A 121,896-nucleotide genomic window follows, 5' to 3' on the forward strand; every position below is an offset into this window, starting at 1 on the left:
CCTAGTACCATTAATGCATGGCAATGTTTTTCTTCCAAAATATTGGATTATATAAAGGAATGACTATATACGTAAAGATTTTTTGTAAACATTTTTTTTATTGTTATTATTTTTTATTTTCTCTGTCATATTGTTAATTTTTTGATAATATGTCTGTTGCTCCCCCTTCCCTGTCTTTTTGTTTGAGTGGATGTTTGTTTTATCTTTATTTCTAAAGACAAAAAAAAGAGTTGATAACAAAAAAAAGCAGATTATTTGGTAACACTTTACAATACGGGTGCACTAATATGCATTAATTCATGTTTAACTAATGCACATTAATTCATGTTTAACTAATGCACAGATAGTCATGAGTTAATGTATGACTCATGAAGAACTGAACCATTAATTAATTATTACTGCATCAGCAACTAATAAAGAGTCTATATGATTAATAGATTAAGTAATACATGAATTGCTATAAATTCAATGTGTCATTGTGTATTAATTACTTAATAACATATTTTATTATCTAATAGTGTAAATTAATGTGTTAATTGAATCAAAATCAAAATTTTGAATCTTCAACTTCCAGTTGAATGAATGTTGTTTGCTGGGTTTACAGCTGCGAAGTGTAAACCAACTTCCACTTCAACTTCCAGTTGTCTGCTTTAATTAATCATTAGCTAATGATTTGCAAAGGTGTAATTATGTTATGACTTTACTTGTTGAGGCACATGACTATGAACTAATTGTTAAGTAATATGTAATTTTGGTTTTGACATCCACACTATGGATTTCAATTTCCCGCCTTCTACAACCGGGATTCCACTGTGCCAGATGAACCGCCGCATCCAACAGTTCATGGCACAGGAGTGTGTCAGGTTAAGCTTGAGCTCTAGGATTTAAAGGAAGAACACTGAGAATATTCGGCCGGGCTCTGCTATTTCATAACACTGTGTCTAGACTGGACAAAGAAACTAGAACCCATTATAATCAGTGATACAACACTGGATGTGACACAATGCTACACGACACAAAAAAACCCAGGCAGTAAACTGTTGCCTCACTTCATTTCTGACGTACTCCGAGCTCTTGCGCTACTTCTGTTATGAAGGACAAATGGACTTGCAATGGTCTGTCATGTCCAGTGTAGACAGCTGTAATGGTCTCGTCCAGTTTAAACACGGTGTAACAGCGTCAGTATTTCAGATTCTGGTGTGCTGATATTTGTGTACGACCCAACTTACCCATCCTTCAAACACTCTCTGACATTACACTCACTGCATGTGCAACTGCCCCACAGACCTTTAGTGGGGATGACAAAACCCATAACCATAATGACATATTCCTTAACAATTAGTTAATAGTCATGTGCCTCAACAAGTAAAGTCATAACATAATGATACCTTTGTGTATATTATGCTCTCCAGGGGAGCCCTTCCCTCAGGCTCAACTGTCTTGCTGACGATGCACCGCTGACAATGACGAACATAGTCCCTCACATCTCTGTCAAGGTTTAGCCTGAAAAATCTCTGTCTCGCCAAGCTGAGGCTCCGAGACTGAGCTTGATGTCCAGCTTTGTTGTGAATTCCCTGTAGAACCTCAGTTTTGAGTGAGTCAGGGACAATGTACTGGAAGCGCTTTGCCTTGGTCTTCTGGTACCTTGAAATCCTGTACAGCACACCATTACTCCCAGTGAGCCTATCCCAGTGCTTCAAATACCTTGTCACAGAGACAAGCTCCTTAAATCTTTCTCTCCTAGAGGGTTTCCGGTGTCTTTCAACATGGGACAGAACACGAGAGAGAGTCTTATCCTCTAACTGCTTATCGCGGAGGTCTTTTTCAGAGTAGGCAGGTAAGGCGTCCTGTCCCGGTGGAACCAACTGAGGTAGGTACTGCAAAACTTCAACAGCACGGAGTCTGGGGCCAGCATCCCACTCAATGTGTGATTGTAGCACAGCAGATACATCATCCATTGTGACAGACTGAGTGTGCATGTGAAGTGGACTGCATGTGAACTGGACATTGCTACCCACTGGGGAGGTTGCCTCATGGCCGCTTGCCGACCTGAAAGCATTTTGGACAGAAGTGTTAGACATATCCCTGACTGCACTCAGAAGACCTGCATAGGGTTCGGCGAGCAGTCTGTAACCAACACTCTCCTTGACAAATGGAACACGACTCAGAGCATCAGCTACAACATTCTGCTGTCCTGGGATGTACTTGATATCAAAGTCATAACTGGCCAACTTTGCTACCCAGCGTTGCTCACAACAGTCTAGTTTTGGTTTGTCAGGATGTGAGTCAATGGGTTATTGTCCGTCCAGACTGTGAATCTGTGCCCTTTTAACCAGTGGCTGAACTTGTCACAAATGGACCATTTCAAGGCTAGAAACTCCAACCGATGGGCTGGGTAATTCTTCTGGGAACGCGACAATGACTTGCTGGCGAAAGCAATAGGTCTGGCCCGTACTTCACCCTCCTGAACCTGCGATAGAACAGCACCTAAGCCTTCCAGGGATGCATCGGTTGACAGCATAAAGGGACGGGTAAAGTCAGGATGGGCTAGGACAACACTGTGGACAAGAGAAGCCTTCAGGTCTTCAAAAGCTTGACTGTGCCGCAGCGTCCAGTCAGAGACACATAACTTCCTGTTTGACAGTTTGTTTTTATTTTGTTTGCATTTTCCTTTCACTCCCGTCAGCAGATCAAAGAGCGGCTTGGCGATGGCGGAGTATCCAGGAACAAAGTGCTGATAGTAATTTACCATCCCCAAGAAGTATCTTAACCGCTTCTGGAATGGGGTCACACCATCAGGCTCCATGAGGTCGGCACTTGACATGTTGTTGATGTTCTCAACCTTACTAGGGTCTGTTGAAACACCATTTTCATTAATTATGTGGCCAAGAAACTTCACGGACCTCCTGAGGAAAAAGCACTTTTTAGGGGCCAACTTCAGGTTGTGGCTGCGCAGCCTGTCAAACACCATCCTCAGGCGGACGAGGGCAGTCTCCTCATCAGGCGCAAACACCAACAAGTCATCCAAGTAACATAGCAGGCTTAAATAGTTTTGGTCCCCAAAAATGCTGGTCATCATGCGAATGAAGCTCCCAGGACTGTTACAGAGACCCCGTGGCAAACGATTGTACTCATGCAGGCCCATAGGAGTGGTGAAGGCTGAGAACTTCCTGTCGTCTTCATGGAGTGGCATGTTATAAAACCCGGAGGTTAAATCCATCGTACTGAAGAGGCAATTGCCTCCCAGCGCTGCCAAACAATCGGCCTGATGGGGAAGGGGATGAGCATCCTTCAGGGTCCTCTTATTCAACCAGCGAAAATCTGTACAGACACGGAGAACTCCGTTTTTTTCCACACAAGCACCAATGGTGATGCGTATTCACTTGTTGATTTTCGGATGATTTCCTTCTCCTCCATCTCACTCAGTACTTGTCGCAGCTTTTGGTACTGACCAGGGGGCACTCTCCTGTACGGGAGCCTGAAAGGTCTGCTGTCTGATAAGTGTATGCGGTGTACGAAACCCTTCGCCTCACCACAGTCAAGATGATGGCGCGAAAAGACGTCCTCATATTGCAAAACAAGTTCAGCCACCCGCCTCTTGCAGTCCTCTGACACTTCACATGACTCAATGTCAACATTACAAAGACCAACTGACCTGAGCTGGTCTTCAATAGAAATGGCTTTATCAGTAGGTGGCACAGCTGATTGGCTGCACATGACCAGAGGAACCTCTGAGCGTTCAGTAGCATCCATGTCCTCAAGTGCCACACAGGAATAGACATATGCCAGCTTCGCATTGCGCCTCAATTGCACAGGCCTATTAGATGTATTGATGAGCTTTAGTGGAACCCACTGGTCTCCCCATAGCGGAGTCACAAGCTTTGCGATCAAAACACCTCTGGGAGCTGAGCGGGACGACGTGGGCTCTGTCATGACTGTGCTGCCCGGGGAAACAGCAGTGTGTTTAGGCAGTTTTCCCCAAATGAGATATTCACGACCAGGCTCGAGGTAGGTAGCTGAGTTACACCTGACTGTACCAACCTTATCGGGAACATCTCCACCTTTCCAAGGGCTCAGACCAGAGAGCATAGACATAAAGCGTTCAATTTCTGGGTCTTTGATAGGGCAGGGGCCAGACACTGTCCTCCAATAAGAATCACATAATTTAGACTGATGCAGGATGTGCTTTATAACGTTGGTCCCGATTATTAACTCATCATGCTGTCCCTGAACGACAAGAATGGGAACCAACATCTTACAGCCATACACTTCAATCTCCACTTCGTAAGCACATTTGGGCTTGACACGAAGTCCGCCACAGCCAATGAGAACCACATCAAGATCAATCCGTCTTCGGTCGGTTACCACCCCAGCCTCCCTCAGTTTAATCTCTGCTGTTTCACTGATGCTACATGTCATTGAACCACTGTCCAACATGCCACCAAGTGTCACCCCCCCCACCCATTGCTACAGGAGTGTAGAAAAGACTTTCACTGTTGCCAACTCTGTGGATATTCTGATAGACAACAACCTCAGAGTTGTTACATGAGTCTTTCACAGCCGTGTAAACTGTCTCAGCATCAAACATGTCATCTTTTTGGGAGTCTATGATGCGACCTGTATTGTCTCCCTCCGAATACAGGTTGGCTAGTTTCCCTGTGACTGAGGAGAGACATTGGCAGGGCAATTTAGTCTGGTGTGGCCAGGGGCGAAGCAGACAAAACACAGTCTCTCTGACATGCAGTGTGAAATGGTGGTGTGGCTTGAGTCGTTACAGACTTTACAAACTGTGTCTCTGGGACGTCTGTCACGAGAAGTACGCTGGAACCTCCCACTTCGGCCTGGATGAGGACTACTACGCTGCTGCATTTTCTCCATCATCTCCTGAAACATGTCGACCATGCGAGTGATAAGTCTCTCCTCTGACTGTTGGAGATTTTGTGCCACAGTTGGCACAGAAGCATGACTTGGAGTATGGTGTGATCCGTCTCGCACTGGGACAGGCACTGGAGAATGGTAAGGTGAATAACACATATGTTGCTGGGATTGGAAAGGAGAAGGCGAGGGGCTTGGGCCATGATACTGCTCGGACACTGCCAGGGGTGTTGATGATGGACTGGGCTGCTCAGAGGTAACAGTGGCAATGTGGCTTTTTAGCTGTGCAGCCCCAGTGACTCTGCCACTAGCCCTCAGCTCTCTCTGATACTCATCAATCCTCTGCTGAACATCACGGGAGGTCCACTCATGAATTGGCTTACACTTCAGGGTGTAAGCTAAACCTTGGTCAGGACAGTGTTTGACGAACATGAGAGCCACTTCACCATTCATGTCCTGCGTCTGCTTGCCTTGTCTGTGCAGGCTCCGCTGCTTTGTTCAGCCTTATCCAGTAGTCAACTAGGTTTTCTCTGTGTCTGGGCAGAGTAGCATAAAAGTCAGCGAGAGGTAGGCATGAGGAAGCATCACTGAAATAGTGGAGAATAACATTATATATGAGTTGAGGTTGCTTATTGACGTTAAGTGCAGGATCACTGCGCAGGGCAATCTTCACGACATCTCTGGCCTTGACCATTAGATGGCTCATAATCTCTTCTGCTTGGTCATACACAGAAATCCCCTGTTTTCTGATATGTGCTTTGGTCATGTCAATCCATTCCTGAACTGAGTATTTGTCAGTGCTGTCACCTCTAAACGTCTGGAGACCTTTATCAGACCTAACATGAACTGTCACACGTGGAACGTCATGCCTGTTATGGTCACAGTGAGCGTTCTGAGTATCAATGGGAATATCATGCTTGTTATAGTCACAGTGAGCGTTCTGAGTATCACTGGTAATGTCATGTCTGTTATAGTCACAGTGAGCGTTCTGAGTATAATTGGTAGTTATTTGGTCACTAGTCATGTTTACAACACCAGCTGACATCAACTTTGCTACAATGGATTCACCAATTTGAGCACCTAACTGTCCTACCATGGCTATGAGGTGGTCGATAGCATGGGTATCACTGCCAGGAGTGGAAGTGTTGGGACCCTCCCTCATGAATCCACTAACAGGAGTACAAACTGGGCTCTGACCCAATCCTGTATTTGTATAACCATCATCCATGGACCTGGATTGACCCACATCCCTACGGCTAACAAAATCACTGAACCATGCACCCCTACCTCTAGCCAACTTGGGAGTAGTTGACTCATCCATCTTAAAATTTGTGACCGATCTAAATCCTTTAACAGTACGTGCGTTGTGTATATTTATGTAAAACTCAAGTAGAGCAGATAACAATTCTATGTATTTATGAAAAACAATAAAAAAAAATACATATATAAGCAAATTATCACACTGAAGACAAGCTATTGAAAGAAGTATACCCTAATCCACAGTCTTTTTTTCTTTTTATCTGACCAGATAACTATTCCAAAGGTGCAGATCAGGACGACAGCACAGCATCCCCGGCGATGAACATCAAGCTGATCTGGAGATCCAAAAGGTCACGGCACCAGTGTAACCCCTCCACCCTCCTCCGTTACACTCACCCCCCTAAACCTCACTCCCATCCGGGTCACGGCACCAGTGTAACCGATGTGGACAGGGTATGAACTGAAGACTCCAGCTGATGGGAATTCCAAGATTTATTTCTGCAGAAGACAATGATCACATTAATTGGCTTCTGTTTATCTCTATCTGCACCTCTGCTCCTCAGCAACACAAGACACTGTTGTCAGGAGATGTCATTTTCTACCATAGATACACAGAAATCACATCATAGTATAATATCTCCTTCAACTCTTAATATGCACATTAGTAGCCAAAAGAGCAGTTAGAAGAATAGACTGTGAAAACCCTTCTTGAATTATAACAATATATGTGAAGAACATGAGGAACAATATATATATAATAAATTCTTTAACAGTTTCAGTAAACAAAATTAAACAGTACGTGGCTTGGGTTACTGCAAAGATAACAGGAAAGAATAATGTCTAACAAAGATACGCATACCTGCAGAAGACAATGACCACATTAATTGGCTTCTGTTTATCTCTATCTGCACCTCTGCTCCTAAACATTGAATAACAAAATTTACACACTCAACATCCTCCGTTGTTTACATGGCACAGAAACAGCGCGAAAATGCAGCGAAAAGAAAAAGTTAAAACTTATAGGCTATTTGACTGTAAAGCCTGCACAAAACAGCCAGTTAATATCGTATTAACTTTGAGACAATAGATATTGAAGTATTACAACGCAATTTCCAAAGAAAACAATAAAATAGTGCAGCAGATTTTCATGCAACCTACCTCAGCAACACAAGACACTGTTGTGAGGAGACGGAAACTACGGCAACTTAGGAGGTACAATAGAGGTGAAGTGCAGCAACGACTTCTCCACAAAACAACGATAGCAATATGATAAATGAATTAAACTCAAGATAAAATTCACAAATACCAAATAAATCATTGAATGATAATTAAAATTAAATTAAACAAATTGTAAATTAGAATTTATAAACTGCATTTTTAACTCCGTTACATTTGCAAATCATTAGCTAATGATTAATTAAAGCAGAAAACTGGAAGTTGAAGTGCATAGCGTTGACTAATTGTGGTAATTAACACATTCATTTACACTATTAGTTAATAAAATATCTTATTAAGGAATTAATACATGATGACACGTTTAATTAATAGCAATTCATTTATTACTTAATCTATTAATCATATAGACTCTTTGCTGATGCAGTAATCATCAATTAATGGTTTAGTTCTTCGTGAGTCATACATTAACTCATGATTATCTGTGCATTAGTTAAACATGAATTAATGCATATTAGTGCACCCGTATTGTAAAGTGTTACCGATTTTTTTTTTTAGAAAAGAAGAGTTAAATACAAAGTTCTGTCATGAAACTCTAGATGGTGCTGGCTTCTAGGTTCTTAACTCAATAAGCTTACCAATCACACTATTCTCTATAGGACACAGCTGATTGGTTCCTGCTGTATCAATAACCAATGAGCTCGATGCTCAACTTTCAAATACTTGGTCAGCATTTGCTGTAGCAGTTCCAGTGTGCTTTCATAAATCCTCCACGTTCCCCAGCTCCACCTGTATAGATCTGCTACAGGTAATTCATATACACTATATTGTAAAGCAGCAGCATGTCTTACTTGCTCACAGCAGTGTGTTGTGTATGTATTGGCAGTAGCAAGTCCCGTATTGGCTCTGCTGCAGCAGCAGCAATAAAAGCAGCAGCAGCGTAGCAGATCTATTCCACCAAGACCAAACATATCAACATTGTCATATCTATAATATAAATAATAATTCATTACATTTATATAGCGCTTTTCTAGGCACTCAAAGCGCTTCACATGGATGGGGGATCTCCTCAACCACCACCAATGTGCAGCATCCACTTGGATGATGCGACGGCAGCCATAGTGCGCCAGAACGCCCACCACACACCAGCTTACTGGTGGAGAGGAGACAGAGTGATGAAGCCAATCAGTATGTATATATATATATATATATATATATATATATATATATATATATATATATATATATATTAGAGGTGGGCATAGATAAATTTTTTTAATCTAGATTAATCTAGATTAATATTGAAATTAATCTAGATTAATCTAGATTAAAATGGCTCATTTGAATTCTCCCGAAGGCATTCAGAATATGTGTGTGTCAGGGTTCTGTCACTTCTGTCTAGTCTATCTCTTGGTTTTGTGACAGAGCCCTGACACCTGTTTTATCTTGTCTGTGCCTTGTTTCATGTGCTTTCATGTCTTGTGCTGTGTAGCACACAGCTTGTGTTTTACACTAGCTGTGTGCTTTCATGTTGTCATGTTTTGTGTGAACACGTGGTTTCTGAGTGTTTTCATTAGCTGCGTGTTCATGTCTAGTTTTGTGTGAGCACATGGCTGGTGATTGGTTTTACTGGCCATGTGCTTGTGTTCAGGTCACGTTTGGTGTGAGCACATGGCTTGTCATGCATGTTTCCTTGTGCCATGTGCTCTCTTGTTGATTGTCTAGCCCCTCCCATCTTGTTACCTGATTATTGAATCATCTGCCCCACCTGTCCTCCCTCGTTACCTCCTTTGTTTGGTCTCCCTATTTATTCTCCCTGTGTTTGCAGTCCTGTGCTGTTTCGTTGTCGTATGTACCTGGTGTGTTACCTCTTGTGTCAAGTCAGTCAAGTCAAGCCAAGTCAATTGTTTTCCCCTACGGGGTAGTTTTGTTTGTGTTTTTGTTTTGTTATTATCATTAAAGAACCCATTATCTCTGCACCTGAGTCCTCGCTCCTTTCACCTCCACCACACCTGACAGTGTGCTACCCAAATAATGACTAAAGTAAGTCTTTGAGAATAGTTTGCCTCGCGTAGGGATGTGCATTTCTGCCAAAAATGCCATTCGACAATCGAGGAGCAAAAGTCGAATATCGTAAAAAAAAAAAAAAAAAAAAAAAACGCAATGACAGAAAGGGAGGCCAATTTCATCTTTAGCGATTTGTCATCAAACAAACTGTTTATTTATTGAACAAGTAACATGTTTTCGTCCTTTTTTTTAACATAGTAGGCTAATTGGAAGAAGAAGAAAAACAATACACGACAGTCCGTTTTTGCATCGCCAATGCTCGTTAGATCAAAAAATAATGTCATCATATGTCATAAGAATTTTATGTGAACCTGCCTTGTTACTGCAATAGCCTCATTTTTAAACAAATTAGTTTCAATCAATGTAAACTATTCGTGTGATTATGCCACTGCGCAATACACGCGCAATACACACACAATGTATTACCTTGAATGAAATGAAATCGAATGTATTGTCCTGTGGAATCATTCATTCACAGACAGCTTACGAAGATGTTCAACTAATAAAGATCTTCAATTCTTCATCGCTGGCAAAAATATGATGCATTTGCAGATTTGCATTCACTAGACTAGATCGGCCACTTCATCCAACGCTCTTGATGCTCTTAAATCTTCCTGTTTCGACTCCGAGTGTGAATTGAAAGCGCTTCAGACGATTCAGTGCGCGAGGAACTGAACAGATCAACTGATTCGCGAACCAATTTAGACAGATCATCTGACAACTTGTTTGATGAAGTCTTTGAACAGAATCGACTCAAAAGAGTGATTCATTTGTAAATGAGCATCGCTCATGCCCATACAAAGGACACAGCGCGCTTGGTAAAAACTCATTTAACAACGTATTGCATTCAAATAAAGTAACGAGAGGAACGTCGCCCAACGTAACAAAGTAAAAGTACACCTTGTGTCCCTGACAGGAAAATACCCTACTGCGCGATCTGTGACAGTAGGCGCGGCGTCATACTACACATTAGAATTGCGCGAAAATAACGATATTCGAAAAAGCTATTTATGATCCCAACCCAACTTTGATTAACGGCGATATTTTTTTTATCGCACGATAAGAGTCTCACGTTAACGCCGATAACGGCCCAGCACTAATATATATATATATGGGGATTATTAGGAGGCCATGATGGACAGAGGCCACTGGGCAAATTTGGCCAGGATGCCGGGGTTAAGCACCCCTACTCTTTCGAAAGACATCCTGGGATTTTTAATGACCACAGAGAGTCAGGACCTCAGTTTAACGTCTCATCCGAAGGACGGTGCTCTTTGACAGTATAGTGTCCCCGTCACTATACTGGGGCGTTAGGACCCACACAGACCACAGGGTGAGCGTCCCCTGCTGGCCTCACTAACACCTCTTCCAGCAGCAACCTGGTTTTCTCAGAAGGTCTCCCATCCAGGTACTAACCAGGCTCAACCCTGCTTAGCTTCAGTGGGCAACCAGTCTTGGGCTACAGGGTGATATGGCTGCTGGTAATCAGTGGTAATCTATTACCCAGGGATGTGATTCTTCCGGATTAATCCGGAATTCCGGTTATTTTAGCCTAAAATCATGACCCACGTGAATCATGCAGATCAGTAATAAAAATAAAATCGGGGGTGGTGGGGGGTGTTTGGAAGTTTTGGGAAAGTCATTGTAATTTGTTTCAAAATATGTATATAATAGAATATGTTTAACTGATAATATTAGTTAAACAAACTACAATACTTAACGTTCATTCGATCCATCCCACTATGGCATTTCCATCAGATTTCGTTTTGCAGCGTTGAGCATTTTAACCAATCGCACACGTTTCCGTTGAGTTTATGAGCGTGATGACCAATCAGAGGCGTTCAGATTAGTCATCGCTGAAACGAATAGTTTTGTTCAGTGTGCTGACTGAATTCTTCTGACTTCCATCATAAACAACAAAGTGCAGATTCGATGCAAGAGATTCATGTCGCACGTTTCTGTGATTTTTAACGGAAGTTTTGTGCCTGCTTAAACTCGCGCTAGACCCAAGTTATGGACAGCCTCACGATCATCCCTGGCACTGCGTATCTAGGCCTATAGCACGAGTGCTTTTATTAGGCTTTCTCTTTATATACAAAAGTAATACGTGCATCTGGTAGGCAAAAGAAGTGCGTATCATATGTAGCCTACGGCGCTAAATTGCTTATTGGATGCACGTAAAAGGTCATTTATACGTTAAAGGTCATTTATGCGTGTAAAGAGCACGCAAAGCTCGATCGGTCACATTCTCTGCTCCCTTTCTGTGTACAGTTTATTCCAGATAATATAATTTATTCATCATGCTGATAAGATTGTGTAGTCTTCATTTTCTAATGCGTAAAAAGCATTAATATAATTCATAAATGGTTCTAAGGTTGTTTTATCTGTGTAGCCAGAATATGATGTGCAGTTTACCAAAACACAAAAAACATTTTATGTTGCCTATTCCTATTGTAGAAGTTTGAGTGGAATTTTATTTACTGAATGAGATTGATCGGTAAAGGAAACACAGTTGTTTTCTTTACAGAACTACAGAACAGATATCGGTAACACTTTACAATATGGGTGCACTAATATGCATTAATTCATGTTTAACTAATGCACAGATAATCATGAGTTAATGTATGACTCATGAAGAACTAAACCATTAATTAATTATTACTGCATCAGCAACTAATAAAGAGTCGATATGATTAATAGATTAAGTAATACATGAATTGCTATTAATTCAATGTGTCATTGTGTATTAATTCCTTAATAACATATTTTATTAACTAATAGTGTAAATTAATGTGTTAATTACCACAATTAGTCAAAGCTATGCACTTCAACTTCCAGTTGTCTGCTTTAATTAATCATTAGCTAATGATTTGCAAAGGTATCATTATCGTATGACTTTACTTGTTGAGGCACATCATTATTAACTAGTCATTTAGTAATTGTAGTAATTTAAACATGAATTTGCACTAACAATGAAGTAATTAATCATGTATTAATGCATATTAGTGTACCTGTATTAGCTGGAAGTTGAAATACAAGGCTTTGGCTCATTCTGGTAATTAACATATTAATTAACACTATTAGTTAAAAAAATGAGTAATTAGGGAATTAATTCACAATTAAATATTTAATTAATAACAATTCATGTATGAACTAATACATTAACCATACAGACTCTTAATTAGTTCCTAATGTGGTAATCATTAATGAATAGCTTAGATAATCATTAGTTACACATTAATTCAGTATTATTTGTGCATTAGTTAAGCATGAATTAATGCTTATTAGTGCACCCGTATTGTAAAGTGTTACCCAGATATCACCCTTACATTTTCCCCAAAGATAAGTTAAGACGTCCTGTTTTGTATTAGGCCTACTAGAAATAAATTATAGCTGTTAAATATATTTCCATGTGTATCCCTCATCACAGTTCCTGGTAGTTCATGCAGTAAATGGCTGAATCAGATGTTTAAAAAGTAAAAAGTGCTTTACGCTGGGTCTTAAAAAAATGTCCTGCTTTTTTCACTCGCACAATCACGTCCTTGATTACCATGCAAAACACAGATTTGTCATGACAGAAATATCTTAATTAATTTTCCTTCTGCAAGTAAATGCATGCTGATTTAAGAATTTGTAAATATTCGCAATCGGAAATAGGGCAAAAATACTAAGTAAGAAAATCTTTCCATTTTTTTTAAGCCAAATTAGACTTGTGGATCCATGAGCCGACCTGAAACAAACCGATCTGATTTTGTCACTTGCAAAATGAAAGTGCAGACAGTCAGTTGTAAAGATTTTGTCGAACTAATTTCTGGACACTTTTGTGAGGTGCATGTCATCTTAGTAGGAATGAAAATGATATTGTTCACTGGCTGCTTCAACTAGTTCTTTTGATCTTGCTGTTTCATTAAGTACTTTTGTCACACGCAGCAGCGGTGCGGAATATGTTGCGCTTTGCCTCCTCAGATTAAGGTTGACGCATTAACACTTTTGATTAGCATACTGCAGTGTCCTCTGCTCTCTACACCTGTGTTGCATTCATTCACCTGTTAAACACTGTTCTGCTCAGTGTTGTTTGTGTTAGGATGATGAGTGAGGAGGGTTTTGGCATCTTGTCATGTCTGACTTCACCAGACCTTGTTATGTATACATCAGAAAACATCAGGGGTGCACACTTCTATAAGAGAATCGAGTTCTTTCTGTTTTCAGGGAGAGAAGAGGTGGAATTAACCACTCAAACATAAGCACTTATATCTTTATTAGTGCTTATCTTAAAGGGATGGTTCACCCAAAAATGGAAATTCTGGAATTTCTTACTTCTGCTGAACACAAAAGATATTTTAAATTAAATTGGTAACCAAACTGCTGATGGGCCGCATTGACTTCTATCGTATGGAAAATTACTTTGGAAGTCAATGGGGCACATCAACTGTTCGGTTACCGATATTTGACAAAAAGAAATCCATTGACTGCATAAACCAATGAGTGAAAAGAACCTGCACTCCTCTGAATCACTTCCTTTACACTTTATTTGAAGGTGTCTTTGTTACACTATAATTTTACATTTACATACTGACTAATATCAATTAACAACATGTACTTACTACATGGTTGTTGTGATGTCTGTCTGTGTTCCCCCTGTCTTTGTGCACTTGGTTCAGTCCTGTTCCCTGTTTTCCCGCTCCCTGTTATCTCTATTAGTCTTCCCAGGTGTCCCCGATTAACCACGCCCCCTTGTCATCTTGTTTAGCTTGTTTGCCCTTGTATTTAAGCCCTGTGTTTCAGTCCAGTCCTTGTGAGTTCTTGATGTTGTATTGTTGATGCTGGTTGTTCTGTTCCTGAGTCCTGTTCCTGAGTCCTGAGTCCTGAGTCCTGTTCCCTGTCTGAGTCCTTGTCAAGTTTGGAGTTTGTTTAATAAAGTTTGCTGCAAGTGGATCCTGCTTCTTCCTTGTCTCAACCACATCGTGACACAGGGGCGGACTGGCCATCTGTGTGATCTGGAGAATCACAGAACGGCCGGTACTCCAGGACAGCCGGCGGGCCGGCCCACCACCCGCCACACACGCAGTCACAGAGAGGGAGCGAGCTAGAGACCTTGCGTGTGTGTTAGGGGTGGGAGAAAAAATCGATCCATCGATGCATCGCGATTCTCTCTCCAACGATTCTGGATCGATTCTGAGAATTCCAGAATCGATTCTGAGCTTAGTTTTTAACCAGATGTGCGATGACGTTGAGTTTGCTTTAGAAACACCCGTATTCTGCTTGCTTCCAATTCCTCACACACATACACCACTCGAACCTTCCGTAAAATAATCTTTCATAAAGTTCGGAAAGGTTGAAGCGAATTACAAGGACATTCACAGGCTTCATTGCACAGGATACGCTGTGAGAGACGCGCGCTTTCTTTGATGTTACACTTGAAGTGTGCTGTCTCGCCCGTCGGTATTTTCCTTACAAATGCTCTACGAAGTCATCATTTATGTGGTTTGGAATGCAGTGGACTTATATATTTAAAATATGAACCTCACTAACAGAAGGCTGCTTTCAATTTCAAATGCTGACGCGCGCTTTGTTTGTGAGACTGCTTGCGCATGCGGCTGTGCGACTCCGTGTAGTGGTTTAATGTACTTGTGCAAAATTAACGTAAACACAGCCAGTTATGTCTTAAGGGATTAAACGGACAGGACACACCGCATTACTTCTTTTATTTCAAAAGAGATGCGTGCGTGAATGCAGCTTAATAGATCTTCCGCAGTCTATGATGTCATAGTAAAAAACAACAGTAAAGATTAAGAAAAATCACTCACAGTTCTTGAATGGAAAATGTTCAGATAATCTATAGGCTACTGAAAGCACTTTTTGTTTGTTGTTTGTTATATTTTGCTATGCTCCTCTTTATTATTTGTTATATTAGTTATATTAGTTTAAAATTCTTAACATACAACTGTTTTAATAAAAATAAAAAAATTAGGAATTATTTTTTAAAAAGTACTTAATTACTTATGTAAACTAATGAATTAATAAGGGGGGGGGGGGGTAGATAAAGAATCGTTCTGGAATCGGATCGTGACTCCCAGAATCGGATCGGATCGTGAGGTGACCAAAGATTCCCACCCCTAGTGTGTGTGCTAGTGTGCGCGTGTCTCACGGGATGATGTTAGGAAGTGATATTCAGCTTGCTACATTTTAATGATTACAGTAGTTAAAACAGCTAAACTTCAACATTTTAGCTGTATAATGCCACAGTAGCTAATAGTAAGAAATATGTTGTGCTTTTACTTTTAAAAATGTTGGTAACGTTACAGTTAATGCTTACAAACTTTGAAGATTTTAAATACAGAAGTTACATTTGTAATGGTGTAGCGTATTTTCATTTAGATGTGGTATTATTATTTGTGCAGTAGCTAAGATTAATTACTGCATAAATTAATTAAGATTATTAAGTAATACATTCATTTTAAGACAGCATGGAATAGATTGTATAATGCTGTTAGCTATAATTTGGATGGTATAGTATCAGCCACAATTAAAGTCTTGTGACACATGCCTGGTGGCAGGCGTTATTGTTGTTGTTGTCGAGTTTCCGCGCGCCGATTGCCTTGGGCCGGGCCTAGACAAAGTCCAGGGCCGTTTTTTAGTCCCAGTCCGTCCCTGGCACAGAAGAACTCACCGCAACATGAATCCAGCAGCCATGCCAACCCTGTGCCCAGATGTCCAGATCATGCATCTTCGTCAGGAAGATCGATCCATTGAAGACTATGTCACAGATTTTATTGAGCTGGCTCATCTGTCTGCTATGGACGATCTGTGTTTAAAGATCTTCTTCCGCGGAGGGTTATCTGAACCTCTCCGGTCATTAATGCCCGATCATGACCCTCTCGGGTCATTGGAACAGTATATTGACCAGGCCCTGTGGATGAGCCGATCATCGTTTACTGTGGGCGTGGAGGAGAAGGAGCTCCGTGAGCCCGCAGTATTCCCTCAGCCTGTCCTTCTCGTTACGTCAGCCTTTAAGCTTGCCAACACGTCGGTCTATGGGCGTCCAGGACTGATGTCCACCGTGGCACAGCCACCGCTGATGTCAGTGCGGAGGGCCAAGGAGACCGTCCAGACAGAGACCGTCCAGCCAGAGACCGTCCAGCCAGAGACCGTCCAGCCAGAGCTTCACGTCAGCCACGTCCAGCCAGAGCTTCACGTCAGCCACGTCCAGCCAGAGCTTCACGTCAGCCACGTCCAGCCAGAGCTTCACGTCAGCCACATCCAGTCAGAGCTTCACGTCAGCCACGTCCAGCCAGAGCCCGAGCCCGTCGCCTGTCCGCCAGAGCCTGAGCACACCGCACGTGAGTCCACTCAAGATACAGCGCTGATTGTGATGTCTGCGGCGATTCTGTGTGTGTGGGCTACACACACATCAATGATGGCCCATGAGCCCAATTCCGAGTCCCATGATGTGCTGGTCCCGTCCGATCCTGCGCCAGAGCCCGCGGATCCTGCGCCAGAGCCCGCTGATCCTGTGCCAGAGCCCGCTGATCCTGTGCCAGAGCCCGCTGATCCTGCGCCAGAGCCCGCTGATCCTGCGCCGGTGTCTGCTCCTGCTGATGACCCCATGGCTGCCCCTAAGAAAATTGGGGGGGGGGGGGCAGTAGGACCCTGGATGGGACTATGAAGGCCGCACCGCCATGGCCGCCCGAAAGGTCTTCTCCGCCGTGGCCGCCCGAAGGGTCTTCTCCGCCGTGGCCGCCCGAAGGGTCTTCTCCGCCGTGGCCGCCCGAAGGGTCTTCTCCGCCGTGGCCGCCCGAGGGGTCTTCACCGCCGTGGCCGCCCGAGGGGTCTTCACCGCCGTGGCCGCCCAAAGGGGTCTTCACCGCCGTGGCCGCCCGAGGGGTCTTCACCGCCGTGGCCGCCCGAGGGGTCTTAACCGCCGTGGCCGCCCGAGGGGTCTTCACCGCCGTGGCCGCCCAAGGGGTCCGCTCCGCCCTGGCCACCGGTACTACCAGCTCCGCCCTGGCCACCTGAACGTCCAGCTCCGCCCACGTTCCATGGCCCAGGTCCGCCCACGTTCCATGGCCTATGCCTGCCATTGCAAGGCCCTGGTCCCGTTCCCTGCGCGGACCTGGCCCTCCATCCCTTCCCCGGGACCGCCTCCGCTCCACCACCCTCCCGAACTGTCTTGTTTCCTGTTTTGTTGGGCGTCAGAAGACGCCCATAGAGGGGGGGCTATGTTGTGATGTCTGTCTGTGTTCCCCCGTCTTTGTGCATTTGGTTTAGTCCTGTTCCCTGTTTTCCCGCTCCTCGTTTGTGTTCATGTATACTACGCCCCTGTTATCTCGTTTAGCTCGTTTGTCCCTTGTATTTAAGCCCTGTGTTTCAGCCCTATCTTTGTGAGTTCTTGTTTTGATGTTGTAGTGTCGATCAGTATGCAGTTAGTTTGAGGTTTGTTATTTTGTTCCAGAGTCTTGTTCCTAGCCCGAGTCTTCGCCTAGTTTTGAGTTTATTTAATAAAGAGTGTGTGCTGCATTTGGACCCTGCCTCATCTATGCTTTCAACTGCACTACATAACAATGGTAGGGTTTGGAATAGGGTTTAGTTTAGGGTTGCAATGCATCATTTATTGTTATTACTACAGCAAGGACATGTAACATACTGTATGTAACAAGGACACTGTAAAATAAAGTGTTATCAATATTGCAAATAACACATTGAATGAAACAACATGGAATTTTGAAGTAGTCTGAAATAGTATTATCTAGTATTATCTATTTTATTTGAGACATTCACGCCATGGGCCAGAACAATCTCAAATAATCCTGTTTGGGAACCCCTTTTTCTGAATTAGGATCATATTTAATCAAATTAAAGTTTCATTGACCTCATTAAATGCTCTGTTATGTCACTTGTGGTACATGTAAAAAGTGAGACTTTTGAAATTGTTCCCAAGCTAAGGGCACAGTACTTTGGGTGGAGCCCACCAGATGTTCTAGCCCAGTGGTGATTCAGTGTCATAGCATGGAGTATTTTCTGTCACAGATTGACATTTACAGAAGAGTCAATCATAAAGTTTTTGTAATGATATAAAAAATAAATAATTTAGAGTAACAGGCAGAAAATTAAATAAGCATACAAAAAGTGCCAACAACAGTTAAGAAGCTTTTTAAGAGTTGAGATTATGGGTTCCACTTTGTTACAGTTGGGCATTTAGGCATCCAGGCAAAGGAAACAGGCAGAGAAAAGGATCCACATGCAATCAGGGTTTAATAATCCAAAAGAGAAACTAGGAAACACGGAATGAGAGCATAAACAGTAATCATCTAAATTTAACAACTGACAGAGAACAAGTGAAACATGGGCTACAGAGGGGCAAATAAGCTTAAAAGGATAACAAGTAACAAGACACACCTGGGGAAGACTAATCAACAGGGAAAACTACAAAACTACAAACATGGCCACAGGAACAAGACACAAGAATGAAACAATAGGAACATAAAAAACCATTCAACATAAAAGTCCAAACAAAACAGTCACAACAACGGGATCGTGACAGAGCCGTCCTCAACGAAGCGGCTTCCAGACGCTCCAAAACAGTCCAGGAGGGAGGTGTAGTGGAGGTGGAATAGGTGAAAGGGAAGGAGGGCCACGCCCGTGGCAGAGCCGATGACCACCATGGTGGGGCAGACGGAGCTGAAGACCATTTCAGCGGAGCTGGCGGAACTGGAGACCCCCACACCGGAGCAGACGGGACTGAAGACCACTTCAACTGAGCTGATGAAACTTATGACCTCCATGGTGGAGCAGACGGGGCTGAAGACCACCACGGCGGATCAGATAGAGCTGAAGACAACCAAGGCGTAGCAGCAGACCACCATGGCAGGGCAGGCAGGACTGAAACCCACGTCAAGTCAAGTCATCTTCATTTATATAGCGCTTTTAACAATGTAGATTGTTCCAAAGCGGCTTTACAGTGATAATAATAAATTAAAGTAACAGATTATTTTGGCTTTATGGCAGCTCTTTTTTTCCAGTTAAAGTTATTTTCCAGTTAAAGTCAGTTTTGATTGATTCACTTCCATTGCAAGGATCATTAGTTATTAACTTAGGGGCCGCTAACACTACACTGTTTTAACAGAAAACGTACTCCGTTACTAACGTAACCTCAGTTCTCTCTAGAAGAGGTAACGAGTATTGCGTAATATCTTACACTAGGGGAAAACCTCTTTTCCTCAAGATATTGAAGCCAAAAAATTATCCTTAATTTTGAATTATTGCAAAACGCGTTGCGGCAGCATGCAGACATAGGCAAGGCGGCATACGCATCGAGAGCGGCCCTTTGGTGACGGTCCAATGGGGGCGCTTCGCGCCCATTGCGTCACGCTCCCGCCAAACCGGGCGTGGCCTAGCCCTATAAACATAGCTCGATGGGCTGATATCACTGATTTTTCCTCGCAGAAGCGAACCAGCGTGTAGCAGGCACGGCAAGATACGCAGTACTCGTTCCCTCTTCTAGAGAGAACTGAGGTTACGTTAGTAACCGAGTACGTTCTCTTACGAGAGGTTCTCTCGTACTGCGTAATATCTTACGCTAGGGGAACACTATGCAAAACGCCGTGCATGTAGGGATCCAACACCAAAGTCCCAAGGGGGAAGTGCCCGGGGCGCATATAGTGCATAATCACCATGAACTCACAGAGAGTCCGAGAAGAGAGGCTAGCAGCATCATTCTCAAATAATTTAGCCACAAGAAAGGCTATTCATTATAATAGTGTCACACACAGTCAGGGTGAAGAGAAAAACTTCGGCCTGTACTGATAGTACGGGCATTATTTTCCCTTGGGAAAAAACTCACAGCCCGTTGAGCGGTGCTCAAGCGAGTGCAGTACTCTGCGCCGAAATGGCGGGGCAGTTGGTACTTGACTTTTAAACCGACAGCAATTTGGCTTGTAAGGCGGGAACTTCTAGGTTATAAAACCTTAAAATGTAGACGGGGAGGCCCAGACTGCCGCCATACAGATATCTTGTGAAGAGATCCCACTAGACCACACCCATGATGAGGCCATGCCTCTGGTGGAGTGTGCTCTAACACCTAAAGGGCACTCAAGTCCCTTTGTAGTGTATGCCATTGCTATGGTATCAACTATCCATCTGGATAGGGTCTGTTTCGAAGCGGCTAGGCCCTTAGCGCGAGCGCTGAACGAAACGAAAAGCTGCTCAGTCTGTCTGAAAACAGACGAGCGAGAAACGTAGGCCTTTAATGCCCTTACTGGGCAAAGGAGGCCTGTGCTTTCCTCCTCATTATGAACCGGTAGGGCAGACAGGGAGATAACCTGGGCCCTAAACGGTGTGTTGAGGGATTTAGGCACGTATCCATGTCTTGGTTTGAGTATGACTTTTGAGTCGTCAGGCCCAAATTCCAGACACGTTGCGCTTATTGAGAGCGCTTGCAGATCCCCTATGCGTTTTACTGATGTAAGAGCCATGAGAAACACTGTGGGCATTTTCATATCCGATGTCTGGATTGGCTCGAATGGGGCTCCTTTCAGGGCTTCTAGCACCATGGAAAGGTCCCACATGGGGATAGATGGGGGTCTCGGAGGATTCATCCTCTTAGCTCCTTTTAGGAAACGAATGACCAGATCATTTTTCCACAGTGACGGGCCAGACGCAGGTTTTGTAAACGCTGCTATGGCCGCCACATAGACTTTGAGCGTGGATGGGGACCTGCCCTTATCCAGTAGCTCTTGAAGGAAGGAAAGTACCTCCGTTAACCCGCTGCTTGTGGGTGGAAAACCTCGGGTTTTGCACCAGTTAACAAACACTGACCACTTAGAGGCATAGAGACGTCTGGTAGACGGTGCTCTGGCCTGCGTGATGGTGTTTAGCACTCCCTCGGGGAGGTTTGCGGGTACCGGTTGATGGCCCATGCGTGCAGGGCCCACCTTTCCGGGTGAGGATGCCAAATTGAGCCCATGGCCTGAGAGAGGAGGTCTTTCCTTGTCGGACTTGGCCATGGGGCAGTGCTCATCAGATGCATTAGGACTGGGAACCATTCCTGGTTCGTCCAGAGCGGAGCCACAAGGAGCACAGAGCATCTGGTTTCACTGATTCGTTCCAACACTTGAGGCAGGAGCGAAACTGGGGGAAAAGCATAGAGCGGGCAGCTGGGCCAGACGGCGGGCCAGTGCATCCTTGCTCTTTGAGAAGAATTTTGGGCATTGAGCGTTCTCCTGGGACGCGAATAGGTCTACCTGTGCTCTGTCGAACTTCTCCCACAGCAGGAGGATTGTCTGCGGGTGCAGAGACCATTCCCCAGCTGGTATATTGTTTCTGGACAGTCTGTCTGGCCCCAAATTCAGGAGGCCAGGCACGTGTGCTGCTCTCAGTGAGCGCAGATTGTGCTGAGCCCAGACCAGAATGCGCTCTGTCAGTCTGAAAAGGTTTCGAGACCTGACGCCACCCTGGCGATTTATGTAGGATACCACCGACATGTTGTCCGAGCGGACTAAGATGTGGTAGCCCTTTATTCGGGGTCAGAAGCGCCTCAGCGCGTTGTCGACTGCACACATTTCCAGACAGTTTATGTGAAGGAGCTTTTCTCGTTCTGACCATAGGCCGAAGAACGGTCTGCCCTCGTGCAGCGCTCCCCATCCCGAGGTGGAGGCGTCCGTGGACACCACCTGTACACTCGAGGAAGTCCCCAGGTTTACACCAGACTGATACCAGTCAGTCGCCCTCCAAGGTTTCAGGGCTGTGACACATTCCTGATTGCCCCGAACCAGACCGGAAGCCCAAGCTCGAGGTGGTACTCGTCCTTTGAGCCAAAACTGCAGCGGGCGCATGTGAAGCAGGCCCAGCTGAAGTACTGAAGATGCTGAGGCCATCAAGCCCAGCATTCTCTGAAACCTCCTGAGCGGGACTAAAGCGCCACGGCGGAAGGATTTCGTGGAGCGCTGAATGTCTATTCTGCGCTCTGGAGTTCAGCTCTGTGCCCAGGAAAATTATTTTCTGACTGGGGACCAGCAAGCTTTTCGCCCAATTGACTGTGAGACCCAGTTTCTCGAGGTGTTCGAGTAACACGGTCCTGTGTTCTATGAGCTCTGACTGAGATCGAGCTAGAATCAGCCAATCGTCCAAATAGTTCCAAACTCGCATGCCCTGAAGTTTCAGGGGTGCGAGCGCCGCGTCGTGAATGTATGGGGTGCAAGAGACAGGTCGAACGGTAGGACTGTGTATTGATTTGCCTGGCTCTCGAAGGCGAATCTCAAAAATCGCCTGTGACGTGACGCTATTTGTATCTGGAAATAAGCGTCCTTCAGATTTATCGACATAAACCAGTCCCCTTGGCAAATCTGCGCGAGGATTTTCTTGGTTGTAAGCATTCTGAACTGGCGTTACATAAGCGCTTTGTTCAGTTGTCTTAGATCTAGAATGGGTCTGAGACCCCCGTCTTTTTTCGGTGCCAGAAAATATCTGCTGTACAGGCCCCCTTCGCTCTGAGCTTGAGATAAAGGCTCTATTGCCCCTTTGCTCAATAAGGTCGCTATTTCGGCTCGAAGTAGGTGTGCTACTTCTGTTTTCACCATAGATTCGATGCGCGCCGTGCTGCCGCGAGGGCGTCGAGCGAACTGCAGCGAATAGCCTCTTTTTATAATGTTCAGCACCCAATTCGAAACCCCGGGAGCTGTGCCCACGCGTTTGCGTGAATGACTAGGGGTAGAATGGGTTTTGGGCTCTGATCGTAAAATAGTGACGACACGGGAGCTTTCGTGCGCTGTAACATGGGCACTGTGTTTACAGTAAGTGAGGCGGGGGGCGTGCCTGAAATGGCGGGCAGCCTGACCGCGCTCGCTTTCATTATAGCAGTTTGCTGTGTGAGAGTGAGCGAGGCGAGCCCCGTGGGGCTTAACATGTCTGTGGGTGAATGTGGGTGCGGAGTAGCGGGCCCATTCAAAGCACTGAAAAACACCGTCTGCCTGAACTGACTGTATTTGTGTTGGTTTCGTTTTTAAAGAAACCCTGTGACATGCAGTGTGCAGTGTTAGTGGGCACTGAATCGTGGGCACGTTCACTACATTTAATGCACAATCGACATGAGTCGATTTTACTTCTGCAAGCCCTGTTTTGTGGCGGGCTGTGTTTGCGTGTAGAAATGAGCACTGGTTTGTGGGCATTTTTTATTACACTCATAACACCATCGGCCGAGGCCGGGACACCAGAAAAAAAAACATTTTGTATTTATCTGGGTTGCCGTAAAAACGGCGTTTGTGTGCAGGCAAGTGGGCCGTGATACCGACTTGTTTACTGCAGAATACACCGGAACAGTCACATTTCTTGGGACTGAACGAGCGTGAAGTTTTGGTGAAGATCTGGGCGTGGCGAGACTTGAACACCGTTGTTTTCCTAGAAGGGCTAGGAAGACTTTGCGTGCACATTCACTGCACTGGAAAACACCGTCGTCCTGAGCTGACTGTATGTGTGTTGGTTTCATTTTTCAGAAACCATGGTACATGTAGTGTGTAGTGTTTGTGGGCACTGGGTTGTGGGCACATTCACTACATTTAATGCACAATTGACATGCGTCGATTTCATTTGTGCAAGCCCTGTACCGTGACGGGCTGTGTTTGTGTGTAGAAATGAACACTGGGCTGTGGGCATTTTATTACACTCATAACACCATCGGCTGTGGCCGGAATACCAGAAAATACACTGCTTATGATTTTTCTGGGTCGCCATGGAAACGGCATTTGTGTGCAGGCAAGCGGGCCGTGGTACCAGCTTGTTTACTGCAAATTACACTGGAACAGTCGCATTTTCTTGGAACTGAACAAGCGAAAAGGAAGTCTGGCCAGAGCCAGGATCGAACACGGGTCTCCCACGCGAATAGCTTTGTGTTTCACCACTGAGCCACAGAGGGGAAAACAACTTAAGCTTAAATTAGCTCGAGCAGAAAAGGGAGCGTCACAGTTTAGTGTGTTGGCATATGTTGCAGGTGTGCGTGTTATACAACAGGCTCATTGCTGCAATATTGACATTTTCAGCTGCTCAACTAAGAGGAGCTGGGAAATGTTTGAGAAATGGAGATTGTCCGGCCTCGGCAGGACTAAAACACACTCTTTCCCTATTTCGCCGGTGACGCATGCCCACGGGGGGTGGGAGCGGGGTAGCTTTCTTATAAAGTAAAGAAAGCTAGCCGCTCAGCTGGCCTTCTCAACAGATGCAGCTATCTCTTCGTCACAAATGGCGATTGTCCGTCAGTGAGCGACTCGAGTGAAGCTGGTGAAACTCGCGGGCGAACCGGCGAGCTTTCACGGGCTGGAGAAGGCTCGGGGACCCGCTGAGTACGGCGCTTTATGGCTCAGCACTACAGCGGGCGGGAGTGCAGACTCGGAGAAATATGCCAGGCGAGTCCTCAGAGTCACCATAGGCAATAGCTCGCAGTGAGGGCAGCCGCCGTCAGCGAGCGCGAGTGCTACATGATCCTCTCTCAGGCAGGAAACGCAGATGAGGCGGTTGAAGAGATGAAAAATCAGTGATATCAGCCCCTCGAGCTATGTCTATAGGGCTGGGCCACGCCCGCTTTGGCGGGAGCGTGACGCAATGGGCGCGAAGCACCCCCATTGGACCGTCACCAAAGTGCCGCTCTCGATAGGCTGCTGCAGTTGCCGCAGGACAGCCAATAGGCAAGCTAAGCCGCCTTGCCTATGTCTGCATGCTGCCGCAACGCGTTTTGCAATAATTCAAAATTAAGGATAATTTTTTGGCTTCAATATCTCGAGGAAAAGAGGTTTTCCCCTAGCGTAAGATATTACGCAGTACGAGAGAATCTCTCGTAAGAGAACTCTTAAGTTCTCTCTACGCAAACTTTAAAAACGTGAACCTGTGAGAAAGCTGATAGCGTGCACATGCGTTTTAAGAGTACCCACCAAGGCTTTGCAGATGAAACTGGAACAAAAAGCACAGAGAGGTTAGGGTTGGACTCTGTTGCTGTATCAGATCATGCAGAGAGCCTCTGTAAAGTATGGACTAGTGGTTCTTTTTAGGATGGGAACACTACAGAAAGAATCTGGCCAGATAATCCTTTATCATCTTTATTTCCAAGATCAGGATGCCAATATACAAGTTCGTATAATTGAGTATATGTGGTTTGCTTTTCATAAAACGCACACAAAAGTAAGGAAAGGGGTCTCTGAGTCTCCTCTCATCATCACTGAGCGCGAACAACTGAGCCGCGCGCTGCATTTTCTGTCCAGGCGCAGTTCACGTGATGGAGCGTTCGAACGCACTTAGGAAACCTCAGCGCTGAACAAATAGGCTTTCAGACAGCCTCCATGGCCATAACAGGGCAGGCATGACATCCAGGGGAAATGTTCATGCCAAAGTAGGCAAAGTCTCGGCCAGGCATTCTCGGCCATGACTCGGGAACTTAGAATGGCCTCTCTGGCCAAGACGAGACAGTCAGGAAGTTCAAGGTCAACCTCAGTGGTCGTATCTAGGCAGTTAGGAAACTCAGGGTAGACAGGAGACTCTGGGATGACCTTGAACTTCCTGATTGTCTCGTCTTGGCCAGAGAGGCCATTCTAAGTTCCTGAGTCATGGCCGAGAATGCCTGGCCGAGACTTTGCCTACTTTGGCATGAACATTTCCCCTGGATGTCATGCCTGCCCTGTTATGGCCATGGAGGGTAGGCATGACATCCAGGGGAAATGTTCATGCCAAAGTAGGCAAAGTCTCGGCCAGGCATTCTCGGCCATGACTCGGGAACTTAGAATGGCCTCTCTGGCCAAGACGAGACAGTCAGGAAGTTCAAGGTCAACCTCAGTGGTCGTATCTAGGCAGTTAGGAAACTCAGGGTAGACATGAGACTCTGGGATGACCTCCATGCTCATATCTAGGCAGACAGGAAACTCAGGGATGGACCTCCGTGGTCGTGACAGGACAGACTGAGCGTTCATGGGCGACCTCTGTAGTCATAACAGGGCAAACAGGAAGTTCATGGATGACCTCTGTGGTAGTGTCGAAGCAGACAAGAAGTTAAGGAACAACTTCTATGGTCATGTCGAGACGGACTGAAAACTCAGGGACGACCTCCGTGGTCACATCAGGGCAGACACGAAACTCAGGGACGACCTCCATGGTCGCTTCAGGGTAGACAGGAAACTCAGGGACGACCTCTGTGGTCGCATCAGGGCAGAAAGGTACTCAGGGGCAACCTCCGTGGTAGTGTCAGGACAGACAGGAAGTTCATTGGTCAAAGGACTGGGTTCTGGAGCGGACTCATGGGCTGGAGCGGGTTCTGAAGCAGACTCATGGGCTGGAGCAGGCTCTGGAGTGGACCCAGGGGCTAGTGCAGGTTCTGGAGAGGACTCATGGGTTGGAGCGGTCTCTGGAGTGGACTCGTGGGTTGGAGAGCAGTGTGCAGCCCAAACACACAAAATGGCCATCACCGTAACAGGGATTGCAACTGCTGGTTGGACCACCTCTGAGACCCCAGGCTTGGTACCACCGCAGAGATGCCAGCTGCTTGCACCGATGTAAGCGGTGTGTCCTCCAAACTGGATTCCAGTCTCAAACGCCTAGGAATCTCCTTGAAAGCTTCAGATGCGACGTTCATGACGACCGGAAACACTGATGTGGCGTCCATGACGGCTGACAACTCTAGCGTGGTGTCAATGATGGCTGGAGACTCTGGTGTGGCGGCCATGTTGTGGACAGGCTCTGGTGTGGCGGCCATGTTGTGGGCAGGTTCTGGTGCGGCGGCCATGTTGTGGATAGGCTCTGGTGCGGCAGCCATGTTGTGGAAAGGCTCTAATGCGGTGACAACCGGACAGGAAGGTACGGAAAGCACGGGACAAGTGACCATTATAACTATACATGCTGGTGACCGTGGTGGGCCAAGCTCCGTGGCCACCGGATCTTGGTATGTCCAGCAAATATATATTTCCTTCAGCTATTTTCATGCTTCATTAAGCCTGCTAAAATGTATTGTATGAGTTTGTTACATTCACTGTTCTTTCTGTACATCCACTGCACATTCTATTGCTCTATCATATTTTATCTTTCATTTAATAGCACAGTTCATATTTAGAGCTGCTCCAGCAGGGCTTAGTGCTAAGGATTGTGTCAGTGATTCAAATAGATACCAGTGAAATACCACAATTCTCTATTCCTATTTTGATATTAGAGCAAAAACTACTAGCCTAATTATAGTAAATTTATAAAGCGGCCATACTATCCTCTGCCCACATTAGATGACACGACACCAAATTTGGCAGGAGCCCGTTACTTCAGTGTAATGGATGCTAGATCTGGCTACTGGGCAATCAAGGCTTTCGGTAAAAGCCTCGAAACTGACCACTTTCTATATGATCTTCAAAAGATACAGATTTTGTCACCTACCCTTTGGTATTGTCTCAGTCCGGGACATTTTTCAGCAGAAAATAGATAAGATTAACGAAGGTCTGCCTGGAGTGGTGGCCATTGTGGATGATATCTTGGTCTACGGAAAGACAAAGGAGGAACATGAGCATAATCTCAAAAGGATGCTGTAAAGGTCACGAGAAAAAGGGGTGCGCCTTAATCTAGATAAAAGAACTGTTTGTGTTCCGGAAGTCAGCTATTTCGGCCACCGTCTTTCCAAAGATGGAATCAAACCAGACCCTCACAAGGTGGAGGCCATAAAAGAGATGTCACCACCTAAGAATCATGCTAAACTTGAAACAATTCTTGGCATGGTCAATTATCTTTCAAAGTTTGCACCAAGCCTTTCAGACATAAATGCATCTCTGAGACAGCTACTGCGGCATGACAATGAGTTTGTATGGGACAAACAACATGATGCAGCTTTCCAAAAGATGAAAGGCATCATTACCAGGGAACGAGGACCTGTGTTGTCATTATTAGACACCAGCAAAGACCTCACACTGCAAGTGGATGCCTCCAAATATGGATTAGGTGCAGTGTTTCTGCAGGAAGGTAAACCACTCGCATATGCCTCAAAGTCACTCACGGACTGAGAAATAAGTTACGCTCAGATCGAGAAAGAGCTCCTGGCTATCCTCTGGGCTTGCAAAAGGTTCCATCAATATGTTTATGGATGGTACATAACAGTGGAATCTGGAAACCCCTGGAAGCAATCATCAGAAAGCCACTAGCTGCATCACCACCAAGACTGCAAAGGATGATATGGCAATTGCAAAAGTACAGTTTCACCATCGTACACATCCCTGGGAAAAAATATTCCAGTGGCTGACATGCTGTCAAGAAAATCGCTGCCTTGCACTGATCACAGCCTCAGTGAAGAGATGGATGTGCAAGTACATACCGTACTCTGTGCTCTCTCTGTCAGTGATGCTCAGCAATATCCAAGAAAAAACAGAAAGAGATGCCCAAATGTCCATACTTTGGAGAGTGATCAAAGAAGAATGGCCTGAGGAAAGAAAGAGATGCCCTACAGCCATCCTAGAGTACTGAAATCATAGGGATGAGTTATCGGACATGGGCGGTATGGTCTTCAAAGGAGAAAAGATCGTAATTCCCATCCAACTGAGAAAAGAGATGCTTCAACGCATTCATGCAGGCCACATGGGAATTGAGAAATCCAAACAATGTGCTCGAGACATTCTCTTCTGGCCTGGCATGTCCACACAGATTGCTAGCATGGTTGAACAGTGCTCCATTCGTCTTGTGTGTTGTATGTCCAATGCAAAAGAGCCTCTCATTTCCCATCCTACCAAACCGCCCATGGCAAACTGTCGGTACTGATTTATTCACTTGAAATAGTGATGACTACATAGTGGTCGTAGCTTACTACAGGCGAAACTTTAATTTGGAAAAGCTCAAGAGCACCACAGCTACTGCAGTGATCCTGAAACTGAAAAAAGTATTTGCAGCACATGGGATTCGTGAAAAGGTTATGTCAGACAATGGGCCTCAATACAGCTCAAAAGAGTTTGAAAACTTTGCTCGGACATGAGACGTTGTGCATGTCACGAGCAGCCTGCCAGAGCAATGGGCTCAGTGAGAAGGCAGTGCTGATTGGCAAATCACTAATGGACAAAGCAAAAGCGGACAAGAAAGACCCATTATATCAGTCTGTTGGAGTATAGGAACACCTCAGTGATTGTCTCAGATCACCTGCCCAACTGATGAGCAGAAGTCTATGCTCCATTTTACCAACTACCAGGCAACAGCTACGGCCTGAAACTTTCAGTGGAAATTATGTTCATGCCAGGTGTGAACAAAAGCAACAATATCAAAGAAAGTACTACAACAGGTCAGCTAAACCACTCCCAACACTACGGGCTGGGGACCATGTCCACATTCTGGAGTTGGGTAACTGGAAGCCTGATGTAGTCATTAAACCTGCTGACACCTTCAGGTCTTACCATGTGTGTACTGCAGGGGGCCAATCGTCATCACCTTTTGCAAGATAAAGCACAGCCTATCACTGCCGAGCCTGGGATATCTTTGAGCACTCAACACACAGTGCCCACGGATCAACCTAAGCAGACAGACAGTAATAACACTAATTCTGCTGCTCCACATTGTGTTAACAGATCAGGAGGTGAAGTGAAACCGAGAGTCATCCATGATCTATAATGGTAATGGGTGCAGGCAGATCGCTGCCCTAAAAAGAAAAGGAAAAAAAAGTCTGATTTGTCACTATCCATCGTTGATATAATTATGATTTTTTTTTCTTTTTTTTTCTCTTGTATGCTGGTTGTTGCACTAGTATGCTATATCTTAAGAATTTGCACAGTTGTCAGATTGTGTTCATTGACACAGTATGTCAAGCTTTCAAAGAAAGAGGAGGTAATATTCAAGTTGTTTGAATATAGGTTTGTAGTTCCTTCCTGCATATAGGCTCTAGGGGGCAGTGGGTAAACAAGTGAATGTGAGGCAGTGTATGCCAGAGGATGCAGAAATAAAACGAGCCCCACATGTTAAAGCTGATCGGAGACTCTGGTCATCTTTTTCCAAATAATTCAGTCTGAGACAGCAAACACTGAGACAGCAAACACTGAGACGCGGTTTTCGGGGGGCGCGCATCGGATGTTTGCGTTCATGAAACTTCTTGCCCTGCAAATGTCGTTATACATAAATCACAAAACAGTTCATGTTTTACTTATCCAAATGGCACGTGTTCTGATTGGACGATCAGCAATCAAGAGCAGGCAACCGCATGCATCTCTCTCTCCCATCAGTTAACGTTAGTAATAGCTACATGACTCGTTTACCATTTTTTGCCATTGACATATCCGACCGAACTACAAACTTTCCCCTGATGTCTGTGAAAAAGGGATGCACTCAACAAGCTTGCACGTCTGCCACGGGCTCAATCCACTGCTCATTTTTCGCTTAGCTTGCGCACCTTACTATTTTGTTTAATATTACACAAATTAGATACATTTACTTCATAGACAGGCTTTTTATATCCCCATTATACTCTCTGTTGTCTGTGTTTCTTTGTCTGGACACTAGTGATGTTACATTTACTGAAGCTTCAAAGCGCATATCGAGTTCGCAGTGCAATATTCTCATGAAGCTCCATGCCGCACGTATTGTTTTCAGAGAAATACGTGAATAAATGAAGCCTCACTTTCTTTCCAGTCACGTGAATGCTTTACTTTACGTGTCGGAATGTTTAATCCAAGACCACTACTCTACAGGTTTATGGAAGTTTAAGTCCATATACTAACAATTATATACACTCACCTAAAGGATTATTAGGAACACCATACTAATACTGTGTTTGACCCCCTTTCGCCTTCAGAACTGCCTTAATTCTACGTGGCATTGATTCAACAAGGTGCTGAAAGCATTCTTTAGAAATGTTGGCCCATATTGATAGGATCGCATCTTGCAGTTGATGGAGATTTGTGGGATGCACATCCAGGGCATGAAGCTCCCGTTCCACCACATCCCAAAGATGCTCTATTGGGTTGAGATCTGGTGACTGTGGGGGCCATTTTAGTACAGTGAACTCATTGTCATGTTCAAGAAACCAATTTGAAATGATTCGAGCTTTGTGACATGGTGCATTATCCTGCTGGAAGTAGCTATCAGAGGAATGGTGGCCATAAAGGGATGGACATGGTCAGAAACAATGCTCAGGTAGGCCGTGGCATTTAAACGATGCCCCATTGGCACTAAGGGGCCTAAAGTGTGCCAAGAAAACATCCCCCACACGATTACACCACCACCACCAGCCTGCACAGTGGTAACAAGGCATGATGGATCCATGTTCTCATTCTGTTTACACCAAATTCTGACTCTACCATCTGAATGTCTCAACAGAAATCGAGACTCATCACTTCAACTGTCCAATTTTGGTGAGCTCTTGCAAATTGTAGCCTCTTTTTCCTATTTGTAGTGGAGAATAGTGGTACCCGGTGGGGTCTTCTGCTGTTGTAGCCCATCCGCCTCAAGGTTGTGCGTGTTGTGGCTTAACAAATGCTTTGCTGCATACCTCGGTTGTAATGAGTGGTTATTTCAGTCAAAGTTGCTCTTCTATCAGCTTGAATCAGTCGGCCCATTCTCCTCTGGCCTCTAGCATCAACAAGACATTTTCGCCCACAGGACTGCCGCATACTGGATGTTTTTCCCTTTTCACACCATTCTTTGTAAACCCTAGAAATGGTTGTGCGTGAAAATCCCAGTAACTGAGCAGATTGTGAAATACTCAGACCGGCCCGTCTGGCACCAACAACCATGCCACGCTCAAAATTGCTTAAATCAGGGGTTTTCAAATTGGGTGAATGTGAGCCTCCCCTAACAGTAGGTTAGGACAGCCGAGCCCCCCCTTCCCCAAAATCCCGCCCCCCCTGCCCTAACCCACACACCTCTGCAGTAAATGCCATCTTTTGTGTGTTCCAGGCAACGATGAGTTCCAATAAACACGGATAAAATGTAAATATTTTTTAATATTGTAGCCTATTTGAAGACATTTTATTTCCACAACTTTTTTAAAAGTGCATTCATAAACTATTCTTTGCAACAGCAAATAATTTCCAACTTTATGCAGGCCTAATTGAGGCTACTTTTAAAATCACTGGCCTAACCACAAGTCAACAAAACATGCTTAACATGTGTAATGCAATGAGTAGCAGTGTTTCGCCGATGTTATGGGGTTTGCCTGCCATACGTGACACAATAAGTTGCTTCTGTCGCCTAGGGCTGGGCGATATGGCTGAAAACTGTATCACGATATCAGTGTTTCATATCGGTCGATATCGATAATTATTGATTTTTTTATGACCCATTTAAAATAAGGACCAGGAGAAAAAATATATTACATTTAAACATTTTTATTTTAAACTTAACCTTCCTCTGATTATAATCCCAAGACAGAAATGTCAACACAACCATGGAAAACTCAAATAATTAAAATGTAAACATAAGTCTAAATTCACAATCAGACCTGCAAACTCCTCAGAGTAAAAAAGGTGACAGTGGCGCGGTGCGGCGGGACGGGGGTGGTGGGGGGTTGTGGTCGTACGTGCCCCCTGCTCGATTTTTTGTGATTTTAATATGCAAATGACACATTTCTGAGCGTGACTTAACAAAAATCAGCATACTTATCAAAAATCTTTGTGTTGCAACCCGGAAGTTTGTATCTTACACATGCACTGTATCATAAGAAGTCAGGGCAGAGCACCCGGGTAACGATAAGCCAAGCTAACGTTACAGGGATATTGCACCATTTGGGAAATTAAGCTCATTTTCCACCTCCCCTCGAGTAAAACAATAGTTTTTTTTTACCGTTTATAGGATTCAGCCGATCTCCAGGTCTGGCGGTACCACTTTTACCATAGCTTAACATAATTCATAGTATGAAGACAATACTAGGGGTGGAACGGTACACAGAAGTCACGGTTCGGTTCAGACACCACGGTTCGGTACGATTTCAGTACAATGGAGTGAAAAGCAAAACAGAAATATAGAAGGCATTTTTATAAATGTCTTAAGCCTTGTATTTTTTAAATAAGTTTTATTAATAAAGGCATAGAACCAGTTTATTTATAGTGCACTGATAATAGTTTTATATAATTAGTTTATTAAATTAATAAAAAGATAAAAAGACCTTGAGATATGTTTGGTAATTGTACCTGAATGAATTTAAAATGTGCAATATTTCAGATCAATATATTTGTTTTCCTTCATTTTAATTAACCGTAACTTTATTCTCATCAGAATTATAAATAATGGATTTTTTCTTTTTTAATTAATGTGTAACTTAAAAATAAACAGATTAGTGCTCTGTTTTGAGGACAAGAAATGAAAACCAATGCGATATGATGAATGTCCAAAAGATGGAACACACAGACTGTTTTAAAAAGGGGTTGGATAAATATATTTTGCTTTTAAAACGGTGTGTATGTGTGTGTGACAGTTATAGGTTACAGTTTGACAAGAAATACAGAGTGAAAAAAGCACGATGTTGTGTTTTATTGCGAGTATAGGACTACACAAATATAAGTAAACACTTTGCAGACTGAATTATGTCCTGTATTAACAAAATGACGGAGTATGTTTTTATGTCTCCACTGTTCGATCGCGCCCGCGTGTCTCACTCTCTCGTGCCCGTGCCTACTCTCTCTCTCTCGCGCGCGCGCGCACACACACACACACACACACACACACACTCCAGCATTGGAATCATCTCATTCTCTACTCTTTACTTCTATTTAAGATTTTATTTAACTCATTTAAGACTGTTCTTGTGAGGATACTCGACAAAACTGACATTTTGGCATAAATGTGTGGGTTATTGTTCGTTCAGGCGCGAAAGAGAACTCGATACTGGCGCGCGTCTCTCTGTGCGTTATGCGTGCGTGCGTATGTGTGCGTGTGTCAGGACAGGAGGACATTCACTGACAGCGCGTTCTCTTTTGTCTTGTCGTGAATGAATGGTTTAAAAGCATTTGCGTGAATAAGAGCGTGATCATATACAAAAACTTATCGCATGCGTTGCCGGGATACTTTAAGCCCTGCGACATTAATAGAGCTGCATACAGAGTTATTTTTTCTTCGCGTGTCGCGCCTCCCCTGTGGCTCTTTGGCGCCCCCCAGGGGAGGCGCGCCTCACCTATTGAAAACCGCTGGCTTAAATCACCTTTCTTTCCCATTCTGACATTCAGTTTGGAGTTCAGGAGATTGTCTTGACCAGGACCACACCCCTAAATGCACCCCTGGTGATGCGCACTCGGGTTTAAGGTTGCTATAAATTACCTGCCACAAGATGTTTTCGACACTCTTGATGCTTTGAATCTTTTCCCGGAACAATCAGGGGAAAGCCTCAGTGCTTCATGAGGCTTCATTTGCACATCCCTACTGTTAGTGATGTGACATTTGAACCGAGGCGTCGGAGCTTGTGTCGAGAACAAATGGGCGTGTCCATAGACAGTAAAGGCCGTGCCAGATGAAGCCGTGATTCGAGGCTTGTGTTGTTAACGTGAAAATCACATGACTAATGACAAGCGAGGCCTCGGTTTGTGTGAAAAACGTCATCGGTTCGGTCCCTTTTACTGTCTAAGGTGCGTTCCATTCGACAGGTTCCCTAGTGTTCACTGCTCCCTACTCCCTGAACACGGTACATCAGTTGAAGTGGATTTCGCTGACAATAATCACTCATTTGGAATGCCCTGCAACGTCATCAAAGAAAGGCAACAACAGGGTCGCGCATATTATGATATAACTTAATTAAATTTTGTAATTTACTTTCCTTTCTAATTTAAAATCATATAATAGGCCTATAGATACATCCATCACCCCAACCGTTCATAAATATTCTAGTTTGTATAATAATACCAATATTTATGAATGCATACGTAAACTCAGAGCCATTCGAAATTTAAATTTAAAATCTCTTCCAACGGCTCTGCTCTATGGTTAGTTCAGACCTGTGACCCGGTGCACAACGACAGTTGGTTGATTTTCGCTCTCCACTTCCTGTGAAGTGATGTATCGATGTTCCCTTATTCCCTACGCCGTATGCAGTCCCCTTCGAACTGAACATGTTCGTTCCCTTCGGATTGGAATCTCACTTAAGATGGCGAAATACCCTGTGAAGTCCACTTACGGTCGAATGGAACGCACCTTATGGTTCGGTCTGAGTGTCGCTTCCGGATTTCTTTTACTGTCTATCTGGGATAAAGGGGGTTCGAAACTCGCGCCACCTTCTGGGTGTTGTCAGGAGTAGTAGAGGCAGTTGTAGTAGTGTCAGAGTGTCAGAGAGTTAGAACTCTCATTGGCATTGTCGTTATTGTGTCATATATGTGTTAGGGCTGTATATTATTACATGATATCAGGTTAGAATTCTTATATTAATTATTATATTAACTTATATTGTTATTAATAATTATAGTAGCTATAGTCTTGTTATATTAATTAGATAACATTATTTGGATTGCTTTGGATTTTTGGATCTGGACTGGACTGCTTTTTGTTTTGGATTGCCCTTTTGGATTTGTTTGCTTTTGTTTGCTCTTCCTTTTTCCTGGTAATGGAGCCAGCAAGAAAGAGGAGATCCTCCCCCGTCTGGGCTCAACAGAAGCATCAGTATCCTCATTTATATCAACTGGCACTGACATTTTTATGTTCCCCTGCATCCTCTGTTCCTTGTGAAAGGATCTTTTCCAAGGCTGGAGAGGTTTTGTCCAAAAAGAGGAATCGTCTAAACCCCAACACACTAGAAACATTTTTTTGTTTCTCAATAAAAATCTGTTGTAATCCTTCCGTCACCCACCCCAAACTGCAGTGTTGCCGTTTGCTCCTCTATATCCCCAGTCCCATAAGCACAACACTGCACTAAAACTAGTAACAGTTCACTGCACAAAACCCCCAGAAACAATTCTTAACTTTTCCCACCCCAAGACTATTCTGTGCAGTTTACTTTATTACACTCCCTCCACCATAAGCACTGCACTCAACACAGTGTCATACTGTCACTATCCAAACAATTTATGAATAATTAATTAACTGTGTGTGTGACAGTTGTCTCTGCACAAGTAAATTCAGACAGAGAAAGATGCATATTTTATTTTATACCCAGGCAATGGACAAATGTCTACTTAGGTCTTTTTATTATTGCAAATGAAAGGTTACAGACATTAACAATGAGAAGAAAATAAATAAAACAGAACAGGCAGGTGGGTTTGGTATACGGACATCATAAGTCTGCTCAGGTCATTGGTTCAGAATTAATTCATTTGTCTGCTATTTCTTTGTACAGTAGCTAGGTGTCACTAGTGAGCAATGCTGAATGAAGCTTCGGGTAATGAACCTTTGGGTGAAGCAATGGGCTGCGAGGTCTCAGTGGTTCAGGAAGCCTCATTTTGCCATCACTACCTACTGGACACAAACACTGTGCACACGCTGCATGGTATCGGTAGTTGGTATCAGAGCATTTTAACGAGCACGGTATTATTGACAGAGAACAAGTGAAACACAAGGGCTATTTATACACAGGGGCAAACAAGCTTAACAAGATAACAAGTAACAAGACAAACCTGGGGAAGACTAATCAACATGAAAAACTAGAACAAGACACAGGAATGAACACAGAAACAATAGGAACATAAAAACCATTCAACATTAAAGTCCATACAAAACAGGCACAACACCGGGATTGTGACACACTTAAAGATGATAAATAATGGATGAATTAGGTACATTTAAGAAACAAACCGCTGTCTAAAAGATAAGAGACACTTTGTATAATAGAAAATACTTTTTGTATAATAGAACATACAAATATAATTCTTACTTATATAATGTATTAGTAAGTATCATTTGCTGAATTGCAGTATACCCTTAATTAACCTTAAAAGGTGATACTGTAGTTTGTTTTCTTTAGTTTGAACCTTGCAGGTTTGATAGGCCTACAATGTGTTTAGTTTCCTGGGTAACACTTTACTTGAAGGGGTGGTGCATAAGACTGACATGACACCTTCATAATCATGACATGACACATGTCATGAATATGAAGAAAGGTTTATGCATGTTTATGACAACTGTCATTAAGTGTCATTCGCTCAATTATGACATTTAATGCAAATGTGACATTGTTTGAGATGTCTTTGTTATGACACCTTGATATAAACCAATACATCATAACCTGTCAGTGTCTTGGTAATGACATTACCAAGACAACATAAATTGTCATAAATATGTCATAAACATGACATAGCAGATTAATGATCAAACTTAAGAAACCACTTAGCTTTATGGGTTAACATTACATGAAACTGTCATGTGGTTGGTTTTGACATTGGCTGTCATGAGGCCATTATAACTGTCTCATGAATATTTTTCTTGACCTCAACTACAGTGGTACAAATTGAATTTGTCATTATGACATATTTATGACAGGTTGTGTTGTCTTAGTAATGTCAAGTTGTCATGACAAAGACACTACAGGTTATGATGTATTGGTTTATGTCGAGTTGTCATGACAAAGACACTGACAGGTTATAATGTATTGGTTTATGTCAAGGTGTCATTACCAAGACATCTCAAACAATGTCATATTTGCATTAAAAATGTCATAATTGAGCGAATGACACTTAATGACAGTTGTCATAAACATGCATGAAACCTCCTTCATATTCATGACATGACTGTGTCATGTCATGATTATGAAGGTGTCATGTCAGTCTTATGCACACCCCTTCAAGTAAAGTGTTACCGTTTCCTGTCCTGAGAGCTTTAACTACTTTGCCTAATTATTATGATATTAAATAGTATGGTATTATGGACATGTGCCATAGTAGGCTACCACAGAAATCTTTTTTTAATATATATAGTAGCATGGAAATACCATGATACGGCAAAAATCATTAATGACATTTCAAAGCGTAAATGCCATGGTATTTACACAATGGGGCTCCAAGGTACTTTCAAGAAGCATGGGAACTACCATGATATTTTAGGAAGTGGTGAAACAGTTATTTGTAGCCTCGATCTGCTTTGAAAACATTGTTGTAAGTAAGAGACTCTAATCCAAATGTCCTGTATTTGTAAGATATTCATTCAAGACAGTAAATTCATAAGACTGTCTGTCAGTCTGTTCATTGTCAGAGGAGGGCGCTGTTGAGTTTCTTATCTCATAACTCGAGCTCTTACGTTCGTCTCTATACTACTGTCAAAATAAATGTAGCATTAAATAAAAAATAAAACAAATCATCATGAAATAACATGTATTACGGTATTGTTTTATGTTTAAACTATGATGAAAATAACACTGTGCTCTTTGCAGCAGCCTACTGTGTAATATGGTATGTAGCTCTAGTCTATTTTTGTACGGTAATTTATGTAATATACATTGGATATACGTTTCAAATAATCTCTCAAGAACACAAAAGAAAAAGCGATACAGATGAAACATGATCTTAGCTATATCATGTTCGAAACACAAGGTGGCATTGTTGTTCTTTCCCAGCTAACCGAGCTGAATTCTCTTTATCCTCTTCACTGGGAAATTGGCCATTCAGAATGATCCTAAGATTTATTCATTGCCCCACTTGTAGAATTATGAGACTAGTTTACATATTTCCTTTTTCAATTGCACGAGTAGCCTGTAAAACCACTTTCTTCCCTTTCTCTAGTACCTCATGTAGAGGTTCATTACAGACACTAGAGGGCGCGCGAACAAAAAAAAAATGCCATTATATATTATATTATATTATATTACATTACATTATATTATATATTGTTTGTTGTTTTTATTATTATTATTTTATAATTATCTTTAGGCTATATATAATTTATATTATGCATAATTTAAGGGAAAAAATAACAACTGCAAGATCAATTGTAAAAGTATAGAATTTGTATTTATGCATTATTCGTTTAATAGGCTGCCTGAGAAAAATACATTGCAAATACATTTTCGTCACTATCAACTCGCGTTTGTTTGTTTTTTTGTTTTTTTAGAAAATATATTATATATTTCTATATATGATCAATAAAATATATGGAAATACAGGCAATTCTAAAAATGTTTTTGTTAATGATAATATATATATTTAAATAATATTGATGTTTGTGCAATAAAAGGCCTACATTTCCTGCTTAAAATACACCATAGATATGTACACAAAATACACCAACACTAAACAAAAAAAAGTGCGTACAGGGGGGGGGGGGAGTGCGTACATAAACTGCCGCATTTTTCTGACTTTCGCTTAGGCTGTTTTCACTACACATGCACGAATGTTTATGCATATGGATTGTTAGAGCATAATTTAGTATGGTTTATATCGATGCGCACGCATGCATTCGTATTTGGCCATGTTGGATGATTTTTGCTTGTGCATATGGCGAATGGATGATGGTGCACTGAGTGACTGGTGCGTTCAGTCGTGCGTCAGACACAGAGGTCCTCCCCTTGTGTTTCCATGTAGCTGCCCCCCTCCCTCCCTCCCTCTCTCTCTCGCTCTCTTTCTATCCCCCTCCCTTCCTCTCTTCTCTTCTGGCATCCCCCATCCCCCATCGCTTTATGTGCTTCCATACAGCCTGAAAAATCAACCGGAGGAGGAAACCTTCACACTCGCGGAGAATAGACTGACCCTCAGCAACCCAGAAGATCGCTCTAAACCGGGATCACAGACTGGATCAAGGAGACCTATTTAAACTCTCGCATACCGGTAAGTAACATTTTATGTAGTTTGATTTAGTAGTAAGTAGTAGTGATTTTCAAAGTCCAGAAACACCATCCAACCACCATTAGAGCTTCACCACCATCAAACAGCAGCAATGCTTTTCTCCTGCCAATGTGTGTTAGTGATGGTGAGGCTCTTTCTAATCCTGTCTGATGGCGATTGAAGAGAAAAACAAATGCACTCGTATCACCTATTCGAGTTTAGAATATCGGTTAACGCCGTTTTCCGGACGGATCCATGAATGAGATGGATTTTTTCATGCTGACTTTGTTCATTCCCTTGTCATGCATTTGGACATTCCATAGAGCTGAGACACAGAGACACTCAAAATGGTGTCTGGAGGAGTTTGGGGCCTTTAAACACACAAGAGATCAAATCATAAACGCTGTTATGAGGAAACACGAAGCGCGATAAAAAAATCAGACGCATCCATGTGCAACAATGTAACAGCGATTATGACGCAATAAAGATCTTTTGTTGTTCAGCGTTACATTGTAACGCGCATTCGAGCGCCCGTGCTACTTTCTCTCTTTTTTTGTTGCATTGATTCACGATGCTTTCGGTTTTATGCCATTATAATTTCTTTTAATTTGGCGTATTTTTATCATTGCATTCCTGCTTGATTGATACAAAGGAAAACAGCACATTGGTCCGTATCGAATACAAGTCAGTGTGTTTATGAACATAATTCATGACCATTTGTGTGCATGTTTATGAAATTAACTTCATATTTACAGCCATTCATAGCCAGTATGTGGGTACTTTGTGTTTTAGTAAGGGAATGCAAAACAATATTAACTCCATCAGTTGATATAACAATGGGTGACATTTTACATTGCAGTCCATGTTACATATTGATAATTAATAAACATTCAAATGTTTATTATTGTGCCAAAATCAAGAAATAAACCATAATTGGAGCCTGAAATGTAAAAAATAATCACTATTGGCTGTCATAATAATGTTATTGTTCTAGCTCTAACCAAAATTAACACAGACTGTGTAATGTGAGGTTACCCAACAAAAATGTGAAATGTTCAGAATCCAAAGGCCAGAAAGCTGATGTTTATTAAAATCTGTGACGATGCTCTGAATCGGTGATGCTTGGATCATTGCAGACGGCTTCCTCGTCATGTGCTCTCCAATCCACCATTCCTGCAATAAAAGTGTCAATTGCTTTTCTGATAGATGGTCTTAACGTTACAGTGGCTGAACAGGCACAGAAAACGCTTCATTTGTTTTCATTGATAGTTTTATTATCAGCTCGAAATTCAATTTGTATAGAAAAGCTTGCCATCGACTGAGAGTCATAAAAGGTTTATGTATTGTGCTGCAAGTATGCTGAAGCATGTGGGGTTTGTCATTATTAAAGGATTTCTTGTAGTCGTTTGTAGGAGTGACAGGTGCTGGAATGCACAAATGGGGGTAAACATAGGGAATTTAATAAAAAATTACTTGCATTAATAAGTTTAGTTACTAATATATAATTATATATATATATATATATATATATATATATATATATATATATATATATATATATATATAATTATATATATATATATATATATATATATATATATATAAAATTACATGTTTGTGTCTAGGAAATGCACAGTTGACAAAAAGCACTGAGCTTGAGTTCAGATGCAGATAAAATTAACTTTTATTAACAATAGTAACATGCAAAAACCCAAATTTTTATTCAAAATAAATAAATATTCTACTCTTATTAAATATAGGCTACCATTGTTCTTCTATAGACTCATATTGAACTGACCAACAGTCAATATATAAAAATATATATTTGTATATATATAAATATATGTGCTCCTATGCCGCCATCTACTGGTTATAGTAGTAATTTCATGTCTTTTTTATTTTTAAATAAAAGTGTTTGTTTGCCACCAAGTGTTAGTTTTCCTGCAAATGTTGACAATGTTTGAAGATTGAACAAATCATGTTTTTGGTCATCACATTAGAAAATAGCATTTAAATGGGATAATATATAGAGCTTTTAAGTGCTGGAAAAAGTTAAAAGCACTTGAAAGTCCTTGAAAAGTGCTTGAATTTGACTCTCAAAAGGTTGTACGAACCCTGAAATGAATAATGTAAAAAACATTATTTCTGCCACAATATCATGGTTACAGTAATATCGTCACCACATTAAATCCATGGTAACTGTTGTTGATTTGTGGACTGAAAAGCTTTCTATAACAAGCACAACGCCTCCTGGTTTCCATGTCGCTGTTTGATCTGATATATATGGTTTATAACAGAGAATTTTGCGTTGAATTTGAACACTTCTCACTTGATCTTGCAGTGATGTTATTGGTTCTACTGTGAATTCAAGTGCTTTCTCACTGGATCTCCCGGAGCTGTGTAGTAACACACAGTCGCCTGATCGAGATCGGCCCGCAAGTAAAGCCTGAGCTGTGTTCGAAATGGCCCCCTAACCCTCATTCACTATTCCCTACATTACTCCACTAATAGTCCACTTAAAGAAGTGAGTGAAAACGAGAGAGTGAATTTGGAAACGGAATGTGCCGGAAGGGCTGCCGCTTTTGCGTTGTTTGTGCTTGCTGTTTAATAATAATTTTACACTTAGCAAACTGGCAGTTCCAGTAGTAGGATGAAAAGATTTATGGAAACTAGCATGTATAACCCTAAATTTAACTATTTAATAATCAATTAAAAAGAAATGTTTATGTCGATATTACTCTGTAATCAGATTGGACCAGCGGTTTGGAAAATGAATGAATGGATGATTCAGCTGCAGGCGCCATCTTCTGGCGAGACGCGGGAATTAATTTGTTGTGACCCTCACAGTGCATTATGGGTATTCTTTAGCCGTTGAGTGTGCATTGGTTGCACACTCGTTATTCTGGTGCATTGTGGGATTGAATGAGTATAGTTTCGGAAACAACTACAAATGGCTGACCCCTTAAATGGTGCCCTATTTAAAGGTATAGAGGGTTATTTCAGACGCAGCCCTGGTTTAAACTCACCGCGTCCGCACGAGCGCGAAGGTGTGCATGGCCAAAATGACATCACCGCGGTGTGGGCAGTCGTGTGTGTTGAGTGCGGGAGTTTTTGTAACTTGTCCGCACAGCTCCACTTCTGAAGATGTAAGACTTCAAGGTGATTATTTTGTAATAAAATTTAACAAAAATGTTTATGAAATTAAATGAAAATATTTAAGAGATTGTTGTTTAATTTAGTTGTATACATGTTCTCATATCCTATATTTGGTTCTAATGTCACAACTTCTCACAAGTAATCATCTCAAAGTTTACTGAGTTTTACACGATTCTTTGGTTCTTTTGTAGCATGGGTTTGGTGAAGTGTAATAAAAATAAACATCATCACGTGATGGTTTAAGAGGACATTTACTCTGAGTCGCCCCCTGTTGTTTCCAAGAATAGAGCAACGGTGAGCACGTCAAGTATAAACGCCCCGTCCGTTTGCGGTCCACTTTAGTTTTGTTTGCCGTTTGATGTTTCTCACATGCAACAACAGAAATGGCTGCTCTTATCAGCTCTTACCAGAAGGAAAAAATTTTGCAAAATGTGATCATTAGGTTGCAGTCTGGGGCCCTCTAATTTTGATAGGGATGCACCTATACCAGTATCGGTATATTATTGCCCGATACTGTACTCATGCACTTGTACTCATTAAAATGCTCTGATACCAAAAAAACATTAAATGTTACGTGATTTATGTATAAGAAGTAGTTCCCTAACTTATTATTGCAGGAAACCGTCATGTGATTACTGTGCCGGTGCAGTGAAGCACATTTTGAATATGCGCTTTGCTATTAAATGAAAGATAAATACGATAGCAATAGAATGAACAGTAAAAGTAACAGAAGCGTGTACAATACATTTTAACAGGCATAATTAAGCATGAAAATAACTGAAAGGAAATATATATTTGCTAAGCCAACTAATATGATTCATATTCTTTTGGTTTCTCTACCCAATATTTTTGAAAAATTACAAATGTAATGAAAACACAGGTATCGTATCGGCGAGTATCAAAAATGAAAGTACTGGGCTTGTCCTGAAAAAAAGTGGCATCAGTGGATCCCTACTTTTTAACGTTTTTTACAATTTATTATGAAAAATGGCCACTTAGCAACCCAGCAAGATTATTCACTTTTTTAAAAAAAAAAGGTAAATTTGAACTTTTCAAAAAAGTAAATAACCACAATGTGCTAAAACACACTTAGAACACCTTAGCAACTGGCAACTACCGATAACGCATTGTGCGCTACACATTTTCTTCAGAGTAGTTAACGTAAAATTACCAGTTGAGGTTTAATGGTTTGGATTTAGCAATCCTGATTATTTTATATAAAGAATCATGGCTGTAAAAGCAAAGTATATGCATTTAAGGGTAGAGATGCTTCTGCGTATATAGTGCAGCACATTTTGGTGTTCATTAGTGTCATAGTGTTTGTCTTCTTTAATAATGGCCTGGAGAACTGTAGTGTAGATGGCACTCAAGGTGGATGATTTAGGGCTGCACGATATGTTATTTTTGTATCGAAATTGCAATGTGCACCTCCATGATAGTCACATCGCAGAATGTGCGATGTCAAGTATAGGGATCGGAGTTGATCCGTGATCCGTACAGACCATACCCCACAGTTCGAAACGCACACGGTTCTATGATTAATTGTTTAATAAAGTTTAACCATCATAGAGTGAATGCTTATCATTTGCACAAGTTTTAAGTCTTGTCAATTTAAACATTCAAGCAATTTTAAACCATTCAAGCGCAAGAAGACGCGAAAGAGAAGTCAATTCGGACTGCACGCGCTGTTTACTGTGCTGTTTACAGTTTACTGTTTTAGTTCACCCAAAAATGAAAATTATGTCATTCCAAAACCGTAAGACCTTCATTCACCTTCAGAACTCAATTTAAGATATTTTTGATGAAATCGGACATCTGACCCCTCCGTAGACAGCAATATAATAACCACTTTCAAGGCCCAGAATGGTAGTAAAAACATAGTTAAAATAGTCCATGCGACTAACAGTTCTTCAACCTTAACTTTATGAAGCAATGAGAATATTTTTTGTGTGCAAAAACACAAACAAAAATAACAACTTCAACAATTTCTTCTCGTCTGTGTCAGTCTCCTACACTGTTTACGTTCTACGTCAGAATGCCGGATCACCATTGGCCAGCTCCTGCGTCAGCATCACACGCATCCGTCATGGTTCTCTCGTGAACAGCGTCGGCCAATGGTGAGATTCATAAGGTTGAACCACTGTAGTCACATGGACTATTTTAATGATGTCTTTTTGGGTGAACTGACCCTTTAAAATGCCCATCTCTGCGAGTATCCTCGTAAACACAGTCAGTCGCTTATGGCTTACATGAATATAAACAATTGAGAAAGAAAACAGATGCGTATCATTATATTGGATCTGTGCATGAGGTCTTAAAGTGACAGCAGCCTAAAATATCTGCTGCTGTCTGTGTCATTAATGTTAATCAAACAACAAAATCCAAAGAGAAAATCACTTTTTAAAGCTTTAACAAAGATGAATTAAATTTAATTTATACAGTGAAGACCATGCTTTTTTACATTTGATTATTCAATTTCGGTACCTAAAACTGTTAAGACTTAACTGGAAAGCATAAATCAGTTCATTTCATGTGTATCCTTTTTTCTATTGTATTTATCTATGCTTGTAATTAGTTTATCATTTTCTATGCATATTCACTCCCCTAAAAAAAACACACCAATTATTCTAGAATGATTAATTCTTTCCAAATAGAGCTATTCAAGTTGTTTTCATATCGCAATATTTATTGCAGAAAAACAATATATATCGCAATGTCGATTTTTTTCCAATATCGTGCAGGCCAAGTACGACCTTGACAAAGGTCAGTGCTCAGTAATTGGGCTGCTGATATATCCCACGAGTGTTGAAAAGTCTGCAGTTTGCCACAAACATGTTACAGTGCAAGTCTCTGGCAAAGTGTTAATTGTCACAGTATTGTCCGTGCACTTCTGCATTAATGCGTCTTTTGTGAGATTCCTTTTTCATCAAGAGTTGGTTTTATTTTTGAGTTGGTGTTTTTTGATGAACTGTCTGTGTGTGAGCCAAATCCACAGTGAAATGAGAGGATTATGATCGACGGCACCTCTCAGCTGTGTGTTAGCTTATACATTCACTGCAATAGTGCTTATAGGCCTCAGATTAACCACACACGCGCACACCCTGAGGGGATGTTGGTTTCCCCTGATAAACAAGAGCAGAAAATGTTCAGAGATTCTGCCTTGTGGCTACAGGGAAATCACATTAGATATGCGATTCCGTTTCAAGGTGTCAGTGTCTCCTCGTGAGATCATTTAACAGTAACATGCCAAATATAACATCAAATATAATATTATAATGTGTAATATAATGATGTATAATTGAACATTTGGAAAACAAACCTTCAATGGTCATAATGAAGATTTTTGTGCTGAGTTTGTGAATACGGAATTGCTTGCAAATTACATTGCGGACATTGTAGTTAGTAATGCAACCTATTACATTACACATTTCAGGTAATATAATCGGACTACTTTTAGATTACTTTTTACCTAATTTGTCCTGTAAATTCTTGTACAATATTGAGGTCATTGTACTATAAAACTCAAAACTTCCTCATTAGTCCAAAAACAGCTTTTAACATTAATGTTAACCAAAACATTATTATGAGACCTTATTCTAAAGTGTTTTCGCAAATGCCATCAACCTCAACCTCGTGAACAACCCGACTCAGAGATTAGAATCAGAGCAAAAGGTGTTTAAGAGGATAATAACCAGCTAGTGAAAGCAGGACTTTACTAGAGTTAGTGAGATTATCCTGACAAAGTCCATATAATTCTACTTTCTTTGTTGCTAATTTTCATGCTCTTTGGTTAAAGACTTAGACGAGGTGGCTGAATGTATCTTTGACTTTTAAAGCTTTCAAAGCCTAATTAATGTTCCTTTTTAGGAATTAGTGCGAAATTAGACCAAAATGTGATCACAAAGTGGCATTAACAGGTATTATGTTGATGTTAGTGAGTGTGTGCTTGGCATGATGCTGACGCTAATAGTTAGCATTGTTACACATTCCGTGTGAGAAGTGGTGAACAAACGTCTACTAAACATCATCCGAGTGCCGTGTAGGCTGACGGTTCTGGATGGGCGTATTTTTGGACTTTCTGTGGGCAGACACTGAAATCACTGCCTTGCTGAATTTCTCTGTGGGAAAAATGAAACTCCTACTGGTTTTGTCACACCAAACATATTAAAATGAAAAAAGATTAGTCTCCTTTCGAAGGGAGTAAACAAAGCAGTCTCTCGCTGTGCGAGCGTCTCTGGCTCTTTTGAAAAGCTGTTGTAATTGAGCTACTATAAACGACAGATCATAAACGCATACGTACACATATGCTCACAGCCACCCAAATACTCATTCAAGTCTATTTCAAGATATCTCACAGCTGTGACATGTGTAACACGTGGTTTAGGAGCGTTTAAAGTAAGTATAATGAAGGTTATGTAGTGGTTATTTACAGCACCGCAGGTTGCGTAAGGAACTAGGGATAGTTCGCCCAAAAATGTACATTTTGTCATCTTTTACACACCCTCATGTTCCAAACCTGTATGAGTTTCTCTCTTCTGTTGAACACAAAAGAAGATATTTTAAAGAATGTTGGTAACCGGACAGTTGACGGCACCCATTGATTTCCGTAGTAGGAAAAAAAATACCATGGAAGTCAATGGGTGTCGTCAGCTGTCTGGCCGTGCAGAGAGTTTTTCAAGGGCAGGGGCTCAAATGTAAAAAAAGAGACATCTATCACTAAAGGTGCATCTCAATCAGCTCCCTATTGCTTCCTAGGTCGTGAATCAGTATATTAATTCACTGGGCACTGGTAAGGAAAGTAAGGACCCTGGCTCACTACACATTGGGACACTGATGACTCTATTTCCAGTGACATAACGTCCTCATTGTACATCATCACTAATGGTATTTATGAACAACAGCAGAACTGATATCTTTCTGACATTGTTTTAATGTTATTTAAAGTACATTATAATAACTACTTTGCTTGTTATATATTTGTGCAACATTTTAGTGGTAAATCTAGCGGTAGCTAGATTATGTTCATTGTCTGTCTAGCTATGTATGTTTATGCTGAAATAGAATTAAATAATGGTTTGTATTTTAAAAAACATCTATCGCGTTTTATTATGTGTAGTGATATTATGTTGGCTCACATGATTTCGTGCCTCAGAACTTCCTTTAAAGGAACATAGTGAGCATCAATGCTTCCTGGTTTTCACAATGCATTGTGGGACCTTTTTGGGAGCGAAAGTTTCAGTGTACTGGAAGGATTTTGCGATTGAGACAGCCCTTGAATTGTCCGACTCACTGATCAGTGCCCTGACTACTCAACTAGGAGCTGATTGAGATGCACCCTATATGGAGTATTGTTTTGTTACTACTGTAATTTATATTAATAGGCAAGATTCTCTCTCTCTCCCTCTCTTTGTAAACAGACTGTGTAATCACAATTATGAATATGGGACTACTGATATAAACCGCTTGTATTTTATATGTACAGTAAGCAGAATAATTGCAATTAAAAAAATGGATTTAAGGTCAGAAAACATGAAGCTTGCTGTGTAAGAATGCCAGTCTGTCAGTCAAGTCCGAAACAAGAAGCAACGTGTTATGTCAACGACTTCTAAGATAGTCTGATGGCAGATAAAAACAGTCAAACCAACATGCAGACTGTCGCTGTTTATAGATTAGATTGTATTCAGGGGAGTGATAATATGTCTCCCCTCCCCCCTCCATCACTCATATCTGCTCACTATCGCCCTCTCAGCAGTACTGTAGACCCTCGGGCAGTGCGCGCACATACACACACACAGTCTCGCCTTCAGGTCTGACCAGATGGCAGACAGTTTTCATGTCCAACAGCTGCCCGTCAGATCATCTGAATGTGTGATTGTTTCTGATATCCATTGATAAGATGAAGGAAATTACAGCTGTGTTTATCCTCTGTGTGTGTGTGGTCCTGGTAAACCCTATGTTGTGGGGACCGAATTCTTCCACAAAGATAGCAAGTTTTTGACCTTGTGGGGAAATTTTTTTAGTCCCCATCAGGAAAACCACTTATAAATCATACAGAATAACGTATGACAATTTTTGTAAATGTAAAAATGCAGAAAGTTTTCTGTGATGTGTAGGTTTAGGGGTAGGGGATAGACTATTGGATGTATTTTGAATTTTGTATATTGCCTTGTACGGCTGACACCGCCGTCGGTGTGTGAATGAGTGACTGAATGGGTGAATGTGAGGCAATATGTAAAGCGCTTTGGTGGCCATTGGTCTGACTCTGTTTAAAGCGCTATATAAATGCAGTCCATTTACTATTGTTTGTACAGTATACAAATAATTATGTCTATGGGCAGTCCCTATAAAATATGCGGGGCGGGGGGGGGGGGGGGGGGGGACAGAGAGCGTGAATGTATGCATATATTTGCATTGGAATAATTAGTATATACTGGGTTCTGCTTGCTTTAAAAATTTTGAATTTTAAAATTTTGCATTTTGAGTCCATTATTTTGTGATCTGAACTAATTGCAGTTGTCTGGAATGCAATACTGCTACTAAATTCTGCCTATTATTTTGTTGAACAATAGTATGCAAATCAGTACTTACTATTCAATGATAGTCAACAGTCGTATGTTACTAAATTTACTATTATGTAAAAATGTATTAGCAGTCCAATTTGAATTTGAGAAAATATCTCTATGGTATGAGTAGTTTGGTAAAACTCTATTTCAAAGTCAATGAGTTGATGTTAAAAATCATAGTTGATTTTGCTTCCTGTTTGTGTCACATCGGAAATGTATGGTATGGTGCATTGCATTATGGGATTCAGCAGATGTAGTGGGTCATTTAGGTAAACTGCCATTCAAAAGTCTGGGTTAAGCAAGAAATGAATACTTTTATTTAGCGAGGATCCATTAAGGATGCCCCTGATCAATCCGAACACTCTCAAATATTACTGTTTTATTGTATTTTTGATCTAATAAATGCAACCTTGGTGCGTATAAGAGAATTCTTTCAAAAACATTACAAAAAATCTTACCACCCCCCTCCCCCCCTCCCTTGTACATCTGCATCATTTCCATACATAAAGAAAATTCACATAACGTGTGCAATAGGCACAATGCATACTACAAAAATAGTATGCTGTGAATAGAAGTTCCAGTCAAGCCCTTTGATAAGAAAACCATTCCCTCCTTTTTTTTCCATGGAGGAAGAAAATGTCAAGGTGAAGAAAGGAAAGAGGCTGGAAAATGCACCTCTTGTGGTGCCGTCGTTTGTGGCTCTGTGTGTGTATGTCGGGGGGTAAATGGATGGAGAAAGCGGCAACAGAAGAACCCGGGGTTTGAATACTGACAGGGGCATCTCGGCACACCATGTTGGTTTTGAGGCAATTGTTTGCTGGATAATGTCCTATACAAAATGGAGGTTGTGCCTCGGTGAAAGGCAGGATTTGAGGCAGAATAGACCTTTTAGAATCAGAGAGGACAAGCTCTTGCAGGGCAGTTAAAACAATGGCGTTTTTTTTTTGGGAGAGAGGCACTCCCCTCCATGCCCTGTTCTCATTCAGGTCCCGTTAGGGAGCCGCTGGGAGGGGAAGGGCCTATTGTGTGACTGTTGTTTTTGAATAGCTAATTAAGCTTCCAATAAGTGTTTTTTTTTGTGAAGTCAGTGTGAGATTAAGGCTCGAAGGGCTTCCCTTGGGTTTCCGGATGGCTCAGGTGAAATCTTTTCTCTGCTCCTGCACCTGTACGCCTGTAACAAATTACTGGCATTAACTGCAGCTGTGTCAGAAGTTTTCTCTTGTGCAAATCAAAAGTTAGTGCTTGACCCAGTTAGAGAAACATTCAGTATCACTTAAAGGGATAGTTCACAAAAAGTACTCCAAACTTGTATGGCTTATTTTCTATTGTGGAAAACTAAAGTATACTAAAGTTTGGGGTCAGTTTTTTTCTAGTTTTTTTTTTATAAATGAATACTTTTACTCAGCAAAGATGCATTAAATTGTTCAAGAGTGACAGTAAAGACATTTATGTTACAAAAGATTTCTATTTCGAGAAAAAACAAACAAAAAAAAAACAGTTTTTTCCTGAAGAAAATAATTTATTGGTTTCCACAAACAAAATTAAGCAAAATTAACATTTTCATCATTGATAGTAATTGGAAATGTTTCTTGAGCAGCAAATCAGCATATTAGAAAGATTTCTGAAGGTGACGCTGAAGACTGATAATGATGCTGAAAATTTAGCTTTGCATCACAGGAATAAAATATATTTTAAAATATATTCAAATATAAAACTGATGTAATAATATTTCACAATATTACTGATTTTACTATATTTTTGATCAAATCAAATGCAGCCTTGGTGAGCATAAGAGACTTCTTTCAAAAACATTTGAGGTAGTCTCAATACCAAAATTTCCCCGTTTTCTGTACCAATTTTGGTACCATAGCAAAAACTATAACTATTTATTTAAAAAATTTAATTTAGCTGTTTGAAAATAAATAAATGAAATTATTAGTTCATTACTATGCTATTAATATTTATATGTAAATAATACATTAAAACTTAGTATAGCTTTAACATTTTGTAAACATTACATTAAAATAGATCAACTGAAAAGTTAGTTATAAAATTAACCAGGTAAAATTTGATCCAGTACTCGGTACTACCATTACTGCAGAATGGCTGGTATTTTGACATTTAAAATTTAGGTAGGCCTATCTACTTGGTACCAAAATACCAATAATTTTGATAACACTGTTTAGTGTATTTTTGGGGTAAACTATCCCTTTCTGCATATTTGCATTAATTATTCAGGATAAATTATTTATGTTATCTATTCTAAATAATGCTTTTTGACTATTTTTCTATATTGAACTTCTTGTTATACTTAACTGCCATGTATAGCTTCTGTGGATGTATTGTGTGAAATTTGCCATGCTTTTGCAGGATTTACTTTCTGGTAATCCCCCAAAAAACGTGTATATGGAGCTTAAGTTGTATTTTAAACCTAAATATTCCTTTTAATAGGGATGCACTGAAATTTCTTCTAATGAAAATTAGCGGCCGGAACACTTATTTTTAATATTACATATTCATTTTTGCTTAACCTGTTAGTGATGTCTTTGTTACTTAATGTATGTTTGAATAAATCAGTCATGAAAACAAGTTATTACAGTTTTTTTCCATATAAATGTTCATATTTTCACCAACAAATTAGAGTATAAACAATTCTGTTATTAAAAGGTTGATATAAAAACTGCCTTATGTGCAATTTAAATGTTTGTACAACTCAGTTTTAGCTAATTGGGTGTTTCGGTTTCGGCCCAGAATGTTCATTTCGGTGCATCCCTACCTTTTAATTTTGTGACAAGAAGGTATTTTTGGAATAACAACACCAAAATGATGTGGGTGTAAAATCACTGAAATTGATACTGTTAAGTGATAGACAACATGTTCGTTGCGTTAGTGTAAATATGAGAAACATATATTTAAAAAATCCCACTTATGGTCTGTATTAGAGCTGACATGTAGATGAATGGTAGTAAATCTTCTGAAACCAGAAAGCATGGAATGCAGTATTTATAGACTGTGTGTGTGGATACCATGGATGGAAATTAGCACCCGCCACCAGCCAAATGCGGGTGATTTTGTGTTGTGGCGGGTAAACTCGCTTCACCTACCGGCCACCGTGGCGGGTAAATAAAAATAGCATACTGTTTCACCCGGACGGCGGACACTTTTAGAGGAGGCACACCTTCAAACAAAAATGTGGCGTTACATCGCAGGCGTAGAGGTCTGCAGAGAAAACATCATGGTGCGTTCACACCAGACGAGAATAGAGCGTCTGGCGCGAGTGATTTCATTGTTAAGTCAATGCAAAGACGCGTTACGCGCGTAAAAAATTCCTGCGGCGCGAATGAGGTGTAGAGCGCGCCGTGGTAGATGCGAATACGCCTCATTCGCGCGGCAAGTTCGAGCGTCTGAAGTATGGCAAGCCAAAGTGTTCACAAACGCCTAGTCGGGCGTCTGATTGCACACTGACACGTCAAAAGCGTGCGTTCGACAGCCAAACGCGCGTCAGAAGCGCGCGTTCGACAGCCAAACGCGCGTCAAAAGCGTGCGTTTTTGCCATAAAAAGCGCGCGTTCTTGTGCACACGGAAAACGCGCGTCAGAAACGCGCGGTTTTTGCATCAAAGCGCGCGTCAGGAACGCGCGTTTGTCTGTCAAAACGCACGCTTTTGACGTGCGCTTTGGGGGTCACCGAAAACGCACGCTTTTGACGCGCGTTTATCGTAACAAAAATGGGCGTCGAAAACGTGTGTTTTGACTAGGACAAAACGCACGCTTTTGACGTGTAAACAGTTAAACCAAACAGGCAGTAAAAACGTGTGTGAAGTTTCCAACCAGGCGAAAAGCACGCGTGAAATACGAGTTATAATCAGTTTGAACGGGTCAGTGTCATTGGCTGCTGAAGGCTTGGGTCTAACCATTTCTGTGGGCTTAGGGGGATTTAGCTACTGTTCATAGACTAGGGCTAGGCTACTACCACCATTTAACATGCCATAGATCAGGCTATTCAGCCTATCTATTTTGTCCTTTTTTGTAGAACTTATAGAAATAATATATTTAAATTGCAGTTTTATCAAAATTTAGATACAAATAAAACTCCCTTGTTTTCTTTGCTTATGCCTTTGTCCCTATGTGGTTTAGGTCTCTTGTCTTATCATTAAACCCAAGCAAAACAGCATGGAATTATCGATGGCAAATTTTAAAATTTTTAGTTTCCAATTGTAATTTTGGTAACATTTTACAAAAAGGTTTCATACATTATTTAAGTACATTAGTTCACATGAATTAATAATGAACTGCACTTCTACATGTTAATTTCAACCTCTACTAATATTTATTAAAAATCAAAAGTTGTTGTTAACATTACTTAATGCACTGCGAACTAACAGGGTACTAAAAGGGTACACTTCTCAGATTAGTAAAGTAAAACAAAGTTGTTAAAGTATTTTAAGTTTTTGAACATTTTAAATGTAGCCTATACAATACATAATGTTGTTGATATATATATATATATATATATATATATATATATATTACAAAACATTTTCAACCCTAAAACTTCAAGAAAATCTGTTAAATATCTGGACAAGTTCTGGGCCAGATTTTAGGTTGATGTCTCAATAAATGAGCATTAGGAAAGATTGCATTGTGCGCAGTACCAACATTTTCCACTAGATGACATCCAGACTCCACCGATGAGATCTTCGACTTCCATGGCTTTTATCTAGGGCCTCATTTATAAAACTTTGCGTAGGATTTGCGTCAGAAGTGGCGTACGGATGAAACATAGGACATGCGTACGCACAGAAATATTCGGATTTATAAAACCGTGCGCACGCACATCCTACGCATTTTTCCCTTAATAAATCACAATCAATTCTAAATGTAGCGCACCATAGTTGCCCATAAATAGTCCGTGAAACGCCCATAAGTTAATATTCATCGATTGCGAAATCATGGCAAACATAGAGAGGAAATCAAAGAAACGTAACTTCACTCAATGTGAAGTAGAAGTTATCGTTGGCGAGGTGGAAAAGAGGAGAAAAATGTTGTTTGGAGGGCACAGTGTGGGTATTAGCTACTAATGCCAAAAAGGCACTTGAGTGGCAAAAGGTTGCAGACGCCGTATGCTGCATAGCCTCACAACCTCGGACTGTGGCCGAAATAAAAAAGAAATGACAAGCTACAGATGTCGGTTATAATCTACTTGGAAATGGGAAATAGTTCAGCGCAAATGTAATTTCTTGCAGCTTTCTGAATGATTGAGACATAGGTCTACGTCATACGTTATTTTATCAAAAATAAAACAAACTAAAGGCATATGCATGAATTCCATGATTCCGTAGCTGATGAAGACATTTTACTATGAAAACAACTTCCCCCAGTGGACAAATTATCTATCTATCTATCTATCTATCTATCTATCTATCTATCTATCTATCTATCTATCTATCTATCTATCTCCCTAATTATCTATGTATCTAATTGCATCTATATCTGCTCCGCCTGACGGACACATTGTGGTCCTAATATATCAGTTTTGTACATTATTTCGTTCTGTTTACCATCTTATTTATGAGGATGAATTGTATAACATGCCAATATTATTGCAGAACATATTTCACTTTTCTTTTTGCAAATATGTGTTAATTTGCATTTCTGTTGCAGATCGATCAAGCGTGTTATTTATGAGAGGCAGTATTGCCATTTATTTTACACAACGGTCTACAGTTTCACACACTTTCACGTGTTTCTTCCATCTGCCGACGGTGTCGCCATTTCTCATTTCACCCGTTTTTGTGCGTACGCCTGGGTCAGAGCTTGCGTGAAGGACCGCACATTTTACCGTCAAGTTTGCTTTTTATAAATACCACTTAGGTAACGCTTTAGATTACAGCCCGGAAAGTACTGCGTAATTAAAGCAATTTTACAGCGTAACCTTCGGTAATTATAGTGTACCTATATTGTACTTACAATATAAGTATAAGAGAACAATATTTTAAGTTTGGGGAATAAAGGGGTAACAACCAGGAGAATTAAAAAAATATTTATACTGTAAGTATTAAGGGTAACTTATTCTACTATTATGATATAACAATCTTACATTTGGGATCAATTTAGCAAGAACATATACTGCTTACCTTTTTGAAATAATGGTGAACCATACTGTATAGGCTTTATAAATGCATAGATGTACCCTGTAATTTTTAAAATGTAATCTTTTTAACAAAAGTGCACTGAAAACGAAAACTATTGCAACTTTTGCTTAAATATTGTGGAAAGATACTCTTGTTTCATGTAGCTTGTTACCCTCTTGTTCCATGTAGTCACAGGGTAAGTGTGACATTGCGGGCTGTAAATTAAAGTATTTTCACATGAATTAATATGTATTGTTTTGTTACCCTGTAACCATGTAGTTACAGGGTAACAATACAAATGTATACACACAATCTTATATCACTGACTCGGAAACCTTTATTTATTATAGAAGCACCGCTTACCCTGTAACCACATGAAACAAGATATATTTCCCAGTATTTAAAAAAATTGCAATAGTCTTAGCTTTTCTTGCCTTGAAACATGTTAGCCCAACTTAAACATCTGCACTTTTACTATCATAAAATAAATAAATAAAAGTATAAATGCATAGATATGTACCCTGTAATTTAAAAAAAGCCTATACAGTATGTATTGGTATACAATTATTACAAAAAGGTAAGCAATGTGTATGTTCTCGCTAAATTGCTCCCAAATGTAAGATTGTTGTATCATAATAGTAGAATAAGTTACCCTTAGTTCTATAATACTTACAGTATAAATATTTTTTTAATTCTCCTGGTTGTTACCCCTTTATTCCCCAAACTTTACATATTGTTCCCTTATACTTACATGCAAGTACTTTATAGGTACACTATAATTACCGAAAGTTACACTGTAAATTCCTCTTAAAGGGACATTGTGTAGGAATTACTCCCATCTAGCGGTGAAATTGTATTTTGCATTCAAACGAATTGTGCTCTCCAGCGCCTCGCTTTTTCAAATGTGTATTGCATCTACGGTAGCCGTTATGTACCAAAAAGCTATTGACAGGACGTCTTCTAATAGCACTTCGTCGAGTTTTCCTTTGGGTGAACAGGTTTGTTATTTCAAACAAACTGCAACTTTACAGTATGAATTACTGACTGTGAAAAACATGAACCATTGTAATTAGTATTTATGCTTATTTATTCGTTATATTTTCTTAAGTACGTGCATTGTTAGATTAGATATCATCATCATCATCATCATCATCAGATGATTCAACAGTAGAGGGAGAGGACAGAGAGGCAGTGGATCAGAAGAACGTTTCCACTGTCAGGCCAGAAGCTCCGCGGTGCTTCAATAAAACACGCCCGTGTTATCAGAAAACTAATCAGAAAGAAATGGAAACAGCATTGCAAAACAAATATGATAAAAGCGACCGTTTGCTGGCATTTTTGTTGTTTACTTGACTATTTAAAACCCAAGCATCGATGTTTTACCAGGTCTACAATAAAAGGCGATACATTGATCATGAATTAATGTATGTCAAAATTGCACATTAGTCACACAGAAATAAATTACCGTTAGGTTTCACAAAAGAAATAGGACACACTTACTTCAATCGCGTCTGTTTCTGTTTATTTGGTAGTAACAGGACATATATCACATTTAAAAAGAATGATAATTTCTACAAATATATGCCACCAATAATACGACCTGAGGAGCTTTAGCACTCTCTCGACTCCCAGTAGGCTAACGTTACAGATATTTTCAGTCAGAGAAACAGAGGAAGCTCCCGGGAAAAAAAATGTGCTTTATTTTATGATAGTCCGGTATAAAGAGACGAGACGTAGGCTATCTGACAGATAAAATAAAAACATTATTGTGATAACCTTTATGATTGGTCTGATTTCTTCAAACGTTCACTATGTTTTTTTTACTATGCGTATCTTCAAGCGTTTATTTTGTTTACTATGGTAACGTTAATGGTTAGCGTGCAATATAGTCTTTTACTCGCGTATAAATATTTCTACCTTATATGGTGATCAGAATCCACATCGGATCACAAACAAAAGGCATTCAAACGTGAGTTACATTATTTTAAAAGTAGCCTATTTACTGCTGACAGAATCACCCGGCGCTGTCGTCTAGTAGAGGTGGACGACGAGGAAGAGGAGGAGAGCGAGAGTCAATACCACGACGACAAAGATGCCCGCGGCAGCTACAAGAGACGATCTTGATAGAATTGAAAGTTTCCAAGGCAGAGAAGAGAAGCAATGCAGCCTTTTAAACTTGCCGGGGCAGTGACCAGCGCCTCTCAGCTCTGCTCCTCCGGTTCTGCTGCTTTCAGTTACATGACGCTGGCTCTGAACGAAAACGCGTTGTGGAAACGCGTTTGGTTGGTACTTTTTGACCCTCTCTGCTATTATAGTTTTTCAAGATGGCGGAACGACATGGAAGCCTCCGTGAACCTACCCGTCCCATGTACATAAAGATAATAAATTCTTAATTTACGAGGATAAGTCAGATAATTTGCAGAGGTATTTGTACACCATTGAGGACATATTTAAGAATAAAAATATTGATTTCAGATAATAAAATACCTAAAAACCTACACAGTGTCCCTTTAATTACACAGTACTTTCCGGGCTGTAATCTAAAGCGTTACCACCACTTATTGCGTAGAGAGCGGCGTAGGCCTTCTTTTGTGCGTACGCAACGTTTATAAATGAGGCCCCTGAACCTTATATTTCCATACTATTCCAAATATGTATGAAGTAGACATTCTATTCAGAAATAGTTAGGGCAGTAATGTTAATATTTGATTTGAATTCAATCTCTAAAACACATATAAAAATGTACTGAAAGAATCAAAGCCCGCATCACAGCTTTGATTCTTTCAAAGCTGTAGTTTGCCTCCACATCACAAATGAAGAATCTATTGGTATTTATCTACTGCTGTCATTTCTTTTGATAATTACTCTTCAAATACGAAAATACTACTTTATTTGGGGTGCTTTGTTTGTATTGATTAACCTGCATTGATTGCTTACCTCCATCATAACTGATTTTCCCACACAAATGTTAATGATTTCATGTTAGAGCTAGAATGACTGTGTTTATTTACAAAAAGGCATGAGCGAAGAAAAACAAGGCAATTTTATTTGTATCTAAATTTTGATAAAAACTGCAATTTAAATATATCATTTCTATAAGTTCTACAAAAAAGGACAAAATAGATAGGCTGAATAGCCTGATCTATGGCATGTTAAATGGTGGTAGTAGCCTAGCCCTAGTCTATGAACAGTAGCTAAATCCCCCTAAGCCCACAGAAATGGTTAGACCCAAGCCTTCAGCAGCCAATGACACTGACCCGTTCAAACTGATTATAACTCGTATTTCACGCGTGCTTTTCGCCTGGTTGGAAACTTCACACACGTTTTTACTGCCTGTTTGGTTTAACTGTTTACACGTCAAAAGCGTGCGTTTTGTCCTAGTCAAAACACACGTTTTCGACGCCCATTTTTGTTACGATAAACGCGCGTCAAAAGCGTGCGTTTTCGGTGACCCCCAAAGCGCACGTCAAAAGCGTGCGTTTTGACAGACAAACGCGCGTTCCTGACGCGCGCTTTGATGCAAAAACCGCGCGTTTCTGACGCGCGTTTTCCGTGTGCACAAGAACGCGCGCTTTTTATGGCAAAAACGCACGCTTTTGACGCGCGTTTGGCTGTCGAACGCGCGCTTCTGACGCGCGTTTGGCTGTCGAACGCACGCTTTTGACGTGTCAGTGTGCAATCAGACGCCCGACTAGGCGTATGTGAACACTTTGGCTTGCCATACTGAAGCCTTGTTTATACTCGACGTGTCCGCACGAGCGCGAGTCTCCGCTGACTGCGTGCGGACCTCTCCATATGGACGAGGCGTTTATACTTGACGCGCTCGCCATTGTGCTATTCTGTGAAACGACAGGGGGCGACTCGGAGTAATTCTCCTCTAAACCACCAGGAATCAGCAGTGAAGAAGTAGTTTGCCATTTATTAGTAGTAATTCATGATTCATGATCTGATTCATATAAAAAGAGTAATAAATGATGTAGTTTTATTGCACTTTCACTGCATGTAAACTAGTAAACAACTGAAGCCTTATTGAAGAGTGTTTAAACCTTAATTTCATCAGCAGGGCTTACTTCTGCTATTGTAGGCTTATTTTGTAAATGTAAGCAGTTACTTTATACAAGTGCAAATGGGTGCTTAATGTAAATGTGTTCCTATTCACAAAATGAGAGGCTTTTATGGTCGCCCATCAATGCAAATGTCTCTGTGTATAGAAGGATCATAAACATGGTGGTACAGACATACCAGTTCGGCCAGATTCGGCTCGAAGTCGTTCATCTTCGGATGCGGCGCCGCGCGCGATGTTACAAAAAGTGCCGTGCACACCGCCAGGCGAAATGGGGTCTTGCGCACCCAACGCGCACGACCGCCCACACCGCAATGACGTCATTTTTGCCGCGCGCACTTCGCGCTCTTGCGGACGCGTCGAGTATAAACAAGGCTTGACGCGTTCCGCGCGCATGATTTTATTGAGTGCTTTTGTGCATTCACGCGTTTGACGCGAATTCGCGTCTGCCGCCCGAGTTGAAAAATCTGAACTTTGGCGTCAATTCGCGCCGCGTTAACCAATCAGGAGCCTAGCTGCTGTCACGTGGTGAAGTATCTGGATGCTTCAATAAATTATTTTGTGCTGAATGCCTGATGTGGTTCTAATGCACAACAAAGCAATTATTTTATCACATAAAACTTGATTTCAATATATGAGACATATTCATTTTGTATTGAATGCTATCTATTCCATTTCATATCTAGATTATATTAAATATTATTCTAATGTAAAGGCAACCAACATACTATAGCTCATAAATCCGTGTCTGGAGAGTGTTGTGTGTGAGAGAAAAAAAATCACAGGACAGGTTAATTACTTTTGGAGGCTGACTCAATTTATCATCAAAACAAAAATAAATGACAGATTAGGTGGATGAGGCCGAGGGTGAGAGAAAGAGAAAATGTCAGTATTTCATTGAGACTTGAGATTAAATAAACTGCTTAAGTATTCTTGTAGTATTCATTTTCACATGCAGTTACACATTGTTGGTTAAAAACAAGAAAGTGGCTGGTAAAAACATTGAGTGGCTGGTAGATTTTGAAATCCACCAGCCACAGTGGCCGGTGGACAAAAAAGTTAATTTCCATCCCTGGTGGATACGCATGTGTCCTTTGCTTTGTATGAACGTTTTTATGTGTGTGAAGCCCAATTACGTTCTCAGCTGTTGACGTGCTTCTTCTACCAAATTATATGACAGAAACTCGCATGTGATTGGGCACCGGCGAATGAGTAGCTTTCTCTTTGTCTGTCCTACTGTTTCTCTCATTATTACTCTTGGGAATAGAGAACCTTTTCTTGTTCAAAACTTGGAATTGAAATCAGATTCATGTCCCTCTTTGTCCATCTTTGAATCTGTAATGTTAATGTAAGTCACAGTAATTCCTCTCACATTGATATAGACCTTGGCAAGTGCAAAAAAAAAGGAAGAGAGGGTGACCGAGATGATGTGAGGGGGATGGGAAGGAGAGACGCTCTGGGTTACTGCTATGAATTTACGGTGGTTCAGCAGGCAGCTCGGGAAATGAGATGGGCTTTGTTAAACACAAGACTGTCTGGGAGGATTTTCATTCATTCAGGTCCTGGTTGAATGTCAGGTAGTTCATTCCTTCATTCAATGCTGCAGTCGACGAGATGTACCACAAATGAATGGGTTTCATTGAATAACGTTTAGGTGGTCTGGCTGAAAAATCATTTTAAGTATCTAGAGGGAATTACTTTATGCACTCAAAAGCATTTGAAAACATAGCCTAATTTGTGAGCTCTGTTCTTTGGCCAAGCAGTCAATTAGTGATAGACTAATTTACATTGGCCAGATTAATCGGGGATGTTTTGAGATGATCTGACATACCCTGCTATATTATGTAAGGGATAATGTGCATCCAGCCGGTTGTTATCGCAGAATAAACCCTGACATTCGCGTTGGGGTCTTGCATCACTCTAAAGGGGTTTATTCTGCGATAACAACCGGCTGGATGTGCATTATCCCGCTTATTACACGGCTGTTTGCCCCATACGTAAATAATTAGAAATGAAATATTGATCTGAGTCGAAATATTTTATTAGCTCTTTAAATGCAAAGCTTCCGAGGAGAAAGCAGTTGCCAGTAAGCAGAAAGTTCAAACTAGACTGATATTTAAGGGATACGGTACAGTCATACCACTTATTACACAACATTTCACCACATAAATAATTATATTGGGGATATTGAGATAAATATATTTGAGATGAAACTGTTTTAACATCATACCTGTTTGTTATCTTACTATCCATTACAGTGTACAAAACAATTGTCGCAAAATGGCAGCAGCTGGAAAAACATACCGCTGGATGGCACGATTGACCAATCGGAATCAAGTATTCCACAGAGCAGTATAAAAGGGTTATCGCCAACGATGAATTCAGTACATCATAGAATATAATTGGTTCATTATTCAAACATGAGAAAAGCCCAGTGTGAATGTATTGTTTCAATCTCATAGTATCGGTCTAGTATATACGTTTACAAAGAATATATCAATTAAAAAGCGTATACACACACATAATTAGATTTACATTAAATAATATTTTATATAGCATAATAAATCATTATTAAAGGTGCTCTAAGCGATGTCACGCGTTTTTTAGGGCAAAACATTTTTTGTCACATACAGCAAACATCTCCTCACTAACCGCTGGCTGCCTGTCCCCTGAACACACTGTAAAGAAACGCGATCTCTGTAGACAGCCCAGGCTCCACAAACAGCAACAAAAGCAAACTGCAGCGACCCGCTCCCTGAAACATAATAAACTATTCCAGCCAATGACCGACAAGAAGGGTTTGGGGGTGTGGTTTGGGGGGTTAGTGTGCGGATGAGGAGGAGGGAGGGTCTAGCTAGCCTCCGTTTTGTTTGACAATAGTTCGAACGTCAACAAGAAGTGACGTCACCCAGGATCGCTTAGAGAACCTTTAATTGTAATTCATACAAGAATCTGAAGGACATAACGTATTACAGTATATATAGATAAATGATGGTATTGGCACAGCCCTACTGCATGTCAGTTCCCAAATCTATTGAGTGGATTGTTAGCGGATTTTTTAACTGTTTTGGAACAGATATGAGCAGGCTAAACCGGGCACAGTTATAGACTAATAAAAAAGGTCAAATATATCAGCCGATATCTTCTAAGGTGCATGAGGGTCTTTGTGTTTGTGTGAATGTGTCTGTCTTTGACAGTAGCCCATGACACCAGGGTATGTGTGTGTGTGTGTGTGTGTGTGCACTGCGGTACAGGTTAGCTTGTCTTTCTCCAACTGTTTGCACAGCTCACACAGCTGGACCTCACAGCAGAGACTGTTTTGTCCCCACAGCATGCCCACTGGCATACACACTCACACAGAAACACAGCAGCTCTTTGAGCTCGTATTATCTAAATAATTCAGACGCCCCTGTGCTTTACGGGTTCCTCTCACACCCTGTGTGTGTCTTTGTGCGCAGAAAACCCTCTTTTATGTCACCCTTCTCTCATCCCACGAAAGCGTGTTTCCGCAACAGAATAAAACAATTTAAAAGATAATTGCAACTTTTTATCTCACAATTCTGACTCGCAATTGCAATATCACGCAATTCTGAGAGAAAAAAGTCAGAATTGTGAGATAAATAGTCGCTAGTTTTTTGTGGCGTAAATTGAATGGGAGGAAAGGAAAAGACACTGTGATGTACTCTTTATTTCACTTTGTCTGTGTTTTGTTGGTCTACATGCGCTCATGCCAGCCGTCAGATCATTCACATTATGTCTGAACAAAGAATTATAGGAATCAAATAGATTTTCACATATCATTTTTCTAAAGAAAATCTGAGGGGTGTTTGCACATACATCCTTTGTGTGTGGTTGCTAGAGTGTTGTTAGGTGGTCACTAGGATGTTTTAGGTGGTTGCTAGGGTATTCCTAGGTACTTAAACAGACATTAGATACATTCATTTTGCAGGCTCTTTACTAACATTTGACTGTTTTTCTGAGTATGTGTGGGTCAGTTAGTCCTGTGTGGTGCTCCTCACACACCACACCACTTGATAACAGTAAAACCGGTCAAATCATTGTGTTATGTTCAGGAATCAATCAGGGATATTCCATCCCTCTGGTCTGGCCCTTGGGCTGTTCTGTGCTGCTTGCAGCAGCCATCATTAATTCAGTGTGTTTTTGCTGTTGAGCAGAAGAGAAGAAAGATATGTTCGCCTCAGGGCCAATCCACATAACCTGGAGGAACAGGTTCAGATGCTCGAGTCTGTTAGATTGACTCGTTCTGCATGCAATGATCGGTTCATGTGTGTATGCCGTACGAATGCAGCAATGTTGTCATTTTGGCAAGTGCAGAAAAAAATTGGCTTATGTTTTTGTGATGGGCAGTGTGTTAAATGGTATTTTTGAGGATTTGTCATGGAAATAAGAATACTCACAACAGGTATCGGATGTGTTCTTATGTGGATTGAACGGTTTGTATCACCAAAATACCTGCCAGAGAACCATGTGTTCCTGTAATCCGTCCGCTGACTTATATATGGAATTTAAAATTCATTGATATTATTCATACATGAACTGTAAAAATATGTCCGGTTCTGCTTGTGAGATATGTACACTGTGGTGTAATTGTGAATTATAGTCATGATGGTGTTCAGTATATACAATATTAATCAACCTTCTGCATTTACAGACACTTTGTCAGGGAGTTTGTGTTTAATAATAGAGTTAAAGGGATAGTTCACTTAAAAATTTAAATTCTGTCATCTTTTACTCCCTCTCAAGTTGTTTCAAACCTGTATGAATTTATTTCTTCCCCTGAACACAATAGAAGATATTTTGAAGAATTTCTGTAACCAGACAGTTGATGGACCCCATTGACTATTCCTTTGAGTTCTGCAGAAGAAAGAAATTCATTCAGGTTTGAAACAACTTGAGGGTGAGTAAAAAAATTTAATTTTTAAGTGAACTATTCCCTTAAACTTTAATTAGATTGAATTTGACCTGAATGAAAATTAGCCATTGAGAGGCATACGTTCATTATGTTGTGCCGTCGTGAAAGATATTTTTGAAAAAAAATAATATTTTTATTCAGCATTTAAATTGATCTATTCATCAACGAATACTGAAAAAAGCTGTCTTCAACATTGATAATAATAATAAATGTTTCTTGAGCAGAAAAGATTACTGTTTTTACTTTTACTGTTTTTGATCAAATAAATGCAGCTTTGGTGAACATAAGAATCTTCTTTCAAAAACATTGTAAAAAATCGTACTGAATGCCTACTCCAAACTTAACATTAACTATGTGAATTTTATTTTTAGTATAGAAAAAACTTTGGGTTTTGGAAATTCTGGTAATTAGACATGATGTAGGTAGGACCTTAACATATTACAATCTATAGTCCATAAACTCGGACTGAACATTTTTGAATTAATGAAAGTAATGACTAGGCAACAGAAGACGGTCAAATTGCTTTTGTTTCAGCTTTGATCAGCAAAATCTTTGCTGCTTTGTTGTTGCAGTCGTTCCTTTCAGTACAAAGAATTGCAGTCTGCATTGTGAATGAAGCAGCATTACTGAGACAGTCACAGGAAAACACTTCCTTGCTGGAGGAAGCTGGTTAGTGGTGTGTCCCAATGTCACTATGACATCATCGCCATCGTAGGGTCACTGCGAGGTCAAAGTGCTGAGTGTGTGTAGTATGCGTGTGTCCTTAGATTTACCCTAACTGCCCAGTCAGCAGGGAAAACCTCCACCGGACTGAACTGCTGTCTAATGCGTTTTCAAAGACACAAGCACCAGAGTGAATCTCACAAATGTTCAGGTCACATTTTACCCCCAAATCAAAAGGAAAAATAATAAATGATATTTTGCATTAAGAAAATTAAGCCTATTTTTAAGAGCATTAAGATTTATGAATTGTGGCGTTTTTTTCATGAAAATTAAGCACATTTTCTTCATTACTGTGATGTGCATTGATGCTTTTTTTTTTTTTTTTGTATTTAATTCTTAATAATTTTTCATGGTCCCAATAATTTTGTGATTTTATCGAAAAACATAAATATTTTATTTTATTATTAATTTAATTATTATTCGTTTAAAGAGAATTTGATGATGTTCATGGCCCTAAAAATAGATCTCTTTTAAAAAAATATACCTATCATTATTATTATTATTATTATTATTATTACCACCATTTGTGGTTAAATATGACTTAGGCATTCTTGACAGGATTTGTTACATTTGAAAAAAAAATTAATAAAAAAATGCACCTGCCAATTGGGAAGATTTACCAGCTATAAGTATTTCTTACCGACCATTAAACTGTATTTTACATTATTGTTGTTATTAAAAACTATATTTTTGTCATAATGAAATTATTTCATAATGAATTATTTAGGTAATATTTGGCTCTTTATGGACCCTGCAATATACAGTAGAATGTATTTTTAAGATATGATTTACTCTCTTTCGATTCAGCCTGTGCTCGCACGGTTTGTTAATGGGGAATCATAAAATCAAATCCAGATTCACATCATCCTGAATTTTGTATCAATAGCCAAATGAGGTGAATGTAATGGCGCTCGGCTTAATTTTGCGTCTGGATTTCCCCTCATTTTGTTTCCTGTCTCCTGGTGCTGCAGGGCAAATATAATGAGCACTAAGCAATGTACCTTTCAACAACGTGTTATAAAGAGCAGCGTGTTACATAACTGCAACATAACTGCCAAACTCTGTGTTCTGCATGAGAGAGAAGGAGAGGAGTGAGAGCTCAAGGGCACTGCAGTGTGTTCAGATTCACCCTGATAAAAAAAGGAGGGAGAAAAAAAAGAGAGTTATTCATAGAGATTGAGGAAAAGGGGGGGGGAGGAAAGGAGGAGGAAAGACACTGGAATGGAGGAGGTATTGATTTGGTTAGAGAGAGGATGGGGAAGATTAATGAAAATCAGTCGAAAGGAGAAGGCAAGCGAGGAGAGATGGCAATCATAAGGATTTGGATTTAGAGTCCACGTAACAATTCTGCTTTCTTAAAGCCCCCCTGTTGTCAATAACTGTATCCATTAAAACTCATCTTTGATCACCAAAATTACATATTTAGTTTTTTCTTCATGCCCTAAAATAGATTGAATGTATCTCTACACCCTTGCCTCATTTAGTAAATGCGGTTCTATGAATATGCAAATTAGCCCCGCCTCCACTCACTCACACCAGCTCAGAGATCCACTCGTTGACGATCACACGCCGACATGATCGGTTACAAAGTACTTTGTGACGTCAGAAACACCAGCGATGTCAAACCCCTTTTTTTTTACAGTCTATATGGTCAAACCGCATTTTTGAGACTGTCTTCGGTTCACTGCAGTTTTAAAAAGAAAATACTCAGCAATGGTGTTGATTTATCAATTTGCACATGGTTTGTCTTAAAGCATATTTAAAACACCATAGACATAAACAACATTAAGAGCTTGATTTTCACCACAGGATACTTTAAAGGAACAGTTCACATTAACGTTAAAAAGGTAATTAAGTAATATACAGTGGCATCTCCTACTTTTCTTAGTGATATTTAGTGCCAGTTTATCAGGAAGTGACGATTTTGTTCTCTTTGACTCACTGGATGGAAACGGTGCTTTATTCGCAAATGTTCTATGCAATATTCCAATTTTGTGCGCACGTGAAATTCACAACTTTAGATGGAAACATAGTATGTGTTGTCGCCTTGCATCAGCTGCGTCTGGGCCAAAAAGCTGCACTTGAACACGCAAAGACTACAGCTGACTGCCAACTAGCATGTGTGTTCTGTGCCTGCGTGTAAGGAAATGACTGCATATATCAGCAGGTATCAATAGTCTATTTTTGTCATTCAAAAAAGAAAACCAAATCTAGGACTACATATATACAAGCCGTAAACAAATAAGCGCTTGCTTACCATTTTGAATCATGCTGATCACTTTCTTCATCCCAGCCGGCTTATGAAAATATCGGAATGCTCAGGTAAGATGACGTCAAATTAGAACCAGCCTTCTGACTGCGCCATCATGACTACTTTGCTCGCTTTCATCACTTTCGCTTTTATTCTCATGCACTGGCTGACGCCGATTCAACACGCTGAATCTGGCGAACTCCCGCCGACATGAGGCCGACTAGAGGCAACCAAACCTGTATGAGTTTTTGTGTGTGTGTGTGTGTGTGTGTGTGTGTGTGTGTGGAACATAAAAATAAGATATTTTGAAGAATGTTGGTAACCAAACAGTTTTTGGTCCCCATTGACTTCTTACTATGGAAGTCAATGGGGACCAGCAACTGTTTGGTTACCAACATTCTTCAAATGATCTTCTTTTATGTTCCACACAAGAAACAAACTCATGCAGGTTTGGAACCACATGAAGGTGAGTAAATGATGGCAAAATGTAGATTTTTTGGGTGAACTATGCCTTTAAACCCAGCCCTGTATTTGAAGAAGTCAGCCATTTTCCTGCACATATCTTCCCTCGTGAACGACTCTTCAGGGACGGGCGGTCTGGTGCGTTTAATGCTGGTTAGTTACCCGAGTGTGCACTAAGAACCCCATTCTCCACCCTTGATGAGCCACTGTGCGTGTTTGGCTTGTAGAAGAGCACATAAAGCAGTGAATAATACCTGTTCGGGATAATGACTGCTCTTCAATGTGTTCTGCCTGGTATTTTGCTCTACATTTTGGTCATTGAGATATAAAAAAAGTTATTTTGTGTCTGTGTGTGCGTTCCAGTTAATTATTTCAAAAAGAGTTGCTGCTATTGAGGGTTGTGTGTTGTATTTATTCTGTTTTTTACATTCCAGAAGAGATTCCAGAAAACAACATCCTTGAATATTTATATAATCATTTTTATGTGGTTAAAAGCATTTCTTTGTTATATGATCACATGTAAATGTTTGTCAGCATTACAATCATTGAAGAGCTGTATCAAGGAATCTGAAAGTTTGTGTATTTTAGTATCATAGTATTTATTAATATTTTGAATTGGTTTTTATTTTATATTTTCCATTGGCATTGTGATTTTAGTTTTAGTATTTTTTTATTAGTTTTTATTAGTCTTTGTTTTCTATGTCTATCAGTTTTTGGGGAAAAAATCAGTTTTAGTATATTTTTTATTTATTTCAGGTTTTTTTATTAAAATTGTATTAATGTTATTTTTTCGAGTTTTAGTTAACAATAATATGCATTTTCCTAGGTATGATCTACTATGTTATGAAACTGACTAGATATTATTCTTTATGAGTAAAAATTAGCCAGCTTGATCACAACAACATGCCCATTAAAATACATTTAATAATGTGTGTGTGTGTGTGTATATATATATATATATATATTAGTTTGATTCATACTTTAAATACAATTGGAAGTCTCCATAAAATGATTTGAAAAAATCCTTATAAATGCAAAAAGGTCGTGCAAATTAATTGGTGAAAAATTGTAGCATGCCTGATTCGTGCCTCTATGGCACAAGAATCATAGAAGATGTGTTGTCTAGTCTTTAATTTTCCATTGGTCAGTGTGATGATATTTGATAAGAAAAAGAATCAGTGAATCCAGAGGCAGTCAATTATATCACGTCTGAACATGGTCTACAATTTTACTAGATTTCCCCGTTACATCTGTGTGGCAGTTTGATATCCTTCATTATGCCATCAATCAGACCGTCCTACTGAGGAAGATATTAGTGCAGAGAGAGAGAGAGAGAGAGAGGTGGTTGTGTACTGGTGTGAGGGGCACCTTCATCCACGAACAGCTCAAGGTGATCCTGTCACAGCCTGATTAATGACTCACAGTCTGCAGAACACAAGCATCTCAGAGCCGCCTCTGCACATGTGCATGTTCTTTTTTATGTGCAAAGTACAGCCAAACCTGCTTTACATCACTTTCAATTGTCCATTTAATTAACCTGAGGTGAGGGCAAGCATGGATGCATAATACCTTCACTAGAGGGCACTATTGGATTATTTAATGAAGTCACGTATAGGGTTAAAAAAAACCTGCATGCATGATTGTGACCTGGATGCACTTCGTAATTGCATTACATGTCAATAAAGAAATTACAAGCATCTAAAATCCACCATATGTGAACGTGCAGCAAATTTGCCATTTTAGCTGTTCATTGATATTTTGTCGCTCTTTACACTTTATCTCTTAGCGGTAAACACTCTAGGATATAAATTAGTGAGATATGTTTGCTTGCCAGGAGGATGTTGACTTCATATGTTAAAATTGTCAATATGGCAGTTAATTAGGAAGCAAACAATGCATTTACTATGCATGCATATCACTTTGATTCTGTGTGCTTTCAGGCGCATCCAAGAAAAGTATAGAAGTATTTCGATTCTTTTTGATGTATTTGTTTTTTGTCATCATGCAACTGACTGACCAGATACAATTTTATTTAGGTAAGAAGATGCAAAGTGCTACTACAACATGTGAAATGCTAAAATGTTAGGCATTAATGGCAGTGGTTTTTTATGCATATTTCTTCTTTATTTTTTTCAAAGAGATCTCTACATTGCTCAGTTAACTTTTAGTTCAGTTAAACCATTATTGGTGATGTAGAATTAAAATACTCATTGTTATTAACCTATTTTATCTTTTGGTCTAAATATCACCGGTTTTGTTCTTGTTGGAGTAAAATTATTTGTACAAGATCGTTATACTGTAATCACATGAGAAAAGTAAATGTAATTTCATTGGCGAAAAATTTTAGCATCTTCTGGTCTCCATTGCACATGAATCATGTTTAATATGTTGACATGGTATTCTTTAATTTTCCATAAATGTTAATTTTCCATAAATGTCATCACATATTACTTTTTTTTGGCGATTTTTGCCTTGATAGGATAGTATAGGGTGGACAGGAAGCGAGGTGGGAGAGAGAGGGGGACTGGATCAGAAAAGGTCTGCGAGCAGGGACTCGAACTCAGGTCGTCCGAAGCGCAACGGCGCCGCGCTGCCCACGAGGCTATTGCTGCCGACTTAATTACATTTAAAGGGATAGTGCACCCAAAAATTAAAAAGTGGAACATAAAAGATATTTTGAGCAATTTCATAAAAAAAGTCAATGGACTCAAAATATCTTCTTTCGTTTTCTGCAAAAGAAAAACATCAATACTAGTTTGGAGGGTGAGTAAATTATGGTGAACTATCCCTTTAAGCACATTTATACAAAGCAAACATTTCTACTTAAGTATTGAAAATGACCAATGTGCTTGTCCTTAATATAGAATGTGAAATGGAGATGATATTCCTCGTTTTTTCTGCACACTAACCCTTTTAAAGTGTGTGGGAATGAAAGAAGCATCTAATTAAAGGAAGTGTTAATAAGTGGGCTTGACTGCATTTTAACTCACATCTACATGCACACGAGAACACTGCCGCTCCAAGCCAGCGCTGTTTGTCCCTGACGCACCGTTATTCACCCCCATACTGATCTGTCCATCAGTGTGTGAAGGTGTGTGATTTGATTTCTGCTGCTTGTCAGTGTCTCTCTCTCTCTCTCTCTCTCTCTCCCTCTCTCTCTCTCTCTCTCTCTCTCTCTCTCTCTCTCTCTCTCTCTCTCTCTCTCTCTCTCTCTCTCTCTCTCTCTCTCTCTCTCAGGCCGCTGCTTTGCTTGCTTTGTGTTGCTTTGCTGTGTTTTGCTTTGCTCTGCTGTGCTTGTGCTTGATGGTTTGCCTTTTAATCATATCCTGCTCTCGTTTTTGTTTGTTTCCTTCTTTTTTGTCATTTCCAGATTTGCATATCCATTCTTCCTACCTCCTTCATTTGCCTTTCCTTCACTGAGAATGGCAAGCGGGCATTCCACTGACAAATTCAGTTTTCTGTACCCAACAGACACCAGTCAGAACGTTAAGAGGTCAGTCTAGTGCTCAGCACCTTCCACTGTGTGTGTGTATGTGTGTGTGTTTGGGTCGAAGTTGATGTACTGTTCACCTTAATGTATGTACGTTTCCAGCTGTTCTGACCTACATACTGGCCAGGCTATGTCATGTTTCTCTCCTCTAGGGTTTGTTTGACCTTGATTTGTTTAGTCTCAGAGCAGCACAGGTTTCACCTGCTCATTTCTATTTTTGTACCTCTGATGAAGCTTATTAAAGGGGTCATCGAATGCAAAATTCACTTTTATTTGGTGTTTGCATATAAATGTGTATTTGCAGTGTGTGGACACAACCACCATATAATGAAAAAAATCCATTCACTTCTTTAATTTTTTATCCTCAAAAAGCCTAAACACTCTCAATAATCAAGCCGCTTGGATTTTCTGAGCAATATGACATCATATTGCTCATGCTCCGCCCACGACCACTGATGGACTGTCCCGTATTAACATACACTCACCGGCCACTTTATTAGGTACCCCATGCTAGTAACGGGTTGGACCCCCTTTTGCCTTCAGAACTGCCTCAATTCTTCGTGGCATAGATTCAACAAGGTGCTGGAAGCATTCCTCAGGGAGTTTGGTCCATATTGACATGATGGCATCACACAGTTGCCGCAGATTTGTCGGCTGCACATCCATGATGCGAATCTCCCGTTCCACCACATCCCAAAGATGCTCTATTGGGTTGAGATCTGGTGACTGTGGAGGCCATTTTAGTACAGTGAACTCATTGTCATGTTCAAGAAACCAATTTGAAATGATTAGAGCTTTGTGACATGGTGGAAGTAGCCATCAGAGGATGGGTACATGGTGGCCATAAAGGGATGGACATGGTCAGAAACAATGCTCAGGTAGGCCGTGGAATTTAAACGATGCCCAATTGGCACTAAGGGGCCTAAAGTGTGCCAGGAAAACATCCCCCACACCATTACACCACCACCACCAGCCTGCACAGTGGTAACAAGGCATGATGGTTCCATGTTCTCATTCTGTTTACGCCAAATTCTGACTCTAACATCTGAATGTCTCAACAGAAATCGAGACTCATCAGACCAGGCAACATTTTTCCAGTCTTCAACTGTTCAATTTTGGTGAGCTCTTGCAAATTGTAGCCTCTTTTTCCTATTTGTAGTGGAGATGAGTGGTACCCGGTGGAGTCTTCTGCTGTTGTAGCCCATCCGCCTCAAGGTTGTGCGTGTTGTGGCTTCACAAATGCTTTGCTGCATACCTCGGTTGTAACGAGTGGTTATTTCAGTCACTGTTGCCCTTCTATCAGCTCGAACCAGTCTGGCCATTCTCCTCTGACCTCTGGCATCAACAAGGCATTTCCGCCCACAGAACTGCCGCTCACTGGATGTTTTTTCTTTTTCGGACCATTCTCTGTAAACCCTAGAGATGGTTGTGCGTGAAAATCCCAGTAGATTAGCAGTTTCTGAAATACTCAGACCAGCCCTTCTGGCACCAACAATCATGCCATGTTCAAAGTCACTCAAATCAACTTTCTTCCCCATACTGATGCTCGGTTTGAACTGCAGGAGATTGTCTTGACCATGTCTACATGCCTAAATGCACTGAGTTGCCGCCATGTGATTGGCTGCTTAGAAATTAAGTGTTAACGAGCAGTTGGACAGGTGTACCTAATAAAGTGGCCGGTGAGTGTATTTCTGCCTTCAGCCATTTGTATACTGTCAGCCAAGGCAGCACTTTAAGTGTCTTATGTCAACACGCCCCATGGAAGAGAGGGGTGGGGTGAGCAGTTGCTCATTATCATTTAAAGAGACTTGCACAGAAACGGGTCGCTGTGAACAGAGCTGTTTTTGAGAAGGTAAAAGGGTGTTGTTTTACACAACCATTGAGGGATTTTAACCAAAGTATGTTTCAAACTTTACATGAAGACCCTAAAGAATCATACCAACTTGTGGAAAATGGGCATCCGATGACCCCTTTAAAGACATGAAATTTCATTCACAACCTTTTTTACTTTTATATAGATGATGTGATAGATATTAGGCACATCTTTTTGTTATTTGTTTGATTTAATTGATTGGATTGTGAAAAATGGCCATTCCTTTTTTATATTTATTTTCCAGTGATGCAAATCTGAATTTTCAGCATCATTACTCCAGTATTCAGTGTCACATGATCCTTCAGAAATCATTATAATATGCTGATTTGCTGCTCAAGAAACATTTCTTATTATTATCAATGTTGAAAACGGTTGTGCTGTTTAATATTTCTGTGGAAACCGTGATAAAAATTGTCAGAAATTTTTGATGAATAGAAAATTCAAAAGATTAGCGTTTATTTTTGCATACAAATCTTTTGTAACATTAAAAATGTCTTTACTGTCACTTTTGGTCAACTTAATCCATCTTTGCTGAATAAAAGTATTAATTCTTTGAAAAAAACTAAAAAAAACTCTTACTTCTGAATGTCCCAAAGATATGTTGTCAATTTTCTAAACTTTTGAAAAGCCAGCCAGTATAATCACAATGAAAGAATCCAAACTACAATATTTAACGACTGCACAGCGTCCAATGTGTATACAATATAATTTTCGCACCAAATCCAGCATAAAATCTGGCACAAATTGCATATTATTAAACGCTCTAGACAGACGTCACTAGTACATGAACCTCACAGCGATTTGCTGCCGACCGCATTTTTCGCTTGATATTTGCATACATTTTAGAACTGCCCAACCTTTTGACACTCTCCGGTCCGCTGTCAATCCCACAATGCTCTGTGCAAACGTGAAGCTCAACTTCCATAGGAGTGGATTGAAAATGCTTGCTCTGTGCTAGTGTGCAATCACCTAGTCAAGCAAATTTTAATTATTTATTTAGTTGCAGAAGAATAAAACTTCCTCAGGAAGTGGCGAAGTCACGCAATCTTTAAAGGGTTGGTTTAAAAACACCACACCACGATACATATGAACACCTGCTAACAGCTCCATGCTCACACGGCCTTCTCCCCTTTCCGTCGTGTGTGGCCGATGTGTGAGGGGAAGTTCTGACGCATAATCCTCCCCTATTCATGTCTTTCCCCCCGACTGACTGATAATGGCATTGAGTGTTCATGTGAGATCAAACGCACACACATGCACAATGAGGGAGGGTAACACACTCATACACTCACATACTCGCACCCCGTTTGCCGTAAGGATTAGATTAACCTCAATCTCGTCCCAGGCAATCACTAGTTCAGTTTTAAACATGTTTCTTGTTCTAGTTGAAACCTTGGTGAATGTCCATCACTTTAGACTTTAAGGATGCAACAAAAATTCAGACCCTGCAAGGAACTTGAGCAAAAGGATATGATGTCACAGTCAAGGGCTTCTGTTTTCTTTTCAATCTATAATACATTGCATGATACATAATAAATTATAACAAATGTAAATGTTCTTATTTACCATCTACTGTCCTGCTTCACTTCTTAAAGTTTGTTTTCTTTTAAATGTGTTTTGATGCAAAATGAGGGCATTTTTCTAATTCACTAATGGTTTCACCAAATGTGAACTTTAGTGCACAGTGAAAGACAAAGATTTTCACATATACTTTTGTAAAATACAGTCTGCTGTATCTGGATGGCTACAAGTAAACACAACACAAAGTGCAGTATGACCACCACTTTATCTTTGAATGTTATTAGATATTTAAAGGACGTAGAATATGGAAATAGCTTGAACAAAAAATATTCAGATATAATTATTAGTGCTGTCAAACGATTAAAATATTTAATTGCGATTAATCGCATTAATGACATAGTTAACTCGTGATTAATCGCACATTTTTATCTATTCTAAATGTCTCTTGATTTCTTTTTATCCCATTATTTTTTCTCATTTTAATGCTCTTATCAACATGGAAAAGTGGATCGGGTTGCTTTGTGCAAATGTTTTTTTATGGAAAACAACATTGGCATATACTGTGTTCAATTTCACACTAACATTCTCACTTGGAGCAAATAATCTCTCACACAATGTAACACTGTCCATCGATAAAAGGGTGAAAGAAATACTGACGAGGTCCTGATATTGACGAGGGGGCGGAGAATTCGCATCAGCTGTGTGTGTGCTTGGCCATCATCAAGTGGTATTTCAGACTGGACGTGCTGCGATGATGATAGCTCAGTTCACAACGACAAAACACACAGATCACTTTGGTCTTGTCAATGGAACCATTTGGCAACTTTTTAAAAGTAAACTTTCCATTCAGAATCTTATTGGCATCCATTTCGGCTAGGGATGCACGATGATATCAGGACAACATCGGTATCGGCCGATAAAAGCTTAAAATGACCATTATTGGCATTGGCAGATATGAATATGACTGCCGATGAGCCTTGCCGATAGGGTGGCCTGTTTCCTATGCGCACGTGACGACCGTGAACGAAGCATGAGCGCCAGCAACTTAAACTTCCAACTAGGGGTGTGCGTCTCACGCGGTTTTTGATCGTGGACGATTAAAATGTCTCCACGATCTGCTTTTGAAGAAAAATCATAGTATCATGCATTCTATCAGTTCAATTCTGGCGCCTTCATCTCAACATACTGTACAACGCGACGTACATTCACATCACATGTAAACGCAGAGGTAGAGTTACACTCACGGGACACTGCAATTCACAAAAGTTCATTATTTGCATGAGCGTCAAAGTCTTGCTAGTTAAACATGTCATTCACGTGCTGATGCGCTGTTCTAACATGCGCTTTTCTGAGTGCGTACACCCGGCGCTCACAGGAACTAAAAGCCTGTCACAGCGCCTGCATACTGGACTAATCTTTCGAGTCTTATTGCGCTGATACTGTCAAATAGACACAAGGTTTACATAAACAAAGTTGGTTATGTCTAAAGTGAAAGCAAACAGAGAAAATCTGCTTGTCAAATGCGTGTATATTAGACGCGTCGCGTGCAGTTCTTAAAGAGACAGTAATAATATGCTGCCGCTTGTCCTTAAAGAGATACTGCACCCAGAAATAAAAATTCTGTCATTATTTACTCACTCTCATGTTGTTCCAAACCTGTATTAATTTCTTTCTTGTGCTTAAATATACGTGGAAGTATGCGTCCTTGAGATCTATCTTAACAAACCAGTCCTCGGATCTGATCTGTGGTATGATCTGTCTCAAGGTTAGTATTTTGAATTTGAGCTGCATGACCGACTTATTCAGAAGGCGCAGATCCAAAATGGGACGCAACCCCCCATCCTCCTTTGGAAGGATAAAATATCGGCTGTAGAAACCAGTTTCTCTCTCGGGAAGAGGTACACATTCTATTGCCTCTTTCGTCAACAGAATTTTGACCTCCTGTTCCATAACCAGAGCCTCCACTTGTGGGTAGGACCCCCATAAACCTGGGTGGATGAGACCCGAACTGAATAAGTGTTTCCCTTCTTGATTGTGCGCAGGACCCATTGAGATCTATTTGGCAGTAGCTTCCACGCTGCCAGAAAATCAACTAAGGGAACCAGCCTCAGAGGGGGCAAGCCTCCCAGTACGGCTATGTTTCCAGGCAGATGCTGAGATATGTACTCGCCGGAGACTGCTGCGCCCTGAAGCACACAAGGTGGCAGGGTTGGCAGAACGGCCCCCTGAGGGCACCGTGTACTGCGATAAGTACAATCCTCAGATCTGCCTTACCCCTCGAAGGCTGCAGTTGAGAGTGCCGCCCCTGCCCCCCTTCTTTCTGGGAGGAGGGGAGTACGGGTAGCGACGCTCTGCTTTTGTACCACATGGTACGAGGGACTGGCTTTAGAGGTTTGGGGCTGCTCCCGCTCAGCAGCCTGGAATCCTGTGAGCGATGTGGGAGGAGCTTCTGGGCCGCCGCCGCTTGCTTATTAGCCTCCTGAAACCTCTCGACGACTGTAGTGACAGAGTCCCTGAAGAGGTCAGGGGGCGATAGCGGGGCGTCCATGAGGAAGCTCTTATCTTTCTCCTTTATGGCGCTGAGATTTAACCATAAATGCCTCTCCGTGGCCACCAGGGCTGCCATAGCACGATCAACAGCTCTGGCCGTCTCCTTGGTGGCCCGGAGAGAAAGGTCTGCAGCTCTGCAACTGCCACTCCATCCTCATATGGGTCTCCTAGCATTTCTGCCTGGTAGGCTTGCAGCACGCTCATAGTATGTAGGCATGCTGCAGCCTGACAAGAAGCAGTATAAGCTTTGCCCACCAAAGCCGTAGTTGTTCTGACCGGCTTGATGGGCAGCGTCAAAGACAGACAACACCAAATAAAACACACGATTCACATAGAGCGCTCGCTGAAGACACAGAAGCTAGCATTACACTGTTTGGGCAGGCTTTATTTCCTGGTTGGTGACGTCACCCGCCTCTGATATCTCGTCACACCATTGGACTGTTTTCACATTTTAGGGATGCACGATATGTCTGCCACAATATTGGTATCGGCCGATATATGTTCATTTTTAATGTTATTGTTATCGTCCCGATAAGACATTTTGGCCGATATATTAAAGCAGATGTTCGCCATGATGGTTTTGAATTGCTTGAAATATGATCACTTTGAAATATGATCACTTAGGAATTTTGAAATATGAAATATTTTTGAAATATGATCACTTAGGAATCACTTTGAAAGGGAAAATACAGTACACAAAGTTTAACATGTGCAGCAGAAACAGGAGTTACACATTCTGACCAGTACATGACTTTGTTCAAGTTCACTTGTGCGTAGGGTTGGGTATCGTTTTTTTTTTGTTTTTTTTGATACAGGTGCCAAATCGATACTTTTAAAACTGTACCGGTGCCTGAACGATACTTTTAAATAAAAAAATAGAGCCTCAAAACGTTAGTGAATGACATTAAATAACAGCTTTTTTATTGAATTTTTTTTTTTGTAAATTCTGAAAATTAAATATATTAAAATTGTCGAGTAAATATATAAATATAAGTAGTCTAAATACAAAACACAACAAATGTACACAACAAATTCACAATAAAACCTAAGCCACCTAACCCAAATACAATAATTTAACACTAAATAACACTATAGTACTAATAACAGCAAAGTATTCGGTATGCTACAAACCAGCTTTAAAGTCCCCATGAATTCAAAATTGACCATACTTACTTTGTTTGCCTAAATTGATCGTTTTGTGGTGAACAGTTCATCCATGCAAGTCAATCCACAAAAAGAAAATCAAAATCTGAAATTTCCCCTGCCCTCTGCATTGGAGGACCTTCCCTGATGACGTAGGTTTGACGGTTTGGGTGTCTGCTTAACATCCGTAACCACGCCCCTCCAACTGACAGTAGACAGGCTGAATGACAACACCTACTTTTCTAGATCCAAAGTCGTTTGCAACTTCCGGTTCACGGGGACTTTAAATTTCAGTAATTCTTTTCCCATTTTTTGCCTTCTCTGGCCAAATACGACACCTCTCCTGACTTATTGCATGTCCTGCACAAGGTGAGCGTTATTTTAGAACGCATCACCTTAAATGCCGTGACGCGAAACCCATCGTGGAAGAACGCCGTCATTTACAACTGTGACAATAAGCGCTCATCAGGATCAACTGAAGGCTGGATTTTCAAAAGTATGTGAGGTTCGCGGCTCTATTCTTGCAGTAAACTTACACAACGTTCTTGAATTAATAATTTATTAGATGTACGCCGGTCTGTTATTGTATAGACATCAACTTTACATTTTCACACTAAACATGACGCGGAACAAAACAAACAGTGATTAGTTCCTTTACATGTCAGTCAGTCCTTGGCTGATATTTTTTCATTCTTAAATACATGTAAGTGAATGTGTTTTGTCATATAAGAAACCTTTTTAATGATCATGATTCAAGTTAGTTGATCTACAGTATAACGCATTTTGGGTGCCATGTTAGTACGCACTAGCTTGGATGCCAGCCCGAACCCCGCCCACAACATTTTTTGGTCGGGAAGTTCGGTCTGGTCTCGATCCATTGAGGAGTAATTATGATCGGTTCAGAATTAGTCGGGCCAATCAAATTGCCAGGGCGGGCTTTATACGATGATGGACAGATGATCTGCAGTTACGTAATCATCACGTTATTAAAGAGCGTTTGGGTTGAACTGGTTTTCCTCAAAGTTGACTGCAGCTGGATAATTAAGATGTGTAGATTCCGCTATCTCGTCTGTTGTAAAAGAAATCGACAGCGCATTCATTTTAGAAAAGACGAACAGAGAACTGCAATCAAGGCATTTGTTGATCGGAAAGATGTGTTTGCCGTCCTTCCTACGGGATTCGGCAAAAGTTTATTTTATCAGCTGGCTCCGATGGTCGCTAAGAGGATGGGACGCAATGAAAGCCCTGTGGTCGGTGTGGTTTCTCCTTTGGTCGCACTCATGGAGGACCAAGTAAAAGAAGCAACACTCATTATTTTACTACTTCTTCCAGCATGCGTGTAGTTGAGTTCTGTTAACAATTTGCGTAGCTCATAAAAAAAAACACTTACTTCGTTGCTCTGATTGGTTGTAGGTCTATCCAATTGAGTGCAGAGGTTTTTTTTTCCTGGTTCGGTTAAGAAACGCCTCATAATCAAAGCCGTATGGAGCCGTATCAGACTCACATTCTGACTAGAATATGAGTATGACGAAGTCAGGCTAAGTACGCACTGCAGTTCAGAGAATTGTATCAGTCAGGTTTAGGCCTACAACACGTCAATTCATCCACTTCTCCCGAAATACATTAAAGTAAGTGGCTGGTGAAGTGTGAAAAGAACAGAGTAAATTTTATAGTTACCTACACAATGTGTATCTAAACACGTCATCAATTTATAATTAGCCGCTTTCCGACCGGAGGGACTTTTGCAGTTCCTAGAACCTAACGTTCCTATAACCCTTTTTTTCGCGTGTTCCGACCGGACTAAGTTGGGGATTTTTTATGGCGCTTTTCCATTACCAGTACCAGCTCGACTCGCCTTGGCTCGCCTCGACTCGGCTCGCTTTTCGCTCCGTTTTCCATTGCAGAAAGTACCGCCACAAATAGTACCCGGTCGTCATAGCGACGCATTTCGTTCCTCGTTGCCCCATCAAGCTCTCGCTGGATCCTCTCTTCGGCAACCAAACAAAGGAATGTCTGCACCTCCTCGTTTGACCACGGCGTATTCTTCCGAGTTGCCATAATAATAGTAGTAAGTTTAGTAACTATCTCTGGCCAAACTATTTAAAAATGGCGGGGTTATTCTGTATACTCCATCTGGCGCGTGCAATGATGACGCAGATTCTCTGTGACCAATCAGCAGTCGGCATTGTTGTCACGTCACATTTTAGTATCGGCTTAGCTCGCCTCAGCTCGCTTAGAACCTCGCCGGAGGTGGTACGAAAAAAAGTACCCGAAAGCAGGTACAGGTACAACTTTTACACAGTGGAAAACCAAACAAAGGCGAGTCGAGTCGAGCCGAGCCGAGCCGAGGCGAGCTGGTACTGTGTAGTGGAAAAGCGCCATTAGTTCCTCAGACCGTAGTTCCTATAACTCTTTCAGTACCTAGTCTAGAGCGAGGACTTTTTTAGTTCCCTTTCCCTAGGTCTACGTTGATTGGTTCAACTTATAAGTCACGCCCACTGTCAACACATTTTCTTCACTGTCTGTTGCAATTCGCCTATGTAGGCTATGCTAACTCATAACTTAAGACAAACATAACGCATTCAACCAGCTAATTGCTAATGCTTGCTAAACTTATCCGTCGTTTTGTTTGCCTCCTGCGCTCTGCTCTTCTATCTTCTTCCATCATATTACTTAAGATCATATTACGCCGGAGCCTTCGTCTTCTGTGTTTCTCTGTACAGAACTCAAGATCTTTAAACGCCGCCGTTCGTACTCCGTTATTAAGGTCCCGGCAAGGCAAAACAGGAACATTCCGATAGCCTCCTCCACGCTGGTTTGTTGTTGTTGAATGTGGCGCCGCCGCCGCCGTGCTTGCGTCACTCCCTTACCCCTCCTACCAGTTCCTATGGCCACTTGGCCAGTGCGAACGCAAAAAGCAAAACTGAGTTTGGGGGAGAGTAGTTCTTAGAACTGTTTAGAAGTGGACAGTTCCTATAACTAAGTTCCTGTAACTACTTGGTCGGAAAACGGCTATTGAAAGGATTGTTATTGTTATTTTACAAACTATAAATGTTGTTTTGCTAGTAATGTGTGTTTAAATGTCTGAAACCTAAAATAAACCTTATGTGGTTGAAAACACTGAATAGTTGTGATATAATATGACAGCGCTGAGAGCGTCTGTCTCTGGCTCAGCGCCAACGTGCGAACGCAAATTTGAATTTAGAAGTTGATGATCACGCTATCTGAACGTTCTAATCACACCGGTGTGAACGATCGTACATGTCAAAGGGTTAACTAGCGATCACATGCAGTGATGATGCTTCTTACGTCCGTTTCGGAGAACCAGAGGGAAATATTTCAAAAGACAGCTAAGGCATTTAAGTGGCACCGAAATCTGCGTTTTGATTCAGTCCGGTTACATAGCGGTTACTTAGGTACCGGTTCCATATCGGTGCCCGGTTTCGGTACCCAACCCTACTTGTGCGTTTGCGTCAATCCGTGTAGAAATAAGTTGTAATTAGGGCTGTCAAATGATTAATCGTGATTAATCACATCCAAAATAAAAGTTTTTTTTACATAATATATGTGGGTGCACTGTGTATAATTATTTTATATATATAAATACACACACATGCTTGTATATATTTAAGAAATATTTTCATGTATATACTGTATATAGATTTATATATAATTCATATTATATATAAATATAAATATTTTATATATAAATAATATATTTTTCTTAAATATACATGCATGTGTGTGTATTTATATATATACAAAATAATTATACACAGTGCACCCACATATATTATGTAAAAAAAACTTTTATTTTGGATGTGATTAATCGTGATTAATCATTTGACAGCCCTAGTTGTAATATTATGTTTATTTTGTGTACATTGTGGGAAATAATTATTTGATACCCTGCTGATTTTGTAAGTTCGCCCACTTACAAAGAAATGAAGGGTCTATAATTTTTATGGTAGGTTTATTTTAACGGATAGAGACAGAATATCAACCAAAAAATCCAGAAAAAACACATTATCTATAGGTTATAAATTGATTTGCATTTCAGTGAGTGAAATAAGTATTTGATCCCCAAGCAAAACATAATTTAGTACTTGGTGGAGAAACCCTTGTTGGCAAGACGAGATCTTGCAAGGAGCTCCAGACCCAGGGCGATTGATGGTTATTTTGTATATCTTCCATTTCGGAATAATGGCACCAACAGTTGTCTCCTTCTTACCCAACTTCTTGCTTGGAGACTGGCTAGGCCACTCCAAAACCTTAATGTGCTTCTTCTTGAGCCAATCCTTTGTTGCCTAGGCGGTATGTTTTGGGTCATTGTCATGCTGAAAGGCCCATCCACAAACCATCTTCAGTGTTCTGGCTGAAGGAAGGAGGTTCTCGTCCAAGATTTTACGGTACTTGGCCCGTCCATCAGCCCCTCAATACGGTGAAGTCGTCCTGTACCCTTAGAAGAGTAACAGCCCCAGAGCATAATGTTTCCACCTCCGTGCTTGACTGTAGGGATGGTGTTCTTAGGGTCATAGTCAGCATTTCTCTCCCTCCACACAGCGAGTTGAGTTGATGCCAAAGAGCTCCATTTTAGTCTCATCTGACCACAGCACTTCCTCCCAAGCCTTCTCTGAATCATTAGATGTTCATTGGCAAACTTCAGACGGGCCTGTACATGAGCCTTCTTGAGCAGGGGGACCTTACGGGTGCTGCAGTATTTCAATCCATTGCGGCGTAGTGTGTTACCAATTGTTTGCTTGGTGACTGTAGTCCCAACTGCCTTGAGATCATTAACAAGCTGCTCCCGTGTAGTTCTGGGCTGATCCCTCACCTTTCTCATGATCATCCTTACCCCATGAGACGAGATCTTGCATGGGGCTCCAGACCCAGGGCGATTGATGGTTATTTTGTATATCTTCCATTTCCGAATAATGTTGTCTGACAGTTGTCTCCTTCTTACCAAGCTTCTTGCTGATGGTCTTGTTGCTCATTCCAGCCTTGTGCAGGTCTACAATCTGGTCCCTGACGTTTGACAGCTCTTTGGTCTTGCCCATGGTGGTGGAGAGGATGGAATGGAAGATACAGATTCTGTGGACAGGTGTCTACTGACATTAGGACATTAGGAGTGCTTTCTTAAAGTGACAGGACTAATCTGTGTTCCACATAGGCACATAACCAATCTGTGGGAGCCAGAATTCTTGCTGGTTGGTAGGGGATCAAATACTTATTTCACTCGATCAAATGCTAATCAATTTACAACCTTTGTATAATGTGTTTTTCTGGATTTTTTGGTTGATATTCTACCATAAAAATGATAGACCCTTCATTTCTTTGTCAGTGGGCGAACTTACAAAATCAGCAAGGGATCAAATAATTATTTCCCCCACTGTATGTATGTGTATATATATACAGTATATATATATATATATATATATATATATATTAGTGCTTCAAACGATTAAAATATTTAATCGCGATTAATCACATTAATGTCATAGTTAACTCACGATTAATTGCAATTAATCGCACATTTTTATCTATTCTAAATGTCTCTTGATTTCTTTTTGTCCCATTATTTTTTCTCATTTTAATGCTCTTATCAACATGGAAAAGTGGATCGGCTTGCTTTGTGCAAATGTTTTTTATTGAAAACAACATTGGCATATACTGTGTTCAATTTCACACTAACATTCTCACTTGGAGCAAATAATCTCTCACACAATGTAACACTGTCCATCAATAAAAGGGTGAAAGAAATACTGACGAGGTCCTGATATTGACGAGGGGTCGGAGAATTCGCATCAGCTGTGTGTGTGCTTGGCCATCATCAAGTGGTATTTCAGACTGGACGTGCTGCGATGATGATAGCTCAGTTCACAACGACAAAATACACAGATCGCTTTGGTCTTGTCAATGGAACCATTTGGCAACTTTTTAAAAGTAAACTTTCCATTCAGAATCTTATTGGCATCCATTTCGGCGTCTCGCGCTCGTCATCCACTCAAAACTTAATGTAAACCTACTATTTGGCCGGCTCGCAATCCTAAACAAGTGTGTGCGGCGTGCCTGTTGTTTTGTTTCCGGTCTAGCTAGATTCGCTTGCGCTTTGGTCGATTAAGCAACAAAACGTCCTTGCGCTGCGCAAGCCATTGAAATGAATGGGTTTCATAGCCGCATATGCCGCGTCCTGTTGCAAAAGCATGTGAAAAAAACGACAAAGTTTGCTAGGGCAAAAAGACCGTTAATCATGCGATAAAAAAAATTACGCCGTTAAAATGGGTTTGCGTTAACGCCGTTAATACCGCGTTTAACTGACAGCCCTAATATATATATATATATATATATATATATATATATATATATATACGATTTATCTCATATAGGATGCGTTTGCTTATGTTAACGCGGTAGTAAAGCGATTCAGTTTACCAATGATCATTCAGTGCACGCAGCTCAAACAATAATGCACAACATTAATAACTACAATTGGGACTGTCATAAACATAACATAAAGAGAACACTATTGTAAAAAATAATTGTGAATTATTTGGGTTTAGTTGCCATGTTTCAGCATGTTGTTACGGGAAGAGCGCATGTGCATCCACAACAGGAGTTACACATTCTGACTAGCGTGTAACTTAGTTCAAGTTCACTTGTGCATTTCCATCATTTTATGCAGATACAAGTTGTAATATGATTCTGTTGTATAAATATCTGTTTAATCTCATATAGGATGCGTTTGGTCTTTAAACTGCTAACAAAACGATACATTTTTCCATTGTTCATTCAGCTCTTCATTTTCAGCACACGCAACTCAAAAAGCAATGCTGTTATTTAAAAAAAATGTGATATTAATTTAAGATGTTTCTTTTTTTTTTTTTAAAAAGATGCATTATTAATAATTACTAGCACTTTTTGGTTTAATTAAAATAATTTTATTATTGCAGAGGCTATTTTATATTTTGTTTATCCATGGCCCATGCATTTTGATTCTTTATACGCAAGTAATGTCGTCCAATGACTTGTTTGCATTATTTAGGCATTATTTTATTTATATGTAAGGCAATAAATTAAAAAACTTTAATAAAAAAAGTTGGCCGTGGGAGTGTTTTTAAAATTTATTTAAAAACTTACACTGGTTCAAATTAGACTACTATACTGTATAGTTTTGATTAGTGCTTGGGACATGACATTTAATGGTAAGACTTTTTTTTCAGGCTCTCAAATATTTTAAACAAATTTAGATTTATTGGCCAATATATTGTTTATTGGCATTCAAATATAAAGAATTATCTATTAACTCTAATACCATTACAAAAGTAACCGAAACATGTAAAAAGCCACAGCCAAACATATGTGAAGATTGACTTTACAGCATCTCCTGAAACGTGGTCTTAAAATAACCAAGTCTTTTCACACTGCGGTTACCCCCGGGTTATCGTCATTCTTAACCCCGCTTTTAAAGGAACGTAAAGGAACGTTTCACACTTGTAATTTAGAAGCAGGGTTAGCACCGCTTTTTACCCAGGGTTAAGAAACCCTCCTCCTTATATCCACGTGCTTTGGGGAGTCACGAATACACAGCACGATGTATATAAACAGTCGTTTCAGCGTTTGTTTGAATGAATGAATGAGGCATTTATATAGCGCTTTCATAACTACTGTGCACCCAAAGCACTTTACAATCATGTCGGGGTCTCCTCAACCACCACCTGTGTGCAGCATCCACTTGGATGATGCGACGGCAGCCACAGTACATTGGCGCCAGTGCACTCACAACACACCAGCTATAGGTGGAGAGAGGAGAGAGAGTAATAGAGCCAATTCAATGGATAGGGATTATTAGGAGGCCATGATTGGCAAGGCCCATTGGATGGAATATGGCCTGGACACTGTTTAACATCTCATCCGAAGGATGGTGCTCTTTGACAGTATAGTGTCCCCATCACTTTACTGGGGCATTAGGACCCACACAGACCACAGGGTGAGCACCCCCTTCTGGCCTCACTAACACCTCTTCAAGCAGCAACCTAGTTTTTCCAGGAGTCTCCCATCCAGGTACTAACCAATCTCAACCCTGCTTAGCTTCAGTGGGCAACCAGTCTTGGGCTACAGTGTGATATGGCTGCTGGTTTGATAGGAAAAATGTCAAATGGCAATAGAACACACGACAATTGGTGTGAAGAAGAAACCATTTCATTCTTACAGTCAGCAATGCTAGAGCCTTTATGTGAACAGGTCACATGCTGCATTCATCCAGTCAGTGAGACTGGCAAAGCAAATATGCAAATACGTATGTTAACCCTAGGTTTAGGAATGTAAAGTGTGAAACTTCATCTTATGAATACCCACTATTAATTGTCAACTCCGTGTATATTATTAACAGTGTGAAACGTGAAGCAAGATAACCCAGGATTCCGTTTACCCGGGGTTTAGAATGACCCAGGGTTAACTATTTCAAGTGTGAAAAGCCCTTTTATGTAATTCTTCAAAATAAGATAAAAAAGACCACTGAAAAATTAGGTATTTTATATAAAAATTATATAATTTTTAAAAATTAAAAATTATGAGACTGTAGAGCCTAGAGATTTTGAGACTTGTGTGTGGGTGTGGGTTAGATAAAACGATGTGCGATTTTATCATCGTTTTGGTTTGTTTAGGCAGATAATAGTGTTGCAGAAGTTCATACCCGTCAAAACAACACTGGCGTAACTCATATGATGTCTCTCTGTCTATCTGATTCTTTCAGTAAGAACAGGCTGTCTTCCACCATGAACCCGGTGTACAGCCCAGTGCAACCGGGAACCCCGTACGGAAACCCGAAGAATATGGCATACACAGGTATGTAATTAGACAATCTCACGTATTTAAAAATACAACATGCTTTATTAATAAATGTCTGTGATCTGACTATACAACTCATCAGTGCTTGCTAAGAAAGGATTTTTTACATAATCGTGACTATGAAAATACTTTTCTGCTGATGTAACCCAGACCTTAAATAATAATAATAGCCAATAATATCTACTAATGAGGTTTTCCTGTTTCATTCTGAAATATATCAATAGTTAAAGGTGCAGTAAGTGATTTATGAGAAATGCTGTTGAAAGTGGATCGGACAGAGCACAATGAAACACTTGTGGCGTGTCCACTCATGATGGGGGCGGAGAAAGAGTGAGCAAGAGGGAGATTTGATGAAAGACTGTAGAAAGAGAGGTGGCTGAGAGACATTACAAAAGAGAAGAGGTTAGAAGAATTTCATTGGAAAAAGAAGGGTTATGATCAGCCAAGGGCCTTAGGACCTCTAGCTTTCTAGCGCTGGAGAGGCCTAAGCGGGAAGGTCTGAAAATGAACACCAAGGTTGCGTTGTTTTCTGCTCCATACATTGGCAGTGTTGGGCAAGTTACTTTTAAAAAGTAATTAGTTACAGTTACTAGTTACTTCTGCCAAAAAGTAACTAAATTAGATACTCAGTTACAAATTTTAAAAGTAACTAGTTACTTAAAAAAGTAACTATTGCGTTACTTTCAAGTAAAATGAAATTTTAAATGCTCAAATGTGACCCGACCTCTACCCCTCTTTAACGGAACTTACAATACATGTGCATGTTCAATTATTTATGATAAATCTGAATATTATAATAAAATGGACACTTAATACAATACATTATTAACAGAAACATGAAACATTGTACACACATCAAAAAAAAAAAAATGTTGCTGTGGGACAAAGTGAGACTAGCCTCCAATCAAATGCCATGTATGTAGATATTATGTTTATATAGTGGATCAATGCAAATAACGCAATAGATGTTTTGGAACTTTTGATATTTATTGCCCCTCAACAGGCAAAATTAAATTAAGCTTGTTAAGCTCGTCGCCATACCTGTCTCTCGTTGACTGACTGGCTTGTGTTGTTCCTTGTGTGTCCTGTCCTGTCCGACTATGCGTTATGATGGGTCGTTCGCAATTCATGAGCGTTAGCTGTTAGTGATGATGGGTCGTTCGCGAATGAGCGTTAGTGATGATGGATCGACTCGTTCGCGAATGAGCTTTTGATGGGTCGTTCGCGATTCTAAGAGTTAGTTACTCTAAGAGCCGGCTCTTTTAGGTGAACGTCGGGAGCTGGCTCGCATATCTGAAGAGCCGACTCTATTTTTACAAATTTAGCCTATAGAAATTAAATAATTATGTAATAAAAATTGAAATATTATAGTCAAAGTCATTTAAAGAGCCGTTTGTGAGCCAAAAGAGCCTGCTCCTTTCAGTGAGCTGAGTCAAAAGAGCCGAATGCCCATCACTACTATGCGTGCTTTCGAACACCCGCCCAACTCTACCTCTGATTGGCTTACAATGACATTTTACTCTACCTCAGCCAATCGTCAGCATGCGCTTGTCTCGTGCTCTGCCCACTAACCAAGGAAGAACAGTAAAAAAAAGTATTTGCCTCTCGCTCAGAGATCTAGTTGGTCTGATGAAAAAAACAAAAAACAGCTTCATCAGTTATAGTAACGCGCCGCATTTTTTGGCAGTAACGGTAACGGCGTTATTAAGATGAGAAGAGTAATCAATTAGATTACACGTTACTGGAAAAAGTAATGCCGTTAGTAACGGCGTTATTTATAACGCCGTTATTCCCATCACTGTACATTGGTTTTGCTATGTTTCACAGAACCAAGATATGCTGTTGTTGTAATGTTAGCTGTAGTTACAGGGCAGTTTTGAGTGTCATTGTTTGTCTGGAGCTGGTGTGCTTCGCTTCAGCTATGATAAAGAGATATCCACTCTTTTATTGCATGTTCATGCATTTTGGAGGCGGAGCAATTTCAATTATCAACAGTGTTTCTTCAAAATCACTTACTGCACCTTTAAGGTGCAAATTCTGTTTCTTGTTGTCTGTAAAGGGATTAATCACCCAAAAATGAATTTTTGTCATCGTTTAGCTGTCCACACTACAGCGTCTGTCTGTGATGTGCAGGAATGGGTGTGCATTAATGCATACTTCACCTCTCACTTCTGTTCCGTGTTGGCGTGTGTTTATGCATGTAGAGCAATGAGCGCCGTGTCACTCATGGCAGGTGTTTGTCTGCTGCCATGGCAACCGTAGGCTCATATTTGATGTGCTCTTATTGAAGGGATTCTCTGGGTCAATAGAGACTGTTTACACACCAACATCTACTCCTCCCCTCCCCCCTCGCTTTCAGTCTGTTTCATTATGTCTTTCTCTCTGCAGTTACCCAGAGGAAAATGTTATTGCTCAGAGGTTTTCTCACTTACGATTCAAGTGTCAGTTTTATTTTAGAACATTCCTTAGGAGAAATTAAAAGAGACAGTTGTTTACGGACAGTAAGAGTATTGAGCTGTAATATGAATGTGAAAAGCAACTAATAGCATATAGCATATAATTTGATGAGAAATTAGTTATATTGAGATGTCTGACTTTGGTGTCTAGGCAAATTTGAGAACAGTCTGAGGCATTGTTCAAAAACTCAACAAACAAATATGAGATATAGCATATGAGATTAGCGGGGAGAATTTTCACTGTTGGAAATTCCATCTTAAGCTGGTAGTTTTTACTGCAAAACATGTAATTTCTTACTATATAACTAAACCTGTATTCTCTTAACCCTCTGGGGTCGGCAATCACGCCGGCGTGATCTGCTCGCTTTTTTTCTTATCAGTGCAAAAGAGACTCAAAATACTCGGTTGATTTTGATCTTACATTTAAGTGTTATACATCATTAGATCCTGTTAAGTTTCTATTTTTTTTGTGGATACTCACAATAAAAACAAAGTGTTGTGCTTTTCACCAAATAAAGAAAAACAAACATGATGCGAGTTCTGCGTTCTCTCTGTCAGTGAAGTCCATTCTGAAACGCGTCCTAAGATTAACTGTAACTCCGCGATTACTTGTCACACAGGCACAGAGATTTTTCTTTATGAAGCTTGAATTCTCTTCTTTTAAATGAAGTGATTTATATAAAAAACAAATATTCTCAGTTTATGCAATCTGTATGAAAAGAGAGTGCTGTCAGTATTTTTTTTCCCAGCTCATTACACTTCATTACGCGTTAATCTGACACGCCCACGGAGGACGCACGCTATTCAAAGGCAAATGTCGAGGCAAGCCATGACAATGCCCACATCAGCTGTTCCACCGCGGCGGTAAAATGTGTGGTGTATTTGCTGCTTTTTACCGCTAAGAGGCGCTACAATCATAGACTCTGAAAAGTGTTCGTTTATTCCGGTTTATTCTCTCTAATGCGTAATCTGCTGCCGCAGATCTGCTGGCTGATTCAGAGCAATTGAAAGCTGGTAGCAGATGAATTCAACAAGTGAAACGTAGTTAAAATAATTCATAATCACAATACTGAAATTAGGCTACTGAAATGTAATTGAATAAATAATGAAAACATTTCAACATAAAACATTCCAATAAAAACATTTAGGCTACATCAAAGAGGCTTTACGACTTTAACAGCGTACAGAAGGTAGCTCAGTGATCAACGCAGCAACACGAGCTTCGAGGAGCTTCAAACGACCCGAGATCGAATCTCAATGTAGCATAGGCCTACATGTTGTTAACCGATGTTGTCCTACAGCGTCTATATTTTACCACCTTCATGCTTAAATAGGTAACTGTTTATAACTGTTTACTTATTTAAAGTCAAGAGTTTTGTTTGATTATCATTACAACATAAATTTGCTACATTCCTGTAGAACCGCAGCCGCTGCACAAACGACAAAAACTGATGAAGGAAGATTGTCAGCCGATTGCATCAGAAAATGAAAATGAAGTAGCTCGTTTTTAGTCTGCTAAATTATTGTGTAATGTAAAAGAACACTAAAATTACTTAAGTTTGAAACCAATTTCGGACATTTCAAGGTTTAAATAAAGTGTCGGGACAGTTTTTTTAAATTTAAAACATGGGTTGCATCGTGTTTAGAGTTTATTTCTTTTGCGATGCAAAATAAGAAACACTAGGCTAATCTTATTCTTGCGACATTTTAAATTTGTATTGCCAAAGAAATTACAGCTAAATTAAACAATTAAAACCGTACAAAACGAAAATTATCCAAAGAAACATAATTAAATTAAAAACATGTGTTTTTCTTTGCCTCTCTCGAGCTGGATCTCTTTTTAACAAGTTTATTTAGTCTCCCTCGCTGCGCGCGCCGGGTCTCTCTCAAAATTAAACATTTCAGGGTAAAAACACATCATACAGCTGATAATACTGTATATGTCGCTGTGTGTCAGCCATACAAATCACGAAAAACTTATTTAGCCTTTAATTGTTGCTTCAAAGACACAGCATGCCTTGTTGAATTCACCTTACAATAACTTCAATTGAAATTTTGTGTGAAAAAAAACTTAAAATAGGCTACAATAAATAAACTACAATATTTATAATTTAATAAGATATGGGGCCTACATTTGGACACAGATTTATCCTTACAATAATTTTGCCTGCTCATCAGGCTGGCTATCCGACACTCTCCATATGAAAGAGGAACATTAACACCTTTGTCCAGCAAATGTCCCTCCAACCCCCCACAGGCTATCGGAGTCTGAGGCTGACTTAACACAAAGAGAAGTCGCAATTCACACTTAAATCGCTATTCTAGACAGTGTTGATAATGAAGGAATTAAATGATTTAAGTTACATGTAGCCTAGTGATATTTCTGTCATAAAAGTTTATTACTAAATATTTCATTATTTCAATAATTGATGAAATAAAACTGGTTTGGGGCAGCTTTTTCCAAGCAAAACTAAATATAATCTGAAAAAACGCTTGTTAATTTGTTGTCATGAACAAAATGTTCAACTCAATATTAAAGTCTACAGGGATCTTTGGATCCTTACAACCAGGCATGCAATTTGTGAATTAAGTTTTTATTTGATTTTGTATTATTCAGATAAATATCGCAACACGGTGCTTCGTGGTAATGCTGCTAAATTAAATAACATTTATAGAATAATTGTGAACTTAAATGAAACAATATCGCAACATTTCGACAAATAGATTATTTGATCTGTTTTTACATTTTGATTCAGGGCGATTTAGCCTACATTTAATTAGAGCGAGATTTTCTCCCTTGTCTTGTCATTTTCTCATTGGGAAGCGCTTACATTACATGTTTGAGTAGATCCTCTGTAGGCTACCTCTCATTTTCATATGGATTAGCCTACATAATCAGATAACATTTATTAGCCTAAATATTTAGACATTTAAATTCTTTAGACATAGCCGATTTCTTATCGTGACTGAGCTGAAGTGGCTTTCGGTTCATTTTTGTGACGCGCAGTTCCCGGAGACAGAGAGGACAGATATACTGTTTTTGTCGTTAGCCTAATATGAATACAAGTTTACAGTTTTGAACGATGTAAGCTACTCTTATCTGTATGACCAAAAAATTACGGAGTCGCCTATTAAGTTATTTTAGCTGTAATAATGAGATAAATAAATTAATCTAAATGAACGCGCCGCCGCGTTTGTCGAACACTAACTCACCATGCCAGAATAAAACCCGACTTTAGAAAAATGCATAGGGCCACTTGGCGTGGTGTGCCAAAACACTTAATTATAAACTTCAATATTTCATTCAAAATAATCTCAACACGCTTTGTGAAATTTTGAAAAGCCGTGCATGCATTCAGGCCACTGGAACTAATGAACAACTGAAACGCTGGTTTTGATTTTATTGTTTGTCGTTTAAACGTGCCTGTTGCATATCTCTATTTTATATATTTGATATTGGTGAAGTAGCCTATAGCATTGATTAGCTGTGGAGGGAGGGGTGTGGGGATTAAAATAATTCAGCAGAAGTAGGGATGTTTAGACCAGAAGGAAATCCCAGTCCCCCCTGGCAAATCACACTTTACTTAAAACCATGTTTTTAAAAACTCTAGGTTGTAGGGAACAGACCTCTCTGCCATGCGCGCGCACGGTTTGGAGCACAATATCTGTCTCGCATGCACGCTCGCTCTAGATAGATTACGGGATATTTTAACTAATTTGCGGTATAACTAGTCGATCACGAGTGGCTCAACAGGTAGATCTATAGATAAACTATATCTTTCAGGAATTTGACCGACCGGGTTGACACTTCAGCGTGAGAAATCGGGGGTGTGGCGTGAGAGCCTGTAATAAATAAATAAAATATATATATAGCCTATATATATATATAATTAATTTTTTTTACAGAACTGCTTTACAGAACAGAGTTTTAGAGCTAGACAAATCTCTCTGCAATAATAAATATAAAATTTACAGCAGACCATGTTTGTGCGGGATTTGAACCTGTGTCATCTTGATGATGAACCGTAAGTTCTACCGCTCGGCTATGAATTTTCTTACTGAGAAATACCCAAAAGTTTTGTCATACCGAAAAAGTTTTGTCTTTAGCCTGTGAGTATAGGCCTACTTTAGCCTTTTACAGTTTTAAAAGATTATATCTTATCTGTATGACCAACAATTTGTTGTAGGCTTATTTGGAAATTACCATAACTTGTAGTATTTCATCCTTAGGCTACTGTTAATAGACATTAGCCCCACTTACGTTTTGCTAAATGTCCCTTTGCGCCACCTGGCGGTCATTTCGCGTACGACTTTGAAATGCGACTGGTTTATTTTTACCGCGGTGGATGGCTAAAAATGGTATGTGGATGGCTAAAAGGTGTGACTAAAAATGTGCTTTTGGCTTTCATTTATATTTTGATTGTTTGTATATATATATATATATGTGTGTGTGTGTGTGTGTGTATATAAATATTTATTTATTTATATATATATTGTCCTTGCATTCTTTCTTGTGTGACACCCCTGAATGAAAGGCTCATTAGTATGCAGTCTGCTCAGGTGAGAACTGCCTAATTATTCATGAGGGGGTTGGGCCGTTCCGCCCATCCGCATATTGCCTTTGCAAACAAAAAAATGTTTTTCACAATTTAAAACAATCTATTGTTTTATGTGAATGATTAGGCAGAATGATTTTCAGATCAATTTGAAGCAAATACTCTAGGCGACAACATCCACTAGTCAAAAGTCTTGTGGACAGATATTTAGTATGTTATTTGTGGCCTTATATTAGAAACTTTATTTTTTATTTTTTTCAATAACCACGCATAAACAATATTCTCTCAAACATACAAACATGTACATACATGTTGCTCACATATTATGGTAGCCCTGTGTGTGCTATATAGAGTGTAATTTCACCTGTGCCATTAATATGTTTATAAGCAACTGAAAAAAGCACAAATGTCAGAGCATGCCAAAACATCTCAAGGACCCCGAAAACACCTCAGACCCCAGAGGGTTAATATATGGGATAGATTCAATTTATAAGTTGTATATCAGGTTTATTTATCTTTTGAATATTAAAATTATAATATTAATTCTTATTGTTGGTTATATTGCATTTATAAAAAATGCATAAATTAATATAATATTTGTTTAAATTGCATATTATGATTCCAATTATCTTTATATTTGCAAATATCTCATTTCTTTATTTATAAGTTGTTATTATTATTATCATTTATATTAAATTTATAAATGAACATTTATTATTAGTAGAAATAGTAGTTGTACTATGAAAGAGGTCTCATTTGTGATCACTGGGAATGAGCATACTTCAGAGACCTAATATTTACCTGATATATGTGACCCTGGACCACAAAACCAGTCACAGTTTTTTAAATTGAGATTTATACATCAATGGAAAGCTTATTTATTCAGCTTTCAGGTGATGTATGGTTAGGATAGGACGATATTTGGCCAATATACAACTATTTGAAAATCTGGAATCTGAGGGTGCAAAAAAATCTAAACATTGAGAAAATCGCTTTTAAAGTTGTCCATTTATGTTTGCGATTGTGCTGCATCCACTCACAAAAATAAAAATGTTATATATATACGGTAGGAAATTTACAAAATATCTTCATGGAACATGATCTTTACTTAATATTCTAATGATTTTGGGCATAAAAGAAAAATCGATAATTTTGACCCATACAATGTATTGTTGGCTATTACCACAAATATACCCATGCGACTTGTGACTGGTTTTGTGGTCCAGGGTCACATATATATAAAATAAAGTGACTTCCAGTGAGAGAGATTCTCCATATAAGACAAGACACACAGCACACAGTTCATTGGACACATGATTGTGACATTATTATAGTACAAGCGGTTCTGCATGTATCTTGTAAATGCAGGAATGAAATGAAGTGAATGAAAGATGAAATGAAATGTTAAAAGTCCCATTTTAAAGAGAGTTGCCAGTCAGTGTAGATGTAAGTGGAGAGAGCGTTGTTTGTATCAGAGGCTGGAAACACTTGTAATAAGATTGTGTCTTTGTGAGCACTGCTTAACAGATGGATGACTTTTCAGGTCATTTCAGTGGAGAGATGGAGGGAGAAAATGTATAGGATGCTCTGTACTTGCAGATAAAGAGTTTAAACTTCTGGGGCCCTATTTTAACGATCTGAAACGCAAGTGTCAAAGCGCAAGTAACTTTGTGGGCGGATCCCGGCGCTGTTGCTATTTTCCCGGCGGGATAAATGCCTCTTGCGCCTGGCGCAAATCTAAAAGGGGTTGGTCTGAAGTAGCTTCATTATTCATAGGTGTGGTTTGGGCGTAACGTGAAATAAACCAATCAGAGCGTCATCTCACATTCCCTTTAAGAGCAGGCGCGCTTGTTCTAAAGCGGATTCCTATTATAACGGCGGATTTGCCAGGCGCGCGCCGGGAGCGGTTCACAGCCGAGGAGAGCAACGTTATCGTCAGGGCCGTAAAACACAGAGAAGTGACATTGGGGATGGAGAAACCCACACAAATTAACTTCTGTTAAACAGGCGTATGATAATTTGGGTAAATGTGTAAGCTACATGTATGCTTTTATAATAAATTGTCTATCTATCTATCTATCTATCTATCTATCTATCTATCTATCTATCTATTTATCTATCTATCTATCTATCGTAATAATGTATGATTTGCAAAAATGAAAACTGCTGCTTAGATGAGAGAAGCAACGTGTATGCGCGTTGTGCACACGCTACATTGATTATGGCCAAGCATGCGCGCTTAAAATAGCATAATGAACAACGCGCAACGCACCACTGACTTTAGACTAGTTTTTTTCTGGTCAGTGGCGCAATTGTTTTATAGAACAGCAAAATAGCATAAGGGAAAGTTTGCGCCGGAACACGCCTCCTCTTTGCGCTGAACCGCCCCGGGGAGCGCAAGTGTATTTCTTAGTTAACCGACGTGTGTCTGTGGAGGGAAAAGTCCGCTTTGCGCGGGTGCAAAATAGGAATGATACATGCGTCAGTGTACAAAGTCATTTGCGCCGAGTGCAAGATAGGGCCCACGGTGTCTTCAGACAAATATAACCATTATCTTAAGATACTAGTTGGTATAGCTTGGAAGGCTTTAAAAAGTGAATTGTGTAATTTAAAATACTTTGACTTTCAGCTAGCTTAATGATAGCACTATATTTAAGCCATTTTCTAAATTGGTTTCCCTGAAAAGTGTGGTGCTTTCAAAATTTAGTTTAGGAAACAAAAATTCTGCCGCAAGTGATGCTGAAATTAGAGGTTGACCGATAGTGGATTGTACAGATAATGATAACGTCTCTGCCTGGTAACTCACGTAACCGTAGTTCCCTGAGAGGAGGGATCGAGACATTACGTAGGGGGAAATCTATTTTCCTCGAAATGCTGAAGCCTGATTTGAATAACTCATTTGCTTGCAAATAGCCAATGGCGCCCTCGCCTGATTGGCTGACAGCCTCCAATATATAGGTGACGTCGGGCGCCAAAAACCTCAGAATCTTTCGACTGAACGAGAGCTATTGAGGCTGAAGGGCTTTTCACACGGCAGTTTACGTAATGTCTCGTTCCCTCCTCTTAGGGAACTACGGTTACGTGAGTAACCAGAGACATTCCCTTATCGAGTCAGTCCCTCGACATTACGTATGGGGAACGTATAAAACCCCCGCCGATGTGGAAATTGGCCGCTCCAGCTCGATGGAGATTCGAGACCCTGTAGAGCACAAGCACTAAGCAGACTATAGCACGCTAGCTCTAGGTCAGGTACCGGACCTGGTTGAAACACCCAGATGTACTCTGGCACAGAGCCAGCTCGACATCAACACCATCAGTATCTCCCCGAACCTAGTTAAGCAACACTGAACTGGTGTGATATGGGGGGAAAATGCAGCAAACATGTTGGTGCTTGAGAATACTGCCGGCTTATGGACACGGGCACAATAAAAGGGGGGTCACATTATAGTTAATGTGATTATATCAACCCCAGCTATTAGTATAGTAACTTTCGCTGCCTATATGACCTAGTTGAAACCATGGTTAGAACACGCGCCAGCAGGGACATGTCCTCAGGTGACTTAGTCACCCAATGGCTGCTCAACTCTCTCCTCCTGCACTGACAGAATTTGTGGTGCAAACGAGGGAATGTCCAAGTTATAAAATCTCGCAAACATGTTGTGAGATGACCAGCCTGCCGCGAGACAAATGTCCTGAATAAACATGCCTTTTGCCCAAGCCTATGACGACGCCAAACTCCTTGTGGAGTTGGCCACGCACCCCTATTGGCCAATAGGTTCCTCGGGAAGCATAAGCTAGTCGCACAGCTTCCACAATCCAGTGTGATAGTCTCTGTTTCGACAGCGTGCTGCATTTCCTGGCGCCCCGTGTAGCAGACGAAAAGCTGCTCCGAGGCTCGAAACTGGCTAGTCCTGTCCACACAAGCACGCAGCGCACGCACGGGGCACAAACGCACTTCTGTGACACTGAATTGGTGTCTAGTTCAGTGGGGCAAAACACTTGAATTGCAATCACCTGAGCTCTGAACAGTGTTGAGAGCACCTTCGGTGTGTAGCCGCGTCTGGGTATGAGTCTGACCATGCAATCGTCCGGTCCGAACTGCATACACGCACTGTTCACTGACAGGGCGTGCAAGTCTCCCACTCGTTTCCCACAGGCTAGCGCGAGCAGTAGCGCCGTCTTAGCTGAGAGCACTTTAAGGTCGCTAGATTCGGCTGGTTCGAAAGGTAGGTCGGATAGCGCACTGAGCACTAACGATAGGTCCCAAACTGTTCCCGTCTGTCAAAGCACCAGTTAACAAACAAATTCCATTTCAGGGCGTATAAGCGCCTCGTCGAGGGGGCTATTGTTTTTAGCACTCGTTGTGACACTCCGCATTGATCTGCCACACATGCAGGTCCCACAGCTCCGGGCTGGGGTGCCATATGGTGCCCCTCGCCTGGGATAAAAGGTCCCTTCTCAGCGGGTATCGCCACGGGGGAAGCTGTGACATGTTCACCCGTTCCGGGAGCCACGGCTGGTTGGGCCACTTGGGCGCTACCAGAATCAACGCACATCTCTCCTCCCTGATCTTTTGGAGCACTAGCGGCATTATTTTGACCGGGGGAAATGCATACTTCCTCCCCTTGGGCCAGCGGCTCGACAGCGTGTCCCCTCCTAGAGGAGCCGTTGTCAGCGAAAAGTACAGCGGGCAGTGGGCGTTCTCCTCTGAAGCAAAGAGGTCGATCTCCGCTTCGCCAAAGAGACTCCAGATCATATGTATAGTTTGAGGGTGAAGTCTTCACTCTCCGTGCACAATGCCATCCCTGGATAGCATGTCCGCGCTGCAATTCAAACTGCCCGGTACGTGTACTGCTCGGATCGAAAGAAGTCCCCGATCCGTCCACAAGAGCAGCTGCCTCGCTAAGCCCTGCAGGGAACACGAGCGCAACCCTCCCTGTCGGTTGATGTAAGCCACCACCACCGTGTTGTCTGTTCTGATGAGAACATGATGGTCTCTCACGAACGGAAGGAAGCTCTGCAGAGCCAGATGAACCGCTTCCATCTCTAAGCAGTTTATATGCCAGCGCTGCTGGTCCCCTGCTCATGTACCGAATGCTGGTCTGCCGTCACAAAGGGTTCCCCAGCCTGATAGTGATGCATCCGTAGTGACCACTACCCGTCTGACCACTCTGCCATAGCAGCAGCCTGTTCGTACAAGGCGTTCTGTCCCCGCTCTCCACGCCTGCGGCTGCGCTCGGTTCTGCAACCAGTGTTGCAGTGGTCTCATATGCAGCAAGCCCAGTCTGCAGACGGAGGCTGTGGCTGCCATCAGACCCAGTAGCCTCTGAAACGTTTTCAAGGGGACAGCTCTGTCTTGAACGAAGAGGGCTAGTGTATTGCGAATGGACTGAATCCTCGGCTCTTGATAAGCGCGCGATCATCATGGGCGAGTCCAGAACCATACCCAGGAAGGTGATAGACTGACACTGCTGAAGCATGCTCTTCTGCATGTTCACAGACAGTCCCAGGCACGTCAAGTGGGCGAGGAGCCTACGTCTGTGTTCCTCGAGAGCGCTCCTTGTTTGTGCGATGATTACCCAGTCGTCGAGATAGTTCAGCACGCGCATCCCACTGAGCTTCAGGGGTGCGAGCGCTGCATTCATGCACACTGTAAACACGCGGGGGGCTAGAGCCAGCCCGAACGGTAACACTTTGAATTGGTATGCCACACCTTTGAATGCAAAACACAGAAAGCGACTGTGATGCGGAACTATCTAAATGTGAAAATACGCATCCTTTAGATCCACAGCAATGAAGTAGTCCTCGGGCTGAATGTGCGCAAAGATTTGCTTCACCGTAATCATCTTGAATGTGCGTTTCGCGAGCGCTTTGTTCAGTAGTCTTAGATCTAAGATGGGGCGCATACCTCCATCCTTTTTCGGGACTAGAAAATAACGGCTGTAAAACCCGCAATTTCTCTGCTCCTCGGGCACTGCCTCTACTGCTTGTTTGGCCAGGAGAGAGGAGATTTCTGCCCGTAGCAGCGGAGCGTTCTGTTTTGATACTTCTGACATGATCATGATCATGACATGCGCCGCCCTTGGCTGGTGGAAGCTGGTTTCGCACCGAAACGGGGCTTCCTGAATTGCCTCTGACGAAGCGGCGGTTCAGGCTCGCGGCGCTCTCTTGTGCTCAGGGACGCGCGCCTAACGTATCCAGCTGGACGCTGAGCAGAGGACGATCTAGACCTTGCTCTAGGGGGGGCGTGAGACCGTTTTGGCAGGAGATGCGGCATCATTTTCGACTGCTTCAAAGTCTCGGCATACTTCTCAGAGAAAGCCTCGACCGCAACGCCGGAAAGACCCAGCGGGCTTACCTGGGCATCCAGGAGCTGCTTCTTCTCTGCATCGTGGATCTCAGTCAGCGTCAGCCACAGATGGCGATGCAGAACTACGAGGCTGCCCATATTGCAGTCGATTCCCTGGGCAACCTTTTTAGAGGCGGCCACAGCCAGATCTGCCGCCGTGCGCAGCTTCCTGAGGGACTCCGGGTCCAGGCCTTCCTCGTCCAGGGACCCTAAGAGTCGAGTTTGGAAGACTTCCAGGATTTCCATCGTGTGGAGGGCAGATGCTGTGTGCCCAGTCGAAATATATGCCTTGTCAGTAATGTGAGCAGTTGTTCGACATGGCTTGGAAGGCAACGAGGCGGTTTTCCATCCGGGAGAAGGACACAGGTGGGCTGCGACGGCGTCCTCGACAGGAGGCGGTCGCATGTAGCCCAATTTATCCTGCCCTTCCACTGTCGTCAGCAGCTGGGTACTCTGTGCATGGGCTCGGGCTGAGTGAGGGGAGCGCCATGACCGGGTGAGCTCCTCGTGGAGCTCAGGGAAAAAAGGCGCAGGTCTCTGCGGGGCGTCCGCGCCGAGGAAGGACCCGTCAATCCACTTCTTAGACGGCTGTTCTTTGGGGGCTGCCCAGTCCAGCTCCAGGTCCGTTACTGCCTCACTGAGGATAGCCATGAGCTCCGCGTCCAACGAGGCCGGGGTGGCTTCTGAGAGGAGGCACTCGTGGACATGGTGTCATCTTTACAATATCCGAAAGAGGCCATTTCCTGCGCTTCCTTCGGAGGGTGGTAACTAGCCTCAGCATAGGTGAGAGGTTCTGACACGTGAGGGCGGCGTGGGCGTTGGGCTGACGCTAACTCCTCGACTGAGTCCATTGACGGAGGTTTCTGCAGTCTCCCGGCCCGCGGCTCAACGGCGGCGGACGGAGGAGAGGCAGGAGTCATGAGGCCACAGTTACGGGTAACGACCAGCCTTGAGCGAAGGATTTTGATTGGGAGTTCCTCACAGGCTCGACAACCTGATCCTTCAAGAGCCGCTTCTGCATGGGCTCGACCCAGACACAGCACACACTGCTCGTGTGCATCCGGAAAGTCGATAGGACCACCACACATGCGGCAAAGAGACATCTTAGTTGGTTTCTTGGCCAAAAATCCGCCGGAACGCGAGAGGGGATATATTCCACGTTGTCCACTCTGATTGCGTGAATCTACGGCGAAATCAGGCTCCAGGTGAAGAAGAAAGATTCAGAGTTTTTTTGCGCCCGACGTCATCTATATTGGAGGCTGTCAGCCAATCAGGCGAGGTCGCCATTGGCTATTTGCAAGCAAAGGAGTTATTCAAATCAGGCTTCAGCATTTTGAGGAAAATGGATCGAGGGACTGACTCGATAAGGGAACTAGGTTGGACCACGCTGGCCGATAACTGATTAACCGATTAAATTTATAAAATGGATATTTAATAAAATAAAATAAAAATGTAACTCCAAGTAATCTAGTGCTGTAAACTTTATTACTAAAAGAAAAAAACAGTGCTGAACCTTAAAAAAATGTACTGTACATATTTAATGAAATAAATATTAATATATTAATTATAACTTTAAACTTTATAACTTTAAAAATTAATGATCTAACAATGAACAATACTATTATGGCATTTATTAACCTTACTTAATGTTACAGATGGACTCTTATTGTAAAGTGTTACCATTTTATATAAATCCAAACAGTCTCTTTCTTTGCTTTTTATTTGGGATAGAAATGCTCTGGCAAGTCAATTAGAACTTCTTGCTTATGTGTACATTCCAGGTTTCAACATAGAAAAATATAGCCTGAGCATTTTTCTAAATATCTCATTTTATGTACAAATAGACATATACTGTATGTGTGTGAATAGATGATGACAATTCTGTCATCATCTATGGGTGAACGGTTCCTTTACCAAACACATGATCAAGCAGGTCCTCACATGCTCACTCCTTCGGCAGTATTTCTCCTGCATCCTCCAGTGTTTATATAATCCATCCCTTGCACTGAGCTGTCCAGACCTGGATACTCCCTTCCCATGATGCCCTGTACGTCTGACAGCTCTTGCTGTTCAGTATGGAGCGATGCACTGGGTTTCACACTCATCCGACTGTGTCTTATTGAGACAGACATGTCGTAATGGATGCCATCTGTGCTCCTCCTGTTCAATAAAGAGCTCACCTCGCTCTCTCTCCCTCTCTTTGTCCTTCCCTATGATATCACAGGTTACAGAGACTTGATTTGGATCAGAATATCTGGAAATAGTAACAGCCTTTTCGTTTATAAAAATGAATCTGCATTTGCTTTTGTTAATTTATGTTCTGGTGATTCTCTAAAAAAAAAACATGTTACTTGTTACTTACTAATCTATTGTATTGCTGAGTGAAACAGGATATTCAACTTGAAAAGGTTGGACAGGACTTGATTGTATCCAATTGGAAATGGATTGATTTGTAAAAAAAAAAAAAAAAAGTGGACATTCAATGTGAGAATGGAGCCAGATTATGTTCTAAACTAAAGCCTAAGTAGCTATTTAGCTATTTTATAATCTTATCCAAAGCACAACAAGAAGAGAAGCTCACACACATAATAGAAACATATTTCTTATAAAAAAAATACTTTATTTAGAGGCCAAATGCAAAGACATTTTTTCGAATTCACATCATCAGTGTCATGACAATGTGAATCGAAAATTGTCTTTGCATTTGGCCTAAATAAAGTATTTTTTGTAAGAAATCGTGTACTATTATGTGTGCGCAAGCTGCTTTTCTTGTTGAACTTTGATATGTTTTTTTAGCTTACACACCAATGTAATTTTTATCCACTAAGTTTTTCAATATTTGGCATGGCTTTTTTGCTGTTTATAACCTTATGCAAAGAAAAAAAATACTTTTATTCAGCAAGGATGCATTAAACTGATCAAAAGTGACAGTAAAGTCGTTTATAATGCTACGATTTGAAATAAATGCCAGGAATCCTGAAAAAGAAATCACAGAAATATTAAGCAACAGAACTTTTTTTAACATTGATAATAATAAGAAATGTTCCTTGAGCAGCAAATTAGCATATTAGAATGATTTCTAAAGGATCATGTGACACTGTAGACTGGAGTAATGATGCTGAAAATTCAGCTTTGATCACAGGAATAAATTACATTTTAAAATATATTCAAATTGAAAACGGCTATACATTCCACAATATTACTGTTTTTCCTGTATTATTTGATCAAATAAATGCAGCTTTTGTCTACATAAGAGACAGATCTTTTTCTTTTTTTTTTCTTTTCTTAAACGTTTGCAGACTCCATACTTTGTATACAAAATATAATTTAATAATAAAAATTGTTTATCTTGTTTTTGAGAAATTGTTTATATGTTGGCAAGTCTGACACATCGGCTCTGTAATGCGTGTAATTGACCAGTGCAGATCAATTCAATTAATTGCTAATGTTGATTTTATGTTTTAGTGTCATTTCTAAATCGTTGTCTCTCTGCATGTGTACAGGCTATCCCGGAGGTTATCATACAACTGCCCCGACCTACACAGCCAACCTTTATCAGACAGGTAGCCCAGGATACCCACCAGGTATGTACACCCTCCAAACTTTCCAGTGAATATGGCATAATACACACTTACATTAGCAAAATATATGAGACCAAACATTTACACATGGTAGTGTTCCACCAATGAAACGCATGCAGTATTCACAAACACAAACACATCCTGATGCGTAATGCTGTCTAGCCTCATGTTGATGATCCTGGCCTTTAACTTAACAATTAAACAACATATTACTGTTATATAGTGCTGGTTCCAACTAGTGACATAATGCTCTGACTCAATGTATACAATAAATCTTCATAATGATTAGAAAAGTGGCTTTATTTGTGTTCATATAACAGTGCATCTCAAAAGCTTCTGATGTACGAGGCCACTAATTGTGTTTTGTTCAGTAATGAGCTGTTCCCTGAAATGATTTTGGTCAATAAATATGTGTCCGTCTCGATCTGGGAAGTTGTTTTAAGAATAATGATATTTAGAAATTTCTTTGAAACTGTTTTTAGTTGTACATCTGCATGATTTGAGTGTGAAATTCAGTCTCGAGAGAAACCAGACGCAGTGAGGATGAGTCATGTGAAGAAGGTTGGCTTAGTGCAGATAATTTCCCAGTAGTCTTTTGTTAACAGGCTTGTTTGAGTCGACTATGTGTGACTCAACTTGTAGCATGATGTTTTTGTAAAAAAAAAAAAAAAAACTGGATTTGTGCTGTAAGCAGACATTTTTGGATCACATTTTGGATCAGGATGTAAATGGTGCACTAGTGGAGTTGGTTTGTGAGGTCTGTGATAGGATCAATATGATCAGTGCCGCCCTGAACTGATATCATTTTTGTATAATTTCCTCTGTAATGTTAGGATATGACATGCCACCTGCCACTCTTACACATTCTTACATGTTTATACAGGCTGTTTCTTAAATCAGAGATCAAGTTGACATTTTGCTGTTATATATTCATATTTTGATGTTTGATCTAGTTACTGGCTTGCTTGGATATGATATCAGATATCAGAAAATTGTAGTTTTGGTTGACCAGCACTACTTTCACACAATGTGTCACACTTTCTCCTCAAGTTTCTGTGGTTTTCACCCAATATCTTCACGAAAAGCATGTGGACCTCAAAGATTTCTGCAATATCCTTTTGTCTTTAAAAATATATGCTACAAAAATAGTCTGTGTGGTAAGACCAGTGGTTATCAAATGCTAAATGCAAAGAATAAAAATATAACTAAATGGGAGCAAGTTGGGATAGAAAATGATCTGCTTTAAAAAAAATCCTGTAAATTCTGGGTTACACTTTATTTTAAGGTGTTCTTGTTAGTGTAATTATACATTTAAGTACTGAGTAATAATAATTAACTACCTGTTCTTACTACAGGGTTAGGGTTAGGAATAGGGGTTAGTTGTATGTAATTATGCATCATTTACAGTTATTAGTACAGTAACTACATGTAACGTGTAACAAGGACACTGTCAAATAGTGTCAAATGTCCAATAAAATACCATGTCTTGGTGCAAATTCATCATTTGGTAAAAGGTATTTAAATTAGACAGATGCTAAATGGACAGATCAAAAATGAGGACATGGTTTGTGCGGACTACCGTGTTTTATAGAGCTGCACGATTAATCGTTAAAAGATTGCGATCTCGATTCAAACACCCGCACGATCTCATTCCTAAATGACAACGATTCATCTATGTCTATCAAACCTTTGACGATCACACCAGAACATTCAAATCTGTGCTGACGCTGAGCCAGAGAGAGCAGTTGTCATGTAGGCCTTTAGGTATAAACAGCTTCTTTTCAACCACACAGTATCGATATTTCTGTTACAAATATTCAGAAGTTCTGGGATAAATGTTTATAGTTCGTATATAAACACTGATGTCTACGGATAGAGCAATAGAGCAAATCTTTTTGAAAGCAACTTGTCCCTTCAAATATCATTCAAAAATCATTGCACCAGTAGTGGCTATTAAAAATGTGACAAGTGACTTAAAAATGTATGTCATTGAATCATTTAAAAATGCTGATTCATCCAGTATTTAAACAAGTGAAGTATTTATGAGTGAGTCATTGAATCATTCATTCAAGTTAATAGACTGCAGCAATTAACATTTCGTCAGAACCTCTATAGTAAATTAGACTACAGGTTATTTTGTTTAGATGTCTCTTGTCTGTTAAGCATTGGGAAGAATCGTCGTTTCTATATGAAACAAAAAAAAAGCAGCTCTAGTATTTTATGCAATGAATACTTGGCATCAAAGGTTGTTTTTTTGTTTTGTTTTTGTTTTCGTAATAATTTTGGCCCTGTGTTGGATCGCCACTTGATGTCTAATGTAAAATCTGGGACCTGAAGCAAAACCAGTTGAGAAGAGAACCACTGATTTAAACAACTACAGCTGATGTCTTTCAATTCAAAAAGCCCCAAACAGTGAAAAAATACCTCTAGATTGAATAAATGTTGGCTGTAGTACTTTGCCTTTAGTTCATATCTTATTCTTTACAATACGATGCGATTTTTATTTCTGTCCCTTTTTTTCTCTCTCCATTTCTTGAACTTTATTTTTATATATTCCAAATGACATAGAAGTAAAAATAATAAAAGTGTCAGTGTTTCAGTAGTCATGACTAGCTTAGCAATATTTTAATGTATACTAATAATTACAAAATGTTGTCATTTTCAAGTTGTTTTTCAAGTCGTTAAATTTCTAATAAAGGTTAGCACTATTTTACATTGATTAGAAAGTTCATATTATTGATTTTAGCTTTTTCTTATTATTCATTCATATTATTGATTTTAGCTATCATCATTTAATCAGTCTGATTCTGATCGGACTGATCATATTTTCCAATTTTAGTTTATAGTATCGACAAAATCGGTCAACCTATTAACAATGCCATTTGAAAGTTGATTCTGTCACTTTTTTCTTTCTCCATTTCCTGTACATCATTTATATATTTCACATGACAATAAAATAAAAAATAAAAAAAGTGATTAGTGATTAAAGCTTGGCTATTTTTATGTATTTTAATAGTTGTCAAATATTCTCAGTTAAGTCATTCTTAATTTTATAATAAGGTTCAAAACTATTTTACATTTTAGTGGAATGTTTTCGTTCAAATTATTGCGATTATCTGCGATTAATCTGTTTTCAGCCATATTTTCCAATCTATATCGCCCTAATCCACTATTTGTAAACCTCTACATTTATATTAAAGGGATAGTTTACTTCAAAATAAAAATTCTGTCATCATGAATTTCTTTCTTCTGCTGAACACAAAGGAAGATATTTTGAAGAATGTCAGTTACCAAACAATTAATTGGACCTATTGACTTCCATAGTATTTTTTTCCCTACAATGGAAGTCAATGGGTCCAGTTAACTGTTTGGTTACTGACATTCTTCAAAATATCTTCCTTTGTGTTCAGCAGAAGAAAGAAATTCATGATGACAGAATTTTCATTTTGAAGTGACCTATCCCTTTAAATGTGTGGATATTTCACACTATTCTTCCTACAGTATCATACTTTCATCATTATCATAAGTATCATAGTCATCATAAGAATGATCTGAATCACATAAAGCCCTCATGCATGCATAAAACGCAGCACTGAACCGCTGCAGTGATGTCATGTGTGAGGCGTCTATGCGGCACTGATGCCATTGTGTGATTCCAGCAGTCTCTCTTTCTCTTTGTCCCTCTGTGCTCTCGTGTTTGGTAACATTTCATGACTTTGTACCATCGCCCCCTTGTGGCTCTTAAAGGATTGCTCCATTTGGAAGGAAGACATACTATTCGATACTTTTTCATCATTTTGTTGATGCGTTTATCTGACGTAACTTGCAGTAATATGATTACCGGGACAATCCTTCTGGAGCAATCCAGGAATTTGTGGCTTTCTTAAAGGCAATAGTTCATCAGACATGCTTAGATATTTAACCTCTATGCCAACACATGCATTCATTATGGATTAGCATCCTGCTATATTACTAATGCTATTGTTTGCTTTATAAATGGCATGAACAGCATGCAGTTTTTTGTATGCACAGAATCCACATTTGACCTACTACATTTGCCAAAATGTATAGCATACAGTACATTTGTAGCAGACTGTATTGAATATCTGACAATGCACTGCAATTAATCTTCCATTTCTAGCGAAATGAATGAAAGTTACCAACCATGATTTACTTTTAATATGTCCCTCTAGATTCATTTTTTGAAGAGACATTTTACACAAAACTGGATTGCACTTTTTTACACAAAAAGTGCAAAATAACCGTTCTGGCACATCTGCGCTGTATGCGAGTTTTCCAATCTCTTCTATTATGCGATTTGTCACTTAAAGGAATAGTTCACTTAACAATGAAAAATCTGTCATCATTTACTCACCCTCAAGTTGTTTCAAACCTGTATGAATTTCTTTCTTCTGCTGAACACAAAGGAAGATATTTTGAAGAATGTCCGTAACCAGACAGTTGATGGATCCCATTGACTTTCATAGAAGGACAAAAAATACTATGAAAGTCAATGGAGTCCATCAACTATTGGTTACCGACATTCTTCAAAATATCTTCTTTTGTGTTCAGCAGATGAAAGAAATTCATTCAGGTTTGAAAGATACATTTTTTATTTTTAAAGTGAACTATTCCTTTAATATTTTACTGCCAAATACATAAAATGGAAGTAATTATGGAAAATAATCATTAATATCTAAGCTGAAAATGATACCACTCACGTGTAACAACACGTTTATCATTGTATAATGCCTATTGTTTTATATGTCTACTATTTTTTAACAAATATTAGGCAGGATATATGCATACACACCATACTATTCTGTAAGCAGTAACCTAGTATTTTAATTTTGAATATATCCATTGAGTGGGATGCATTGATTTGCACTGCTGTTCAGTTTAATGGGAATTGAACCATCCAGCTTTCAATTGCAAGCCCAGAGTGTTTATTTACAATACATTTGCATTTTACATTTATTTTAGCAAACGCTTTTATCCTAAAAGACTTACAAATGAGGAACTGTGCAAGGAATTTCACAGGCAACAGGCTCAGTAAATACATTTTAGTAGCTAATGGTTTTCAATTTTGTAGTGTCATTCTTCAATAGAAAATCTTTTTTAACCAAATTTTTTTTTTTTTTTTTTAGTTTCTGTTTTGAATTTTGACCTTTTTTAATTCAACTTAGACGTGCATGTGTTACTGCTTGAACTGTCTTTATTGCTTTTAGAGAAGCATTCAAATCCCTAATAGAGCGCATTAATGTCTTTCATTCAACGCCACATCCCTTATTAGGTAACTAGATACCTAGGTTGGTAATGTTAGCTTCACTAACCTGGAAAACTTACCACTGTAAAGATTTCCATGATAAATTCAGCTTCTTCTTGCTTCAGAATTTTGGAAAGTGAAAGCAATTAAATAATTTTGAAATCAATGGTTTCTATGGTAGATCTGTATAATTTTTTTATTTTTTATTTTTTTGTGAGTAGTATTTTTATTTCTGGAAGCCTACCTTTGCGGTCTGTTAATACAAGGATCCAGAGGGACAGTGAGAGGAGGAGAGGACAGTCAGGGTACCGATGTGGCGACAGTCATGTGTAACCCTTCTTGTGTTGTGTTTGTTTGGGACAGTGCTGCTGGTGAAGCAGGCCTGGCCCCAGACGGCATCTGCTCCGGGGCCCGGAGAAGGCTCCTATGACCTGGCCGTGGACGCTGGCTCAGAGAGCAGGCAGTACCAGGCCTCATCTACAGCATTCAGTAAATATGATTACTATACTCTACTGTAACTGCTGTGTGTTCCCCTGTTACTCTATAACACAAACACACACCCTTTCCCATAAGCCTCGTTCAGACAGTCAGTCTAAATCAGAGTTTTGTGCACATCCGAATGGAATCTGATATTTAGCAAGTGCGGGAAAAAAATCACATTAAATGCTTTTTTACAAATCCGTTTTGAGCTACATTCATATGTGGTTTGAAATTTCTGGAAATCGGTTCAAGTCTGACCACCCCAATCGGATTTTGCGTGGTTTGTCACTTTCTCACGCCACGGAAAACAGAAACAAAGTTATTATAGGAAACATGCTGAAAGTTGCTGCTGAAACAAGGTTGTGTTGTTGCAAAGTTTTCGGTCAAGCAGAAAATTGCAATACAATGGTGACATGTTTTGAGATCGGTGGAGACGACAGGACGGAATGAAGCCGCTCATACCAGCCTCTTACGTTTCTGCCTCGGCCATACTGGACACATTGTCTGTTTCATATAAATAAGACACGTTGCTGCTGCTGTTGTTGTTGTTGTTTTTGGCGCCTGCCTACCAATGCAGCGTCATTGCCAAAGAAACCAATGCAGATAATCCGGAAAACATAAGAGTGCCACTGGACACACAAATTGGATCTGAACAATTGTGATACACAGTGTGAACAGTCAATAATTTAGATCAGATTCCAATCAGATACACAAATAATCGGATTTGGACTGACAGTGTGAACATAGCTATAGAGTCCCATACTGCCTATAAAGAACACTTGCTCTCATTGTTCTGTTTCCCCAGAGCGCGCACACACACACATATATGCGTAAACAAACTTTACCATGAGCTCTGTTCTAAAACCTAGTGAGCTGCACTGCTGCATACTGCCTACATAGACAACTCCCGACTAAAGCCGGGGACACACTTAAAGTCTATAAGTGAGGCTGGTTATGAATGTAATTTGATACTTACGACTGATCATGCCCAAGTCAGAGACAGTTGCGTTTAGTCAATGTTCACAGTTGGTGTTTAAAATCTGCTGCAGTCGTTGGAAACCGTCTGTAAGTGTGTTCAGTTCAGTCTTAGAATGTTTCCGCTAGTCGTTAAGTGTGTCTCCGGCTTAAGGCAGCATCCTAAGTGAAATGGAACATTTTTTATCCCTTTTTTTCTATTTATTTTAAAATATTTTTATTTGGATCAGGATAATTATTAATAATTATTTATTTATTTATTTATACATTTTGTTTTCTGGCTTGAAGTATAATCCACGTGAATTCCGTAAATCCATTTTTTGATTATTTTGATTCTTATTATTATTCAAAATAATTATTGTAATTCTTTATTTATTTATTTTTATAGTACAATATAATTATTGTAGTAGTAATATACTTCTGTATTGACTGAATTAATTGTTATAATTTAAATAATAATGCAATATTCCAAGGGTTTTTTTTTTAGTCCTTTGTTGATCACATGACAATGTTATATCAATTTTGATTTTGATTTATAACGCTCTACATAGGCAGCAACTGACATAAAGTGCTCTGGAGACTTTTTTCTGGAGATTTCAGTCAAATTTGACATTAGCATATCAAATTAATTTTGAAAGATTTCTCTCGCCTTCTCTTCGCTTGGATTATTTTTCACAATGCATTCTGGGATTGTCCTCAATGCAGAGGATATATTCATTTGGTCAAAAATGTGTTATTTTACTGTTGTTGTGAATGTGATACTGTTATAATTTTTATAAATATTTTGAATTCATTTTTTTTTTTTTTTTTTTTTTAGTTTGTTATTGTTTTTTATCATTTATTAGTTTTGTTTTTTGTATATATGGTTTCTATAAATATATATACTGTCTATATATTTATGTATATATATATGTCAATTAAAACTTACAGTTGACATATTATAACATAGTATAACATATTTTCTTTGTTTAAGCCTTTGTGTCAGAATGTGCCTATGATTTCTTAAAATGCTGTCTTGGTTAGCAGCTCACTAGGGTTTGTGACAGGTGAAATCTCACATTGCATACTGGAGACACACTGTCTGAGATCTAAGGTTTATTCTAACCGTAGACAGCTGAGCTTTTTGGAGTTGAGATTTCATAAAATTGTGTTGTGGGATTGAATTAGACAGGAGTGGCTAAGCTAGACTAAAGACAGTTGAATCGGGTGTGTTGCATCAATGTGTGTACTCCAAATGTGAAGTAATGACTGATAGCATTTCTTTGGTATTTAGGGAATCTTTTGGTGTGTTGTCTAACTAATAACGCCTCAAGCAATGTATTATTTATTTAAAGACTTCCGTTTGGGCAGCTGAATTCACGTTCTTGTGCTTTTTGTTACTACTTTGTTGTCTACAATCCTCCAATAAATCGCTAGCAATTGAAAAGCCTAACAGATGGTGCGTGTGGAAAAAGAGAAAGTGTCGGTGTGTGTGATTGGTTGTTAATGTGTGATATCTCTTACTTGAAAGGGTGTGTGAGTGTTTGCACTTCATATGTGCTTTAGATTAGTTTGGCGCACAAGATTTTGGAAATCCAACTAGAGCACATGGATGTGTGTGAAGGAATATTTTTTATTATATTCAATTGTTGTGTGCCTAATGCTTACTGGACCTAACAATCTCTTTCCGTCTCTGTTTTAGGATACACTGCAGGAACGCCTTATAAAGTCCCCCCTAATCAGACCAATGGAGCCCCTCCTCCCTATTCCCCGTCCCCTAACCCCTACCAGACGGCCATGTACCCTATTAGAAGTGCCTATCCCCAGCAGAACCTCTATGCTCAGGTAAGACCTTATTCTATACTGTGAATATTGTGAAGCTGCTTTGAAACAATTGAGTAAAGCACTAAAAAAATAAAGATGACGACTATCCAAGCTGGAATAACACCATAATCCATGATAAATCCATGTGGTGTTTTGGATAATTAGTTGTCTAGAGAGAAATCAAACTTGGCCCTTCTTATCTTATTCTGCATTGTTTATCAGGGGAAAAAAAGGTTTTGTATTTTAATATAATAACTTTCTTGACCTGAAATGAATTTTTAGGTGACATCACCTATATGTTAGCCCATAGCTATTCAAGTATTGTTAAAGGTTACTTTTAACAGTAATGCTGCATTTTTAACATAGTTGTCCAATAGTTAATGCATTGGTTAAATTACTGCAACAAAGATTGCAGCACTAATAGCAAATATGTTAGATGCAAATAACTGTGAGATCGATTCTATATTCTATATCTGATTTTATTGTTCTAAATAAAATAATTTATTTTTCCCCGTTTTACCTCAAATACTTCTTATTACTAAAGTAAAATTGTTATTTGAAATACTTTTGAATGCATAAATACCATTTTATGAATATGGTTATCATTCAGTACAGTTAGTATTTCAGTATTATTTATATTCTGTTATAGTATTTATTACTATTTTGAATTAGCTTTTATTTGTATGTTTTTAGTTTTCATTTTAGTTAATTTTGTTAGGTGATTTTGTAATTTTGAATATTTCTGTCGTAGTTCTTGTCTTCTATTTAGCTTTAGTTTATTTTTGTTTTAGTTTTAGTCATTTTATTACTTGAACTTAAGTTATCCATTTCAGTTAGTTGCCAAGGTAACTTTTCTCATTTTCATTTAGTTTTTCGTATAATATTTATATTTTATTTCATTTCAGCTTTATTTCAATTACCGAAAATGTTTTTAATAATTTTTATGTAGTTAACAATAACAACACTGATTCAGTATTGTAGTAAATTAGGGATGCACCGATACCGTGCTCATGTATTCAAGATGCTCTTACTCGTTAAAATGCTCAGATACCAAAAACCAATAACACACAGTGTACAGTGTTTGTGTCAAGACTAAGAAACAATGACAACAGAGCAAATGGAGAGCAGAATGGAGATATCAGAGAAGGATGTCTATGAAGTAAATGTATCGAATTAATTTGAGAAAGAAAACGCATGTGTAACAGAATGTTGGATACGTGCAGCTCTTAAAGTGACAGCAGCCTAATAAACATACTGCTGTCTTTGTTCATCTAACAACAAAAGACAAAGAGAAAACCACTCACTGCTCTTGACTGAATTACTTGTGTAACTTTGATAAGGATTATTCTATATTTAAATTACACAGTGAAAACTAATGATGCACAGATACCACTTTTTCCAGAACGAGTCCGATACGATACTTTTATTTTTACTACTTGCTGACACAGAGTACCGATACCAAGTTACCGAGTTTTTGAATTATGTTATATTATTGGGCAGAGAAACCAAAAGAATACGAATCGAATTATTTGGCTTAGCCAATAGATATTTCCTTCAGTTATTTTCATGCCTAATTATGCCTGTTAAAATGTATTGTAGGAGCTACTGTTACTTTCACTATTGCTCTATCTTATTTTATCTTTAATTTAATAGCACAGTGAATATTTAAAGCTGCTCCAGCAAGGCTCAACCAGTCAGAGCAGTGAGTGGTTTTATCTGTCTTTTGTTGTTAGATTAACATTGAGGACAAAGACAGCAGAAGGTTTATTAGGCTGCTGTCACTTTAAGAGCGTCATTTATCCAACATACTGTTTTCTTTTCAACTGTTTACGTTCACTTAAAGGGATACTCCACCCAAAAATGAAAATTCTGTCATCATTTACTCACCCTCAAGTTGCTGCAAACCTGTATGAGTTTCTTTCTTCTGCTGAACACAAATGAAGATATTTTGAAGAACGATTGGAACCAAACTGTTGTTTGGCACCATTGACTTCCATAGTAGAAAAAAAAAATACTATGGAAGTCAATGGTGCCAAAGTTCCAATCGTTCTTCAAAATATCTTCCTTTGTGTTCAGCAGAAGAAAGAAACTCATACAGGTTTGCAGCAACTTGAGGGTGAGTAAATGATGACAGAATTTTCATTTTTGGGTGGAGTATCCCTTTAAGACATAACCGACTATGTTTCACAAGGATACTTGACTATACAGGCATTTTGACGTAATTTTGTGTGAATTTCTCAGTTAAAGCACAAGACGACATGAAAGAGAACTCGATTTAATAGGCTATTTCCACGCTGAGAGGCAACATTCTGGCCGCGAGCTTTGGATGTTTGCGCACAGAAAACCTCTTGAAAACGTCCTGTGATTACTGTACTGCCTTCCTGTAATACTGTTGGAAACCACTCGCATACACATCACTTAACTGTTCATGTTTTTACGTGCACATACGGTTTAGTTTTAATTCAAATCATGTGTGCAAAGTATCGGTGCATGCCTAGTGAAGACTATGCAGTGTTATTTCATTACTTCGTTCAATTTCTGTACCTGAAAATTGTGATGTTTCACTGGTATCTACAGTGGGGAGAACAAGTATTTGTTACACTGCCGATTTTGCAGGTTTTCCCACTTACAAAGCATGTAGAAGTCTGTAATTTTTATCATTTTATCACTCTTCAACTGTGAGTGACGGAATCTAAAACAAAAATCCAGAAAATCACATTGTATGATTTTTAAGTAATTCATTTGCATTTTATTGCTTGACATAAGTATTTGATCACCTACCAACCAGTAAGAATTCCGGCTTTACAGACCTGTTAGTTTCTCTTTAAGAAGCCCTCCTGTTCTCCACTCATTACCTGTATTAACTGCACCTGTTTGAACCCATTACCTGTATAAAAGACACCTGTCCACACACTCAATCAAACAGACTCCAACCTCTCCACAATGGCCAAGACCAGAGAGCTGTGTAAGGACATCAGATATAAAATTGTAGACCTGCACAAGGCTGGGATGGGCTGCAGGACAATAGGCAAGCAGCTTGGTGAGAAGGCAACAACAGTTGGCGCAATCATTAGAAAATGGAAGAAGTTCAAGATGACGGTCAATCTCCCTCGGTCTGGGGATCCATGCAAGATCTCACCTCGTGGGGCATCAATGATCATGAGGAAGGTGAGGGATCAGCCCAGAACTACATGGCAGGACCTGGTCAATGACCTGAAGAGAGCTGGGACCACAGTCTCAAAGAAAACCATTAGTAACACACTACGCCGTCATGGATTAAAATACTGCAGCGCACGCAAGGTCCCCCTGCTTAAGCCAGCGCATGCCCAGGCCCGTCTGAAGTTTGCCAATGACCATCTGGATGATCCAGAGGAGGAATGGGAGAAGGTCATGTGGTCTGATGAGACAAAAATTGAGCTTTTTGGTCTAAACTCCACTTGCCGTGTTTGGAGGAAGAAGGATAAGTACAACCCCAAGAACACCATCCCAACCGTGAAGCATGGAGGTGGAAACATCATTCTTTGGGGATGCTTTTCTGCAAAGGGGACAGGACGACTGCATCGTATTGAGGGGAGGATGGATGGGGCCATGTATCGCGAGATCTTGGCCAACAACCTCCTTCCCTCAGTAAGAGCATTGAAGATGGGTCGTGGCTGGGTCTTCTAGCATGACAACGACCCGAAACACACAGCCAGGGCAACTAAGGAGTGGCTTCTAAAGAAGCATCTCAAGGTCCTGGAGTGGCCTAGACAGTCTCCAGACCTGAACCCTAGAAAATCTTTGGAGGGAGCTGAAAGTCCGTATTGCCCAGCGACAGCCCCGAAACCTGAAGGATCTAGAGAAGGTCTGAATGGAGGAGTGGGCCAAAATCCCTGCTGCAGTGTGTGCAAACCTGGTCAAGAACTACAGGAAACGTATGATCTCTGTAATTGCAAACAAAGGTTTCTGTACCAAATATTAAGCTCTGCTTTTCTAATGTATCAAATACTTATGTCATGCAATAAATTGCAAATTAATTACTTAAAAATCATACAATGTGATTTTCTGGATTTTTGTTTTAGATTCCGCCACTCACAGTTGAAGACATGCTTTGTAAGTGGGAAAACCTGCAAAATCAGCAATGTATCAAATACTTGTTCTCCCCACTGTAAGAATTTGACCGACCAGTGGGAAAAAAAATCCTTGTTATTGAGCCCTGCTGGCGCAGCTCTAAATATTCACTTTGCTATCAAATGAAAGATAAGTAAGGATTAGGGGTGCACGATTAATCAAAATGAAACCGCACGTCATTTTGGCAAAGGCTGCAATTTATTTTATGCGCAGCTTGTCAGTGCAGCACGGCTCTGTGAGAAATGCAGTAGTAAATGCTGAAAACCAGAGGGCGCTCTCACGCAGACACTCCAAATATGCCTGGCCACAGAAGTAGACAACACACGTCATTCCAGGAAATCCCTATGGGCATCATACTATCGCTGTATCTGAATAAATAGAAGATTAAAAGCTATGATTAATTTTTTTTTTTTTATGTTGTCCTTTGTTGGACAAGAGGTTCATAAATGCTTCTCATGTTTGGAAAGATGTTTGGCGCATGTTGCTTTTTCAAATTCACGTCATAAGCGACTCAAACTCGCTGCAGCATTTACTACTGCCGTCCGTCACTGACAAATTGCGCATAACAAATAATCGCAGCCTTTGCTATTTCATAATCGCAATAAACCAAATCAGTTTAAGCACGATTTAATGGTAATTGCGATTTAATCGTGCTGCCCTAGTAAGGAATAATTGACGACGGGCCTTTGAATTATTAGAAAAATAATACACACCTCGGGTGAAATACTGCCCTGTAGGAATATCTATTTGCTAAACGAATTAAGCCAACTAAAATGATTCATATTCTTTTGGTTTCTCTACCTAATATTTAAAAAAATCACCAATGCAATGCATATACAGGTATCAGTACACGGTCTTGGTAAGTACCAAAAATGAAGGTATCGGAATCGTTCTGGAAAAGGTGGCATCGGTGCACCTCTATAATAAAGTAACATGGTATTAGGATCTGATACCATCACTATACCACTGCACCATCACAGTATTAGAATTTGATTCCGTAACACCCACTATGCAATACAATGGGTCACCCCTTACACGTTTTGAACATACAACCTTTTAGCTACTTGTAACTAATGCATTATAATCATCTTCTCAGGGTGCTTATTACACACAGCCAGTGTACGCCGCCCAGCCTCATGTAATTCACCACACCACCGTGGTCCAGCCCAACAGCATCCCCTCCGCCATCTACCCCGCTCCTGTACCTGCGCCCCGCTCCAACGGCATGGCCATGGGCATGGTGGCCGGAACAACGATGGCCATGTCTGCAGGTAAAAAGCTCAAAATTGATAATATTGTTGATGCTAAGAAATGATTCTGTATGCTCCAATCAACTGTATGAAATGTAAGAAGATGACCTACCTAGCTCTGGGGTGAGTGTGTTTAATCATTTTATTCACATTATTTTTCCATATTTAATTAATTAAATAAACGCGTTAAATCGACAGCCCTAATATATATATAAGAGAGAAAGAGAGTATTATTATTTAAATATTATGTATATTATTTTTTAATAAAATAGATATACACTGAACAAACTTATAAATGCAACACTTTTGTTTTTGCCCCCATTTTTCATGAGCTGAACTCAAAGATCGAATACTTTTTCTATGTACACAAAAGGCCTATTTCTCTCAAATATTGTTCACAAATCTGTCTAATCTGTGTTAGTGAGCACTTCTCCTTTGCCGAGATAATCCATCCCCCTCACAGGTGTGGCATATCAAGATGCTGATTATTGCACAGGTGTGCCTTAGGCTGGCCACAATAAAAGGCCACTCTAAAATGTGCAGTTTTACTGTATTGGGGGTCTGTGGCCAGCCTAAGGCCCATATATATATATATATATATAAAACCATTTTTAGGGGGTGAAAACACTAACATGCCTGTTATATTACAGGAACCTTGCTGACCACCCCTCAGCACACTCAGATCGGAGGACACCCCGTCACCGTGCCAACGTACCGACCCCAAGGAACACCTGGATACAGCTATGTCCCACCTCACTGGTAGAGCCCACCTGCCAATCATGTGAGTTCCCGCCCACACTACACATTCAGCGTGGCTCCACCCAACCAGTGAAATGCAGTCGCTGACGACTTCTCGTTTTCTCTCTCTCTCTCTCTCTCTTCATTGCAGATCTGGAGTCAAACATTGTATGCAACTACTCAAGTCTTACATCGGCACTCTGTGCTCAACAAGGAGGTGCCACGTCTGTTTGCAAGAACAAAAGAGAAAAAAGTGCAAGGGTCACTTTATGCATTCTTACGTGTTTTTGTAAAAGCTGCTTTTTTATCTTTTTTATTTAATTTTAAATTTTTTTTTTTCTTCTCATTTTTTGGGATGATGTTCTTGCATTAGGTTATTTTAATTCTTCATTGTTCCATAGTTACTTCTGTCAGAACTCCAGAATGATTTCGACCAATCACGCCTCTTCAAACGATTTGTCTTTGTGTTCAGTATAAACGCTGGTGTGTAGGAATGTACCGACGCAATATCAGCAACTCTTCGGATCATAATCATTCAATTATGCTGCCAAATTTTATAACCTTTAGATATTAGCACAGGGTTCATTTTTTGTTTTGTTTTTTTATTATTATTTATTTACAGCGGCGTTTCATTTCAGCTTTCTCCGTTCTCGCACAGAACGCTCTGGAATCATTGATTTTTTTTTTTAAAGGAAATTTTATTTCATCTGATTCAATTCTCCCTCATTTCATTCTATCATCGATAACAAGGGTGTCTTCCAGCTTGTAGCTGTTCATGTAGATTTGTAAGGAATATATCATTAGTAGGGCAGTGCAAACGTGGTTTAACCTTCATTAGGATAACGAGTACATACAGTAATCTTAGTTATTCACTAAATAGAGAACGTTTGAGTGAGCTGGTTACTTTATTAGCCTATGTGTCAGGATAGCGTAAGCTTCTAAACTATAACGTGTATATTCGATTTATATAAACGTGCGCGCATGGGTGCTCTCGCAGGGAACGCAGCGGCACGCGAGCATGCGCTCACGTGCGAACCCATTCGCGGAGAATATTGAGGAAAAAAAACTATCAGTGGCACTTAGCTGGAGCCTCTGGGTGCGATGTCATCCCGGTGGCATTGTACTTGATCAAAGCGTGTGCCAACTTTGAGGCCAGACAGGACGGACGCTACTCTGACAGAACAATTAGAACCGCATCCAGGATTCAAAGGGACTTTATCGCATCGAAAATAGCACTGAAAGCAAAAAAGAAATAAATGAAAAAAGGAAGGGAAGGCGTTCCGGCATTAATCTCCAATCAGCTCCGGGTTTAGAGTGGGTCTAACCCCTGGTCCTCTGTGAATTCTTGGGCCTTTAGGCCTGTAGTTGCACAGATTTTAGGCTTAGAAACGGAGTTGTTCAATGCAATAATAAGAACGGCCTGCTTGAATGGCTTTTAATTGTAATTTACAGCATTTTTAGAGAGAGAGAGAGAGAATTTTGATTTCCTATCCCAAGGCCTCGTCTGTATCCATGAATAATGTACTCAGAAGTGACATATCAAGTATTCTATGAAATGTTATCATACTGAAGCATTGCACATTGACAAATAGACATAACTTAATAACCAATTATACGGTACACTCTCATATTTAATGATGTAGTTAAGGAAATCAAGCATTTACTCTGCAAACCGTTAGTCTTGGTAATGTCTCTGGAAGTAATATTATTGTCAGTACAGAACAGTATCACTCTCTTTTTTGTTATTTGTTTGGCTGATCAACCACTATTTCGATATATAGTACACTCAAAGTGGGAAGAACCGATTCTCTGATCTTATGTGAAAGTAATAACGTCTAGTAATGCATGTGTCATGCGGGTGAATGCAGTATAGTGTAATCAGATGGAAACTATGCCTTTGCAAAGCATGGTTGCATCATGTTGAATCACAGCTTATGGATTGCTTTTAATAATACGTTTACTTTACAGCACATTCCCTTGGGTGTTTTAAGTAAAGGGAGAGAGAGAGAGAGAGAGAGAGAGAGAGGGGGGGAGGGCGCAGAGTGTCTGAATCCCAAAAACATAGGAAAAAAATATTTCACATAAATAAAATGAAGCCAATTTTTTGCTTTTTTTTTTGCTTTATTTTCAAAACAATTATCCTGTATTTTTATCATTATTATTGTTTAATTCTCAATAGTGATTCTCATTAGAATCTCTGCAATATTGTAATTTTACTTTATGAAAATGTAAAATCAACCAAGACAGCTAAATAAATATGATCATGATTCATAAATAATATATCAGAATTTCAAGAGGAAATTGTAATGAAAATAATAATAAAAATAGGCTTCATTTTCTTTACGTAAAATAAGTTCTTTACCAATTATGTGAGATTCATCTGAAAATTACTGTAACTTCATTGCATTATATACTACAGTATAATCATTTGCCTTTAATAAGAGCAGATCTTATTTGGCTAAAGCAAGTCAAGAGGCCTTTGGTATATGTAATATTTGTGTAACGATGCATTTTTTTTTATTGGCATGATGTCATCAATAAGTAATGCAAATTATTCAAACCGATTATTGGATGAATTCACAGCAAATTCACATACTATGTTCCTCGGTAGCTGT

At 40.2% G+C, this 121,896-nt stretch overlaps 1 protein-coding gene and 1 pseudogene across 3 annotated transcripts; one reads left to right on the top strand and one right to left on the bottom strand.

The window, feature by feature from the left end:
* Window positions 1–10,741: 10,741 nt before the first annotated feature.
* LOC130100477 (5S ribosomal RNA) lies at window positions 10,742–10,858 on the bottom strand (annotated as a pseudogene).
* Window positions 10,859–39,797: 28,939 nt separating this feature from the next.
* fam168a (family with sequence similarity 168 member A) lies at window positions 39,798–120,538 on the top strand. Of its 3 annotated transcripts, XM_056265913.1 has the most exons (9): window positions 39,798–40,013; window positions 71,664–71,786; window positions 87,623–87,714; window positions 104,582–104,662; window positions 110,289–110,414; window positions 113,062–113,204; window positions 118,390–118,564; window positions 119,194–119,324; window positions 119,433–120,538. In XM_056265913.1, the coding sequence occupies exons 2-8, from the start codon at window positions 71,716–71,718 to the stop codon at window positions 119,304–119,306; spliced, it is 801 nt and encodes a 266-aa protein (XP_056121888.1). In that variant the 5' UTR covers window positions 39,798–40,013; window positions 71,664–71,715; the 3' UTR covers window positions 119,307–119,324; window positions 119,433–120,538. The 3 variants fall into 3 exon arrangements, with proteins under 3 accessions (XP_056121888.1, XP_056121890.1, XP_056121889.1); XM_056265915.1 differs by lacking the exon at window positions 110,289–110,414 and having other exon boundaries at window positions 39,799–40,013; XM_056265914.1 differs by lacking the exon at window positions 71,664–71,786 and having other exon boundaries at window positions 39,799–40,013.
* Window positions 120,539–121,896: the final 1,358 nt, after the last annotated feature.

This window comes from Rhinichthys klamathensis, unplaced genomic scaffold (assembly GCF_029890125.1).
Source record: "Rhinichthys klamathensis goyatoka isolate OS25496 unplaced genomic scaffold, OSU_Roscu_1.1 h1tg000242l_1, whole genome shotgun sequence".
NCBI classification, from domain to species: Eukaryota; Metazoa; Chordata; class Actinopteri; order Cypriniformes; family Leuciscidae; genus Rhinichthys; species Rhinichthys klamathensis.

Bases quoted from the DNA above. Each gene is read 5' to 3' on its own strand.
- fam168a (XM_056265913.1), top strand. From the start codon at position 71,716: ATGGCAAGCGGGCATTCCACTGACAAATTCAGTTTTCTGTACCCAACA. The intron at 87,715-104,581 runs GTATGTAATTAG...GCATGTGTACAG, and splicing joins GAAGAATATGGCATACACAG to GCTATCCCGGAGGTTATCAT. The intron at 113,205-118,389 runs GTAAGACCTTAT...TCATCTTCTCAG, and splicing joins AGCAGAACCTCTATGCTCAG to GGTGCTTATTACACACAGCC.